The sequence below is a fragment of the Lynx rufus genome, unplaced genomic scaffold (genome assembly GCF_022079265.1).
Source record: "Lynx rufus isolate CCGP_SWC_20201006 ecotype Redwood Valley unplaced genomic scaffold, mLynRuf1.p SCAF_6, whole genome shotgun sequence".
NCBI classification, from domain to species: Eukaryota; Metazoa; Chordata; class Mammalia; order Carnivora; family Felidae; genus Lynx; species Lynx rufus.
The window spans coordinates 40,873,724-40,994,787 of NW_025814878.1; the positions used below are offsets into that span (position 1 = coordinate 40,873,724).

At 38.9% G+C, this 121,064-nt stretch overlaps 3 protein-coding genes across 3 annotated transcripts; all 3 read right to left on the reverse strand.

Moving 5' to 3' along the window:
• Nucleotides 1-12,801: 12,801 nt before the first annotated feature.
• On the reverse strand, nucleotides 12,802-36,836 carry LOC124528062 (amine sulfotransferase-like). The gene is made up of 7 exons (XM_047101393.1): nucleotides 36,797-36,836; nucleotides 34,873-35,025; nucleotides 23,062-23,270; nucleotides 18,984-19,107; nucleotides 17,919-18,013; nucleotides 14,749-14,932; nucleotides 12,802-12,923 (listed from the first exon to the last, which is right to left on the reverse strand). Exons 1-7 carry the CDS (start codon nucleotides 36,834-36,836, stop codon nucleotides 12,802-12,804), a joined length of 927 nt encoding a protein of 308 aa, XP_046957349.1.
• An 11,563-nt stretch (nucleotides 36,837-48,399) lies between these two features.
• LOC124529100 (amine sulfotransferase-like) lies at nucleotides 48,400-76,396 on the reverse strand. The gene is made up of 6 exons (XM_047103005.1): nucleotides 76,276-76,396; nucleotides 59,298-59,506; nucleotides 54,011-54,134; nucleotides 52,927-53,021; nucleotides 50,303-50,486; nucleotides 48,400-48,521 (listed from the first exon to the last, which is right to left on the reverse strand). The coding sequence occupies exons 1-6, from the start codon at nucleotides 76,394-76,396 to the stop codon at nucleotides 48,400-48,402; spliced, it is 855 nt and encodes a 284-aa protein (XP_046958961.1).
• Nucleotides 76,397-82,584: 6,188 nt separating this feature from the next.
• RWDD1 (RWD domain containing 1) lies at nucleotides 82,585-108,444 on the reverse strand. The gene is made up of 7 exons (XM_047102794.1): nucleotides 108,270-108,444; nucleotides 100,218-100,283; nucleotides 96,998-97,128; nucleotides 91,826-91,969; nucleotides 91,347-91,479; nucleotides 90,750-90,812; nucleotides 82,585-82,877 (listed from the first exon to the last, which is right to left on the reverse strand). Exons 1-7 carry the CDS (start codon nucleotides 108,340-108,342, stop codon nucleotides 82,756-82,758), a joined length of 732 nt encoding a protein of 243 aa, XP_046958750.1. The 5' UTR covers nucleotides 108,343-108,444; the 3' UTR covers nucleotides 82,585-82,755.
• Nucleotides 108,445-121,064: the final 12,620 nt, after the last annotated feature.

Consider the following 121,064-nt stretch of genomic DNA (forward strand, 5'->3'; position numbering starts at 1 on the left):
AAGGGCGATTCCCAGGAGCAGAGTGGGGTCCAGGAGGTTCTTGGGCCACACAGGGAAAAGCGGTTTCACTGCTGGAAGGACATTTGGTAGAGACTATTGAGGCCCCCTGGTCCCAGCAGACCCCAGAGAATGCCTACATTCACTGGTGCTGGAACAAGGTCGTTAAGGGTGAAGCCCGGTGCCAGATGTGTGTTGTGATTTTCTGTAATCCCTGAAACGCTGCTGCTACACTGTCTCGTGAACTTTTTCTGGGGTGAGCTGGCACCTGGCTGCAGTCTCAGGGCACCCGCAGCAGCAGGGTCCAGCAAGTGTTCCTGGGTGCAGCCAACATTTGGCCATTGCTCAGTGAGACCCTCCCACAGAGGGGAGAAATGGGTCAAAGCCACAGTCCTTCAGAAGTAACTGCTAGAACTGACCCATGAATTCAGCAAAGTCGCAGGATATAAAATCAATGCACAGAAATTGGTTGCATTCCTTTATACCAATAATGAAGCAACACAAAGAGAAATCAAGGAATCGATCCCGTTTACAATTGCACCAAAAACCATAAAACACTTAGGAATAAATCTAACCAAAGAGGTGAAAAATCTGTACACTGAAAACTATTGAAATCTTATGAAAGAAATTGAAGAAGACACCAAAAAAAAAATGGAAAAGATTCCACGCTCCTGGATAAGAAGAACAAATATTCTTAAAATGTCAATACTACCCCAAGCAATCTACATATTCAATGCAATCCCTATCAAAATAACACCAGCATTCTTCCCATAACTAGAACAAGCAATTCTAAAATTTCTATGGAACCAGAAAAGACCCCAAAAAGCCAAAGCAATCTTGAAAAACAAAACCAAAGCTGGAGGCATCACAATCCCAGACTTCAAGTTGTATTACAAAGCTGTAGTCATCAAGGCAGTATGGTGCTGGCACAAGAACAGACACTCAGATCAATGGAACAGAATAGAGAACCCAGAAATGGACCCACAGACGTATGGCCAACTAATCTTTGACAACGCAGGAAAGAATATCCAGTGGAATAAAAACAGTCTCTCCAGCAAGTGGTGCTGGGAAAACTGGACAGCGACATGCAGAAGAATGAACCTGGACCACTTTCTTGCACCAGACACAAAAATAAACTCAAAATGGATGAAAGACCTCAATGTAAGACAAGAAGCCATCCAAATCCTCGAGGAGAAAGCAGGCAAACACCTCTTTGATCTTGCCCACAGCAACTTCTTACTTAACACGTCTCTGGAGGCAAGGGAAACAAAAGCAAAATGAACTACTGGGACCTCATCAAAATAAAACGCTTCTGCACAGCAAAGGAAACAATCAGCAAAACTAAAAGGCAACCGACAGAATGGGAGAAGATCTTTGCAAACGACATATCAGATAAAGGGTTAGTATCCAAGATCTATAAAGAACTTACCAAACTCAGCACCCAAAAAATAAATAATCCAGTGAAGAGATGGGAAAGACATGAATAGACACTTCTCCAAAGAAGACATCCAGATGGCCAACCGACACATGAAAAAATGCTCAACTTCACTCATCGTCAGGGAAATACAGATCAAAACCACAATGAGATACCACCTCACACCAGTCAGAATGGCTAACATTAACAACTCAAGCAACAACAGATGTTGGCGAGGATGTGGAGAAAGAGGATCTCTTTGGCACTGCTGGTGGGAATGCAAACTGGTGCAGCCACACTGGAAAGCAGTATGGAGGTTCCCCCAAAAACAAAAAATAGAACTACCCTATGACCCAGCAATTGCACTACTAGGTATCTATCCAAACGATACAGGTGTGCTGTTTCGAAGGGGCACACGCACCCCAATGTTTATAGCAGCGCTATTAGCAATAGCCAAAGTGTGGAAAGAGCCCAAATGTCCACCGACAGATGAATGGATAAAGAAGATGTGGTATATATATATACACACAATGGAGTATTCCTTGGTAATCAAAAAGAATGAAATCTGGCCATTTGCAACTATGTGGATGGAACTAGAGGTTATTACGTTAGGTGAAGTTAGAGAAAGACAAATATCATATGACTTCACTCATATGAGGAATTTAAGATACAAAAGAGATGAACGTAAGGCAAGGGAGGCAAAAATAATATAAAAACAGGGAGGGGGACAAAACATAAGAGACTCTTAAATATAGAAAACAAGCAGAGGGCGGCTGGAGGGGTTGTGGGAGTGGGGGATGGGCTAAACGGGTAAGGGGTATGAGGGAATTTACTCCTGAAATCATTGTTGCGCTATATGCTAACTAACTTGGATGTAAATTAAAAAATTAATAATTACATGTGTAATTTAAAAAATGAAAGTTTGACTCATTTGATTACCTAAAAATTAAAATCTTAAATGTGAAGAAAAAATTCATGTACTTTTTATAATTACCGGGCTTCTAATTTTTTTAATGTTCATTTATATTTGAGAGAGAGATGTCTGTCCCTCTAGAGAAGGGACAGACATTCCAAAGCAGGCTCTGTGCTGACAGCAGCAGCCTCACGCAGGGTTCAAACACACTATCATGACCTGAACCAAAGTCGGACACTTCACCAACTGAGCCACAAGTTTCTATTTTAAGATGCAAAATCAATCACATCTTAAGACCTCCTTGTTTGCTCAAGACTTTCGAATTTCTGAAGGTAAAATAAAAACTATTCCCTAATTATATTGCAAAACAAAAAAGGAATCCTCTTTTGCCAAGAAAATGAGGAATTCCAGCAAATGGAAAACAGGCGACATGGCAAATGATGTAAAGGAGGCATATTAATATTTATTAATCACTGAGGTTTTTCAATAATGAGCTAATGACAATGAAAGATGAAAGTATACAATTCAGCATATTTTCTTCTGAAAGTGCTTTCATAAAATAGCTTGTGTTGCTGAGAATTCTATTCTTCATTCATATCCCAGATGAACTTCAAGGGAAAATCTTTCATCTGCCTTTTGGAAAATCTTGTCAAAGCTTTCATTCTGTTCAGCAGTCATCTGATTTTTTTTCCAGTCTCCAGTGGTACCTGGGAGGAACAGCAGAGAAATTGCTTCACTGAATATTCAAGAAAGTGGGGGCGTAAAGCTCTATTGTTGGGAGAAGAACCGGTTTTTGGACTTTTATTTTCCTCCCCTCAAAGACCTGGTTGCTCCTGCACATGACCATGAACCTTAACTCTCCCACTTTATGGCAAGGGGGAAAAACAAACTTATCATAGCAATTATGGTGTAATTTAAGTAATTAGCCCTACAACTCAGCTGTCAGCCACCTGGAAAAGAAGAAACCTCCTGCAACTTGTGGACTGCCCTGTTGTAGGCTAGCATGGGCCATGGTAGTTCACGGAAGTCCTTTAAAAATTCCCCAAGTCAGATATCGTTGGGCAAATATTTGCTGATGAGGACATGGCCGCTCAGAGAGATTTTTTTAAATATAGCATGTTTTCATACAGTTTGGAATGGCATGCCTGTAATTATTCAACCTTTAGCCTCTTTAGGTTTACAAGTCTTATTTTAAAATTATAGATGCAGAGTTGGGATGACAAATAGATATTGGTGGAAGGAAAAGCAAAGAACCCTGATTGTAAAATCACTCTGGGGTATAAAAAAATAACTAAACCAAACTGAAATACTAATGAAACTGAAAGCGCAAACACAAATTGCAGGAATGGTAAAGCCAGTGTAAATTATTTTCCACTTCATGACATCTCTAAGAAAAAAGTGTGTTTATGTGCAGAAGAAACATATGGGAACGTGCTTCACTTTCACAAGGAAATTTGACCACTCCTCTGTGTCTCCTTAGCCATTTCATGTCTCATTTTCAGCTGTGTAAAAAAATGCATAAACACATAAAATTTCCTTTGTTCAAAGAAAAACCACTCCCAATAAATGAGGAAAAACTGGGCAGAACACAAGGATGGCAATAGCGACTAATTGGCCAGTTACTGCAATATCCTCAGCTCTGATCTTGTCAGTAGGTAAGAATTGAATCTTTTGTTCATTTCTTTTTTTCCCAGTGTGTAAGAACAACCTGGGCACCGGGGCATTCTCTGGATCTTAGTTAACCCAGTGTGATGTTTAGTTCCCCACCAGAATGTCTCGAATCCAAGTACAGCTTGTCTCACTCAGGAACTCATGAAAGCGAACAGTGGAGAATGGACTTGCTCCGTTCCCTGAAAGGCAGGCAGAAAACCCTGGTGCAGAAATGCCACAGACCCTGGCAGCAGAGATGGACAGAGAGTTTCAGGATTTTACTGCTGAACCTCCAGTAGATGAGAAAAATCCACCTTTGTCGCTCTACATGTTCTCTCTTGTCTTTAAAATTAATTTGATTATTTTCAAGTGAAATAAATTATCCATGTTCATGAACAATATATGTGCATCACAATTAATCTATAAGGCAGTTGCCCTTGCAACCATTCATATTTAACAACAATAATTTTTGGCAGTCTGGATTTTCAATGTTGATTTATTTCACCTAGAGAATCCCACTGGTTTCTTTTAAAACTGTATATATTTAGCTACTGTTCAGATACTAAGATGCACATTATATTTAAACACAAATTTTTTATGGCCAGAAATCTAATCAGATTCTGGAAATCAGTATAAATATACAGAACACATATGCCATAGAAACAACCCACTGTTAAATTAAACCTAGTAACAGTCTTCCATTATTGGAGCTATCAAAAATGATTTCAGATTATCCAAGATAAAAAGATCAGAAGATTCTAGTGAAGTTAATTTGAAAAGCTCTTGACAGATCATTGGTTAAGTGTTTAAAAGTTAACTGTAGTAACGATTTAATAGAAAGATAGAGACAAGCGACACACACAGACACACGTACACACAAACGCACACCACATTAGTACCAGGATCAATACACGGAAGCCATCACTGGACATCACTTAAAGTTTGGTTGCAGACCACCTACAGATCTCAGACTTCTGGACCTTCCTGAAAATCCGCAAAATCTGAATTTCAATGGAGTGAGGACTTGAAATTTTTATTTTCACACACAAACCAGAATATGTCTATCTACTGATGGTCGGAAACCACTGTCACAGGGAGTGTGTGTTCTTTTTCAAGTAAATCCTTTGCCTTACCTCATTTGGGAAAGGTAAAATGAGACGGGTCTATGTAAAAAGCAGTATAAATGTGTTATTCGCGTAGGCAGAAGCATGTATGTATATTGTGAAATTATTAACCCTATTAATGATCATTGTTTGCAGATTACCTATCAGAAATCTAAGTTTTCCCACTGATGAATTGAGGTTGGTGGGTTCATCCTCTCCCTAGTACATGAGCGTTCAATGACAAAATGTGCAAAGAGGTTTTACGTTAATAAGAGAATTGAACATGCTCAGGAGAACTGGTTCAGAGGAACGGTTTATAAGCCATAGTACATCCCGGCATCAGGAATCGCTGGTATAAAACCTGTGCCATGAATGAGGACTTAGAGTAGGATAACTCAATTTACTTCAGACCCTTGTGTCCTCTTAGATGCATTTGAGGGTAGAGTACAAACAGTGAAATTCCTACCACTAAGGGTCAATTGACTTTTCTGCTAACACTGAAAGACTAGAAAACCTGAACTCATCATAATTGTCAGGAGGTCAGCAAAACTGGTCAAATCATTGTGAATTCTTCTCCTAAGAATTCTCCTGAGTAGGCAGAAGGGAGTAGGTTAGGAGAGGCCAATGCACAATGGCTAAAATTAGTTAAAAAAACACAACTAAAATACGTAAGTTTTATTGTTAAAGACCATAGATCTCTGGAAACAGAAAGAACTAGCTCAACTAAACTTCCAGAGTGGGAAGAGCCTTTTTTAGGTATCCTCCTCGTGTCCTTTCCTCAGAGCATTTGCCAAGTATGGGCTCAGGTCACATTTTGAAACTAGAACAGGAGAATAAAGAACTAAAATCCACACCACTGAAGAGAAGAGCTAAAGAGAAGAGGTAAATACTCTCATTTCTAAGGGCTAAGGAGAAACACACCCCCTGGTCTCTCAGTGGAAGGGGGATGAATCAGACAGATTTGAATCTTGTTACATTGAAAACTCATTTCACCCAACTCAATCCATAATTGGACACTGAATGCTAAAAGAAGAATATTAAGGGTTTTTTATTTCTAGAGTAAGACAGAGCAAGTTTGAATGAGAGTACTAACACTGTATATTTTCTCAAGGTAAATTGCATTTCCTCTCTTCACCTCTTGTTTTCTGTTACGAAACACCACCTACCTCATAGGCATTTTTTTAAATAAAGGAAATAATGCATATGTAATTCTAAAGTTGGTATCTTGTTCACAGAAGGTGCCTATATACAAAAATATTTTTTTAAACACTATTTCCTTTCTGCTACCACACATAACCCTTTTTTGAGAAGATAAAAGAAGGGAGCAGAAAAGATATGTTTCTCTAAAGGCGAACATCACCTAAGCCACAGCTGTGGAATTTACGAACTCTTGGAAGAAAGGAGTTCAGAAAAGCAGGAGACAATGTAGCAGTAGTGGGCTCCTGGGGATGTGAAATCCTTTCCTTATAGAAGGATCAGGGACCTTTATAACTTTTCTTAAAAGTGCAGCACAGGAAAGAAATTATGTATGTTACTTAAGAAAGATGAACAGAGCAATGAGCAAATGGAAATAAAGGCACTGATGCAGCCAGCAACCCCGAGTTGGGCACAGACACACAAAGATACAAGTGGGTCTACAGAATCTGATGGACGGCAGCATCCACACCCCTACAGGCAGGCCTAGACTGACCGTACTATTTGCAATGAGCCAGCCTGACCACAAGAAACCCAGTGTATGCCTGAGCAGGCAAAAGTCCATGAGAAAAGGAGAGCAGTTAGAACACTTGACTCAAAAATATTCTCCTCCCAAAATCTACAGATACCTTCTATGCTGGCATAGGATAATCTTCACAGGAAATGAGCAAGGTTAACGTAAGGACCAGGTGTCCTTACAAAATGACTGGAAAGAAAACACAAATAAGTGTGAGTATAAATACCTCTGAATGGGAACACTCAACTAGTGGTGATGTCAATTTTTATGTGACATTTTAGGAGTAAAGCAACACTTAGCAGAATTCCAACACAATGCATCATGATTTATTGGTTTATTAATCTGTGTTAGAAATTAGGGCATAGTGACAAAAAAGAAAATTATATCGACAGAAAATATGTCATTTTACATAAGAAAATTTACGTACATACAATATTGTAGAACAAGATAATGTCTGTTTTAATCAGTAGGAAAATGATGTGAATTCAATAAATGATTTGGGGCCATTTGGCTATCTGTTAGGAAAAAAATTGACAGGTATCTAACAACAAAAGATAGATATTAAGATTAAATAAAGAAATGATTTATGGATACATGGAAATACTTGTGATGGCAACACTCCTGGTCGGACACAAATCCTAGAAGCCATAAAATGAAAGGCTGACTCATTTGATTACCTAAGAATTAAAATCTTAAATATGAAAAAAGACCATAAGTAGTTTTTTATAAATGACAAGGCTTCTATTTTAAGATGTCAAGTCAATCACATGTTATGGTCTCCTTGGTGGGTCAAGGCTTTGGAATTTCTGAACTTAAGGTAAAAACTATTCCATAATTATACTGCAACACAAAGAGAGGAAACCTCTTCTGATCAGAAAGTGAGGAATCCTAGCAAATTGAAACAGGCCACAGATGGCAAATGATGTAGTGTGGGCATGTTAATATTGATACATCAATGAGTTTTTTCAATAATAAGCCAATGACAATCAAAGGTGAAAGTGTACAATTCAATATATATCCTTCTGAAAGAAGTTTCGTAAAAATATTTGTGCATTGTTAAGAAATCTATTCTTCATTCATATCCCAGATGAACTTCAAGGGAAAATCTTTCATCTGCCTTTTGGAAAATCTTGTCAAAGCTTTCATTCTGTTCAGCAGTCATCTGATTTTTTTTCCAGTCTCCAGTGGTACCTGGGAGGAACAGCAGAGAAATTGCTTCACTGAATATTCAAGAAAGTGGGGGCGTAAAGCTCTAGTGTTGGGAGAAGCATCGGTTTTTGGACTTTTATTTTCCTCCCCTCGAAGACCTGGTTGCTCCTGCACATGACCATGAACCTTAACTTTCCCACTTTATGGCAAGGGGGAAAAACAAACTTATCATAGCAATTATGGTGTAATTTAAGTAATTAGCCCTACAACTCAGCTGTCAGCCACCTGGAAAAGAAGAAACCTCCTGCAACTTGTGGACTGCCCTGTTGTAGGCTAGCATGGGCCATGGTAGTTCACGGAAGTCCTTTAAAAATTCCCCAAGTCAGATATCGTTGGGCAAATATTTGCTGATGAGGACATGGCCGCTCAGAGAGATTTTTTTAAATATAGCATGTTTTCATACAGTTTGGAATGGCATGCCTGTAATTATTCAACCTTTAGCCTCTTTAGGTTTACAAGTCTTATTTTAAAATTATAGATGCAGAGTTGGGATGACAAATAGATATTGGTGGAAGGAAAAGCAAAGAACCCTGATTGTAAAATCACTCTGGGGTATAAAAAAATAACTAAACCAAACTGAAATACTAATGAAACTGAAAGCGCAAACACAAATTGCAGGAATGGTAAAGCCAGTGTAAATTATTTTCCACTTCATGACATCTCTAAGAAAAAAGTGTGTTTATGTGCAGAAGAAACATATGGGAACGTGCTTCACTTTCACAAGGAAATTTGACCACTCCTCTGTGTCTCCTTAGCCTTTTCATGTCTCATTTTCAGCTGTGTAAAAAAATGCATAAACACATAAAATTTCCTTTGTTCAAAGAAAAACCACTCCCAATAAATGAGGAAAAACTGGGCAGAACACAAGGATGGCAATAGCGACTAATTGGCCAGTTACTGCAATATTCTCAGCTCTGATCTTGTCAGTAGGTAAGAATTGAATCTTTTGTTCATTTCTTTTTTTCCCAGTGTGTAAGAACAACCTGGGCACCGGGGCATTCTCTGGATCTTAGTTAACCCAGTGTGATGTTTAGTTCCCCACCAGAATGTCTCGAATCCAAGTACAGCTTGTCTCACTCAGGAACTCATGAAAGCGAACAGTGGAGAATGGACTTGCTCCGTTCCCTGAAAGGCAGGCAGAAAACCCTGGTGCAGAAATGCCACAGACCCTGGCAGCAGAGATGGACAGAGAGTTTCAGGATTTTACTGCTGAACCTCCAGTAGATGAGAAAAATCCACCTTTGTCGCTCTACATGTTCTCTCTTGTCTTTAAAATTAATTTGATTATTTTCAAGTGAAATAAATTATCCATGTTCATGAACAATATATGTGCATCACAATTAATCTATAAGGCAGTTGCCCTTGCAACCATTCATATTTAACAACAATAATTTTTGGCAGTCTGGATTTTCAATGTTGATTTATTTCACCTAGAGAATCCCACTGGTTTCTTTTAAAACTGTATATATTTAGCTACTGTTCAGATACTAAGATGCACATTATATTTAAACACAAATTTTTTATGGCCAGAAATCTAATCAGATTCTGGAAATCAGTATAAATATACAGAACACATATGCCATAGAAACAACCCACTGTTAAATTAAACCTAGTAACAGTCTTCCATTATTGGAGCTATCAAAAATGATTTCAGATTATCCAAGATAAAAAGATCAGAAGATTCTAGTGAAGTTAATTTGAAAAGCTCTTGACAGATCATTGGTTAAGTGTTTAAAAGTTAACTGTAGTAACGATTTAATAGAAAGATAGAGACAAGCGACACACACAGACACACGTACACACAAACGCACACCACATTAGTACCAGGATCAATACACGGAAGCCATCACTGGACATCACTTAAAGTTTGGTTGCAGACCACCTACAGATCTCAGACTTCTGGACCTTCCTGAAAATCCGCAAAATCTGAATTTCAATGGAGTGAGGACTTGAAATTTTTATTTTCACACACAAACCAGAATATGTCTATCTACTGATGGTCGGAAACCACTGTCACAGGGAGTGTGTGTTCTTTTTCAAGTAAATCCTTTGCCTTACCTCATTTGGGAAAGGTAAAATGAGACGGGTCTATGTAAAAAGCAGTATAAATGTGTTATTCGCGTAGGCAGAAGCATGTATGTATATTGTGAAATTATTAACCCTATTAATGATCATTGTTTGCAGATTACCTATCAGAAATCTAAGTTTTCCCACTGATGAATTGAGGTTGGTGGGTTCATCCTCTCCCTAGTACATGAGCGTTCAATGACAAAATGTGCAAAGAGGTTTTACGTTAATAAGAGAATTGAACATGCTCAGGAGAACTGGTTCAGAGGAACGGTTTATAAGCCATAGTACATCCCGGCATCAGGAATCGCTGGTATAAAACCTGTGCCATGAATGAGGACTTAGAGTAGGATAACTCAATTTACTTCAGACCCTTGTGTCCTCTTAGATGCATTTGAGGGTAGAGTACAAACAGTGAAATTCCTACCACTAAGGGTCAATTGACTTTTCTGCTAACACTGAAAGACTAGAAAACCTGAACTCATCATAATTGTCAGGAGGTCAGCAAAACTGGTCAAATCATTGTGAATTCTTCTCCTAAGAATTCTCCTGAGTAGGCAGAAGGGAGTAGGTTAGGAGAGGCCAATGCACAATGGCTAAAATTAGTTAAAAAAACACAACTAAAATACGTAAGTTTTATTGTTAAAGACCATAGATCTCTGGAAACAGAAAGAACTAGCTCAACTAAACTTCCAGAGTGGGAAGAGCCTTTTTTAGGTATCCTCCTCGTGTCCTTTCCTCAGAGCATTTGCCAAGTATGGGCTCAGGTCACATTTTGAAACTAGAACAGGAGAATAAAGAACTAAAATCCACACCACTGAAGAGAAGAGCTAAAGAGAAGAGGTAAATACTCTCATTTCTAAGGGCTAAGGAGAAACACACCCCCTGGTCTCTCAGTGGAAGGGGGATGAATCAGACAGATTTGAATCTTGTTACATTGAAAACTCATTTCACCCAACTCAATCCATAATTGGACACTGAATGCTAAAAGAAGAATATTAAGGGTTTTTTATTTCTAGAGTAAGACAGAGCAAGTTTGAATGAGAGTACTAACACTGTATATTTTCTCAAGGTAAATTGCATTTCCTCTCTTCACCTCTTGTTTTCTGTTACGAAACACCACCTACCTCATAGGCATTTTTTTAAATAAAGGAAATAATGCATATGTAATTCTAAAGTTGGTATCTTGTTCACAGAAGGTGCCTATATACAAAAATATTTTTTTAAACACTATTTCCTTTCTGCTACCACACATAACCCTTTTTTGAGAAGATAAAAGAAGGGAGCAGAAAAGATATGTTTCTCTAAAGGCGAACATCACCTAAGCCACAGCTGTGGAATTTACGAACTCTTGGAAGAAAGGAGTTCAGAAAAGCAGGAGACAATGTAGCAGTAGTGGGCTCCTGGGGATGTGAAATCCTTTCCTTATAGAAGGATCAGGGACCTTTATAACTTTTCTTAAAAGTGCAGCACAGGAAAGAAATTATGTATGTTACTTAAGAAAGATGAACAGAGCAATGAGCAAATGGAAATAAAGGCACTGATGCAGCCAGCAACCCCGAGTTGGGCACAGACACACAAAGATACAAGTGGGTCTACAGAATCTGATGGACGGCAGCATCCACACCCCTACAGGCAGGCCTAGACTGACCGTACTATTTGCAATGAGCCAGCCTGACCACAAGAAACCCAGTGTATGCCTGAGCAGGCAAAAGTCCATGAGAAAAGGAGAGCAGTTAGAACACTTGACTCAAAAATATTCTCCTCCCAAAATCTACAGATACCTTCTATGCTGGCATAGGATAATCTTCACAGGAAATGAGCAAGGTTAACGTAAGGACCAGGTGTCCTTACAAAATGACTGGAAAGAAAACACAAATAAGTGTGAGTATAAATACCTCTGAATGGGAACACTCAACTAGTGGTGATGTCAATTTTTATGTGACATTTTAGGAGTAAAGCAACACTTAGCAGAATTCCAACACAATGCATCATGATTTATTGGTTTATTAATCTGTGTTAGAAATTAGGGCATAGTGACAAAAAAGAAAATTATATCGACAGAAAATATGTCATTTTACATAAGAAAATTTACGTACATACAATATTGTAGAACAAGATAATGTCTGTTTTAATCAGTAGGAAAATGATGTGAATTCAATAAATGATTTGGGGCCATTTGGCTATCTGTTAGGAAAAAAATTGACAGGTATCTAACAACAAAAGATAGATATTAAGATTAAATAAAGAAATGATTTATGGATACATGGAAATACTTGTGATGGCAACACTCCTGGTCGGACACAAATCCTAGAAGCCATAAAATGAAAGGCTGACTCATTTGATTACCTAAGAATTAAAATCTTAAATATGAAAAAAGACCATAAGTAGTTTTTTATAAATGACAAGGCTTCTATTTTAAGATGTCAAGTCAATCACATGTTATGGTCTCCTTGGTGGGTCAAGGCTTTGGAATTTCTGAACTTAAGGTAAAAACTATTCCATAATTATACTGCAACACAAAGAGAGGAAACCTCTTCTGATCAGAAAGTGAGGAATCCTAGCAAATTGAAACAGGCCACAGATGGCAAATGATGTAGTGTGGGCATGTTAATATTGATTCATCAATGAGTGTTTTCAATAATAAGCCAATGACAATCAAAGATGAAAGTGTACAATTCAATATATTTCCTTCTGAAAGAAGTTTCGTAAAAATATTTGTGCATTGTTAAGAAATCTATTCTTCATTCATATCCCAGATGAACTTCAAGGGAAAATCTTTCATCTTCATTTGGAAAATCATGTCAAACTTTTCATTCTGCTCACCAGTCATGTGATTTTTCCAGTCTCCAATCGTACCTGGGAGGAACAGCAAAGAAATTGCTTCAAGGCAGATTCTGGGAGGAGGAGGCATGATGCCTTAGTGCTGGGAGAAACACCATTTTTTGGACATTAATTTTCCTGCCTAGTAAGGCCCCTGTTGCTCCTGCACATGGCAATGGCCCTTTTCTCTCCCACTTTATGGCAAGGGGAAAAGAAAACTCATCATCACAATTAGGTAATTTAAGGTAATTACCTCAAGCCCTGAGCTGTCAGCTACCTGACAAACGAGAAAACTCTTGCAACTTGTTGACTATTTTGTTTCAGGCTAACATGGGCTATTGTAGTTTACAGAAGTCCTTAAAAATTCCAAAAATCAGATATCATTAGACAAGTATTTACTGATGAGGACATGGATGCTCAGAGAGATTTTTAAAATATAGCCCAAGCTCATACAGTTTGGAATGGCCCACCTGTAATTATTCCATCTGTACCCAGTGTAGGTTTACAACAATCTTACTTTAAACTTACAGACACAGAGTTGGGATGGCACGTAGAGGTTGATAGAAGGAGAAGCAAGAAACACTGAATGTAAAATCACGCTAAAGTGTAAACAAAATAATAAACCAGCTTCAATGCTAATGAAACTGAAAACACAAACACAATTTGTGCAGGAGTGGTAAAGCCAGTATAAATGACATTACACTTCATAACATCTAAGAGAAAAGTATGTGCAGAAGAAACAAGGGAATGTGCATCATTTCCGTAAGGAAATTTGGCTTCTCCTATTTGTTGTCTTGGCCATTTCAGTCTCTCGTTTCAGGTGTGTTAAAGATGTGTAACCACAGAAAATTTTCTTTTTTCAAAGAAAAAAAATGCAAGTGCCATGATGATGGCATTGGAGAAGGATTGTAGTATCTACAACATGACAGGATGTGCTGAGGGTAAAGGGAAGGGCATGTCCCCACTTCAGGTTGGCTCCAAGTTACCAGTGTTTCATATTTTTTAGTTGAATGGGTGAAGATGTACAAAGTAGTTAAGTGAAGGAAATATTAATGTATTTAAGCCACTATTGCGATTGGTGTAGAGGCATAAAACATTCTGATTAAGTGTAAAATTTATGTCAATAATTCTGTATTATCGATTTTCCAGGTACTAAGAAGATCATACATTTTAACTTAGAATAATTTATAAAATAATAAAAATATTCTAACATGTTCACATTTATCATTTATATGAAGGAATCATTCATTTAAAAATGCACTCACCAGAGGTATATTGAGATAAAGGAGATATTCCTATACATTTTTATGATGGAAGATTCTTTTGTTACTGGGTAGGACTATTATGTATACTATACTATTATGTGTGTGTGTGTGTGTGTGTGTGTGTATACTATTATATGTATACATAATAGTCCTCCCCAGTAACAAAAGAATAGTAAATATGTGTTGTTAATTCAGTCCTGGACGAGGTTCAGACTAAATCACAGAGATGGAAGAACAGCCAGTGATGGCCAACTGTGCCACCATTAATTCATCATCATGTGCCTAGCCCATTGTACTGGGGGAAAATAGTCTAACACTAAATGAACATCCCTTTTGTGGTAGACATGGTGATAGGCATTGGTAGATTTCCAGGGGCCAAGGAGAAGGCCTTGCAACTTTAGGCTATTCATCCAGACACATTCTGGGACCAAATAATATAGTCTCTTGAAGAGCACCAAGAAGAAATCATGGAAAATCAACTGTGTAGGGAAGGGAACAGGGCCATAGCAGCTCCACATCAGGAAAGCTTAGAAGCTACACTTCGGTACGTTTGTATCACAGTGCAAGATAGCCAAGCATTTATTGTTCAACATCACCTTTGCGAAAGAAATGACCTTTTTTCTGTATCCCAAAAAAGGTCTTGAGTTTATTGTCATAATTGGCTCGTGGGTCATTCTTCATGTTTTCAAATGTGGCCTGTCTCACAACAGCATCCACGTCCTCTTCACTCAATCCTTTCCCCAAAAATTTGCATACTTTTAACACAGAGCCTCTGAGGTCCTGAAATAAATCATAATATGATAAATGATGTACATTATAAGAAAGAAGACACACACAAAAGTCACAGCTAAATATCATTATGGGAGTGAAAAATGTAGGTGCTTAGGATACTTAGAAAAGTGGAGCAGGACCATGAGAAGGTTCTTGCTTATTCCTTCTTGATAAATTAATTCCTCCCTTGTCGACTGTTTTAGAGTGCATATTAGGAACACTCATATTTCATTTTATTTGTGTTGAGTGGGCAAGTATTTGGTGAATAGCTACTATATGTCAGATACTGCCCTAAATGATGGTGCAAGTGAACAGAGGCACAACAGGGAATCAGTTCTGGGAATTCAGTACAAGTACTTACTGGCAAAGAGTAATTATGTAACAGAATTCAGAGAAAGTTCCTCAAAGATGAGAAATTTGTTCTGGGAATTAAACCAAAACCAGGACTTTTTTGATAGACAAACTGAAGATACAGTGTTTAAATCAAAAAAAGAATATCTGCAAAATTGTGGTTGCATGGGAGGTGTGGGATCTCAGGTCACAGGAGTATGAGAATTTGAGTTTCTCTGGGGCTATATGGGAACAGGTCTGGGATGAGAAAGATGGGAGATGAGCCTGTAAGCAATAGAAGGACAATCAACAAAACTAAAAGGCAACCGACAGAATGGGAAAAGATATTTGCAAATGACATATCAGACAAAGGGCTAGTATCCAAAATCTATAAAGAATTCACCAAACTCCACACCCGAAAAACAATCCAGTGAAGAAATGGGCAGAAGACATGAATAGACACTTCTCTAAAGATATCCATGGGGCGCCTGGGTGGCGCAGTCGGTTAAGCGTCCGACTTCAGCCAGGTCACGATCTCGCGGTCCGTGAGTTCGAGCCCCGCGTCAGGCTCTGGGCTGATGGCTCAGAGCCTGGAGCCTGTTTCCGATTCTGTGTCTCCCTCTCTCTCTGCCCCTCCCCCGTTCATGCTCTGTCTCTCTCTGTCCCAAAAATAAATAAACGTTGAAAAAAAAATTTTTAAAAAAAGACATCCAGATGGCCAACAGGCACATGAAAAGATGCTCAATACCACTCCTCATCAGGGAAATACAAATCAAAACCACACTCAGATATCATCTCATGCCAGTCAGTCTGGCTAAAATGAACAAATCAGGAGACTATAGATGCTAGAGAGGATGTGGAGAAACAGAAACCCTCTTGCACTGTTGGTCTTGCACTGTTGGTGGGAATGAAAACTGGTGCAGCCGCTCTGGAAAACAGTGTGGAGGCTCCACAAAAGACTAAAAATAGATCTACCCTATGACCCAACAATAGCACTGCTAGGAATTTACCCAAGGGATACAGGAGTGCTGATACATAGGGGCACATGTACCCCAATGTTTATAGCAGCAGTTTCAACAATAGCCAAATTATGGAAAGAGCCTAAATGTCCATCAACTGACTAATGGGTAAAGAAGATGTGATTTATATATACAATGGAATACTACTTGGCAATGAGAAAGAATGAAATCTGGCCTTTTGTAGCAACGTGGATGGAACTGGCGAGTGTTACGCTAAGTGAAATAAGTCATACAGAGAAAGCCAGATACCATAAGTTTTCACTCTTATGTGGATCCTGAGAAACTTAACAGAAGACCATGGGGGAGGGGAAGGGGGAAAAATTACAGAGAGGGAAGGAGGCAAACCATAAGAGACTCTTAAAAACTGAGAATAAACTGAGGGTTGATGGGGGGTGGGAGGGAGGGGAAAGTGGGTGATGGGCATTGAAGAGGGCACCTGTTGGGATGAGCACTGGGTGTTGTATGGAAACCAATTTGCCCATAAATTTCGTATAAAAAGAAAAAAAGAAGGGCCATATTGTGAAGAAGATTACAAGGCCAGCCAGACACTTGAATCTCTATTTCGTAGGTGATATGCACTCAGCCAGAGAGTCTAGATTTGGTATATGCCCTATGGCAGGAGTAACAGAAGCTAGTGACACTCAGCAGGTGGCAGCCTTTAGGGTCGCCGGCCTTTCAGCTCTTTCTCTTCTTTCCTGCTAAGAGATCCTGGTGGTGTCCTGGCAGCAGTGCCCAGCCACATTCCATAATGATCATTATTAATCCAAATTCCTCGTGGCAATCCCACTGTCTGCTACAAGAGATTAGTTTAGGGTGGTCACATGGCCCAATTTGGGTATGGGTCTGAAAGAGGAAGTCAAACAGAAGTTTCTGAGAGTGAGTTTCCTCATGGAGCAAAGGTGGGAACAAAGCAAGGCAAGAATGCCACTTTTGTCCCCGTTAACACTCTGTCTGCCATGTAAGCTATCATGTGAGGACATGACTTTGGAGCTACAACTGTCCTGCTACCATGAGGGAAACATCGTCATCACACCAAATATGGTACAAAAGAAACACAGAAAACCCTGGGATATTCTTGACATGCATGAGCCAAACACCGAGCATCAGGGTAGCCTGGCTCTGCGTTTTAGTCAGTAAGCAATAGTTTTCTTTTCAGGCACATATAGTTGACTGTACTGGGAGCTGAATTCTTTCCAATCATACACAGGTATTTTCATTTAATTTTCCCTGCATGGTTTAATCATACACAATACAGACAAGATTAAAGTTCCCAAGAAATGTACCTGCAAGTGAGGAACACATATCTACAACATTAGTATAATTAAAAATTGAAGGAAATAGATATAACAATTCACAAAAGAGAAACCAATAATCTGACTCAAAATAATCAAATCATTCACACCAACATACATTAACAGACATCTATTGACACACAGATAAATTTTGAAAAGAAACCTCCAGTGGTAGTTCTAAATGGAAACCTGGTAAAGAAAGCATAGAAGTGATACAGGAAAAATGTCTCCTGGTACACAATCTGGGTTCTCAAATTTGATATCATCCTTTGGGTGTTCTGGGCATAAACAATCAATTCATTCAGCCAGGCTGGCTTACAGCGTCAGTGAAGTCAGTAATGTCACATTTCTCACCTTCTTCGTCTCCTCATACATCAAGAACTGAATGTTGAACAGGCTTTTGTGCTCATACCAACCTTTGATGTGGTCAAACCAAAGACTTCCTACCACTGTGGGAAGAACAGATACATCATTAAGTAAATATGTTGAACACATTGAGAAGAATCTACAGTCCTAGGAGATGCAGGAACCTTTAGTAACAAAGGAGGAAAAGGAACTGTGCTGCTAGATTCCAGATTTCCCCTAGCATCTGGTTGTGGGAGAACCATCCAACTTCCACCAGGAAACAAACATACAGTCAAGGAGAAATTAGTCTCTTAAAAATGCATTTCATATAAATAGAAAATAATCTTGCCATGGGGTTAGAAAAACTGAAAAGGGAAAGGAGGAATGAATCCTCTCCTTACTTCTCCCACTATCCCCAAAGGCACATGGAGGTATTTCCACCCTGCAAGGAGCACGAGAGGTCTCTGAAGAGTCACTTCAGCTCTGCCACAATGCATTGGAGACAATCGTAAGTCTGTTCCAGATCATCACGTTTACTTCTGCAAGCTTTGTTCCTGGTCAAATAGCTGCACTGGCTCCTCAGATAAGAATGTGGTGAGCACCTGTTTTGCTCAATGGATAGAACATGCAACTCTTGACCTCAGAGTTGTGAGCCCCATTCTGGGTGTAGAAATTACTTAAACAATGAATAAAAATTTACTAAAATATTTTTTAAAGGACTCTTGGGAGGAGCCCCTTGAAATATGAAGTGCAAAGCTCCAAACGTACGCTCTCACTGAGCTACTTCTCACTAAGCTAGGACAGAAATCTGTGTGCTAGTGAAATAATCTCTCCATGGTTAGATGTAATTATTCTCTGTTGGTATGACTGTAATCTTGACATTCTGTTGAGAAGGAGAGAGAGTTAGCAATATTTGTACAATGGCTGGACATGGTAAGACAACACTACCAACTGGCTTGATACGTTGATTACTGATCCCCATTCTACTCTATTTAAGCAAACTCTTTCTCTCTGCTAGAGCTTAAAAACTCACCACAGGACACCAAACTTAGTATTTTATGAAATTTTAGTTACCTTCTCCTTCTAGAAATAGTTTCATGAATTCCACAAAGTTATCTGTAGCGGATGCTGTCAGTTTCTTTAAAAAGTGAAAACATGAGCACATAACATCCTTAGGGTTTCTGTATATGTAAATAATCTGGAAAGAAAGGAAGTATTCATTATATCTGATGCTTTCATAATGTCATATTTGTACCCTAATGCCCTCCAACTGAATGAAGCCTGTTAGCTTAACTTTACAGTTTCTAATCATGTCTTGTATATATTCAGCCCTCTTTGTATTTTGCATTTCTCCTCTGCAATGGCTCTCCCTTAATGATTGGGAGACTTAATTATTGGTGACTATCAATTACCTCACATGGTACCTCTTCTTACTCCCCTAGACAGAAACCAACAATATTCTCCTGTCCCTACCTCAACAAGCTAACATATGTGAAAATATCTCATAGCTATACAATTATGGCAATAGGAAAAACTTACTAAGATATTTTCAAATCATCTGTGAAAGTTTAGATTGTATTTCTCTCATCCTTCAGTGCATGGTTCACATAATTCTTATATATCTTCACAGTATAAAGCACAAGTACTTGACCCGTAGTAGTTACTTCTTCAATATTTTTTGCATTGAAGGACTATGAGATTTAACTTTAAAAATGTATATTGTAACCAATCAGAAGCCATAATTTCATAAAGCAGTGAAGCAACCCAAAGACATTAAAAATACAAAGTATTGGGGTGCCTGGGTGGCTCAGTGGGTTAAGCGTCCAACTTCAGCTTAGGTATGATCTCATGGTCCAGGGGTTTGAGCCCTGCATCAGGCTCTGTGCTGACAGCTTAAAGCCTGGAGTCTGCTTTGGATTCTGTGACTCCCTCTCTCTCTGCCCTTCCCCTGACCATGCTCTCTCTATACATAATAAATAGAACAAAATATATAAGGAAACTGGGAAAAGGAGTGGTTTGAAGATAAAATCAAAACTCCTTTTGGTATTGGAGCCCATATTTGGATAATACCTATATAGAAATATATTTGACATCTCTATAGATATAGAGTTATTAAATACTTTACATCAATCTAGAATTAAAGGGAGAAATCAACTATACATACATTGTATTTAACTTACGTGATTAGATAATCTAACTGAGGGATTAACTATAGAGGGAGAATAGGAGAAGGCCAGGCCGAAAATCTGGGAATCATCAGCTCTCAGAGGTTGGACAGAGAAGGAGAAGCCAGTAAAGAGGAAGGAGCAGAGTCTCAAAATGTAATTGTATAAGTTAGAAAAGATCTCGCGTAACATTTCCTAAATAGTAAAAGCATCAACTTTTCTCACAAAAAGCCAAAGCCCAAGACGAGAGTGCAACAGGTTAGGTTAACTCATCATCTCGATGTGGTCATGGACTGAGTCTCCTACTTTTCCATTATGACATGCTAACCCTTCTTTATGTCCCACACGGCTGCCACTTTTCATCCCCATGGTCAATTAAAATAATGAAGAAACCTTCTTTCAGAGGACACGAAAGAAACTTCTTCTTTGCTTGTGTTGTTGTTCATAAGCTTGTCACTTACCTGTGCCTTAAAAATTAATGGCAAGATGCCTGGTACCAAGCCCTGCTTTTGCACCAACCAAATTTTACCACTCTAACCATCAGACCAGAAGCATATACAGGATACAAGTCCAAACAAAATGAGAGCTCTGCTGAAATGAAATATGAAGAGAGGGAAAGATTTTTGGGTAGAATCTCCTCTAAGTGTCCACTGAGATAATATGATACCACGAATGTGGTGTCTGGAACAGCGGGAAAAGAAAATGTTTAAAGACGTAGAAAGCGATCAACTATGTCAGATGCCAGTGATAGGCCAAGTAAAGTGATCAAGAAATGATCCCCCCTTTTCAAAACTATAATAATAAGGGACGTTGGCATTCGGGATTCAGTGAAAGCGCGGAGAAGGAGGCTAAACGCTTTTAAGAAGTTTATCTCAAACAGAAAATGAAAGGCAGAAAATGAAAATTGAAATGGAGCAAGACAAGTTTTATTTTACTGTTAAAAAATGCCACGTGAAAACTTCATTATGGACCAAACAGAATGATCCAATCAGCATAAGGAAATTGGTAATGAATGAAAAAAAGGAAATTATATTGTTTAAGGAAAGTCTTTGAGAGTAGAACAAGTTTCTCAACAGTGGCACCATGGACATTTCCCCCAGATAACGGTCTGTGGTTGGGACTACCGTAAGCATCACGGGACACTTAACAGCATCCCAGGCCTCAACCCACTATAACTAGCAGCACCACCACCATAACCAAAAATGCCTCAAATATGCTAAATATCCTGTGGGGAATACGCAGAGCTGAGAGCTGATGATTCCCAGATGTGGGCCTGGCCCGACTCCCATTTGCGAAACAGTGGAACAGACAAAAGGGATCCAAAAAGGGATCCAGACCATGAATGGAGGGGCAGATATATAATAAGAACAAAACTGTGTACATATCCCACCTTTTCCTCTTAAGGAGGGACAGCAGTGAGGGGAGGTTTTGCATGTGGAGGGCACCTACCGTTAATGGTTTACTTGGAGTCTTTTACTGGGATAGGTGGAGCAGAATGCTGCTGAGGTTTGAGAAGATAAAGAAAGTATGAAAAGTCAGTATGGAAAGGGGGGGAAAGCAAAACATTTTTAAAAAGTAAAGTGTGAGAATTGTGGCCATAAATGTAAAGAAAGACACAATTTTTAACGGTTTTGATTTTTTCTGACCACACTACCAGATTCATGAATATAGGTACTAATATAAAACAATTGTGTTTCAGCGGAATTAAGGGTTGGCAACAAATCATAACAGTTGAATTAGCAAAAGAATTTAGACAAAAAGGATTTGAATTTAAAATGTAGAGTCTCTGGTGGGCAAGGAGCAATTGAGGACACGCGTATATATGAGAGTGAGTGTGGGGAATAGGAATGGGGAGGGGGCTGGAGAAATGAATGTGCTGACACATCACTGCACGGAACACCTGAAAAGAGCAGGAGGAAAAGGAGACAGCACTCAGATAATAAGGTGCTTGAAGCAAAGCTCCGCATTAGGGCAATTACTGGTGATCCCTTTTGTCATTCATTCAACTCTAATGCCTTCTGGACAGGGTTCTATGCACTGCAAACTCCATCTGTCTCAAGGGTTTTACACTGTGGCCAGAGACATAGACAATAAATAAACAGGTAAGTATGTATTACATCAGAAAGCAAAAACAGTCATAGACAGAGGCAGGTGCATAACACGTGGGTTGCAGAAGAGGGTTACTGAGGTTGGTGGAGGAAAAGTGGCTGGAGTTTAAATCAACCGGAGAGGCCTGGCAGGGCTAGGGTCTGGGAGGCCAGTGCAGAGCCTGACGGGTCAACCTGAAGGAGGCAATCCCACACTTGTGTGGACCTGACAGGAAGTGACTCCTTCATGTTGATCCTTTGAGTGCAGTTGGCCTCACTCCTATCTGGCCAGCCAGAGACAATGTACATCAACTTTGAAATAATCCCGAGTCAGAGGAGTGGAGGTAGAGAGGGAGAAAATGAGTCAAGAGTTGAAATTATCAGTGGGTGGAGGTGACTGATACTGGGAGAGACAGAAAAATCACTCAGTAGATACAAATGATTCTCTCTGAGCTTCCCTCAGATTTCCAATGAACTCGGTACATTTACAGAGAAAGCAGGCAAAACAGGTTGGAAGCGTCAGAAGGAAGTGAGGAGAGCATACAGAAAAAAGAAAAAGGAATTGTTGGCAGTTTATATACACATGGTAATATAGCTAACAAATGAGAGGGTATATAATATATAATGTACATGATATTATAATATACTCTATGAAGTAAATTAAATACACTCCTATATAGTCTCATTTTCCAATGGTTGTGTTCCATATGTGATCAGAAAACAAAGGGTGGAAGATAAAATCAGATACTGGAAGATAAGAACACAAAAGTCTGGTGAAAATTAACGCATGACAAATACCACATTTGCTAACACCTGGACGAGTGCAGCATCAATGTAATGAATAGAAATGAAATAATGAAAAAGCAGTTGTCTTTCAGCAGCCATAGTCTATTTTCCTACTTTGGCTTTTTTGTTCTTTAGCCCCTTGGGAACCAAGTAGTATGGGATGTGGGTAACGAAGAGACGAGGAGATGGCTTTTCAGCCAAATTCACTTTTTGACGGGAGTACTCAATAAACGGGATGCGTTCAACTGTTTCCAGATCCCCAATGCCTTTGCGATGTTCTTCAAAATAAATCAAGCATAATATCTGCTGAAACCAGACAGTACCTGTAAAAGAAATAATTTTGTTTTAATGATGCGAAAATTTATCCAAAAAGTATATAGATGTGTCATCAGTTTTTTAATCAGAGGTTGTTATTATAATACGTACAAAGGTAATTTTGTCTCAATGGAATTTTTAATATATAAAGGGTGCAGTGTGGGTAAAGACAAACATACGTTGCCTTTGCTTTTCCTTATAAGGAGATTCTACATGTGAAACTCCATGGGCATTTGTCCCACAAATTTTTCTTGAGTCTTCTGTACTTTCTTCTGCTTCATATATGGGAATTTTAAATTATCTTCTATGCCTGCCTCAAGATGTCCTTCCCCAACCCCACTCCTAGGACGTTAGCTAATATAGAGAAAAAAATTTGGCATTTTACTGATAGAGTCACTTTCCATCTTTCCCCCGTTCCCTATGTCTCTTACTGTGCCCATGATGTCACTTCGGGAAATAGTGTTCATTATAAATCCCTAAAGGAGGCCCTGTGATCCACATGGAGACAGGAAGAAAAAGATTAGACCTTTTGCTGTAAGTGGGATGTGACAAATTCTAAGGATGACTATTTCTCCCAATTCCAATTAGAGTGGACATATGTCACAGAATACACGGGTGTACTGCCTACTCTAGATTCCTTCCCTTCATTTTGCATGCTTCATATATGGGAATATTAAGAGTTAAAACACACCTTCTGTAAGGTCATGCTTCTCATATATACAGGCAATGCTTCAAAAACCTACCCCAACAAGAAGTCACATGTCCCAGAAAGGTTCAAATCAACATCTTAAATGAGAAAGTACATTGGCCCCTCATCAATTCCCATCCTATAATTCCTTTCTGAGACCACCCTATCACCCTGCCTGTGAAGCAGCAGCACCTGGTCCGCAAGATCATTGTTAAGAATACATGCCTTGCTGTCAGGTGGTATGCACCTTTTCTGGAGCATGATGGGTATAAATCCTCCAGTGTTGCCCAGGGAAGACCAAGATCATGTGTGCTTACATGTTACCACAGCTGATGTTCAAACACAATGAAAATTCATTGTTATGAAGCTCTAAAAGGGTTTCTTACATTCTCCAACCTTTCCCAGATAAGAAGTACTGCTTCTGCATCAGGTATCACAGCTTCAGGGGTGCCGAGGAATTACCAAACATGACCTTAATGGGTCACAAGTCTGCAGAAATTTAAGACTATGAGGACTGGAAGAACGTGTTCCCCAGGCAAAATAGGCTGTATTTTTCCTGTCTTTGTCCTCTCTCCTGCTTCTGCTTCCATATCCACTCCCGTATCACAGCCTATCTTTCTCGTTTTCTCTTTTCTTTCTTTCCTCCTTCGTTCCTTCCTTCCCTCCTTTCTTTCTTTCTTCTTTCTTTCTTTCTTTCTTCCATTCTTTCTTCTTCTTTCTTTCTTTCTTTCTCCTTCTTGCCTTTTTGGATGTCAGAGGTTAATGTAAATTGATATTTATCATTTTCTGCAGTCATGCTATACTAACATCACTGATTCACTGCAGGCACTCCAAGATCTATTAATTCCTTATATTCACATTTCCTGCTTCCATTCCTACCCCTACTTCCACCACAGACAAGAAGACTTTAGGGTTTAAAGTATATTCTTTCTTGGAAGATGTTCTTTTGAAACATGTATTGTTGTATGTGCTTGATTTTTAATCCATGCACGTCATTTCTTACGGTTTGTCACTGTGAGCTGTGGTTTAACATTCCTTTACATGCTACTGCTGATCCGTTGCACCTAACAGATGCTGTCTGTGTTTCAGGGTGTGCATTCATGCACTGACCTGTCTAATTTCCCCCAATGGACAGCACACCCCAAACAACAAACACTGCCACATACACCCTCACTCATTTTGCCTATGAACCCATATGAGATATTCTTGGAGACATATACTCAGGAGCAAAATTGCCTGGTATGTCTGTATTTCAGTTGATCAGATAGTGCCAGACTGCTCCCCAGAGAATGGCTGCTTCAGTCTGCTCTCCCAGCAGTATCATGCTAAAGCATGCAGATGTGTGTGTACTCCTTGTCAGCATTCAGGGTTTCTGACCTTTCTAATTGCTGTCAGTGTACTAGATATAAAGGAAGTGACTATTGTGTACCTGCTTTGTGTTTTTTGTTGGTATTGGTGGAGAGTGGTTTCCTTCGGTAAATTTTCAGCTCATCTCTTTGGCTCTTTTTATAAGTAGATCACTGTTCTCTTCCAGTTGATCTGTATATATAGCTAATATATTCTAGGTATTATTATTTTTAATTATAGTCATTGCCAGTAGTTCCTCTCTTTCAGACCCTATTAACTTTGCCTAGGGAACTCACTGTTAAGCAAAGCCCAAAAATCTTAATTTTGATGTAACTGAATTTATCAAACTTTTACCTGTATATTTTTCTTTGGACATTTGTGTAGAACCTCTTGACCACTCCTTAGTTACAATGATTTTTCTACAATATTTTTAATAGAAATAGTTGTATAATTTTACCTTTAATATTAGTGTCTTGAATACACTTAGAGTTTACTCTTTTATGTGCTGTTCGATTCCAGGTGAACTTCCTGCATATAGTGACACAGATTTCCTGGGACCAAATATACTATCTTTTCCCCATTAATAAATGCACCTTACTTAAATTTATATTGAGTTCTGTTATACACATGGAATTGTTTTTTTAGGTCTTTCCTGTTCTTCTGGGTTATTTGTTCTTGTCTAAATGCTATGATGTGCTTCCTAAGGATGGCTTTGTAAAGAATGAACAAATTAAGTATGTAGATATATGGTATAGTATAAGGTGATATGTGTTATATTATGGAGGGAAAATAAAGCAGCAAAGAAGAGCGTGAGAATTTTGAGTGAGGCTGCATTTTTAAATATGACCATCCAGAATGCCTTAATGATAATATAAGTTTAAAATAAGGACCCAAAGGAAGGGAGTAAACCATGCACATATCAGATAGAAGAGCATCAAGGGAAAAAGATTCTGTGAGTGCAAAGAGCCAGAGATAGGAACATGTCTGTTAAATTGAGGTAGAGCAAGAGAATCAGTGTTTACTGGGGAAAAAAATATTAAAAACATTTTTTTCTAACAAATATTTTAAGAATTAGTAACAATCCTTCACAGACTCTTCCAAAAATAAAAAAAGTGGGGACACTTCCCAATTCATTTTACAAGGCTAACATTACCCAGATAAGTACCAGAAAAGACACTAGAAGAAAGGAATGTCACAAGCCATCAGTCTTGATGAATATAGATGCAAAAAATCCCCAATAAAATATTAGCAAATTGAATTCAACAACACATTAAAAGGATCATACACCATGATCAAATACAATTCATTCCAGGGATGCAAGGATGGTTCAACATCCACAAATAGAATAGTTTGATAATGCATTAAAAAATGAAGCATAGGGTTAGGAGGGAAGATGGCGGCGTAGGAGGACGCTGGGCTCACCGTGCGTCCTGCTGATCACTTAGATTCCACCTACACCTGCCTAAATAACCCAGAAAACAGCCAGAGGATTAGCAGAACGGAGTCGCCAGACCCAAGCGCAGACGAGAGGCCCACGGAAGAGGGTAGGAAGGGCGGCGAGGCGGTGTGCGCTCCACGGACTGGCGGGAGGGAGCCGGGGTGGAGGGGCGGCTCGCCGGCCAAGCAGAGCGCCCGAGTCTGGCTGGCAAAAGCGGAGGGGCCGGACGGACTGTGTTCCGACAGCAAGCGCGACTTAGCGTCTGAAAGGTCATAAGTTAACAGCTCTGCTCAGAGAGCGGGAAGGCTGGAGGACAAAGGGAGGGAGAGCTGCTGAGCCCCCGGACGACAGAGCTCAGTTTGGTGGGGAACAAAGGCGCTCGCCAGCGCCATCTCCCCCGCCCATCCCCCAGCCAAAATCCCAAAGGGAACCGGTTCCTGCCAGGGAAATTGCTCGCTCAGCGCGAACACCCAACTCTGTGCTTCTGCAGAGCCAAACCTCCGGCAGCAGATCTGACTCCCTCCCGCTGCCACAGGGCCCCTCCTGAAGTGGATCACCTAAGGAGAAGCGAGCTAAGCCTGCCCCCCTGCCTCTGTGCACCTTGCCTACCCACCCCAGCTAATACGCCAGATCCCCAGCATCACAAGCCTGGCAGTGTGCAAGTAGCCCAGACGGGCCACACCACCCCACAGTGAATCCCGCCCCTAGGAGAGGGGAAGAGAAGGCACACACCAGTCTGACTGTGGCCCCAGCGGTGGGCTGGGGGCAGACATCAGGTCGGACTGCGGCACCGCCCACCAACTCCAGTTATACACCACAGCACAGGGGAAGTGCCCTGCAGGCCCTCACCACACCAGGGACTATCCAAAATGACCAAGCGGAAGAATTCCCCTCAGAAGAATCTCCAGGAAATAACAACAGCTAATGAGCTGATCAAAAAGGATTTAAATAATATAACAGAAAGTGAATTTAGAATAATAGTCATAAAATTAATCGCTGGGCTGGAAAACAGTATACAGGACAGCAGAGAATCTCTTGCTACAGAGATCAAGGGACTAAGGAACAGTCACGAGGAGCTGAAAAACGCTTTAAATGAAATGCAAAACAAAATGGAAACCACCACAGCTCGGATGGAAGAGGCAGAGGAGAGAATAGGTGAACTAGAAGATAAAGTTATGGAAAAAGAGGAAGCTGAGAAAAAGAGAGATAAAACAATCCAGGAGTATGAGGGGAAAATTAGAGAACTAAGTGATACACTAAAAAGAAATAATATACGCATAATTGGTATCCCAGAGGAGGAAGAGAGAGGGAAAGGTGCTGAAGGTGTACTTGAAGAAATAATAGCTGAGAACTTCCCTGAACTGGGGAAGGAAAAAGGCATTGAAATCCAAGAGGCACAGAGAACTCCCTTCAGACGTAACTTGAATCGATCTTCTGCACGACATATCATAGTGAAACTGGCAAAATACAAGGATAAAGAGAAAATTCTGAAAGCAGCAAGGGGTAAACGTGCCCTCACATATAAAGGGAGACCTATAAGACTCGTGACTGATCTCTCTTTTGAAACTTGGCAGGCCAGAAAGAATTGGCACGAGATTTTCAGTGTGCTAGACAGAAAAAATATGCAGCCAAGAATCCTTTATCCAGCAAGTCTGTCATTTAGAATAGAAGGAGAGATAAAGGTCTTCCCAAACAAACAAAAACTGAAGGAATTTGTCACCACTAAACCAGCCCTACAAGAGATCCTAAGGGGGACCCTGTGAGACAAAGTACCAGAGACATCACTACAAGCATAAAACATACAGACATCACAATGACTCTAAACCCGTATCTTTCTATAATAACACTGAATGTAAATGGATTAAATGCGCCAACCAAAAGACATAGGGTATCAGAATGGATAAAAAAGCAAGACCCATCTATTTGCTGTCTACAAGAGACTCATTTTAGACCTGAGGACACCTTTAGATTGAGAGTGAGGGGATGGAGAACTATTTATCATGCTACTGGAAGCCAAAGAAAGCTGGAGTAGCCATACTTATATCAGACAAACTAGACTTTAAATTAAAGGCTGTAACAAGAGATGAAGAAGGACATTATATAATAGTTACAGGGTCTATCCATCAGGAAGAGCTAACAATTATAAATGTCTATGCGCCGAATACCGGAGCCCCCAAATATATAAAACAATTACTCATAAACAGAAGCAACCTTATTGATAAGAATGTGGTAATTGCAGGGGACTTTAACACCCCACTTACAGAAATGGATAGATCATCTAGACACACGGTCAATAAAGAAACAAGGGCCCTGAATGAGACATTGGATCAGATGGACTTGACAGATATATTTAGAACTCTGCATCCCAAAACAACAGAATATACTTTCTTCTCGAGTGCACATGGAACATTCTCCAAGATAGATCATATACTGGGTCACAAAACAGCCCTTCATAAGTTTACAAGAATTGAAATTATACCATGCATACTTTCAGACCACAATGCTATGAAGCTTGAAATCAACCACAGGAAAAAGTCTGGAAAACCTCCAAAAGCATGGAGGTTAAAGAACACCCTACTAACGAATGAGTGAGTCAACCAGGCAATTAGAGAAGAAATTAAAAAATATATGGAAACAAACGAAAATGAAAATACAACAATCCAAACGCTTTGGGACGCAGCGAAGGCAGTCCTGAGAGGAAAATACATTGCAATCCAGGCCTATCTCAAGAAACAAGAAAAATCCCAAATACAAAATCTAACAGCACACCTAAAGGAAATAGAAGCAGAACAGCAAAGGCAGCCTAAACCCAGCAGAAGAAGAGAAATAATAAAGATCAGAGCAGAAATAAACAATATAGAATCTAAAAGAACTGTAGAGCAGATCAATGAAACCAAGAGTTGGTTTTTTGAAAAAATAAACAAAATTGACAAACCTCTAGCCAGGCTTCTCAAAAAGAAAAGGGAGATGACCCATATAGATAAAATCATGAATGAAAATGGAATTATTACAACCAATCCCTCAGAGATACAAACAATTATCAGGGAATACTACGAAAAATTATATGCCAACAAATTGGACAACCTGGAAGAAATGGACACATTCCTGAACACCCACACTCTTCCAAAACTCAATCAGGAGGAAAGAGAAAGCTTAAACAGACCCATAACCAGCGAAGAAATTGAATCGGTTATCAAAAATCTCCCAACAAATAAGAGTCCAGGACCAGATGGCTTCCCAGGGGAGTTCTACCAGACGTTTAAAGCAGAGATAATACCTATCCTTCTCAAGCTATTCCAAGAAATAGAAAGGGAAGGAAAACTTCCAGACTCATTCTATGAAGCCAGTATTACTTTGATTCCTAAACCAGACAGAGACCCAGTGAAAAAAAGAGAACTACAGGCCAATATCCCTGATGAATATGGATGCCAAAATTCTCAATAAGATACTAGCAAATCGAATTCAACAGCATATAAAAAGAATTCTTCACCATGATCAAGTGGGATTCATCCCTGGGATGCAGGGCTGGTTCAACATTCGCAAATCAATCAACGTGATACATCACATTAACAAAAAAAAAAAGAGAAGAACCATATGATCCTGTCAATCGATGCAGAAAAGGCCTTTGACAAAATCCAGCACCCTTTCTTAATAAAAACCCTTGAGAAAGTCGGGATAGAAGGAACATACTTAAAGATCATAAAAGCCATTTATGAAAAGCCCACAGCTAACATCATCCTCAACGGGGAAAAACTGAGAGCTTTTTCCCTGAGATCAGGAACACGACAGGGATGCCCACTCTCACCGCTGTTGTTTAACATAGTGCTGGAAGTTCTAGCATCAGCAATCAGACAACAAAAGGAAATCAAAGGCATCAAAATTGGCAAAGATGAAGTCAAGCTTTCGCTTTTTGCAGATGACATGATATTATACATGGAAAATCCGATAGACTCCACCAAAAGTCTGCTAGAACTGATACATGAATTCAGCAAAGTTGCAGGATACAAAATCAATGTCCAGAAATCAGTTGCATTCTTATACACTAACAACGAAGCAACAGAAAGACAAATAAAGAAACCGATCCCATTCACAATTGCACCAAGAAGCATAAAATACCTAGGAATAAATCTAACCAAAGATGTAAAGGATCTGTATGCTGAAAACTATAGAAAGCTTATGAAGGTAATTGAAGAAGATTTAAAGAAATGGAAAGACATTCCCTGCTCATGGATTGGAAAAATAAATATTGTCAAAATGTCAATACTACCCAAAGCTATCTACACATTCAATGCAATCCCAATCAAAATTGCACCAGCATTCTTCTCAAAACTAGAACAAGCAATCCTAAAATTCATATGGAACCACAAAAGGCCCCGAATAGCCAAAGGAATTTTGAAGAAGAAGACCAAAGCAGGAGGCATCACAATCCCAGACTTTAGCCTCTACTACAAAGCTGTAATCATCAAGACAGCATGGTATTGGCACAAAAACAGACACACAGACCAATGGAATAGAATAGAAACCCCAGAACTAGACCCACAAACGTATGGCCAGCTCATCTTTGACAAAGCAGGAAAGAACATCCAATGGAAAAAAGACAGCCTCTTTAACAAATGGTGCTGGGAGAACTGGACAGCAACATGCAGAAGGTTGAAACTAGACCACTTTCTCACACCATTTACAAAAATAAACTCAAAATGGATAAAGGACCTAAATGTGAGACAGGAAACCATCAAAACCTTAGAGGAGAAAGCAGGAAAAGATCTCTCTGACCTCAGCCGTAGCAATCTCTTACTCGACACATCCCCAAAGGCAAGGGAATTAAAAGCAAAAGTGAATTACTGGGACCTTATGAAGATAAAAAGCTTCTGCACAGCAAAGGAAACAACCAACAAAACTAAAAGGCAACCAACGGAATGGGAAAAGATATTTGCAAATGACATATCGGACAAAGGGCTAGTATCTAAAATCTATAAAGAGCTCACCAAACTCCACACCCGAAAAACAAATAACCCAGTGAAGAAATGGGCAGAAAACATGAATAGACACTTCTCTAAAGAAGACATCCGGATGGCCAACAGGCACATGAAAAGATGTTCAGCGTCGCTCCTTATCAGGGAAATACAAATCAAAACCACACTCAGGTATCACCTCACGCCAGTCAGAGTGGCCAAAATGAACAAATCAGGAGACTATAGATGCTGGAGAGGATGTGGAGAAACGGGAACCCTCTTGCACTGTTGGTGGGAATGCAAATTGGTGCAGCCGCTCTGGAAAGCAGTGTGGAGGTTCCTCAGAAAATTAAAAATAGACCTACCCTATGACCCAGCAATAGCACTGCTAGGAATTTACCCAAGGGATACAGGAGTACTGATGCATAGGGGCACTTGTACCCCAATGTTCATAGCAGCGCTCTCAACAATAGCCAAATTATGGAAAGAGCCGAAATGTCCATCAACTGATGAATGGATAAAGAAATTGTGGTTCATATACACAATGGAGTACTACGTGGCAATGAGAAAGAATGAAATATGGCCCTTTGTAGCAACGTGGATGGAACTGGAGAGTGTAATGATAAGTGAAATAAGCCATACAGAGAAAGACAGATACCATATGGTTTCACTCTTATGTGGATCCTGAGAAACTCAACAGGAACCCATGGGGGAGGGGAAGGAAAAAAAAAAAAAGACGTTAGAGTGGAAGAGAGCCAAAGCATAAGAGACTGTTAAAAACTGAGAACAAACTGAGGGTTGATGGGGGGTGGGAGGGAGGGGAGGGTGGGTGATGGGTATTGAGGAGGGCACCTTTTGGGATGAGCACTGGGTGTTGTATGGAAACCAATTTGTCAATAAATTTCATATATATAAAAAAATAAATAAATAAAATAAAACAAAAAAAATATTAAAAAAATAAAAACTTTTTTTCCCAAAAAAAAGAAGCATAAAAACCATATTATCATCTCCATAAATACAGAAAAAATTCAACAGAATTGAATATTGTTCATCATAAAAATTCTCAACAAAATGTAGAAGGAACATAACTCAATATATTAAATGCCATTTATGACAAGATCATAACTAACATCTTTCTCAATAGTAAGAATTTCAGTTTTCCATCTAAGATCATAACCAGGGCATCTAAAGTAATGACCAAGATCAGACACTTCTCACTAGTTTTACTGGAAATCCTAGCCAGAGCACTTAGACAAGAAAGAGAAACAAAAGGCATCTAAGTTGCGGAGGAAGAAGTAAAAGTGTCTTTATTTGTAGATGATATTATATATCAAAAACCCTAAACATGTCACCAAAAATTCTGTTAGAACTAATCATTTGAATTCAGTGAACTTGCAAGATATGAATCAGCATACAAATATAACTTGTATTTCTATAAGCTAACAATAAACTATCAGAAAGAGAAATTAAGAAAACAATCCCATTTATGATAGCATCAAAAAGGAGAAAATATATAGGAATAAATTTACCTATGGAGGTAGAAGACTTACACATTGGATATTGTAAAGTACTGATAGAAGGAACTGAAAAAAAAATACAAATATATAGAAAGACATTCCTGTTCATGGGTTGGAAGAACTAATATTGTTAAAATCCCATACTACACAAAGCAGTCAGCAGATTCAATGCAACCTTCATCAAAATTATCATGACATTTTTCACAGAAATAAAACAAATAACCATAAAATTTTTTTGCACCCTATAAGACCCTGTGTAGCCAAAGCAATCTTTATAAAATACAACTGAGCTAAAGGCATCACATTTATTAGTTTCAAATAATATTAAAAATTTATAGTAATCAAAACATTATGGTATTGGCATAAAAACAGATGCATAGATCAGCAGAGCAAGAGAGTGAGCCCCAAATTAAACATGTATAATCAACTAATTTCTGACAAAGGAGCAAAAAATATAGGGTGGACTCTTCAATAAATGATATTGGGAAAACTGGACTGGCATAGGCAAAAGAAGAATATGAACCACTCCCTCAAACCATACACAAAGTTAACTCAAAATGGATTAAACCCTGAATGTAAGACCTGAAACAACAAAACTCCTATAAGAAAACAAGGGCAGTAGTGCCCCAAAATTCATGCTGGCAATGATATTTTGGGACATGACACCAAAAGCAAATGCAGCAAAAACAAAATAAGTAAGTGGGAGTATATCAGACTGAAAAGTTTCTGTACAGCAAAGAGCCCAAACAAAATGAAAAGGCATATTGAATGGAATAAAATATTTGGAAATCATATTTCTCATAATAGGTAATATCAAACCATATAGAGAACTCATACAACACAGCAGCAAAAAACATTCCCCCCAATCCCATTAAAACACAGGTAGAGAATACCCCACATCATGGTACTAGGCACCTTCAACCCATGGTCTTTGAAGGTGAGAATGAAAGGGTCCAGGCAAGATGTAGAGAAACTTATTAATCCAGTGATTTCCCTCTTCATTCTCAGCAGTATATCTTCTATCTATACCTGGCTATGGAAGGGACCCCCCTACTGCGGGATCAATGGGATATACCTGTGGCTCGGCCTCCCTAATGTCATTCACATTCAATGGGGATGAGGCCGGACAGTGGCTCATAGAGCTGAGTATGAGCCCTAGCTGTGGGCTAGAAATGTCCTTAATAAACATCCTTATTTTTCAAAAAATAAAAATAAAAAAATAAAACACAGGTAGAGAATGTAAATAGATGTATGTGTAGGCCCACACACACAAAATGTATGTATATATTCTACACATATATATGAGTGGTATCAAAAATAAGACCCAAAGTATTTGGGGAATGATCATAATTAGTATAAGTTCAATTTCCTCTTTCTCAGGTACTTGGTCATTAAATACAGCTTCAAGTATGTCCCAAGAAGCTGCCTAAATGGCAAATATTCCTGTGTCCTTTCCCAGCCCACTTCAGCAACTCAGTGTTTGATAGGGTTTCGTCAATCTCTCTCCTTCTTCATTATGCCCATTTCCCTTGCCCACATGAGAAATTACTTATATCCAGTAGATTGACTATATATGCAAATAGAATATGCTCCTAAAAAAAACAGTGCTCCCATATTACAGAAATATCATTTTATTAATTATATTAGCTGTTGGAATACAGGACTCACCAGATTTGGGGTATGTGATTATGAAGACATCATCATCTCTGATTTCAAAATCATCTAAATTTTCTAAAATTTCAAGATTAAGTTGAGTATTTGCAAAATAACATCCTTTAAATTTGATTAAAAAATTGTTTGTATGTTCCATATTTCCGTTGCCTGCAGAATACAGATAAATTATTTGAGAGAAATTTAGTAGAATGTTATAGTCTTCCCTTCTGTATCTTTCCTTTTTAACAAACACAAACACTGAAAACCTGTTGGCTCTGAAAGCTATTTGCCTGGATTCTGGATGTGTGGAATTTGGGGAATGCCCAAGAGACTTCTATTTATGGGCTAGCTCTTGGTTTTATTTGTGCATGCTCCATTCATGTAGGTATGGGGAAAGTAGCTTAAGAGTAATTATTGTAATATTTCTAAAAACTGATGCTCTTAATCAGAAATCTTATGTATATTTGAACAGAAAATGTATATACAAATAGGATTTAAGTGGGCTTCAAAAACACTTGGCTATCAGACCAACCACATAGTCCTTTATCAGCTGGCCTTTTTCCCCCCCTGTAAATGAACTACATTCACTTGCTTAGGTCTTAGTAGGTTCATAAAAGATTTCTTTTATATAATTTCTCGGTAGGCATTATCTGTTTATAGTAATCTTGGTACCTTTGAATTTAACTTTCTTTTTTTTTCTTTTTTTTAACTTGTGACATCTTTAAAGTTATTGGGGTAGTACCAGCATGAATGGTCACAGACATGAGTCTATTCCGGGAAGCCTGAGACATTGCGTGTGAGCAATTAAATTGTCCATAATGATAATATGGACAATGGCACAAAGGAAAAGCATGAAAGAAAACATTTAAATAATGGATCACATGTAGAAAGTACAAACCAAGACTTGTGAGTCGTCATTTAGGTACATATTTTGCCTTTCATTATTATCTGTCACTAACTATATGGAAAAACGCATTTTGATATGAGAACTCTGGGTTTCAGTTTTCTTGGAGGTACTTCCAGATGACTCTGAAGTGTCCTATTCCTAGTTCTCAAAATAGTTGATCATAGCAGTAGCTGACAAAATAAGAGCTTAGAATTGCATAATTTGAAAACAATTCCAGAAAGCCAGAGCCAAGGGTCATTATAGAAAAATGGAAATAAGCATGTTTTTTATTTTGTTAATGTTTATTTATTTTGGAGAGAGAGAGACTCTTGAATACAGAGAACAAACTGAGGGTTGATGGGGGTGAGGGAGAGGGGAAACTGGGTGATGGACATTGAGGAGGGCACTTGTTGGGATGAGCACTGGGTGTTGTATGGAAGCCAATTTGACAATAAATTATGTTTTAAAAAACATTAAACCAGCATAGAATCACAAAGATAAAAAAGAAAATACAGGGGCGCCTGGGTGGCTCAGTCGGTTGGGCGTCCGACTTCGGCTCAGGTCATGATCTCACAGTCCGTAAGTGTGAGCCCCGCATCGGGCTCTGTGCTGACAGCTCAGAGCCTGGAGCCTGTTTCAGATTCTGTGTCTCCCTCTCTCTCTGACCCTCCCCCATTCATGCTCTGTCTCTCTCTGTCTCAAAAATAAATACACGTAAATAACTTTGTACATCATAAAGACTCAATCACATGGTTGAGGTTGAGTAAACACAAAGAATATGTGCTCTTCACATGTTCCTGTCAATCGTCTTTGTCTTCTTTGAATTCCCAATGCTTTCAGCCCCTTCCCTTTAGCTCAGGATAATATATAAACCTCAGTTGTGGGACTGTATTTGACTCTTCCTGTTATATGGGGCTGCCATATGTAGGTAATTACATTCGTTTTTTTCTCCTGTTAATCTGTCTTATTTCAACTTAATTACTATATCAGCCAAAGAACATAGAAAGAAAATGGAAAAGGTTTTCACCCTCGATCAAAAATGCAACTACTCACCAATAAGAGCTTGTTGAAATGAAGACTGAACTTCTGACATCAATGCCAATGGGAAGAATAATCGTGCTGCCACTGGTTGAAAAAGACTTAGCTCAAGACTATATTTTCTATGAGGAGATTTAATGATTCACCAATTAGCAGATCTCCCAGAATCAACAGCTTAATCATGAGGTGGGATTAGGCTGATAGTGATGGTAATCATTTAACAGACTGGTGAACAGCCTTGATAACTTTACCACACAAAAAAGTAAATGTCAAATATTTCAGCTAGCTCACTGGCACTCAGTGCTCCTGGGCAGGGTTCAAAGTATGCTTTGGAGTAACATTAAAAAACAAGGATGCATTTGTTTGTTGTCCCACTCCACGATACTCTTAAGGCTGTAGGTTACTAATACCATGGTTTCAGTTGCTTCTATTTCCCTAGTACTACTCTTAGTGTCTTTAAATCTTTGTGTTGTTTCTTATGAAATGGTATTGAGAATAGGTGTAGTGTGAACAATTAAGAAGTGGAGGGAAGAAATCCACATCTGTAAGTAGCGAATACTTTGAAGGATAAAGTGCCTTCCCAAATCCGACTATCATATGCTTGACACAAATCTAATACACGTCCAACTACCAATCAACATCTCCTGTCATTATTCCCTTCAAAGGGCCACCATTTGCAAACTTTTCCATGCTAGTGATACCACAGAAGGAGAGATAAGTTATGGGATTGGCTCTTCGGATAATGTTTTATGTCTTCTTTTTCACACTCTATTCAATCGGTTTGTGGTCCAAATAGAATGGCCATAAAGGATTCTAAGGCCTATTCAAAATCCCTCTATACATACTTGGGTTATGGACCTTAAATGCTGTTACTCTCTACTGATAATGCTTCCTCAATAACAGACATGGTTGTTCCAAGTTCCACAAAATCATAGAGTCTACACTGTCATTCAGCACTGGGACATGTATGGAAGTGTTGAATCACTGAATTGTAAACTGGAAACTTGAATTACAATAAAAACTTAAAAATGTAAACATAACTAAACATTGAAAAAATTAAAAAAATCAACTGTCATTAGAGTTCCAGTTTCAGTATGGTGGTATTAACCACCTTTCACCATCTTTGAAGCATCTATAAACAACACTGGATGAAAAAAAAGAAAAGCCTCAAAACTAGCTGAGGATACTAGAGAGTAAGCAAAGGCAAGCATTTTGTGGAGGAGAGACAAAATTTGAAGAAGTGGCCAGGCAGAGTGGGGATAAATTTTTCTGGGTTTTGTTTGTTGTTTTTGCCCCCTTTGTCCCTGGAAATGGCCACAATTGCAGAACAGTACAGGTGGCTCAAAATGAAGTGGATTCTTTCATCCCCAGATGGTACTGGTAAACACAGCATTTTCAGCATAATTTACTCCATTTGGCTGGAAGATGGCCATGGTGTCCTTTCATGATCAAAAGACGTATTTAAATTTAACAAAATTTACATATTCACCAGAACAGGCAGTCTGAGGAATATACCATGTGCTTAACAAAGGGGACTCCATTATAAACAAAAAATTCGCATGAAATGGTAATAATATATTTGCATCATATGGTAATTCAGAATGAAATTCACATCAATCTCACTCCTCCTTTTCACAACCCTTTCAGATAAGCCTCGGCATGTGCTTCTTTTCCCCTATTTGTCATCATAAAAAATATGGAACAATTTTAAAAAAAAAGAAATTCCTCTTGAAGTGGTGAGGAAGCTGAAGGGACTCGTTTAGAAAGACTCCATCATGAGCAAAGAACCATCCCCATTTGGGGCATGGTAGGCTATCACTGCATCTGGATCCCTGGGTTTAGCCTCACATCCAGACCTCTTTCTGGAGCCATTCAGAGGAACAATTTGGGTGGATTGGAATGAGGTAACTGTTACCACCAGGATGTTAAAGAACTAAAAGAAAAATTAAATAATCCCCCTGCCCTAGAAATTCCCTTTCCCCTTTCTCCACCTTCTCCTCGTGTTCTTTCCGAATTTTAGCCATTCTAAAGGGTGTGAGGTGATATCTCATCGTAGTTTTGATTTGTAGTCCCCGATGATGAGTGATGTTGAACATCTTTTCATGTGTCCTATAGTCATTTGTAGGATCAGAAAGAAAGTCTACTCATGCTTTCTGCCCATTTTTTAACAGATTATTTGGTTTTGGGATGTTTTGCTTCATAAATTCTTTAGTTATTTTGGATATAACCCTTTACCCCATATGTCATTTCTAAATATTTTCTCCCATTCTAAAGGTTACCTTTAAATTCTGTTGATTGTTTCCTTGGATGTTCAGAAGTTTTATCTTGATGAAGTCCTGAAACGCCCAGAGTCTAAGAGACCCCCCAAAACGAACCACCAGAGTCCAGAGTCAAAGATAAGCAGCAAGGGTCATTTATTGCAGGTTCGAACCTGGACCTCTGCGCCCCCGTTGCCGGTGACGCCAAGAGGCCCTGAGAGAGGTTTTTACACCCCTTTTATAGACAGGTACAAACAAGTCATGGGGAAATCAGGAATTTTCCACAGTTACAGAGCTGCGATTGGTTGGTGTTTAAAGTTGGACACTTAACAGTATTCGATTGGTTCCTGCCTTTAGGTCAGACCACAACCGGGGGTACGGGTATCACAATGATTGATCAGGAATACACGGATGTGCCAAGTAACAATGGTTGATCAAGAATATACGGATGTGCCAGGCAATAATGATTGATCAGGAATACATGGGCACGCCAAGCAATTGTACAGAAGCGGAACAAGGTAGTTAAGCTTGGTTAGGTTTCAGTTTCCCGTAACTTAAGCTTTTAAGTTTCAATTTTCTCAGGCCTCTCAGTCCCAATAGTTTATTTTTGCTTTTCTTTCCCTTGCCTCAGACAACATATCTAATAAGAAGTTGCTACAGTCAATGTCATTTACAAGAGCCTTTTATCCTATACGTAGGGGAAAGAAGAGGAATCACTTTGGGTGTCCTAACCCAAAAACTGTGGCTTGTTCTCACACAGGCAATCTCCCTCTCCAAACAGATAGACCCACTAGCAGAGGATGGCCAGGATGTTTTCGAGTAGTAGTTGCAACTGCCTTGCTAGTTGAAGAAGCTAATAAACTTACTCTGGGACAGCATCTGGATGTTATGACCCCACATCAAGTTCAAGGAGTTTTAGAGGCCTAAGGACATCAGTGGCTAAGTGGAAGGAGATTAATAAAATAACAAGCCCTTCTTCTTGGCACCCCTGATATAACCCTCAAGGTGTGTCAAGACTTCAACCCAGATACTCTATTGCCTGGCAAAGACAATAAAGAACTTCTAATCCACTCTTGTAAGAACAGTATACAAGTATAGTCAAGTAGGCCTGTCTTAAAGAATAAATCTCTGTCTAATCCAGAGGCTGAATGGTTTATAGATAGAAGCAGTTGTATGCATACAGGAATAAGGAAAGCTTGATATAAAATTTATCATTGTGCAGGATGTAATCAAGGGCAAACCACCTCCTCATATTTTATCACAAGAGGCTAAACTGCTTTAATGTAAGCACTACAATTAGGCAGTTAACATTCAATATATATACTGATTCTAAATATGGTTTCTTGGGGGTGCCTGGGTGGCTCAGTCTGTTGAGCCTCTGAGTTTGGTTCAGATCACGATCTCGCAGTTTGTGGGTTCAACCCCCGCATGGGCTCTGTGCTGACAGCTTAGACCTTGGAGCCTGCTTTGGATTCTGTGTCTCCCTCTCTCTCTGCCCCTCCCCCGCTCATGCTCGCTCCCTCTCTCTCTCTCTCTGACAAAAATAAATAAACATTAAAAAAATTTTTTAAATATGGTTTCTTAAAACTCCATGCCCTTACAGCCTTCTGTAAATATTGTTCCCTTTGTTCTGTTCCCACTTCAGACTGGTATTTTTTACAAATAATAATAATTACAACAGGAATCTTCCTTTGCTGTGGATGCTATTGTTGCTGCGTGGCTTCCAAATCTAAATATCCTGTTCATGTGAGAAGGCCTCATATATTCTTCCAAGGAAGACAACTTATAATGGGGAGCCCTTCATTTAATCAGATGGGTCGGGATTTTTATGCCTCCCAATAGACAGAGTCTACAACCCCTTTCAGCTTGAAGAAGTTACAGAAGATGAGGCCTTCACCTCCAACCCCCTCTATAAGAATGAGGAGGATAAAAATCCCATAGCAGGGAGATGATGTAGGGAAACTGAAGACACTTCCTTTTAGAAAGGCTCCATCTCTGCTGTTTTTCTGTTAGGTCTCGCTTACTCATGTTCTATATTTTTCCTCTGGATAAGCCAGACAAGCTGTGTTCCCACTTCCAAGGGGAAACAAAGTTTATCATTCTCTGAGTTTTGTCCTAGGCCCCTAACACCTAGTAACCTCCGAGAAGAGCCAGATCCTGAACACATCCAGCACATCAACTTCAAACTTCAGCTGACACTGGCATCAACACCCCCTGCCTTTGGTACTTCATGGAACAATACCTACGGTTCACCTGACATTCACCTTTGATCGGACCCTACACTGGATTCCTGAAGGAACACGGACCCTACACCCTTTTCCAATATAAACTCCAGTGTCGGGGGGGGGAGGGGTTGGCGCACAGAGCAGGACCCTTTAAGACATTGGGGTTTAAATCCCAGTCAAGCACCAGGGAGGCACGGGAGTTGGCAGAATGGAACACACCATCTCATGAGTGCCTGCAGCACCGTGAGGATGGCCTGAACAGAGTGGTTTGGGACACCCAGTCCGTAGAGGAGAGACTAGGGTGTCGCCATTTCTCTCCCCATCACCAACAAGGTGGGGCTTCAGGGAATGGATAGTGAGTCCACAAAGGAGGCAGGACCAGCCTACAGCAAACAACGCCTCTCCACGCCTGGTAACTGCATATCTACTAGAGTGGGATTGACAGCGACCAGACAACCCTCTGCCAGATGAGTGCTGCCATCGGTTCCAAGGCACCCAGTGGTTTTGTATTTCCTGATTTAATTCTTGGACAATTTGTATTATATATTTTTTTTTCTTCCTTTTCTCCTTCTTATTTCTTCCCTCCTCCAGTCTAGTTATTCTGGTTGTTGGCTTGTTAAACAGACATATTTAATCTATCCCCTTTACGCCTGTTCTATAACTCCTTCTTTATTATCCTCTCTCTTTCTGAATTAAGCTGTACAGTTTCTCTGCCTGGTCAATTTTATTTTATTTTATTTTCCCCAATCCTGTCATTTATCTCTTTCTATGGGATGAAGCCTCTTCCATCAACACCAACTCCACTCCACCCCATTGTTTTGTTGTAGCTGGTGTTCTGGGTTTTTTTTTTTTTTTATTTGTGTCTTTGGTTTTTTGTTTTTGTTTGTATGTTTTTGTTTTTTTGCATTTTGCTTGTTTGCTTGCTTTCCCAGTGCTACTTCAACAAACAAATCAAAGCACACCTGGTGGAGGGTCCAAAACATCACTACAAGTAGGGAGATAAAGCAAACAAAGTCACAACAACAGAGAGCAGGAAACACACTCCAATAAAGATCTCCTGAAGGGCAAGGTTCTGGAAAGTGTATGAGCCTTCTTTAAGATAGTAGTGTTCACAGGTGCAAGACCCATAACAAGTTTTGAAACACATAACAGACAGAAAACCAGCCAAAATGATGAAACAGAAGAATTCTCCTCAAAAAAAATTTCAGGAAGAAATTACAGCTAAAGAATTCCTCAAAACATATATAAACAATATAATTGAACAAGAACTTAGGATAATAGTCATAAGATTAATCACTGGGCTTGAAAACGCTTAGAAGACAGCAAAGAATCTACTGCTACAGAGACCAAGGAACTAAAAAATAGTCATGATGAATTACAAAATGCTGTAAATGAGGTGAAAAATAAACTAGAGGCAGTGACAGTGAGGATTGAAGAGGCAGAAGGTAGAATAAGTGAAATAGAAGATAAAATTATGGAAAAAGATAGAGCTGAGAAAAAGAGAGATAAAAAATTCTCAACCATGAAGGGAGAATTAGAGAATTAAGGTTCAAAGTGATTCAAAGAAACATAATATTATCCGTATCATAAGAGTTCCAGAAGAAGAGAGAGAGAAAGGGGCAAAAGGTGTACTTGAACAAATAATAGCTGAGAACTTCCCCAATCTGGGGAAGGAAATGGACATTGATATCCAGGAGGCACAGAGAACTCCCTTCAGACTTAACAGGAATTGATCTTCTGCATGACATATCATAGTGGAACTGGCAATATACAAAGATTAAGAGAGAATTCTGAGAGCAGCTAGGGATAAACAGGCTTAACCTACAAGGGTAGACACATGAGGATAGTAGCAAACCAATCTACTGAAACTTGGCATGCCAGAAAAGAATTGCAAGAAATATTCAATGTGCTGAAGAGTAAAAATATGCAACAAAGAACCCTGTATCCAGCAAACCTGTCATTCAGAATAGGAGAGATAAAGGTTCTCCCAGACAAACAAAAACTGAAGGAGTTCATCATCACTAAACCAGCCCAACAAGAGATCCTAAGGGAGACTCTGAGTGAAATGTTGCAAAGACCACAAAGGACCGGAGACATCACTACAAGCATGAAACGTACAGATAACACAATGACTCTAAATCCATATCTTTCAATACTAACACTGAATGTAAATGGACTAAAGGCTCAAATCAAAAGACATAGTGTATCAGAAAGGATTAAAAAAAAAAAAACAAGACCCATCTATTTGCTGTCTATGAGAGACCCATTTTAGACCTGAGGACATCTTCAGATTGAAAGTGAGGGGATGGAGAACCATCTATCATGCTACTGGAAGTCAAAAGAAAGCTGGAGTGTCCATACTTATTACAGGCAATATAGATTTTAAATTAAAGGCTGTAACAAGAGATGAAGAAGGGCATTATATCATAATTATGAGGTCTATCCATCAAGAAGAGCTATCAATTATAAACATTTATTCACCCAAATTGGGAGCACCAAATGTATAAAACAATCACAAACATACTTAATCTTATTGGTAAGAATGTGGTAATTGCAGGGGAGTTTAATACTCCACTTACACCAATGAACAGATCATATAGGCAGAAAATCAGTAAAGAAGCAATAGCCCTGAATGACACACTGGGCCAGATGGACTTGACAGATATATACAGAGCTTTTCAGCCTAAAGCAGCAGAATACACATTCTTCACAAGTGCACAGGGAACATTCTCCAAGATAGATCACATACTGGGTCACAAAACATCCCTCAATAAATACAAAATAATTGAGATTATACCATGCACACTTTCAGATCACAATGCTATGAAACATGAAGTCAACCACAGGAAAAAGTCTGGAACACCTCCAAAAGCATGGAAGTTAAAGAACATCCTAAAGAACATGAATGGGTCAACCAGGCAATTAGAGAAGAAATTTAAAAATATATGGGAACAAATGAAAATGAAAACAAAACAATCCAAACCTTTTGGGATGCAGCAAAGGCAGTCCTAAAAGGAAAATACATTGCAGTCCAGACCTATCTCAAGAAACAAGAAAAATTCCAAATACAAAATCTAACAGCACACCTAAAGGAACTAGAAACAGAACAGAAAAGAAATCCAGAGGCCAGCAGAAGAAGAGAAATAATAAAGACCAGAGCAAAAATAAACAATATAGAATGCAAAAAAATTTTTTTATTTTAAAAAAAATTGTAAAAAGCATGAGACCAATGAAACTAAGAGCTGCGTGGTTTTTTTTTTTTTTTGAGAAAATAAGCAAAATTCATAAACCCCTAACCAGACTTCTCAAAAAGAAAAGAGAGAGGACCCAAATATATAAAATCATGAATGAAAATGGACTTATCACATCCAATCCCTCAGAAATACAAACAATTATCAGGGAATGTCATGAAAACTTATATGCCAACAACTTGACCACCTGGAAGAAATGGAAAAATTCATAGACACCCACACACTACCAAAACTCAAACAGGAAGAAATAGAAAATTTGAACAGACCCATAACTAGTGAAGAAATTGAATTAGTTATTAAAAATCTCCCAACAAATAGGAGTCCTGGGCCAGATGGCTTCCCAAGGAAATTCTAAGACATTTAAAGCAGAGTTAATACCTATCCTTCTCAAGATGTTCCAAAAAAATACAAATAGAAGGAGAGCTTCCAGACTCACTCTATGAGGCCAGCATTACCTTGATTCCCAAAACAGACGGAGACCCCACAACAAAGGAGAATTGCAGACCAATATCCCTGATGAACATGTATGCAAAAATTCTCAAAAAGATTCTAGCAAATTTAATTCAACAGCATATCAAAAGAATTATTCACCATGACCAAGTGGGATTCATTCCTGGGCAGCAGGGCTGGTTCAATAGTTGCAAATCAAACCATATGATACATCACATTAATAGAAGAAAGGATAAGAATCATATGATCCTGCCAACAGACGCAGAAAAAGCATTTGACAAAATACAGCATCCTGTCTTAATAAAAACTCTCAAGAAAGTCGGGATACAAACAACATACTTTAACATCATAAAACCCCCATATGAAAAGCCCACAGCTAATATCATCTGCAATGGGGAAAAACTGAGAGCTTTCCCCCTGAGATCAGGAACACAGCAGGGATGTCCACTCTCACCACTGTTGTTTAACATAGTGTTGGAAGTCCTAGCCTCAGCAATCAGACAACAAAACAAAATAAAAGGCATCAAAATTGGCAAAGAAGAATTCAAACTTTCAAGTTTCACAGATGACATGATCCTCTACATAGAAAACCCAAAAGACTCCACCAAAGGTGTGAGAACTAATACATGAATTCAGCAAAGTCGCAGGGTATAAAATCAACGTACAGAAATCGGTAGCATTTCTATACACCAATAATGAAGCAACAGAAAGAGAAATCAAGAAATTAATCACATTTACAATTGCACCAAGAGCCATAAAATAGCTAAGAATAAACCGAACCAAAGATGTAAAAGATCTGTATGCTTAAAATTATAGAAAACTTATGAAGAAAATTGAAGAAGACACAAAGAAATGGTAAAACATTCCATGCTTGTGTATGGAATCACAAAAGACCCCCAAATAGACAAAGCAATATTGAAAAAGAAAATTAAAGAGGGAAGCATCACAATCCCAGACTTTAGCCTCTACTACAAAGCTGTAATCATCAACACAGTGTGGTATTGGCACAAATCAGACACATAGACCAATGGAATAGAATAGAGACTCCAGAATTGAACCCACAAATGTATGGACAACTCATTTTGACAAAGCAGGAAAGAGCATCCAATGGAAAAAAGACAGTCTCTTTAACAAATAGTGCTGGGAGAACTGGACAGCAACATGCAGAAAAATGAAACTAGACCACTTCCTACACCATTCACAAAAATAAACTCAAAATGGACGAAAGACCTGAATGTGAGACAGGAAACCATCAAAACCCTAGAGGAGAAAGCAGGCAACAACCTCCTTGACCTCAGCCACAGCAATTTCTTACTTGACACATCTCCAAAGGCAAGGGAGTTAAAAGCAAAAATGAACTATTGGGACCTCATCAAGATAAAAGTCTTCTGCACTGCAAAGGAAACGATCAACAAAACTAAAAGGCAACCGACAGAATGGGAGAAGATATTCGCAAATGACACATAGGACAAAGGGTTAGTATCCAAAATCTATAAAGAATTTAGCAAAGTCAACACCTGAGAAACAAATACTCCAGTGAAGAAATGGGCAGAAGACATGAATAGACATTTTTCCAAAGAAGACATCCAGATGCCCAATGGCCACATGAAAAGATGCTCAACATCACTCATCAGGGAAATACAAATAAAAGCCACACTGAGATATCACCTCACACTGGACAGAGTGGCTAAAATTAACAACTCAGGAGGGCACCTGAGCAGCTCAGCCAGTTAAGCATCTGACTTCGGCTCAGGTCATGATCTTATGGTTTGTGAGTTCGAGCCCGCGTCCAGCTCTGGGCTGACAGCTCAGAGCCTGGAGCCCGTTTCAGATTCTGTGTCTCCCTCCCCTCCGCTGCTTGCACTCTGTCTCTCGCACTGTCTCAAAAATAAATGAAAATTTAAAAATATTCAGGAAACAACAGATGCGGGTGAGGATGAGAAGAAACGGAAACCCTCTTGCACTGTTGGTTGGAATGCAAACTGGTGCATCCAGTTTGGAAAACAGTGTGGAGATTCCTCAAAAAATTAAAAATAGAACTACCCTACGACCCAGCAATAGCACTACTAGGAATTTATCCAAAAGATACAGGAGTGCTGATGCATAGGGGCATATGCACCCCACTGTTTATAGCAGTGCTTTCAATAATAGCCAAATTATGGAAAGAGCCTAAATGTCCATCAACTGATGAATGGATAAAGATGTGGTTTATGTATACAATGGAATACTACTTGCCAATGAGAAAGAATGAAATCATGCCATTTGCAACAATGTGGATGGAACTGGAAGGTATTATACTAAGTGAAATAAGTCAGTCAAGAAACACAGATATCATATGTTTTCACTCATATGTGGAACTTGAGAAATGTAACAGAAGACTGTGGGGGAAGGGAAGGGGAAAAAATAGTTACAAACAGAGAGGGAGGGAGGCAAAACATCAGAGACTCTTAAATACAGAGAACAAACTGAGGGTTGATGGGTGGGGGGGTGGGGAAGAGGGGAAAATGGGTGATGGGCATTGAGGAGGGCACTTGTTGGGATGAGCACTGGGTGTTGTATGTAAGCAATGAACCACAGGATTCTACTCCGAAAACCAAGAGCACACGGTACACACTGTATGTTAGCCAATTTGACAATAAATTATATTAAAAACAAAAAGAGTAGGTAATACTTAGCAAAATTCCAACACAACTCTTTATGACAGTTTATTAACTTATGTTAGAAATTATGACATGGTAATGAAAAAGAAAAGTATATCATCAGAAAATATGTCATTTTGCATAAGTCAACTCATGTACATACACTTGTATAAAACAAGATTATGTCTCTTTCAATCACTAGGAAAATGGTGGCTATTAAATAGATGACCTTGGGCCAATTGACTATCTGTTAGAAAAGTACAGGATACTGGTCTTACAGCATATATTAAGTATTCAGATTAAATAAGGATAAGCTTTATGAATACATGAAAATACTTGTCGTAGCAATATTCTACGTTAGACACAAAACCTAGAAACCATAAAATTAAAGGTTGACTTATTTGATTACCTAAAAATTAAAATCTTAAATATCAAGAAAGCCCGTAAGTAGTTTTTCATACATTAGGAATCATCTATTTTAAGATGTCAAATCAACCACCTATTATGACCCGTTTTTTGCTCAAGAGCTTTGGAATTTCTGAATATAAAACAAAAACCATTTCATAATCATATGCCAAATCAAAGAAAGAAATACTCTCCTGATCAGTAACTGAGGAATTCCAGCAAATGGAAAACAGGGCACAGATGGAAAATGATATAAAGGCACATATATATATTTATTAATCACTGAGGTTTGTCAATAATGAGCCAATGATAGTCAAAGATGAAATTATACACTTCAATATATTTATTTCTGAAAGTGCTTTCTTAAAATAGTTTGCATTGCTTAAAATTCTATTCTTCATTCATATCCCAGATGAACTTCAAGGGAAAATCTTTCATTTTCCTTTGGAAAATCTTGTCAAACCTTTCATTCTGCTCAACAGTCATGTGATTTTTCCAGTCTCCAATGGTACCTGGGAGGAAAAGCAAAGAAATTGCCTCAGTGAAGATTCTGGGATGAGGGAACATGATGCCCTAGAGTTGGGAGGAACATCAGTTTTTGGTTTTTTATTTTCCTCCCCACTGAGGCCCCAGTTGCTCCTGCATATGACCATGCCCTTGCCTCTCCCACCTTATGGCCAGCGAGGGGGACACAAACTCATCATGGCAATTAGGTTATAATTTAAGTAATTAGCCCAACTCCTCAGCTGTCAGCCACAGGGAAAAGGAGAAAACTCCTGCAGCTTGTTTACTATTTTGTTCCAGGTTAGCATGGGCTAGTGTTAGTTTACAGCAGTCCTTTAAAAAATTCCCAAAATCAGATTTCCTTGGACAAATATTTACTGATGAGGACATGGATGCTCAGAGACATTTTTAAAATATAGCCAAGCTCATACCGTTTGGAATGGCTCACGTATAATTATTCCATCTGTACTCACTGTAGGTTTACAAAAGTCTTACTTAAACTTATAGACACAGAGTCGTGATGACAAAAGAGGCTGATAGAAGAAGAAGCAAGAAAAGAAACACTGATTGGAAAAGCACATGGAAGTGTAAGCCAATAACTGAAACAGACTGAAATACTAATGAAACTGAAAATACAAATAGTGCAGGAATGGTAAAGCTAGGGCAAATGACATTCCATTACATAAGATGTAAAAGAAAAGTACGTGTCTGGGCAGAAGAAACATAAGAAAATGTTCCTCGCTTCCACAAGGAAATTTGGCTCCTGCTATTTGTCTTCTTGGCCATTTCAGTCTCTCATTTGCAGGTGGGTTAAAGATATATAAACAGAAAATTTTCTTTTTTCAAAGAAAAAAATTGCAAGTACAATGATAATGGCAGCTGAGAGGGGTCATAACATCTAAAACATGACAGGGTATGCCGAGAGTAACAGGAAGGGGATTCAGTTTGGCTTCGAGTTACCAGTGATTCACATTGTTGAGCTGAATGGATAAAGATCTATAGATTTAGTCAAGGAAATACTCATGTAGAGAAATCAAACCAAATATTTACTGTTACTATACATGCAAGCATAGAACCCTGTGATTAAGTAGAAAATTTATGTCTAAAATTCTGTATTATAGATGTCCCATGTACTGTTAGAATATCACAAAGTATGAAGTAGAATGATTGTATAAAATAATAAAAATATTCTAACATGTTCAAATTTATCAGTTTATGAAAGTCAATTCATTTAAAAACTCACTCAGGATGACGTAAGAGATATTGACCTAATGGAGATATTTCCATACATTTTTATGACGTAAGTTTCTGGTAGTAGAGGACACATGATAGTCATGCACAATAACAAGAGAACAGCAAAAGTGTGTTGTTAAATCAATCCTGGCGGAGGTTTGGGAAAAAACAGAGATGGAAGAGCAGCCAGTGACGGCCAACAGACCCACCATTAAACTCATCATCACATGTGCTCATCCCATGTTAATGGGGGGAAAGAATCTAACAGTAAATGAACATCCCTTTTGTGGCAGACATTGTACTAGTCTTTGGTGGAATTCTAGGGGCCATGGAGAAGGCTTTATGATTTTAGATTATTAATCAGATACATTCAGGGACCATATGATATATAGTCTCTTGAAGAGCACCAAGAGGAAATCATGGAAAATCATCTGTCTACAGAAGGGCACTGGGCCATGAGAGCTCCATGTTATAAAAGTAACCCAAGAAGCTGAGAAGCTACATTTTAATCCACTCATACCATCGTGTAGGACAGCCATTCACTGTTCAACCTCACCTTTGCGAAGGAAATGACCTTTAGCTTCTAACCCATATCGGGTCTTTATTACATTCTTGTAATTTGCCCGTGGGTCATATTTCATGTTCTGAAATGTGGCCTGTCTCACAATGGAATCCATTTCCTCCTCACTCAGCTCTTTCCCCAAAAACTTGCAGACTTTTGACAGAGAACCTTTGAGATCCTATAATAAATCACAGTATGATAAATTATTCACATTATAAGAAAGACTTACACATGAGTCACAACTAAATATCATTATGGGAGTGTAAATCACAGGTACTAAGGCTGGTTTGATAAATGGAGTTGACTAGGTATCTATCCAAGGGATACAGGGGTGCTGTTTCAAAGGGGCACATGTACCCCAATGTTTATAGCAGCGCTATTGACAATAGCCAAAGTATGGAAAGAGCCAAAATGTCCACTGGCAGATGAATGGATAAAGAAGATGTGGTATATATATACAGTAGACCATTACTCAGCAATCAAGAAGAATGAAATCTGGCCATTTGCAACAACGTGGATCGGACTAGAGGGTATTATGCTAAGCAAACTTAGTCAGTCAGAGAAAGACAAATATCATGTGACTTCAGTCATATGTGGAATTTAAGATACAAAACAGACGAACACAAGGGAAGGGAAGCAACGATAGTATAAAAACAAGGAAAGTGACAAAACATAAGAGACTCTTAAATATAGAGAGTAAATAGAGGGTTGCTGTAAGGGGTGTTGGTGGAGGATGGACTAAATGGGAAAAGGTCATTAAGGAAAGTACTAGTTGAGATGAGCACTGGGTGTTATACATAGGGGATGAATCTCTGGAATCTACTCTTGAAATCATTATTGCACAATATGCTAACTAACTAGGATGGAAATTTAAAAAGAAAAGAAAAGAAAAAGCGAATACAAAACTTGGTCACATACATAATGTTGAATTAAAAAATAAAACAATTTTGGAAGAAAAGAAAAAAAAGAACTAGAGCTGACCATAAGCAGTGACTTGCTTATCTTTCTTGGTAAATTAAACTTTGACTTGTTTTAGAACACATTTGGGTTAATTTTAGGAACGCTCATATTTCATTTTATCTGTGGTAACTTGGCAAGTATTTGGGGAGTAGCTATTGTGTCAAACACTGCCCTGCATGATGGTGCCGGTGATCAGAGCCACAACAGGGGATCAGTGCTGGGAATTCAGTAGTAGGACCTATGGGCTGAGAGTAATTGTGTAACAGATTTCAGAGAAAGTTTCAACAAAGATGAGAAATTTGTTCTGGGGATTAAAGCAAAAACAGGAGTTTTCTAGGTAGACAAACTAAAGGTATGGAATCTAGACAAAAGAAAGGATATCTGCAACACTGTGGTTGCATGGAAGGTATGAAATATCAGGTCATAGGGTATTAGAAGTTGAGTTTCCCTGGAGCTATATCTGTCTGACAGGCTTTGGGTGAGAAAGATGGGAGATGAGGTTGGAGGAAATGGATGGCCCATATTGTGAGGAAGGTTGCAAGGCTGGCCAGATACTTAAATCTCTTATTTGGTAGGAGATATGGTCTCAACAAGACAGTCTAGTCTTGCTGTCATGATATTGGGGCAGCTGGAACCCAAACTAGTGAAAACTATTCATCGGCCCTTCATCTTGCCTGCCTTGAACTCTTTGTCTTCTTTCTCGCTAAGAGATCCCTGGGGGGGGTGTTCTGGCAGCAATGCCCAGGCCCATTCTAGTAATGATCCTGATCGATCTAAGACCCTCATGGCAATCCAATTGTCCTCTACAAGATATTAGTCTGGGGTGGTCACATGACACCATTTTGGCATTGAAACCGAAAGAGGAAATGAAACAGAAACTTCTGAGAGGGATTTTCCTCATGGAGAAAAGGTGCAAACAGTGCAAGGCAAGAAAGCCCTTTTTCTCCCATTTCCCTTTCTTTCTCCCATGCATGCTATCATCTAAGGACATGACTTTGGAGCTACAACAACCATTCTTCTACTACGAGGGGAGACATCATAGCCACACCAAATATGATATGAAGGAAAGACAGAAAATGCAGGGACATTCTCGACATGTCTGAGCTGCCACACCCAGCATCAGGATGTCCTACCTCTGGAATTCAGTCAATAAGCAGTAGAACTTCTTCTGTTTTAAGCCACTTGGACTTGACTGTCCAGGAGCTGAATTCTTTCTAATCATACACAGACATTTTCATTTAATTTTTCTTGCAATGCTTAACCATATACAATGCAGACAAGATTAAAATTTCCCAAGAGGTGCAACATAACATGTAGAATGTTACTAGATTACATAGTGCAGGAAACAGACTTAACAATCCATGAAAGAGAGACCAATAACCTGGCTCAAAATAATCAAAGATATGCATGCCCACATACATCAACAGACAATTCCTCACACAGAGACAATCTTTGAAAAGAAAGCTCCAGTATGCTTTGGAAATGAACACCTGGTAAAGAAAGCTTAGAAGTGATACTGGAAGAACGTCTCCTGGTACACTGTATCTGGGATCTCAAATTTGATATCGTCCTTTGGATGTTCTGAGCATGAACCTTGATATTCATTCGGCCAGGATGACTTACAGCTTCAGAGAAGTCACTAATGTCACGTTTCTCACCTTCTTCATCTCCTCATACATCAAGAACTGGATGTTGAAGAGGCTTTTGTGCTCATACCAACCTTTGATGTGGTCAAACCAAAGGCTTCCCGACACTGTGGGGAGAACAGATACATAATTAGGTAAATATGCTGAACCCGTTGAAAATAAGATACAGTATTAGAAGATGCAGGATGCCTCAGTAACAAAGAAGGAAAAGGAAATGTGCTGCTAGATTTCAGATTTCCACTCGCGCCTGGTTGTGGAAAAACCATCCAGCTTCCACCATGAAACAATTACATGACTCAAGGAGAAATTGGTCTCTTAAAAGCGCATTTCATATAGACAGGAAATCACCTTAACATGGGGTAAGAAAAACCAAAAGGGAACAGAAGGAGGAATCCTCTGCTTCTCCTTCCTCTCACTGATTCCAAAGGCGCATGGAGCTATTTCCCTGCTGCGTGGAACATGAGGACTTGCTGATGAGTCACTGCAGCTGGGCACAGTGCATTACAGACTAATCTGTTAACTCTGCTGTTCCAGATCATCATCCTCAGAATCAATCCTAACGATGTGAGGTTGCCTGGCTGGCCCAGTGAATAGAGCATACAACGCTTGATCTCGGGGTTGTGAGTTCGATTCCAAAGTTGGGTGTAGAGATTCATTAAAAAACAAATAAAAATATTTTTAAAGTACTTTTTAAAGAAAAGAATGTAGAACGGAACTTTGTCAAATAGAAGCTCCTGGGAGGTGCCCCCTGCAATACGCGGTGCAAAGTTCCCAACCGGTATCTTAACTGAGATTCTTCTCCCTTAGCTAGAACAGAAATCTGTGTGCTAGTGAAATATTCTTTTCATATTAGATGCACATATTTTCTGGTGGTATGACTGAAATCTTGACACTCTCCTGAGAGGGAGAGAGAATGATCAGTGTTTGCAACAGTGGCTGAACTTGGTTACCCAAGTGACCCTACCAACTAGCTTCATATGTTGATTACTGACCCATGCAACTCTTTTTCAGCATCCTCTTTCCCTCTGCCATTCACTAAGTCTAAAAACACCACAAGACACCAAACTTATTACTTAGTTTATAAAACTTTAGTTACCTTTTCCTTCTAGAAATTGTTCCATAAATTCCTCAAAGGAACTTGTAACTTGTAATGTCACATTCTTTGAAAAGTGGAAATATGAGCACGTAACGTCCTTAGGGTTTCTGTATATGTAAATAATCTGCAAAGAAAGGAAGCATTCAATATTTCTGAAGCTTTCATTCTGTTATATTTTTACCCTAATACCTTACAATTGGATGAAGCCTGTTAGTTGAACTTCAGTCTCCTAACCGTATCATATCATGCATATATTCAGCTCTCTCTTGTATTTTGCCTTACTCATTCCCTGCAATGCCTCTCTCTTCACAATTGGACTAGTGACTATCAATTACTCCTCAAGACACACCTCACATGGTACCTCTTCTTAACTCCTCCAGAGAGCGACAATATTCTCTTGTTCCTACATCAATAAATATATGTGAAAATGCCTCTTAGCTATAAATCATGGCAATAGGAAAAACCTGCTAAAATGTTTTCAATCATCTTAGAAAATTTAGTGTGTTTTTCTTGTTTTTAATTTGGTTTTGGGAGAGAGAGAGACAACAAGCAGGAGAGAGGGGAAAATAGAGAGAATTGTTATTTTTAATTTTTTAATGTTTATTTATTTTTGAGAGAGACAGAGCATGAGCAGGGGGGAGGCAGAGAGAGAGGGAGACACAGAATCCAAAACAGGCTCCAGACTCTGAGCTGTCAACACAGAGCCCGACTCAGGGTCCCAACCCACAAACCACAAGATCATGACCTGAGTCAAAGTCAGACACATAACCAACAGAACCACCCAGGAACCCCAAGAGAGAGAGAGAATCTTAAGAAGCCTCCACACTCAGTGCAGAGTCCAAGGTGAGGCTCTATGCCAGGACCCTGGGATCATGATCTGAGCCAAAATCAAGAGTCAGATGCTCAGCTGACTGAACCACCCTGGTGCACCTAGAGTGTGTTTTTTCTGATGCCCCAGTGTATGGTTTACATGGTTCTTATTTATATACCTTCACAGTGTAAAGCACAAATACTGTGAAGATAGAAGTCACCAGTTCAGTATTTTCTGCATCAAAAGAATATGGGATTCATTTTTAAAATTGTTTACTATAACCAATCAGAAGATATAATTTCATAAAACAATAAGCAACCCAATGATGTTAGAATAGAGAATATAATCAATATCTGTCCAACCCACAATTAAATGGCTTATTCAGCATGTGTACAGGATATTCAGGGGCTCTGTATAAAACCTAAGGCTTGTGGGGCGCCTGGGTGGCGCAGTCGGTTAAGCGTCCGACTTCAGCCAGGTCACGATATCGCGGTCCGTGAGTTCGAGCCCTGCGTCGGGCTCTGGGCTGATGGCTCAGAGCCTGGAGCATGTTTCCGATTCTGTGTCTCCCTCTCTCTCTGCCCCTCCCCCGTTCATGCTCTGTCTCTCTCTGTCCCAAAAAATAAATAAACGTTGAAAAAAAAAATTAAAAAAAACAAAAACAAAAACAAAACCTAAGGCTTGTATCTTCATTGTGAAATGGCATGTGTATAGTTTGTTAGTTCCTAATAGAGGAAGCTTCCAGGTTCATTATAGGAAAGCTTTTATTTATTTTCTACCTCCCTGCACATTGCCTGCTTAAGCTAGGAGATGAGCTAATAGATGTCAGCCCTGAGTGATCCCACTGCACTGGAAATAGAGTCTTTCACTCAGGGGATTTACTTGATGTTAACAAAGTGGTGGATAACATCAAATAAATATCAACAGCAGTTGATATTTCCATAAAGAAATAAGAAATCCTCCTAAATGTGAAGGAAGAAGTTCTTTTCACTCCCTTGCTATGATTCTTCATGTCTCTGGCTTTGGATTGGGTAATGGCTTCTTCTCATTAATCCATATACTTATGTAAAAGTGACATCTACACAATGGGATAGCTGAGTAACTTATGCCACATATCTTGATCATACCCCTGTTAAGTAGATAATGATACAAGTTATTAATAGAGGAGTGTTTTGAAGATAAAATCAAAATTCCATTTGGATATTTGAGTTCCATATTTGGATAATAAAGTCCATAGAGATATTTGAAATCTCTATGGATATAATATAGGAAATAGTAAATAGTTTACATTAGTCTAGAATTAAAGGGAGAAATCAACTGTACATACATTGTATTTAAAGTTATGTGATTAGATACTATAACTGGGGTATTAATTACAGAGGGAGAATACACGGGAATCCTCACTTCTCAAAGGTTAGAGGAAGAAAGGAAGAAGGAAGGAACAGTATCTCAGAATGTTATTGTATATGTTTAAAAAAAACTCAAATAACATTTCCTAAATAGTAAAGTTATCAACTTTTCTCACAGAACACCAAGGCCAAGATGTGAGTACAGCAGGTTGGGTTAACTCATCATCTTGATGCTATCATGGACTTAGAGTCTCCCACTTTTCTACTCTGACTTGTTGAATCTCCTCCATGTCCCAGATGGCTACTACTTTTCATCCCCATGGTCTCTTTAAAGAGTGAAGAAACCTTCTCCGAGAAGACATGAAACTTCTGAAAGAAGAAGAAACTTCTTTACCTGTGTCATTGCTCATAAGCTTGTCACTTACCTGTATCTGAATAAATCACTGCAAGATTCCTGGTACCAAAACCAGGCTTTGGACCAACTAAATTGTACCCTCTCCCCAGCTGGGGATTAAACTATCAGGCCAAAAGCACACAGAGGATACAAACCCAAACAAAATGAGAGTTCCGCTGACATGAAATATGAGGAGAGGAATTGGTTGCTGGATAGAGTATGCTCTAAGTGTCTACTGAGGCAGGCTGATACCAGGAATGTCCTATCTGGAACAGCAGGAAAAGAAAATGTTTAAAGAAGTAGAAAGTGATCAATTATGTCAGATGTCAGTAATAGGCCAAGTAAAATGATCAAGAAATAATCCCTGCTTTTTGAAAATTATAAAAAATAAGTGACATTGAGGGGTGCCTGGGTGGCTCAGTCAGTTAAGCATCCAGTCGTGATCTCACGGTTCATGAGTTGGAGCCCCACATTGGGAACTGTGTTGATAGCTCAGAGCCTGGAGCCTGTTTTGAATTTTGTGTCTCCCTCTCTCTGTCTGTCTCTCCCTGCTTGTGCTCTGTCTCTTTGTCTCTCAAAAATAAACGTTAAAAAAAAAGTGACATTGACATTCAGGATTCAATGAAAGAGTGGAGAGTGAGGCTAAATACTTTTAAGTTGACCTCAAACAGTAAATGAAGGAAAGTAGCTAAAAGTGAAATGGAGAAAGACAAGTTTTGTTTTATTGTTAAAATGTGCTACATGAAAACTTGATTTGGGGTCAAACAGAATGATCCAGTTAAACAAAAGGAAATCGGTGATGAATGAAAAAATGAATGTTACATTGTTCAAGCAAAATCTTTGAGAATAGAGCAAGTCTCTCAACAGTGGCACCATGGACATTACTCTCAGAAAACTCTTTGTTGTTGGGGCTACCTTGAGCATCATAAGGCATACATCAGCATCCTGGGCCTCAACCACTAACAATAACACCATCACCACTCTAACCACAAATGCCTACAAATATTGCCAATATTCTGGCAACGAAAATGTCTCCCATTTGTGAAACAGTGGGATAGAGAAAGCTGATCCAAGAAGGGATTCAAACCATGAGTGGAGGGGCAGATATGTAATAAGAATAGAAAGTGTCTACACACCCCACCTTTTCTTCTTAAGGAGGGAAGGCAGTGAGCGGAGGCTTTGGATATGGAGGGCATCTACTGGGAATGGTTTATTGGATAGCCTTTTCCGGGATAGGTGAGCAGAATGCTGTCGAGCTTTGAGAACAGAAAAAAGCATCAAAGAGTCATTTTGGGAAGGGTGGAAGCAAAATAGTTTTTAAAAAGTAAAATGTGAGAATTGTGACCACAAATGTAAAGACAAGACCCACTTTTTAAGTGTTTCGGTTTTTTCATATCACACTAGGAGTTTCATGAACATAGGTCCTAATATACAACAACTTTGTTTCATCAGAGTTAGGTGTTGGCAGCTGATCGTAACAGAGTTGAATGGAGGAAGAGATTTTGGCAAATGGGATTTGAATGTGAAATATAGAGTCATTGGTGGGTTAGGAGAAATTAAAGATATGTGTGGACATATCTTGTATGGACAAATGTTGAGTGAGAGGGAAGAAGTGGAGGGAGAGGGGAACTGGAGACCTGAAAGTGCCGACACACCCCTGCAAGGGACACCTGAAGGGAGTAGGAGGAAAAGGAGACAGCACTCAGATAACAAGGTGCTTAAAGTCAAGATTCATGTTAGGGCAATTACTGATGATCGTTTTTATAATTTATTCAATGTACATATGCATTGCGAACTCCATCTCTCTCAAGAATTTCCATTTTGGCCAGAAACACAGACAATAAATACACAGGTAAGTATGTATTCCATCAGACAGCAAATAGTGTCATTTAAAAAAGGCAGCTTATAACACATATGTTGTCTTAGAGGGTTACTGAAGTTGGTGGAAGAAAAGGTAGCTGGAGTTGAAGTCAACCCTGAGAGACCTGGCAGGGCTAGGGGTATGGGAGGCCAGTGCAGAGCCTGATGGGTCAACCTGGAGGAGGAAATCCTGCACTTGTGTGGCCCTGACAAGGAGTGCCTCCTTCATGTTGACCCTTTGGGTGCAATTTGGCTTCACTCCTGTCTGGCCAGCCAGAGACAATGCACATCAACTTTGAAATAATCCCATGAGTGACAGGAGAAGAGGTAGAAAGGAAGAAAATGAGCCAAGAGCTGAAATTATCAATAGATGGAGGTGACTGATCACTCAGTAGAGACAAATGATTTGCTCTGAACTTTCCTACGACTTCCAATGAACTAGGTACATTTGAAGAGAAAGTGGGCAAAATAGTTTGGAAGTGTCTCAAGGAAGCAAGGAGGGCACACAGAGAAAAGAAAAAGGAATTGTTAGCAGTTTATATATACTTGGTAATACAGCTAATTAAAAAATTAAAGGATATATAATATATAATGTACATGATATTATAATACATTCTGTACATTACATTAAATACACACAAATATACTCTTTTATCTTTTAATGGATGTATTACTTATATAATCAGAAAACAAAGGGTGCAAGATAAAAATCTCATACTGTAAGATAAGAACACAAATGGCTATTGAAACTTTAAGTATGTGAAATGCCACATTTGCTAACAGCTAGATGAGTGCAGTATCAATGTAATGAAATGAAATGAAACAATAAAAAAAAGAGCAGTTATTTTTCAGCAGCCATGGTCTATTTCCTACCTTTCCTTTTTTGTTCTTCAGCCCCCTTGGAACCAAGTAGTATGGGAGGTGGGTAGCAAAGAGACGAGGAGATGGTCTTTCAACAAAATCCATTTTTCGAAAGTTGTACTCGAAGAAGGGGACTCGATCAACTGTTTCCAGATTCCCAATGCCTTTGCGATGTTCTTCAAAATAAATCAAGCTTAATAACTGCTGAAACCAGCTGGTTCCTGTAAAAGAAATAATTTCATTTTCAATGATGCACAAATTTCTCTAAAATGCATAGATGTGCCATCAGGTTTTTATCAGAGCTTGGTATTATAATAAGTATACTGATAATTTCATCTGAACAGAATTTTCATATAAAAAATGCAGAATAGATGAAAGAAAACAAATATTGCTTTTATTTTTCCTTTAAAGAAGATGCTCCATTTGAAACTCTGTGGGCATTTGTCCCAGAAATTTATTTTTTGACTCTTCTGTGCTTTCTTCTGCTTCATGTATGGGACTTTTAAACTATCTTCTATGCCTGCCTCTAGATTTCCTTCCACAACCCCACTCCTAGGACATCAGGTAATAGAAGCAAAGAAATAGGAATTTTACTGAAGGAGTCACCTCCCATGTTTTTCGCCATCACCTTGTTTCCTACTGTGTCCATGATGTCCACTTAAGTAAATAGTGTTCATTATAAATCCCTAAAGGAGGCCTTGTGACCCACATGGAGACAGAAAGGAAAAGATGATGCCTAGACTTGGACCTTTCACTGTAAGTGGGATGTAAAAAAATTCTTATGATGATTGTTTCTCTTAATTCCTATTAGAGTGGATGTTTGTCACAGAATAAGTGGGTGTCATCCCAAGGTGGGGCCTCTGGGATAGCTCTTCTGGAACCACAGTAGAGGCAGGACCTGCCTATACCAAACCACAGCCTTCCACAATAGGTCACTGCATTCTACTGGAGCGGGGATAGACACTGAGGAACCCGATGGCCCCCTCCTCCAGACCAGTGTTGCTCATTGCCTGGATTAATTCTAAGGCAATTCTTGTTATATAGATATATTCTTCCTTCCTTTTCTCCTTCTTATCTCTTCCCTCCGCTAGGCTGGTTACTCTGGTTGTTGGTTTGTTCAAGCAGACATTTAATCCATTCTCTTGATACTTGTTCTACACCTCCTTCTTACTTTCTTTCCCTTTCTCTGGAATAATCACCCGCATAATTTCTGTCTGGGTAACTTTATCTTCATTTCTTTTTCCTCACTGCTTCTATATTTTCCTTTCTCTCTCTCTCTCTGGATTAAGCCCTTTAGTTTCTCTTCCTGGTCAATGTTTATTTTTTTCTTTTTCCCCATCCCAGTCATTTTTCTCCTTGTATGTGCTCTTCCATCAGCACCAAGTATACCCTGATCTTTACTTGTAGCTGGTGTTTCTGTTTTCTTGCTTTTGGATTGTTTTTGTTTATTTGTTTGTTTGATGTGTTTGTGTCTTTGTGTGTTTTTGTTTTCTGTTTGTTTGCTTTCCTTTCCAGGGCTACTTCAAGGAAAAAAATCAAAGCACGTCTGGTGGAGGGTCGAAACATCACTGTGAGGAGGGAAATGAAATAACCAAAGTCACAATAACAGAGTGCAAGTAACACTCTCCAAAAAACACCTCCTGAAGGGCCAAGTCCTAGACAGTGTATGACCCCCCTTTAATATAGCAGTGCTCACAGGTGCTGAGCACATAACAAGATTTTCAAACTCATAAGGGACAGATAATTAGCCAAAATGATGAAACGGAAGAACTCTCCTCAAAAGAATTTCCAGGGAAAAGTGACAGCTAAAAAATTGACCAAAACAGATATAAACAATATAACTGAACAAGAATTTAGAATAATAGTCATAAGATTAATCGCTGGGCTTGAAAAAAGCACAGAAGACAGCAGAGAATATATTGCTGCAGAGACCAAGAATAAAAAATAGTCATGATAAATTTTTAAAAATGCTATAAATGAGGTACAAAATAAAACAGAGGTGGCCACAGCACGGGTTGAAGAGGCAAAGGGGGGAATTGGTGAATTAGAAGATAAAATTATGGAAAAAGAGGTAGCTGAGAAGAGAGATTTAAAAAATCCAGGATCACAAGAGGAGAATTACACAAGTAAGTGATTCAGTCAAACGTAACAATACCTGTATCATTGGAATTCCAGAAGAAAAAGAGACAGAGAAAGGGGCTGAAGGTGTATTTGAACAAATCATAGCTGAGAACTTTCCCAATCTGGGGAAGGAAACAGACATTGAAATCAAGAGGCACAGAGAACTCCCTTTAGACGTAGCTTGGGTTGACCTTCTGCATGACATATAGTGAAACTGGCAAAATACAAGGATAAAGAGAGAATTCTGAAAGTAACGAGGGATGAACGGGGCTTTAACATATAAAGATAGACACATAAGGGTAGTAGCAGACCTATCTACTGAAACTTGGCAGGCCAGAAAGGAATGGCAGGAAATCTTCAATGTGATAAACAGGAAAAATATGCAGCCAAGAATCCTTTATCCACCAAGCCTATCATTCAGAGTAGAAGGAGAGAAAAAGGTTTCCCAAACAAACAAAAACTGAAGGAATTCATCACCACTAAACCAACCCTACAAGAGACCCTATGGGTCCTCTGTGAGTGAAATGTTGCAAAGTCCACAAAGGACCAGAGATATCACTACAAGCATGAAACCTACAGATAACACAATGACTTTAAATCCGTATTTTTCAATAATAACACTGAATGTAAATGGAATAAATGCTCCAGTCAAAAGACATAGGGTATCAGAATGGATTAAAAAAAAAACAAGACCCATCTATTTGCTGTCTACAAGAGACCCATTTTAGACCTGAGGACACCAGATTGAAAGTGAGGGGATGGAGAACCATCTATCATGCTATTGGAAGTCAAAAGAAAGCTGGAATAACCATACTTATATCAGACAAACTAGACTTTAAAGTCTGTACCAAGAGATGAAGAAGGGCATTATATAATAACTACAAGGCCTATCCATGAGGAAGAGCTAATAATCATAACTGTCTATGCACCAAATTCGAAAACACCCAAATATATAAACCAATTACTCAGAAGCATACTCAATCTTATTGGTAAGAATGTGGTAATTGCAGGGGACTTTAATACTCCACTTACATGAATGGACAGATCATCTAGGCAGGAAATCAGTAAAGAAGCAATGGCCCTGAATGATACACTGGGCCAGATGGACTTGACAGATATATACAGAGCTTTTCAGCCCCAAGCATCAAAATACACATTCTTCTTGAGTGCACATAGAACATTCTCCAAGATACATCACATACTGGGTCACAAAACAGCCCTTAATAAATGTAAAAGAATTGAGATCATACCATGCACACTTTCAGATCACAGTGCTATGAAATTTGAAATCAACGACAGGAAAAAGTCTGGAACACCTCCACAAGCATGGAGGTTAAAGAACATCTTACTAAAGAACGAATGGGTCAACCAGGCAATTAGAGAAGAAATTTAAAAATATATGGAAACAAATGAAAATGAAAACACAACAATCAAAACCCTTTGGGATGCAGCAAAGGCAGTCCTAAGAGGAAAATACATTGCAGCCCAGGCCTATCTCAAGAAACAAGAAAGACCCCAAATACAAAATCTAACAGCACACCTAAAGGAACTAGAAGCAGAAGAACAAAGACATCCCAAATCCAGCATACGAAGTCAAATAATAAAGATCAAAGCAGAAATAAACAATATAGAATTCAGAAAAAAAGTCGAACAGATCAATGAAACTAAGAGTTGGTTATTTGAAAACATAAACAAAATTGATAAATCTCTAGCCAGGTTTCTCAAAAAGAAAAGATAGAGGACCCAAATAGATAAAACCATGAATGAAAATGGATTTATTATAACCAATCCCTCAGGAATACAAGCAATTATCAGAGAATACTATGAAAAATTATATGCCAACAAACTGGACAACCTGGAAGAAATGGACAAATTCCTAACACCCACACACTTCCAAAACTCAAATGGGAAGAAATAGAAAATTTAAACAGAACCATAATTAGTGAAGAAATTGAATCAGTTATCAAAAATCTCCCAAAAAATAAAAGTCCTGGACCAGGTGGCTTCCCTGGAGAATTCTACCAGACATTTAAATCAGAGTTAATACCTATCCTTTTCAAACTGTTTCAAAAAATAGAAATGAAAGGAAAACTTCTAGATTCATGCTATGAAGCCAGCATTACTTTGATTCCCAAACCAGACAGAGACCCAACAAAAAAGGAGGATCACAGACCAATATCCCTGATCAACATGGATGCAAAAATTCTCAACAAGATACTAGCAAATTAATTCAACAGCATATTAAAAGAATTATTCACTGTGATTGAGTGGGATTCATTCCTGGGCTGCAGGGCTGGTTCAGTAGTCACAAATCAATCAATGTGATACATCACATTAATAAAAGATACGAACCATATGATCCTCTCAATCAATGCAGAAAAAGCATTTGACAAAATATAGCATCCTTTCTTAATAAAAACCTCAAGAAATTCAGGATAAAAGAAACATACTTAAACATCATAAAAGCCATTTATAAAAAGCCCACAGCTAATATCATCCTCAATGGGGAAAAACTGAGAGCTTTTCGCCTGAGATCAGAAACATGACAGGCATGTCCATTCTCACCACTGCTGTTTAACATAGTGTTGGAAGTTCTAGCATCAGCAATCAGACAACAAAGAGAAATAAAAGGCATCAAAATTGGCAAAGAAGTCAAACATTCACTTTTTGCAGACAACATGATACTGTATATGGAAAACCTGACAGACTCCACAAGTTCTCCATCTGGTAGAACTGATACATGAATTCAGCAAAGTCGGAGGGTATAAAATCATTGTACAGAAATCAGTTGCATTTTTATACACCAATAATGAAGCAGCAGAAAGAGAAATACAGAAATTGATCTCATTTACATTGCACCACAAGCCATAAAATACCTAGGAATAAATCTAACCAAAGATGTAAAAGATTTATATGCTAAAAACTATAGAAAGCTTATGAAGGAAGGTGAAGAAGACACAAAGAAATGGAAAAACATTCTATGCTCATGGATTGAAAGAATAAATATTGTTAAAATGTCAATACGACCCAAAACAATCTTCACATTCAATGCAATCCCAATAAAAATTGTACCAGCATTCTTCTCAAAGCTAGAACAAACAATCCTAAAATTTGTATAGAACCACAAAAGAACCCGAATAACCAAAGTAATATTGAAGAAGAAAACCAAAGTGGGAGACATCACAATTCTAGACTTAGCCTCTACTACTAAGCTGCAATCATCAAGACAGTATGGTATAGGCACAAAAACAGACACATAGACCAATGGAGTAGAATAGAGACTCCAGAATTGCACCCACAAATGTATGGACAACTCATCTTTGACAAAGCAGGAAAGAACATCCAATGGAAAAAAGACTCTTTAACAAATGGTGCTGGGAGAACTGGACAGCAACATGCAGAAAAATGAAATTAGACCACTTTCTTACACCATATACAAAAATAAACTCAGAATGGACGAAAGACCTGAATGTGAGACAGGAAACCATCAAAACCCTAGAGGAGAGAGCAGGCAACAACCTCCTTGACCTCAGCCACAGCAATTTTTTACTGGACACATCTCCAAAGGCAAGGGAGTTAAAAGCAAAAATGAACTATTGGGACCTCATCAAGATAAAAGTCTTCTGCACTGCAAAGGAAACAATCAACAAAACTAAAAGGCAACTGACAGAATGGGAAAAGATATTTGGAAATGACATATAGGATAAAGTGTTAGTATCCAAAATCTATAAAGAATTTAACAAAATCATCATTCAAAAAAACAAATACTCCAGTGAAGAAATGGGCAGAAAACATGAATAGACAATTTTCCAAAGAAGTGGCCAACAGACACATGAAACAAAGCTCAACATCACTCATCATAGGGAAATACAAATCAAAGCCACACTGAGATATCACCTCACACCGGCTAAAATGATCAAATTGAAGACTATAGATGCTGGTGAGGATGTGGAGAAATGGGAAACTTCTTGTACTGCTGATAGGAATGCAAACTGGTGCAGCCACTCTGGAAAACAGTGTGGAGGTTCCTCAAAAAAGTAAAAATCAACTACTGTATGACCCAGAAATAGCACTACTAGGAATGTACCGAAGGGATACAGGAGTGCTGATGCATAGGGGCACATGTACCCCAATGTTTATAGAAGTACTTTCACCAATAGCCAAATTATGGAAAGAGCCTAAATGCCCATCAACTGATGAATGGATAATGAAGATGCGGTTTATGTATATACAACATGATACTACTTGGCAATGAGAAAGAATGAAATCTAGCCATTTGCAGCAACGTGGATGGAACTGGAGGGTACTAGGCTAAGCGAAATAAGTCAGTCAGAGAAAGACAGATATCATATGTTTTCATTCATATGTCGATCTTGAGAAACTTAACAGAAGACCATGGGAGAGGGGAATGGGGAAAAAAAGTTACAAACAGAGAGGGAGGGAAGCAAGCCATAAGAGACTCTTAAATACAGAGAAAAAAATGAGGGTTGATGGGGGATGGGGGATAGGGGAAAGTGGGTGATGGGCATTTAGGAGGGCACTTGCTGGGATGAGCCAACAACACTGGGTGTTGTATGGAAGCCAATTTGACAATAAATTATATTTAAAAAAAATAATAATCCATGCTAATCAGCAGCACATAGTGAGCAAGATCACTCTTTGGCACACATGCTTTGCTGGCAGGGGCAGGTGGTATGCACCTCATCTGGTCTTCCCACTACCTTCATATTGGTGGTTGTAGTCCTCCAGTGTTGCCCAGGGAGGACCACGACCACATGTGCCTATGTATTACCACAGCTGGAGCTCAAACTCAATGAAAATCCACTGTTAGGAAGCTCTAAAAAGGTTGCTTACATACTTCCACCTTTCCCAGTTGACAGACACTGTGTCTTCAGGTGGTATCACAGCTTTGGGACAGGTACCAATCATGCCACATTTCTGCAGAGATTCAACAGTATGATGCAAAAATCTCTGCAGAGATTCAAAAGTTCAAATACCTATGTTCAGCTTCTCTTTATCCACTCCCTCTTTCTTTCCTTCTTTCTCTTTCTTTCTTTCTTTCTTTCTTTCTTTCTTTCTTTCTTTCTCTCTCTCTCTCTCTCTCTCTCATTCTCTCTCTCCCCACCCCCCCAAAAAAATAAATCAACGTTAATAAAATAAATTTTAAAATGCCAAGACAGGAGAATTCATCCTAAAAGATAGAACAAGAAAAGTTAATGGCCACTGATCTCATTGAGACAGATATAATATTCATGTTCCAGAATTTAAAGCAATAATTACAATGATACCAGCTGGGCATGAGAAAAACATAGAAGACAGCAGGGAATTCCTTACCACAGAGATTAAAGACCAAAAACTTGTCAAGCAAAAATGAAAAATGCATAACCAAGATTTGAAACGAACTGATTGTAATGACTATAAGGATGGAAGAAGCAGAGGAATGAATAAGTGATAGAGAACATAAAATTATGGAAAATACTGAAGCTGAAAAGAAGAGGGAAAGAAAAATATTAGATCATGAATGTAGACTTAGGGAATTCAGTAACTCCATAAATTATAATAATATTCATATCATAGCAGCCTCAGAGGAAGAAGAGAAGGAAAGGGGAACAAAAGGTTTATTTGAGGAAATTATAGCTGAAAACTTCCTTAACCTGGGGAAGGAAAGAGATATCCAAATCTAGGAAGCACAGAGAACTTTCTTAAAAATAAACAAAAGCACGCCAACACCAAGACATATCATAGTTGGGGTGCCTGGGTGGCTCAGTTGGTTAAGCATCCAACTCCTTTATTTCAGTTCAAGTGATGACCTCACAGTTTGTGAGATCAAACCCGCATGGGACTCTGCACTGACAGCTCAGAGCCTGCTTGGGTTTCTCTCTCCCTCTCTCTCTCTGCCCCTCCCCAGAGCTTGTGCTCGCTCTCTCTCTCTATCTCTATCTTTCTCTCTCAAAGGAAATAAATATTTAAAAAAATTAAAAACACATATCATAGTCAAACTTGGAAAATATAAAGATAAAGAAAAAATCCTAAAAGCAGCAAGACAAAAGAATTCCTTATCTTACAAGAGAAGACAAAGAAAATTAGTAGCACAGCTCTCCATAAAAACTTGGCACCCCAGAAGGGAATGGCATGATATATTCAATGTGTTGAATGGAAAAAATATGCATCCACGAATACTCTATCCAGTATTCAGAACAAAAGGAGAGATAAAGAATTTCCCAAACAGAAAGTAAACGAGTTTCTGACCACTAAACCAGAGCTGCAAGATATATTAATGGGGGATTCTTTGAGTGGGAAAGAAAGACAAAGGCAACAAATACTAGTAAGGACCAGAGAAAATTTTCAGATACAACAGTGTAGCAGGTAGTAAAATGGCACTAAATTTATATCTATCAATAATCACTCTGAATGTAAATTGACTAAATGCTCCAGTAAAAAGAAATAGGGTGTCACACTGAATTAAAAACAACAACAGCAAAAACAAACCCATCTTTATGCTGCCTATAAGAGACTCATTTTAGGGGCGCCTGGGTGGCGCAGTCGGTTAAGCGTCCGACTTCAGCCAGGTCACGATCTCGCGGTCCGTGAGTTCGAGCCCCGCGTCGGGCTCTGGGCTGATGGCTCAGAGCCTGGAGCCTGTTTCCGATTCTGTGTCTCCCTCTCTCTCTGCCCCTCCCCCGTTCATGCTCTGTCTCTCTCTGTCCCAAAAATAAATAAACGTTGAAAAAAAAAATTAAAAAAAAAAAAAGAGACTCATTTTAGACCTAAAGAAACCTGCAGATTGAAAACCATCCATTATGCAAACAGAAGTTACAAGAAAGCCAGAGTAGCAATACTTATATCAGAAAAACAAAGACTGTAAGAAGAGATGAAGAAGGGCTCTATACCATAACAAAAGGGTCTATCCAACAAAAGATCTAACAATTATAAATATTTATGCCCCCAAGTTGGAAACTCCAAAATATATAAAACAATTAATAACAGACATAAATAATACATTGATTATAATACAATAATACTAGAGGACTTTAATACCCCACTTAGATCAATGGACAGATCATCCAAGCAGAAAATCAACAAGGAAACAATAACTTTCAGTGACACACTGGAACAGATGGACTTAAACAGATGCATTCAGAACATTTTATCAAAAAGCAGCAGAATTCACATTCTTTTTGAGCACACATTGGACATTCTCCAATATAGATGACATACTAGGTCACAAATCAGACCTCAACAAGTACAAAAGGATTGAGATCATACCATTCATATTTTCAGACCACAATGCTATGAAACTTGAAGTCAACCATAAGAAAAAATTTTGAAAGACCACAAATACATGGAGGTCAAAGAACATCTTACGAAAGAATCAATGGGTCAACCAGGAAATTAAGAACAAAAATTTGAGTAAGTTTATTCATTTATTTTGAGAGACAGAGGGCTCATGCATGTGTATTGTGTGACCAAGTGGAGGAAGAGCAGAGAGAGAGGGAAAGAGAAAATCCCAAGCAGGCTCTGCACTGTCAGCACACAGCCTAATGCAGGGCTCGATCTCATGAACCATGAGAAAATGACTTAAGCTAAAATCAAGAGTTGGACGATTAACTGACTGAGCCACAAAGACACCCCAAAAAAGGAATTCTACAAATACATAGAAACAAATGAAACTGAAAGCATTATGGCCCCAAAACTTTGGGATGCAGCACAAGCAGACATATGATGTAAGTATATGCACAGGTCTACTTCAAGAAGCAGGAAAAATCTCACATATGCAGCCTAAGTTTATGCCTAAAGAATCTAGAAAAAGAACAACAAATAAAGCCTAAAGCAAGCAGAAGAAAATAAATAATAAAGATTAGAGCAGAAATAAATTATATAGAAACAAACAAACAATAAAAAACAGTAGAACTGATAATAACACCTGATTCTTTGAAAGTTAATAAAATTGATAAACCCAGATAAGCCCAGCCAGACTTATCAGAAAGAAAAGACAAAGGAATCAAATAAATAAAATCAGGAATGAAAAAGATCACAACCAACACCTCAGAAATAAAAACAATTATAAGAGAATATTATGAAAAATCATATGCCAACAAATTGGGCAATCTGGAAGAAATGGATAAGTTCCTAGAAACTCACAAACTACCAAAACTGAATCAGAAAGAAATAGGAAACTTGAACATACTCATTACCAGCAATGAAATTGAAACAGTAACCAAAAATCTCTCCAACAAACAAAAGTCCAGGGTCAGATGGCTACTATTGGTGTCTTTAAGTCTTTGTGTTGTTTCTTATGAAACAAAATTGAGAATATGAGTAGTGTGAACAATTGAGAAGTTGAGACAAGAAATCTACATATGCAAGAAGTAAATACATTTATTTTGAAGGATTAGGGACTTTCCATAATTCTACAATTTGCTTGACACAAATGTAATACTCATGTAACTACCAATCACCGTTTACCTGCCATTATTCCCCTCAGTTTTGTCACTGTTGAGTGAGTGGTGAGGTCTTCATACCACATAGGGATGTGATATCACAGAGGGAATGACAGGTCCTGGGGTTGGCTGTTCAGGTACCGTTTTGTGTCCTCTTTTTCAGGGATTCCACACTCTATCCAGTTTGTCTTCTGAACAGAATGGTCCTAAACGATAAACATCTAAGGTTTATTCAAATTGCCTCTGGATAAACACCTAAGGTTTATTCAAACTCCCTCTATATGTACTTGGGTTATTGACCTTAGATGCTGCTTCTCTTCTGTTGTTAGTGCTTCCTGAATAACAAACATTTCTTCATTTATACTAAGATAAATCACCAAACTTTGGCATCTGTTGATGTTACTGCATGCACACTATCTGATTTGGAACTGGACTCAAGTCCTTCCTAATACATATCCTCTCACCCTTATTTGGGAAAAGTAGATTGTGTTTCTTATTTAGAACTACTCTCAGTAACTTTGGAATTCATGGTTCCATCTGTCCTATTGTCACCTTTCATTAAATAAAAATTTGATCCAAAGAAACGATTTAATCCCTTTTATTGGAGTAATCATTACTGTTAAGAAAATGTTTAAACCACAGAGATTCAACAATAGAGAAGAAACTGAGATGGATGGAGGGAGAAGGGTGGGAGATGGGATATATGAATGATGGGTATTAAGGAGGGCACTTGTTATGATGAGCACTGGGTGTTGTATATAAGGGGACGAATTGCTGAATTCTACTCCTGAAACCAATATTTCACTTTATGTTAACTAGCTAAAATTTAAATTAAAAACAAAGAAGTCTTTAATGTGACAGAAATTGGACCTGTAATTATGAAGACAAACTTTTTCTCACAGTATTTCCTAACTTAAAACATAACACATTCCTGAAGCCAAAGTTGTTAATTGCTAGAAAGGAATAATTGTGATTCACTAAAATAAAAAACTTGAGAAAAGCAAACTGATCCTTATGATTCTTTTTTAAAATTTTTTTATGTTTTTATTTTACTTTTGAGAGAGAGACAGAGTGCGAGCAGAGGAGGGGCAGAGAGAGAGGCAGACACAGAATCTGAAGCAGGCTCCAGGCTCTGAGCTGTCAGCACAGAGCCCAACGCGGGTTCGAACTCACGGACTGTGAGATCATGACCTGAGCCGAAGTCGGACACTTAGGCAACTCAGCCACCCAGGGGCCCCTGATTCTTATGATTCTCGAAAATTTTAGTTATTTGCAAAACTTGTAAGGCTGAAAAGTGGGAAAATTACCCAGTTTTGAGTTTAAGCACAACCTCTGACCTAATATTGCCTGACTACTAAGCTCTATTGGCCTTGTCTTAACTGTAACACAAAAATTTTAAAAATTTGAGTAGTGATTTGAAAGTGTGTATGCTGTTGGGGATAGACTCCATAATTAGTTCTAGTAAATCACTAAAAAGAAAGTGAAAAAAAAAAAGGCAGAACAACCACTTCTAGGACAAGATTGGAATCTAGAGAATGTATATTACCTAAAATACCCAGTTTCTGACAAAAGTACCATATGTCAAAAAACAAGAAAGTGTAACACATATTCAGGGGAATAAAGGGCAATTAGTAAAAACTATCTCTGAATGGACCCAGATGCTGGACTTAGCAAAAAAATAAAATAACAGCTATAAAACAATGTTCATTTATTGAGTCCTTAGATCTCAACAAGTTTGATCCGACAGAAGAAAGAATCATGGAACATGAAGACAGATCAGTAGTGAAGAGAATTACAAAGAATAAAAAGAACAGAAACACAAAGAATGAAGAAAACTGAACATAACCTCAGGGACCTGTAGAACATATCAAACAGAGGAACATATACAGAAGGAAAGGACAGAAAAAAATCTTTGAAGAAAGTATGGTCAAGAATTTCCCATATTTGAGGAAAAATATTAGTTTACACATCCATAAAGCTTGACGAACAAGTAGGATAAACGTGAATAGGACAAAAGCTACACATATCACAGTTAAACTACTAAAACATACATTTTAGGATTGTTGCTTTTGTTTTTGTGAATGATTTTGGTATTTTAATGAGTATTGAGTTCAATCTCTTGATTGCTTTGGGTGGTATGAGCATTTTAGGATATTAATTTTTCCAATCCACAATCATGAGGTGACTTCCATTTGTTTGTGCCTTCTTTGATTTCTTTCAGCAAAGTCTTGTACTTTTCATCATACAGGTCTTTCACTTCCCTGGCTAAATTATCTAGATTTTTTGTTTTTATTTTTGATGCTACTCTGAACAAGATATTTTTATTTTTTTTCAGATGTTTCATTATTACTGTAAAATAATGAAACTGATTTCTGTATATAGATTTTGTATCCTGAAACTTTACTCTGATTAATTTGAACAGTTTTATGATTGACTCTTCAGGATTTTCTATATATAAAATCATATCAGTTGCACATAGTGACCATTTTACTTTTGCCTTTCTGATTTGGATGCCTTTTCTTTCTTTGTCTTGCCTAATGGTTCTAGCCAGGACTTCTAGTACCACAATAATGGTGAGAGTGGGCATTCATGTCTTGATCCTGATCTTAGAGAAAAAGCTTTCAACTTTTCACTATTGAATATAATATTAGCTGTGGCTTGTCATATATAGTCCATACTATGTTGAGGTGTATTCCTTCTACACTCAATCTATTAAGGCTTTATAACATGAAGGATGCTGTATGAGTTGCGTTTTTCTGTGTCTAGTGACATAATTATGGTATTATCTTTTATTTTATTGACATATTACATTTATTGAAGTGTGTGTGTTAAAGGAAACTTGCATCCTAGAGAGAAATCTAATTTGGTCCAGGTGTTCTTGAATTTAATTTGCTATTTTGTTGAGAATTTTTGCATCAGGGATATAGGCCTATAGTTTTCTCTTCTTGTGGTATTATCTGGTTTGGGTATGAGGGTAACAATGGCCCCACAGAACAAGTTTAGAAGCATGCCCTTCACTTTGGTATTATGGAAGAGTTTGTGGAGGAATGATGTTTCTTTAAATGTTTGGTAGAATTCACCTGTAAAGCCATCAGTTCCTGGGGGTTTGTGTTGGGCTGATTACTCATAAATCTCTCAATTTACTCATTTGTCTATTTTTCTCTTTCTTCTGGATTCAGTCTTGCTAAGGCTGTGTTTCTAGAAATGCATCCTATCTTCTAGGTTATGTAATTTGCTGGCATACAATTGTTCATAGTAGCGTCTTATGCTCCTATGTATTGCTGTAGTATCACTTGCAATGTCTCCTTTTCTGTTTCTAATTTTATTTGAGTTATCTCTCTTTTGTTCTTAGATAGTCTAGCTAAAATTTTTTCAACTTGGTCGATCTTTTCAAAGAACCAGATTTTAGTTTTGTTGTTCCTTTTTGTTGTTTTGTTGTTGTTTGGGTCTTCATTTCATTTCTGCTCTGATCTTTCATCTCTATTATTTCCTTCCTTCTAATAAGTTTGGACTTAACTTGTCCTTCTCCAGTTCCTTATGCTGTAAAATTAGGTAGTTTATTTGATGTCTTCCTAATTCTTTGATTTTTTGATTATTATTAAATTTCTATCCAGAACAGTTTTTCTCTCTATCCCATAAGATTTGATATGTTGTCTTTCCATTTCATTTGTTTTGAGATAATGTTTTATTTTCCTTTTGATTTACTTTTGACTTTTTGGTTATTCAGAAGTATTTTGTTCAGTTTCCACATATTTGTGAATCTTCTCACTTTCCTATTGTCAGTTCCATAAATAGGAAAGATAGGGAAATCTGAGATTTGTTTTGTGTCCCATCATATAATCTATCCTGAAGAATAAAGAGATGAGTGTGCACTTGGCAAATATTGGAGGGAATGTCCTATAGATGTCTCTTAGGGGTACCTGGGTGACTCAGTTGGTTAAGCATCTGACTTCGACTCAGGTCATGATCTCACAGTTCATGAGTTTGAGCCCCGCATCGGGCTCTGTGCTTAGCTCAGAGCCTGGAGCCTGCTTCGGATTCTGTGTCTCCCTCACTCTCTCTCTCTGCCCCTCCCCAATTTGCTCTCTGTCTCTCTCTCAAAAAATAAGATAAAATTAAAGTTAAAAAAAATTTTTTTTTAAAGAAGTCTCTAAAGCCCATTTCTTCTAAGGTACTGTTCCATTGCAATGTTTCCTTGTTGATTTTCTGTCTGGATAACGTATCTACTGCTGACAGTCAGGTAATGAAGTCCCCTACTATTAATGGATTGCTATATGTTTCTCCCTTAAGATCTGTTGGTATTTGCTTAATAGACTTCAGTGCTTGAATGTTAGAGTACAAATACTTGTGGTTTTTACATCTACTTGCTGTATTGACCCTTTTATCATTACGTAATGACCTTCTTGTCTTTTGTTACCACTTCTGATTTTGACTTGAAATTCAGTTTGTTTGATATATAGTAGGCTGCAGCTATTGTCTTTTGGTTTTCACTTGCTTGGAAAATCATCTGCCATCACTTCACTTTGAGCTTATGTATGTCTTTAGAGCTGAAATGTCTCCTGTAGGTGACATATAGTTGGGTCTTGTTTCTTTAACCATACAACCACTGTGTGCTTCATGATTGGTAAATTTATCCATTTATTTTTAGGGGGATTATTAATATGTAGAACTTATTAGTGTTCATTTGCTATTTCCCATCTATATTGTTTCTTTTTCATTCTGTTTCTGCCTCCCTTGTTAATTGGTGGGTTTTGTCGTGGTATGTGGCCTTTTTTCTTTTTTTCCATGTTTTGTGTCTGCTCTAGATTTTTGCTTCAGTGTTTCCTTGAGGCTTACATAAAACATGTGGGCCTTTTTCTTTTGCTAGCAACTCATATTCATTTGCATCTGCTCTACATTTTTGCTTTACAGTTACCTTGAGGCTTAAATAAAAAATGCTAGCCCTTTTTCTGCCACTAGCAGCTCAAATTAACTTGTCTATGTTACCCTCTTTTATGTTTTTGATGTCACAAATTACCTCTTATTATGCTACGAATTTGTTAACCAATTATAGTGACTATCATTATTTTTAATGCTCTCTTCCTTTACCCTATTCTGTAATTGTTTGACAAACTATTCTTAAACAGAGTTAATGTCCTAATTTTGACTGTCTGTATCATCTTTATCAGAGTTTTATGTGATTTCATTTATTAGTGTCTTTCATTTCAGCTGGAAGAGTTCTTTCTGCATTTCTTGCAAGGCAGGTCTAGTGGTAAACTCCCTCGAGTTCCTGCTGAGAAATCTGCTAATAGCCTAAGGCATAGGGGGTAAAGGGTAGGGGGTTCTTTGTGGGCTAACTCTTCTTTCCCTTGCCTTAAGAATTCTATCATTGAGTTTGGACACTCATCATAATGTCTCATTGTTTTCCCATTGAGATAATAAAATGTTCTATGAGCTCTGTTGACTTGTATGTTAAATTCCTTTCCCAGGTTTCTCTGACCCCTTCCTCTGTTCTCCTGATACACTCCTTCATCTTATATTGGCTTTTCTAATAGTCTGATAACTCACATAGGGTTTCGTCACTTGTTTGAAATCCTAGCTCTCTCCTTTTCTACTTGAATCATTTCTAAATTCCTATCCTCCAGGTAACTTAATCTCTCTTCCATGTGACCTGCTGTATTTCTAATGCTTCTTACTGCATTTTTTCATCTGAGTCTCTCAGCTCCAGAATTTGCTTGAGTCTTTTTTTTATAATTCCAATCTCTTTGGTAAAGTACTCCTTCTGTTCATTAGTTTTATGCTTCAGTTCATGGAACTGCCTTCTAAATTTTCTTGTAGCTTATTGAATTTCTTCATAAAAGCTGTCTTGAATTATACATCAGATCACAGTATTTTGTCTTTGAATTTCGCTCTGAAGGATTGCCCTTTATCCTGTGTGATACTGTATTGCTATGATTCTTCATAGTGGATGAAATGTGCCTTTGTCATCTCACTTGAAGGCCTGAATACCTTTCTTGTGTAGAAAAGGCTTTGACTCTAACAGTTAAACAGATTGGCAATCAGAAACTTACCTTTGTTTCTCAGTTCATGATATAGCACAATTATTTTATTTTCTCTTACTGAATCTGACTCACCATTAAATTAGGAGCATACCTAAAGGATCTGGCATTTTTAAAAAAGTGGCAGGAGAGTTGTGGGTTTAGCCCTTGGGTCTTTGGGTGTGCCCAAGGACACTGGGATGGGTGGAAGGTATCTCAGAGGTCCCAAACTTCTTCCTGAAATACCAAGGCAGACAGCAGAACACATCTTCTGTCAATTCTCTTTCTCTGCCTTCTTCCCTTTCCGTCCTTTGTCCCAGTCGCAGAGTTCTCTTCCGGGAAACCCAGGTGCTGCTGAAGAGCAACAGGCCCCTCCAGCTGCACCTGAGCAGTCGGGAGGAATTCACTTACCACCTTTGCTTTCCACCTCTTCTGCCTCCTCTGCTGGTTCCAGCTCTGGCTGCTGCACCTCCCTTGGCCCTTTGGCCCCATAGCCTCTCTGGTTCTCAATCCACCCACTTTGGATGCACATGGATGATCTCTAATGCCCCCGTATGCTCTGTAGAGGCACTTTTTTTCAGTCATGGATGTCCAATTACACGCAAATTGAGGGGAGAGAAAAATGAACAACTTACACTGCCAAGATGCTGATGTCACCTATTACTCCGTTTAGTAAGGCTGAATGAAGAATCTCCTGTCTGGAATTTTATCTAAATGCAGACTGAGATGGGGTTTTAATGCAGTACAATTGTTACGTGGAAGAGCCATATAAGAAAGATTAGGCAAAGAACCTAAGAAAGACCAAGGGTCCAAGGAACAATGATAGGTGCTTGTTTTATCTCTACGAAAATATTATTCCTCCTGGAACAGGGAGAACGCTACTGGGAAGGCTCTGACTTTATTTTGAAATCAGTCCATTCTAGATGTGCTTAAAACACATCATAGTTGTCCAAACTCCATTTAGTATCCTAGAATCAAAATTATCACTCCAGGTCTGGTATGGTGGCCTAAATCCCCTTCAGCCCATCTTTCACTATCTATAAATTCTGGAGAAGTACAAAACACCCCACAACGAGGTAAAAGTAACAAGGAATGCATGGGAGACATAACATGAACAAGTGGACAGTATAGGGAATAAGGTTTCTTTTTTTAACTTTTGAGCCTTTTGTTTCTGCAATAGTTTTTCCTCTTGTGGGATTGTCCTGACAGCAGAAACTGTTAGGATCCCTGGCTTCTTCCCAGCCTGATATGACAAAGAAAAACGCTCCCATACATTTCCAAACCCCACCCAGAACCACTTCCCTAGCACCACTTGGGGTGTGTGGGTAGCCAGGGGCCCTAGTCAACAGCCATCCCACCAAACTCTGCCCTCAGCCAGTTCTGCTCTAGTGCTGTTGTGCCATAGGTCACCACGATGCTGTAATTGAAATCATAAGATGTTTTAGTTTGCGTTCTCCCAGGACACACACTGAGATTTGCATGAGGACTGAGAACTGCCCTCAGGAACAACACCTGTGAGGGAGTGAAGGCAGGTGCTCTGGGCAGAGGGAGAAGTTGCACTGCAATGCACTAGCAACAAAACCCACAAGTGATCACACAAGGAGCTAAAGAGTTGGGCTGCCCTTCAAATTGTTTTAACCTGAGGCAGTTTGGCTGCTACAGTTGTGAAGGCAGGTAACATTTGTGTAACTGCAGCTGAAGGAGGTGCCATCTGCACTACTAAATGTTTGGTTTTCTCCCGGATTCAATATGTTAATGAAATATTGGCAAAAGGAAGTGGAGCAATATTTGTCTTAGTCCAATCAGGCTGCTATCACAAGACAGCATACACTGGGTGGCTTATGAAGACACTTATTTCTCACAGTTCTGAGGCTGGGAAGTCCTAGATCATATCACCAGCAGATTCATACCTAGAGAGAATCCCCTTCCTTCGTAGTCTTCTCACTGTGACCTCACATGGCAGAAGCAGCAAGGGAGCTCAAGTCTGCTTTCATTTTTATAAGAGCCCTAATCCCAATCATCACCTCCCCAAAGCTCACCTCCTAGCATTATCGCCTTGGGAGTTAGGATTTCATCATACGAATTTCTGGGGGGACACAAACATTCGGTCCAAGGCAGTACACTTATTCCCTATAATGTCATTGTGTGAGGCAGGGGGAAAAGGTGGTGTGAGAAACATGAGAAGATTTGTAGACAAAGTCCCATGAAAAATTCACCAAGTTTTGACCATGTTTATTAACCGTCCTTTTTGAATAATCTTGTCGTGTTCTAGAAGTATTGTGATCCCCACCTTACAGGTGAGGAAGTTGAGGATCAGAGATTAAATGAATGATCGGAAGCTCCCAGTTAGTAGGAGGGCCTATTCCAGTTCTCACCCCTCTGCCAGAACCATCTCTTAGATTTTCTTACTAGACAAGGCATTAACCTTCAGTAGTGAACTAAAATATGAAGTATTAAATATTAAATATTCACATTTTCCCCTTGTGTTCAAACTCTCTGGGGCTGGCTCAACGTGTGCTGCACATTTTCAATTGTGCATCTATGTCTTAGAGAGAGAAATACAACCTCCTTCCATAAAATACATGGACACAGAGAACTTCCTATCTCAGACAGAATCCACTAAAATTAGTTGCTAATAGGGGCACCTGGGTGGCTCAATCAGTGAAGCATGCAACTCTTGAATTCAGCTCAGTCATGATCTCACAGTTTTTGAATGTGAGCCCCTCATCTGGTTGTGTGCTGTCTGCGCTCTCAGCGCTCTAGGCACAAAGCCTGCTGGGATTCTCTCTCTCTGCCCCTCCCCTGCTTGCACTCAAAATAAATAAACATTTTTCAAAAATTAGTTGATGATTGCAAAAAAAAAAAAAAAAAGACACTAAATGCATACCTTTGAGAATGTGCCTAACACTCTCCTTTAATGTCATTTTCAAGGGCCATGGCATCAATATTTATCTTTTTAGAAAACATCCTTAGTAACAGATCCTCAAGTGTTAAGGGCCTTTCCAAATAATAGAAACAGTCTGACCTTTAAAAACAAAATTTAAATGTCAAAAGATACATCCAAATTAATATCGAAGTTCTTTTAAAACATTATCCCAAAAGTATAGGTGAAAAATTTTGTAGATCCATACTTTCTAGACAGTCTGAGTTCTACAAGAATCAATTTGTTCAAGAGACCAACAAATCTGGGTGTAATTCATTTTTCTTTAATGATTATATCACATCTACATAGGCTTGGACTCTTATGGTCAAAGCCATAACCTACCAGTTGGTATCTCAAGCATGTGCAGTAGCCCATAATCTAATAATTTCCAGGCCCTTAATTACTTCAGTTTAACTATCTGCTTGAAGTTGGTAACAGTATGGCTCATTCTGCTTGTCTTCAGAGCATCTTCATTTACACAAAGAAGCACCCTTTACCTAAATCTTCACCAGGTTCCAACTCCAGGCCTTTCTCCCTAATATTCTTAGGATGGAGGCCAGGAAACCCTGAAAGCCTTTTTGACCTACCAAGAACTACGATAATGTGAGTGAGGCACTGATCCTGGGTGCAAAATTTTAAAAAGCACCAAAAACTCAGTTATTAAGATCAACATTTTAATGCAGTATTTTAAAAAATAAAGATTTAATGTAAAATCCATGATAAATAAAATATCCAAATTTTAAGTAATTACTGATTTTTCCTTTTACTTCAGGTGCCAAAATGGCTCTACACAGCACTGTTAATTAAAATTTTGATTTGGCATTCCTTTACAATAGTCATAAACGTTTTCCAACATATTCCCATTTTTCTATTAATGGAAGGTGCACTAAGTCGTGCATTACCACCCCACCTCACCCCTTTTCTTTCCAAGTCCTTTGCCCAACAAAGGGGAAATTAAACTGAAAGCTATAAACTTCATGATAAACCTTATGGCAGTATTCTGCATCTCTGTTACTCTGACATAGGTCCTAAAGCAGCAAACAAGCTAATGTCATTCCCATTTACGTCTTTATATGCACTCCTACTCCAAGTGCATTGGTGAAAAAACATTCCCTATCACTTTAGAACTCAATGGACTCTCTAAAATTACTCCCTACAGTTCTGGAAGTGTGTGACTCATTTTTATATATAATCATATGATGTTTACCTTTGTTGCTGGACATTTATGTTCTCTGAAAGACAAACAAAACACTATGAGCTACTTGAGATAGTTTACCTGCTTTCTGTTTGCACCTCCATAACACAAACAACGGGCTAGCACATACATATTGAAAACTCACACTCTCCTTTCTCCTAGAATCCAAGAATGTATCTCTTTGCCGCTTGACACATATACCTTTGGAGTTTGTGACAGTACAATCAATGAACTCATCCTTTCATCCATAAGAAATGTTACCAATCACTCTTTCCGGTTTTACCTCAAATAGGAAATGTTCATGTAACCTTTTAGAGGTGTTTGCCTTAGATCAGTGCACTTTTTTCCTAAGGCACCTCTCCTGGCAGAAGAATATGAAGTAATGCAGAATCTGGAGGCATTACTCAAAGCTGCATATGGCAAATAAAACACTTCCTTGAACTGCCATGGTTTGCCTTTAAAATGCAGGAGAACTTTGCATAATTCACTCAATTCAACAAATAATAGATGCCTATTCAGTGCCAGACACTGTCACAGGCATACAGCAATGAATACACATAGTAGTATTCGTTTTTAATCTTATAATACTTCATACAACTTAGCATAAGTAGAAAAACAAAAGCAAAAATTTTCCCAAATCCAAGAGCAAAACTGAGAATCCAAGATGGCCAATTACTGCTTCAAATACCACCAGTCATGCTTTTGTGCATCCTGGGATTATGTGTGCTCCAGTTTGAGAAGTAGAGTCTTTGGTTAATTCCCATAAAATAAACAATATTAAAGTTAACATTTACTTTGGATGAAAATACTTGGGAGTATCATTACAACAAACTCTGAGTCTTCATTTCCATATCATCAGGTTCTGCCTACATTCTGAAATGACAAAGATGGAATCCACTTCAATACTTAGAGAAAGCATATAAAACTTACACTTCAGGGGCACCTGGGTGGCTCAGTCGTTAAGCATCCAACTCTTGATTTTGGCTCAGGTCATGATCTCATGGTTCCTGAGTTTGAGCCCCACGTCAAGCTCTATACTAGACAGTGCAGAGCCTGCTTGGGATTCTCTCTCCCTCTCTCCCTCTCTCCCTCTCTCCCTGCCCCTCCCCACCCCTTCACAAAATAAATAAATAAACTTAAAAAAAAACAAAATCAACCATATACTTTAAAAAAGTCTTGTGCGAGAGGGAGGTAGAATCATTCTTGACACTTTAAGGTCAAGTCCTCACTGACCTCAGCACTATATTGTTCATCATTGCTTTTCTTACCCTTAATTAAACTACTCTCAAGTTCTTTTTTTTTTTTTAAACATTTATTCATTTTTGAAAGACAAAAAGAGACAGAGTGTGAGCAGTGGATGGGCAGAGAGAGAGAGGGAGACACAGAGTCTGAAGGAGGCTCCAGGCTCTGAGCAGTCAGCACAGAGCCCGACACAGGGCTCAAACCCACAGACCGTGAGATCATGACCTGAGCCGAAGTCAAACACTCAACCGACTGAGCCACTCAGGCGCCCCAACGGCTCTCAAGTTCTTAATGCATCTACTGATCAGCTTCAGAAAGGATCTCTTCTTAGAAAAAGTAAATTCTCGCACAACACAAATTTTTGGACTTCTCTCTGTAGGGAAATGACGAACACTACTGGTATTCCCTTCTATTGGTCAGAACCAAAGCTGGTGAAAAAGTATTACATTCCTCAATGATAGTATTATATTCCTCAATTTTGTCTTAAATAATTTGATTTTAACCATAAACCTAAATCCAAAAATAAACATGGGATTGATACTGCTTATCTGTGGATGTGTAATACGTGTATTTTTGAAAGGAGGCAGCTATTTGTAATAGCACAAGTAATTCCCTATTAGGATTAAGATTCAATTTTCCAAAGTTGCAGTGCCTAGATAACCTGCATGAAGCCTGGCTCTCCTACCTGGGGTCCCCAAATCAATCATTCCAAGCTATGATGAAGAAGGTCTCACAAGTACATGAATGTGGATGTGTGTTCTCTTGCAGACACTGTACAAACCCCAAAATCCAGACCTTTCCAGACTGGTTAAATTCGAAGAGTGGAGGAACATCGGTGTATGTATTTCACAACTACAGGACTATGGTTCTGAATAAGGAGTATGCAACAGTATCACCTGTGTCACCGGCATGAGATTTCACTGTTTTAAAATTCAGATTAAGGTCAGTGTTTAATAACCTCAACTGCGGAGGGCCTACAAGTGCATACCTTGGAATAACCACAAAGGATTCTGATTCAAACACTACCATAAGACTAAAGGCCTTTGTAATTCTGACTATATTCAGGTTTCTGGTTTTGCAAAGACTTAAATGTGTCATGCCCAAAGGCTAGAATTCAGAAGGCTTAATGTTCTCTTCACCTCTGTTCTCTGACATTTTATATTAATGACAACACTTAGAATCCAAAAGCCATCACTGTCTCCCACATAAAAATTCCAAGTTATTACAACTCCTTGTATATGAGCCCACACCTGTACACAGCAGCAGACTGTCTTCTAATCTTAGTGTTATAGGCTGGATCTCTAACGCTACATGATGTTATATATATGACCTTACTCCTAACAATAAGAGGGACTCAACATTTTATATTTGAAATTTTAAGGTCAGTTTATTAAGTTCAATGATGAAAGCTATCAGAAGAATATTCTCCTGAGAATTATTTTTTCTTAGAAAAAAAGAAAGAAAAATCAACACCTAAGCACAGCCACAGATGCTGTGGCAGTCACGCCTCTCTGCGGATGCGGATAGTCCATTAGTCAGTCAAATCACTCTCTGGGTCAGCAGGATTGTAGTCCGGATCATCCTCATCATCCTCTAGCTCCAAGTCATCCATTTCCTGGAACAGAGATTCATCTACCTCCACATTGTTTCCAGCTGTAAAATACAAAACATTTCACCTTCAGTCTTATGCTCAGGAGTAAAAGATGTAACGCACTGGCGATAGCAAACAAACTTCTAAATGTGCCAGTGAGATGCCAGCGATGAAATCTGAAACTACTACTGCAAATCATAGTTACAATGATCTAAGCAGCAGAGGCACATTTTTAATTTTTTTTTTTTAATGTTTGTTTATTTTTGAGAGAAACAGAGTGTGAGCGGGGGAGGGGCAGAGAGAGAGGGAGACACAGAATCCAAAGCAGGCTCCAGGCTCTGAGCTGTCAACATAGAGCCTGATGCGGGGATCTAACTCATGGACCACGAACGAGATCATGACCTGAGCCGAAGCCGAACGCTTAACAGACTGAGCCACTCAGGCACCCCCTTTTTTTAAATGTTTATTTATTTGGAGAGAGACAGCAAAAGCATGCGCATGAGTGGAGGAGGGGCAGAGAGAGAGGGAGAGAAAGAACCCTAAGCTGGCTCCGCATGGTCAGCGCAGAGACTGATGCGGGGCTCAATCTCACAATCCATGAGATCGTGACCTGAGCCAAAATCAAGAGGTGGACATAACTGACTGAGCTACTCAGGCACCTCAGAAGAGACACATTTTAAAAACAACTTCCTGCTTCCAGTTCAAATTCTAAAAAACCCCATTATAAAAAAAGCCTTCCTAGAATGAGTTATTTATGACGAGGCATTTTATAAGTTGGAGATGATGATATGTCCTGGATTTACAAAGTTGATTATTACTGACAATGGTGCCTGTACCAGTTTATCTCTTCCAACAGTGGCAGATACATACATCAACTCTACTTGCTATTTAATTGATAGGTATAACTTGATCTTCGCTCTCACTCAGTTCCCATTGTAACTAATAGTATGCCTTTCTCAAATTCCAAATGTCTGAGTCCTACAGGAAGCAATACATAGGCCTTGCATTAAACATCTTTACTTTTCAGTTTGAAGTACATAAAGGTCAGATATTACAGTACTTAAATCACCAAAAATTCTTCATCTTCCTTTCCTATGAGACTCTAGTCCACTGACATTGAGTCTTGCTTCATGCCTATGAGCAACTGAGTAATAAAATACACTTTTGTAGGGGTGCCTGGGTGGCTCGTTCGGTTAAGCGTCCAACTTCAGCTCAGGTCATGATCTCACGGTCCGTGGGTTTCAGCCCCATGCTGGCTCTGTGCTGACAGCTCAGAGCCTGGAGCCTGCTTCGGATTCTATGTCTCCCTCCCTCCCTCTCTCTCTCTCTCTCTCTCTGCCCTTCCCCCACTCATGCTCTCTGTCTCTCAAAAATGAATAAATGTTAAAAAAAAAATTTTTTTTTTTAAGAAAATATACTTTTGTTAAGTACAGGCCAAAGAATAACTCACTCTCTCGGGGAGAGGCAGGGAAAGCTTCCCAGAACAGATGACATCTGAAATATCTTTACAATAAATTTGAACTCACTAAGAAGAAAAGCGGCCAGATAAAGCAACTATAGGTAGAAGTATATGCAAAGGCAGAAAGAAAAATAAGGCTTTGAATACTTCTAACCGGAACAAAAGATTCTTGAGGAAAAATACCTAGAGATATCATAAATGAAGGCCAAACAGAAGGATTGTATAGGCCAACCTTTTCCTCTAAGCAACAGAGAATCCTCAAAAGATTTTAAGGAGAGAAGTGTCATGATTACACATGAGTTTTAGGAACGTCAGCTCAGGGGCAGTGACTAAAGGCAGTAAAAGAGAAAGACACTGGAGCAGGGAGGCAATGTAAGAAACCACAACACACACCCAGGTAAAAAATGATAAAACCTCCACATCAGGAGGAAACAGCTTTTGGTGAGTGATTGGATATGAAGAGATACTTGATCTGTTAGACACAGTAAGGAGTCAAGAATGAGTGAAGACAGTAAAACTTCTAAAGTGTAAGAGAGACTGAGACACACACAGCTTTTTGGTTCCAGAATTTCTCAATAACAGAGGAGAAAAACAAGCTAGTAACATGCGAGGGGGATAGATGCGGATATCCTTGCTGGGTCTGTTTGTTTGTTTGGGGGGTGGGGGGGAGTTGTTTGTTTGAGACTAACAAATATCTTGGAACCAGAATGCAATAAAATATACAAAACAAAATGCTGAGTGTCCCTAAGGGTCCAGCTCAGGTTAAAAACTATGATTTAGGGGGGAAGGGTTAAGACAGCAGAGCACATGAAGACCCTGAGCTTGTCTCAGTCCTTGAAACACAGCTAGATCAGCACCAAATCATTTTGAACACCTAGGAAATTTATCTGAGGATTAATGCACCAATCTGCAGAAAGTAACCCACAGAAATCGGCAGGTATGTGGTACAGGAGAGGTGAACTTGGGGAGAGAAAAGCCACGGAAGGTAAGGAGCTATTTTTGCAGAGAGGGAAGAGAAAAAGAAAGGGGGTGAGTGCAGCACATCAGGATTGTGCAAGAAAAGCACTTCCCCGAAAGTAGCTAGAGAGAAAAAGAAAGAGTGAAAATATTCACAGGGGACTGAATAAGAAATCTGTTCACCTAAACCCTTCATGGGGAGAAAGGAGAGGGTGTCAATACCACCAGGATTCTGTTAACAGTGCAGCGCAGAATCTCAAGTTCCAGAGCTCGGTGCCTGGCATTGCTCTGGTGAGGAAGCAGGGCGAATCCCCAGGAGCAGGCAGTGCAGTCTGAGGGGCCTGTGTCCCACACAGGGAGAAGTGTTTCTCCTGTTTGGAGAGCATTTGGTAGCAGCCATATCGCCTCCCCATACGCAAAAGATCCCAGCAGATCCTGGAGAGTAGTCACAGTCACTGATACTGGGACAAAGACACCAGACTGCAGTGAAAACTGGCCCTAGCTGCATGCTGCATTTGCCTTAATCTCTGAACCTCTGCAGCCGTGCAATCGCACGAACATCTTCTGGGGTAAGCAGGCACCCGGCCATTGCTCAGTGAGACCCTCCTCCAGAGTTAGTGCAGGTCCAAGCCACAGGAGTCTCTCAAGCGTGTGGTTTTGAAACACAGTCTAATCTGAGATAAAACTCTGGAGGGAAGTGCCTGCCACCTGGCAAGCAAACAGCCAGGGTAGAGGCGGGAAGTGGACGGAGGCCTGAGATACAGGAGTTTTTGATGGCAGGTTGGTGAGAATGCAAAGTTCCCGCGCCAGAGACTTGGTGAGCTGGCTGAAGCCAATTCCACTTCCCAGGAGCACCCACGCAGATCCACCCCAGTAACCTAAGCAGCACCACCTAGCGGAGAACGGAGCCATTACATCAAGCCCCGCCAAATGCCCTCCAAGCACATCCCCTAGAATAGCACAAGCTTCATTGTTGGCTGGTTAGAGTTTCATTAGTGTTTCATTGTTGGATGGTTATAATTTATTTGTTCGTTTTCTTTGTTTCTGTTTTTAAATAGTTCTCTTTTTTCTTACTTTTCTTTCTCTCTCTTAGATGCAGAAAGAGAAAAATTTATTTTACTTTGTTTTTATTTTTTAAAATTTTTTATTATGTTTCATTTTATCTTATTCTATTTTATTACACAAATTATTTTTCATTTTTAAATTTCTTACTTTTTTTTTCTTTCCCTTTTGTCCCTATTCTATCAAGCCTCTTTCAATAAGCAGACCAAAACACACCTAGGATCTAACTTCCTTTGTTTTTTTCTTGTTTTAATTTTTTTATTTTATTAATTTTTCTTCTTCCTCCAAAATGACAAAACAAAGGAATTCACCCCAAAAGAAAGAACAGGAAGAAATAGCAGCCAGGGACTTAACACATATATGTTAGAGCAGAAATCAATGATATCGAAATCAAAAAAACAGTATAACGGATCAATGAAACCTGGAGCTGGTTCTTTGAAAGAATTAACAAAATTAATATGCCCGTAGCCAGAGTGATCAAAAGCAAAAGGAAAGGACCCAAATAAATAAAATGAAGAATGAAAGAGAAGCGATTACAACCTACACTGCATAAATATAGACAAGAGACTATCATGAGCAGTTTATATGCCAACAAATTGGGCAATCTGGAAGAAATGGACAATTTCCTAGAAACATATAAACTACCAAAACTGAAACAGGAATAGAAAATTTGACAGACCCATAACCAGTAATGAAATAGAATTAGTAATCAAAAATATCCCAACAAACAAGAGTCCAGGGCCAGATGGCTTTCTAGGGAATTTTACCAAACATTTAAAGAAGAGTTAATACCTATTCTTTTGAAACTGTCCCAAAACATAGAAATGGAAGGAAAACTTCCAAACTCACTCCACAAGTCCACCATTACCTTGATTCCAAAACCAAAGACCCCACTACAAAGGAGAACCACAGACCAATTTCCCTGATGAACGTGGATGCAAAAATTCTCAACAATATACTAGCCAACTGGACCCAATAATACATTAAAAGAATTATTCACCATGATCACGTGAGATTTATTCCTGGGATGCAGACATATCAATATCTATAAATCAATCAATATGAGACATCACATTAATAAAAGAAAGTATAAAAACCACATGATCCTCTCAAGAGATGCTGAAAAAGCATTCAACAAAATATAGCATCCTTTCTTGATAAAAACCCTCAATAAAATAGGGATAGAAGGATCATACCTCAAGATCACAAAAGCCATATAGAAAAGACCCACCGCTAATATCATCCTCAACAGAGAAAAACCACGAGCTTTCACTCTAAGGTCAGGAACACGACAAGGATGTCCACTCTCACCACTGTTATTCAACATAGTGTTGGAAGTCCTAGCCTCAGCAATCGGTCAACACAAAGAAATAAAAGGCATCCAGATTGGCAAGGAGGAAGTCAAACTTTCACTCTTTATAGACAACATGATACTCTATGTGGAAAACCCAAGACTCCACAAAAAAAAAAATGCTAGAACTGACACATGAATTCAGCTAAGTCACAGGATATAAAGTCAATGTACAGAAATTGGTTGCATTTCTATACACCAATAATGAAGCAGCAGAAAGAGAAATCAAGGAATCAATCTCATTTACAATTGCACCAAAAAACATCAAATACCTAGGAATAAACCTAACCAAAGAGATGAAAAATCTATACATTAGAAAACTATAGAGAGCTTATGAAAGAAACTGAAGACACAGAGATGTAAAAAACATTCCATGCTCATGGATTGGAAGAATATTGTTAAAATGTCGATACTACCCAAAATAATCTACATATTCAATACAATCCTATCAAAATAACACCAGCATTCTTCACAGAGCTAGAACAAACTAATCCTTAAATTTGTATAGAACCAGAAAAAGACCCCAAAGTAATGCTGAAAAAGAAAATCAAAGTTGGAAGCATCACAATTCCAGACTTCAAGATGTATTACAAAACTGTAATCACCAAGACAGTATGGTACTAACACAAAAATAGACACATGGACCAATGGAACAGAATAGAGAACCCAGAAATGGACCCACAAACATATGGCCAACTAATCTTTGACAAAGCAGGAAAGAATACCCAATGGAAAAAAAACAGTCTCTTCAGCAAATGGTGTTGGGAAAACTGGACAGCGACATGCAGAAGAATGAACCAGGACCACTTTCTTACACTATACACAAAAATAAACTCAAGATGGATGAAAGATCTAAACGTAAGACAAGAAGCCATCAAAATCTAAAGAAGAAAGCAGGCAACAATCTCTTTGACCTTGGCCACAGCAACTTACACGTCTCCCGAGGGAAGGGAAACAAAAGCAAAAATGAACTATTGGGACCTCATCAAGATAAAAAGCTTCTGCACAGTAAAGGAAACCATCAGCAAAACTAAAAGGCAATTGACAGAATGGGAGAAGATATTTGCAAATGACAAAGCAGGTAAAGGGTTAGTATCCAAAATCTATAAAGAACTGATCAAACTCAACACCCAAAAAACAAATAATCCAGTGAAGAAACAGGCAAAACACATGAACAGACACTTTTTCCAAAGAAGACATCCAGATGGCTAACAGACACATGAAAAGATGCTCAACATCACTCATCACCAGGAAAATACAAATCAAAACCACAACAAGATATCACCTCACGGCTGTCAGAATGGCTAAAATTAACAACTCAGGCAACAGATCTTGGCAAGGATGCGGAGGAAGAGGAACTCTTTTGCACTGCTGGTGGGAATGCAAACTGGTGCAGCCACTCTGAAAAACAGTATGGAGGTTCCTCAAAAAATTAAAAATAGAACTACCTTACGACCCAGCAATTGTACTAGGTATTTATCCAAAGGATACAGGAGTGGTGTTTCGAAAAGGCACATGTTTACAGCAGTACAATCAACAACAGCCCAAGTATGGAAAGAACCCAACTGTCCATCAACTGATGAATGGATAAAGAAGATGTGGTGTACACATGTGTGTGTGCGCGCGCACACACACACACACACACACACACACACACTGGAATATTACTTGGTGATCAAAAGAATGAAATCTTGCCATTTGCAACAATGTAGATGGAACTAGACTGTATTATGCTAAGCAAAATAAGTCAGTCAGAGAAAGACAAATATTGTATGATTTCACTCATATGTAGAATTTAAGATACAAAACAGATGAACATAGGAAAGCAAAAATAATATAAAAACAGAGAGTGAGACAAACCATAAGAGACTCTTAAATACAGAGAACTAAGGGTTTCTGAAGGGGCATTGAGTGGGGGGAAGGGCTAAAGGGGTGAGGGACAATAAGGAGGACACTTGTTGGGATGAGCACTGGATGTTATATGCAAGTGATGAATCACTAAATTCTACTCCTGAAATTATTATGATACTGTATGTTAATGAACTTGGATTTAAATTAAAAATAAATAAAATAAAAAGAAACACGACTTAGCAGGGAGGCCACAACAAAATTTTTTTTTAATTTTTTTAGAAGTTTATTTATTTTTTGAGAGAGAGAGAGAAAGTACGAATAGGGGAGGGACAGAGATAGAATCCCAAGCAGGCTCCAGACTGTCAGCATGGAGTCCACTGTGGGGCTCGAACTCACAAACCATGAGATCATGAACTGAGATCATGATCTGACCCGAAGTCAGATGCTTACCTGACTGAGTCACCCCAGGGGTACCTCAACATTGCTTCTTAACCTTTTCCAGGAGCTAGTCCAGGAACAAGGTTGAAAGACCAGAAGCTGTAGTACCCAACTGGCAAGACAGGCATGAAGAAGGCTAATGAAGTGAAGAACTCTAGGATGCTATCAGAAGTGTGACTGTGTATTGAGCCCGGTTTAAGAAACACACAAAGGCCATAAGCTCTAGGAGGGCAGGGAAATTTGTCGATATTGCTATATCCTCAGCAGCTAGGACAATGCTTAGCTTATACTAGGGGTGCAATAAATATCTGTGTATGGATGAATAACGGATGGACAGAAAAATGAAAAGGAGTAAAGTCTAAGATAAAAAGAAGAAGGAAAGCACAAGGAACTAAATGTTCCAGATAGTAAGAATTGTATGAAATTTAAGATTTTTGGTTAGAAGGCATGAGGAGTTTCAGATTTGAGGTTTTTATAAAGTCCCATGACCATGAAATACAGTTTCCACAGATTTCTGATACTAGAAATTTGAGTAAATCGGGTGTTACAGAGGCCTGGTTTACTAGTTATTAGAGGTGAATGTAACCATAGCTATTTACGGCTATCTTTGATGTTGTTTAACTTACCAGAAAACTTTAAAAAATACATTGCTATAGGTTAGTGTATAAATTGATAAAACATTACAATTTATTCTTCAAAATGTATTTGACTATAGTCTTTGGAGAAAAATTTTACACTAAGTTAGAACTTTGATTTTCATGGTTTAATATTAAAAATAGTGGATTACACACACATGGAATTTTAGCATTATCTTACCATCCTCCAAAAACTGGATATCAGATGTGTCAAGATTATGGTCTGTTTCAAATAGCTGTTTCCCTAAAAGAAATAAGTATGTTTAATTTAAACATACCTTTCCTCTATGTTCCATAGTTTCCCATGTTTCCAAATTTTCCTCCATCTTCCCAAACCCTTTAAAAAGTATACTAATCCAAGAAAACAAGTCTGAAAACTTATTTTTGTAACTTCTAATAAATGTATCAACTCAGTAAGTAGCTAAGAAGCATGTGATATGTATTTGCATTAAAATGGAAGAAGTGAAAACCCAGTCTGCTTTAGAGTCCTAGAAAAACAAATGCATTGGACTCTACCACTCCTAATGCCTGTCAGATTCTGAAGGTCATATAGCAGCTGTATCTCATGATCTATCCATTGTAATATTTAGATCAAAGATAAGCCATAAAAATTAATTGTAATTATAAACAAAGAAATATCATCATGTAGACAGAATGCCTTCTTTTTGTCCTAGATCCCTAAGTACATTCTTTTCTTAAAGAAATTTGTCTATGTGATCATCTTGCTGTGTAAGAATTAGATAACTGGAGGGAAAGTCTGGGGGAGGGAGTCTCATACCACTCAATTTATTTTTTCCTGCTTGCTCTTCTTCTTTCATTCGTTTCTTTTTAATTTCCAAGAGTTCTGCATCAAACTTGGCCTTCCAACTTAAGAAATTCTCAATTGTAACAGGAGTGCCATGAAATAATTGCTTAGAAAATAAAAAAGACATGTGGCCAGATGAGACATTTATAATTTATAACAGAATTGTAACTTATAAAAAAATAATGTATAGTTCTCAATTTTACCTGCATGAGCTCTAATAATTATGAGTATTAATTAATTACTCATGCTATGTAACCAATGCAGTGAGGGACTTCTAACATTTTACTTAGTAAAGCCTAAATAAAATTTACTTTTATTTTGTGATTGCCAAAACATGTACTGAAATTTACAAAAACAAAAACAAAACCAAACCCACCAACTAACCAAAACAAAACAAAACAAAACAAAAAGATTAAAAGAATAATGAAAGAAAACCCAGCTTTATAATATACCTTTTCAGCTTCCTCCGCTTCTTTTTCTTTTTGTTTCTTTTCTTCTTCTCTTCTAGTTTTTATTTGATCTACTATTTCATTTAATTTTTCTTGCACAGCTGTCACTAAAGTAAAGATCATCACCATACCAAGATTTTCTTCTGCCTATGTAACCAAAAGAAACAAAACAAAGGTTGTAGTGAGAAACATGCTTTTCAGAAAAATTAAAAAAATTAAACAATGAAAAATATTTCATTGTTATCACTAAATCCCATACATTTATAATATGATTACTAATTCAGTTGCACCGTAAGTTCGGACACTTGGATAAATGATCATTTAAGAAGTGAGCACAGATATACATGTAGATGAATAATTATATATTAAATTTTAAAAGATAGGTAATTTGCTACAACTAACCTAAAACAGACATTTTACTAAATTCTGTTAAATAATCACAAATGTAGATAGAATTCAGAAAACATTTTCCTACAGCAGCTAGTAATATGAGTTTTCTAGCATATTTTCATGATTTTAGATCTTTTGAGGTACTTTAAGAGCTATGGGAATAAACTGAACTTTGAGGCCAAAGTGATTTTCTAATATACAATAATAAAGAATGTAGGTACTTTTGTGATTTATCTTTACCTACCTTTTTTTTCTTCAGTTTGACATGGCTTAAAATCAAATATAAAAGCTCTCCAACTCATGAAAGGGGTCTATAGTTGCCCTTAAACAATACAGGTTTGAATCGCATGGGTCCACTTACATGCAATTTTTGTTTTCAATAAATACAGTATAGTACTGTAAATGTATTTTTTCTTCCTTATAACTTTCTTAATAAAATTTTCTATAGCTTATTGTAAGAATATAGTATGCATGTAGTACATATGTCATACAAAATATGCATTAATTGACTATTTATGTTATAGTTAAAGCTTCCTGTCTGTTAATAGTTTTGGGGGAGTCCTAAGTTACACGCAGATTTTCGACTGTGTGGAAGGTCAGTGACCCTAACCCTCTGTGTTGTTCAAGGGTCAACTGCAATTCAAAAGCTATCCGGAAGGTGGTCATTTCAAAGCAGAATAAAATAAAACAAGATACCTTGCTTATCCACAGAAACAAGACACACGTGCAAAAAAAAAAAAAAAAAAAAAAAAAAAAAAAAAATTCCAAAATATACAAGCCAGAACCTTAATCCTAGAAGCAGAAGAGATTTCCAAACATTCCTTTGACAGGCTGGACTCAGCAGCATCTGAGTAGGTATTTCATCTCCTGGGCCCTCTGTGAATACAAGGCTTCAAGCCAGCTTCTCTTCCCTGGAGCTTTTCTTATGGTGTGTCTGTCCATGCTAACTATTCTAAATCTGACACTAAACAAACCTCTCTCCCAAAGACCAAATCCATATTAAAACTACCCAGCGGACAGCAATATGATGTCCCAAAGGCATGTCAACACTGAAACCATCATCTTCTCCAAAAAACCTATTTGGGTTCTCTAACTCAGAGAACCAACCATCCACCCGGCATGAACACTCACATCACATCATAAATTCTATCACTACCTCTAATCTATTCTTAAATATCATTTAAGTCTGCCTACTGTTCTCTATCAGCACGGTTATTACCCTAACCCAGGACACCATCAACTTCAACTTGGAATATTACAAGAAAATCCTAACAGGTTTTCTTAAAACCTGTGGTCTTGTCACCCCTGACATCAACTTCTCTGGCCACTCAGTACACAGCCAAAACTGATCTTGTCAGTCTCTTCGTTAAAACCCCTCAATAGTTTCCCAAACCCACCAGGAGCAAGACCACAGTTTTAAAATAGTTCAAAAGACCCTTAGGGAATGAATCGCTTTAGTTCCATCATATAGTATCAATAACCCCAAATTTCTAAGCTCAAGAAATTTAGTATGACTGAAGTTCTGGAAGGAAATAATGAGCTCTTCTCTCTCACTTACATGACACTTAACAAGCTTGCTCCTCTACCTTAAAACTCTACTCTTTATTGCCTGGCAAACTCTTCCTCTTGAAAGCTTCTCCAGTGCTTCAAGCCTATGTCCACTCTGATAATCTTGTACTTCACCCATCACAGCACTTTTCACATAGAATAATAATTTCCAATGTGCTAGTCCACATTCCTCACCAGAACATAAAATCTATTATAGGGAGGACTGTGTCTGCCTTAAGTCACTTAATCTAATGCTTAATACATTTCAAAAACAAATCCCAGTAGGATCTCTTTTTTAACAACCTAAGTATTCCAATAGAAAAGCAAAAAAAGGGGGCATGTGGGTGGCTCAGTTGGTTGAGCATCCGACTTTAGCTCAGGTCATGATGTCACAGTTCGTGAGTTCAAGTCTCGCATGGGGTTCACAGCTGTCAGCACAGAGCCTACTTCGGACCCTCTGTTCCCCCCCCACCCCCGTCCCTCTCCCATTCATGCTCTCTCTCTCAAAAATAAACATTAAAAAAAGAAAAGAAAAGCAAAAAAAGAATCATTCATGGAACTAGAAAACTAGAAGTCACACAACAGATTTCCCTATCACTACTAACTAAAGAATTTCAAATTATGATTCTACACTATCTTCCATCTTGTCATCATTTTTTCTTTCCAAATGAAAAAACCTAATGTTAGCAGATGGAGGCAGACACCTCAAGGGCTACAATGAGATCATAACATGGCACAATCATTCTGAAGGTCAATTTGGCAGTGTGTATAAAATTAAGTAGGCATAACCTTTAATCCAGTAATCTTACTTATAGAAAACACTGAGCTAGTATACTCATCAATAATATACTTTTCATCTATTCAGAAAATAGCTAAGTGTCTACTATGTGCCAGGCACTAAGGATTCAATGGAGACTCTGCTCTAAGGATTTAAGCACCTGGGTGGCTCAGTCGGTTAAGCGTCCGACTTCGGCTCAGGTCATGATCTCACGGTTTGTGAGTCCAAGCCCCATGTCGGGCTCTGTGCTGACAGCTCAGAGCCTAGAGCCTACTTTGGATTCTGTGGCTCCCTCTCTCTCTGTCCCTCCCCCACTCACACTCTGTCTCTGTCTCTCAAAAAATGAATAAACGTTAAAAAAAAAATTTAAGGGGTGCCTGGGTGGCTCAGTCAGTTAAGCATCCAACTTAAGCTCAGGTCATGATCTCACAGCTCGTGGGTTCAAACCCCACGTCAGGCACTGTACTAACAGCTCGGAGCCTGGAGCCTGCTTCGAATTCTATGTTTCCCTTTCTATCTTCCCCTCCCTCACTCGTGCTCTCCTCTCTCTCTCTCAAAGATAAACATTAAAAAAAAATTAACAACAAAAAATTTTTTAAAAAGAATGTTCAAAGACTTAAATATTAAATCAGGCAAAAATGAGAAGTAATTAAGTTGTTTCAAAAAAGATGTGTATAATTACACATATAGTGAAATTCTATGCGGTTATAAAAAGTGATTCATATACATGTTTACTTAAATGGAAAGATACCCACATATATTGTTATGTGAAAAAAAGGATATTATGATACATTATGTATAGAATGATTTAAATTGGGGTAGAAGAGGGGTATTATGAATATAAGCATAAGAAAAAAGTCTGGAACTATATCATACCAAAATGTTAATAGGTAGTTCTACCTCACTGGTAAGATGAAGAGTATTTTTAATTTTCTTCTTCATGAGTTTCTGTATTTTCTGGAGCTTTAATAATATGAATTTATTATTTTGATAACTAAAAATCAATACTATTTTGAGAGAAAAAGTACAAATATTCCCTCAGTACATCTGATCTCAGCTAAGTAGGAGAAACAGATCAAAACTTTTCTGAAAGGAAGGAGCTGGAGTATAAAAATATAAAACACACAGAAAGCAATCACTCATATCAAATAACTTACATTAGTATATGACTGAATATAAGCAAGCATGTATCCCAGGTTCTCTGCAATGTCTTAAAATGAAGCATTTTAAGCCAAATATTACAATTAGTATAATTTCATACTGAGTGGCAGAGTGAACACAGCCCAGGATAAGCATAAATTCATGTTTAATATATCTTCTTTTACTTTTCATTCTCTAATAGCTCCAGATATTTTTCAAATATCAGCATTCAGAGGACAAACAGTCCTTGAAATATACCAGTCACATTTAAGGTATAGACAGGGCTTCTGTCAACTCTTGTTAGAAGAAACAAACAGTACTAGGACTTCTGTTTATAACATGGTGGAGTTAAGATTTTATTTGTCCTCCCTACTTCCTACTTTGAAGAACCCGTGAAAACTCTTTACCCAAGCAAGAGAGAGCTTTAAATACTGGTTAAAACCAGACTGCAGGTAGCCTATCCCACCATAGAACTAGCCAAGAACTTTCCAGTACCCATTTTTTCTTCCATACACCCACACCCCCCACCCCCCACCTCAGAGGGATCATAAACCCTTGTTGCTGCTTATAAGCTTGGGGAGAAGGAAAGATAAGAAGAAAACAAAACAAAACAATCACCAGTCCTCACCCCAGATTACAAGCAACTAGCCTGCAACAGGTCAGAGGGGTTGGGAATTTTAGTTTTTTTTAAAGTCAGAATTTTTAACCATACATGGGACTGGAAATTCTGAGAACCACATCAAAACTGCATTTAAACTTAAAGTACCTATTAGATACTTTATTAACTAAAAGTCATGAGGGGACACCTGGGTGGCTCAGTCAGTTAAACGTCCCACTTCAGCTCAGGTCATGGTTTCTTGGTTCGTGGGTTCGAGCCCACATCAGGCTCACTGCTGTCAGTGCAGAGCCAGTTTTCAGATCCTCTGTCCCCCTCTCTCTGCCCCTCCCCCCCACATGCATTCACTTGCTCTCTGCCTCAAAAATAAAGAAACATTTAAAAATATACTTTATAAGTCATGAGGCTGACTGGGTTTCAAACCAGGATATAGGCACAACTTTTCTTACTCAAATTTTAAATGTATAATGAGACACAAAAACTAAAAATATTTGTGAATATATATATATATATGAATATATGTGTGTGTGTGTGTGTGTGTGTATATATATATATATATATATATATAAACAGATACATCACAAATTCTCCCTGTTCAGTGTACTGGTTATACATATTTAATAGCATTTTCTAACTCTTAAAATTAATGTATACTCTTTAATGCCAGTTAAAAAAAATGCTATTACAAAACTTATTTCCTTACCTGTAATGCTAATAGTTTTAAAATGTCTGAGACATCATTATCTTCTAGATTTTCCTGGGAGAATATTTCATAAAGAGGGGCTTCATCTGGGTATTTTTCACTGTATGTAAACTTGAGGGTAGTCTGGACAGCTAAAGACATAAGAGTTTGAAAATGAATCTCTTACAATGTAAAGTGCAGAGAGGTCACCATCTTTGTTGAATCAATCATTAATTTACAATGTGTCAATGAAAAGTAGCACAACAGATTTTCCTGCATGAAATCAGACAGATAATCTAGGATAAATAACATATACCACAAAGATAAGTGAAAATAAATCATGGGAATAAAAAAAATCACCTCTAACACATGAAATACATTTATTACTTACGAGTATTTTACCATATTGCATGTCTAAGAAAGAGAATGAATAAAAGCCTCTCTTTTTGAAACCCTCCTTGGGGCTCCTGGGTGGCTCAGTCGGTTGAGCATCTAACTTCGGCTCAGATCATGATCTTGTGGTTTGTGAATTCAAGCCCCGCGTTGGGCTTTGTGCTGACAGCTCAGAGCCTGAAGCCTGCTTTGGATTCTCTGTTTCCCTTTCTCTCTGCACCCAACTCCAATTCACACTCTGTCTCTCTCTCCCTCTCTCAAAAATAAATATTAAATAAATAAATAAATAAATAAATAAATCCTCCTTAAGACAAACAAAAGGCACAGAATATAACACACAGAAAAAGTACTACCTAACAACGTGGATGGAACAGGAGTATATTATGCTAAGCAAAATAAGTCAGAGAAAGACAAATCTCATATGATTTCACTCATATGTAGAATTTAAGAAAAATAGATGAACAGAGTGGAAGGGAAGGAAAAATAAGATAAAAACAGAGAGGGAGACAAACTATCAGAGACTCTTAAATATAGATAACAAACTGGGGGTTGATAGAGAGGAGGTGGGGGGGGGATGGGCTAAATGGGTGATAGGCATTAAGGAGGGCACCTGTTGGGATGAGCACTGGGTGTTATATATAAGTGACGAATCACTAAATTCTACTCCTGAAACCAACACTACACTGTATGTTAACTAACTTGAATCTAAAACAAAACAAAAACAAACAGAAAAAAAGAAGAAGTACTAACTTGGGCTCATTGTCAGGCCCTACCAGAGCCAGTTCCCAGGGCAGAAGATCTGGTGTTAGCCCTGGAGTCTTTATTTCTATCTGCACAATGCTAGCAGGGCATTGTTAAGGGGTTGCTACTAGATGACATGGTTTTGAACTGGATGGTTTGAGAGGTTGTCTGAGACACTTTTAACCTGACTCATCTATACATTGTCACTTCTTTTCACCTGTGTCATGCATACATCTGACACTTGTATAGGAGTGAGATTCTCACAGGCACATCAGTGCAACGTATCTCTCTACAGCCCAGTCTGGTGAATTCTCAATTCCACCAGGCAATTTGCAACTAAGCAGCAGTGCTTAACATTCTGTGTTAAAACTTATTAATCACAATGATCCTTTGTCTATACTTTGTCTTTCTTATAACTTACATTTTAATTTTTTTTTTAAGTTTATTTATTTTTGAGAGAGAGAGAGGCAGAGCACAAGTGGCGGAGGGGCAGAGACAGAGGGAAACACAGAATCTGAAGCAGGCTCCAGGCTCTGAGCTGTCAGCACACAGCCCAACGTGGGGCTTGAACTCATGAACCGTGAGATCATGACCGGAGCTGAAGTCGGACACCCAACCATCTGAGCCACCCAGATACACCATAACTCACATTTTGATTATTAAAACCTCCTAATTTTGATAATTTTAACTCAAATCCAGATTCCTCTCCATGAAAGGGAAAAAGAAAAACCTTAAAATATGCAGGTTTGAGATTTTCTTTTAATTTTTGTGTATGATGTCAAAAAGGAATTTTATGAGTCAATGGATATAAGAAACACCGTTATCAAGTCAGTAAGGATACAGTGTCTTTTGGCATTTTCTCTTTTTTTAATTAATATATTTCTAATTTTATTGTTAGAATAAGAACTTTTTAAAACATTTATTGATTTTACTATATGATGTAATAGATATTCATTATAAAAAATTTAGAAATACATTAAGGGAAAAATAAAATCAATAACAATCCCACCATCAGAAAGAGACCACTGTCTCCTTTTGGGGATATTTAAAGTATCATAGAAGTATTTTTTTAATGTTTATTTATTTGGAGGTGGGGGAGAGGCAGAGAGAGAGACAGAGAGAGAGACAGAGAGAGAATCTCAAGCAGGCTCCATGCCCAGAGCAGAGTCCGACATGGGGCTTGATCCCACGTCCGTGAAATCATGACCTGAGCTGAAATCAAGAGTTGGAAACCCAACTGACTGAGCCACTCAGGCACCCCACCTTAGAAGCATTTTTAAAAAGATAGGTTAAAGTATCTTCTATGTATTTATTTACATTTCAAACAAAATATAAAAGGATACTCATGTTGTATTTGAGATTCTATACATAAAACCCATATATATAAATACATATATAAGTAAATGACTATATCCAACATCCTTTTAATTCAGACTTTAGTAATATCTCGGTGCTAATCTCATTTTCAATTGTACAAGACAGATTTAGAGTTATCAAATGATACCACTATTTGAGTGGTATCACTGTAGTTGTATCAGATGATACCACTAAAATTACTGACTGTTCATGGAAGTGGTAGAATTTTAATTGACTAACTTAATGTTAAAAAAAAAAAAAATCCTTGGGGTTAACACCAACTTACATGAAGTTTTTACCAAATTCCAATATTAACTGAACTGCACTAAAAGTGGAAATGAACTTCAGATGCTCCCCCAACATCTGCCACGTTTAAATCAATCTATTTAATTTTAATTTATTGGTTTTATAGCTGCTTTGTCTTAGTTCTACAGTTGGCTTTTATCTGCCTTTATGTATATACACATTTAAACATCAGTACAACACCCATCCTAAAAAGAGAGAGAAAAACATGAAGAGAGATATTTATTCAGTCTATTTTATAACAGCAAACGTCCAAGAAGCAATCTAAATGCCCAGAGAGGAAAAACAATCATGGAAAAATAAGTCGCTCAATGGAATACCACATAATCACTGAAATATGTGTGCATTCGAAGTCTTGTTTAGGGCTATAATCCTGACTACATACAATCCAGGACTACATTCCTGAGAGTGACTTAGGAAAACCACAAGTATTTTTGGTTGGACTTACTTTCATCATTTTCTCCAGCCTCAGATGTCACAGTAATGGTGAAACTGGGTGGATTTTCTGATAATACTGTAAGAAAATATACACAGAGATTAAGTTATTAAGATGCTTCCTAAGGCAAATGTTTTTATTTATTAGCAAAATATCACTACCAGGTTCTGGAAACATCCCAGTCTGTAATTCCACTCCCACAAATACAGACTAAACAGAACATTCAAATGATAAAACACTCATAAATTTTCTATTTAAATCTAGGGTTACCTTTAATTTGGAAAAAAAAAATACCTATAGTAGATACACTCTTGGAGTTTTATCAAACCAATTAAAGTAAGTAATTTACCTTTTATTTCAAAATTTCCATCTATACATAAAAAATTGTATTCTAAAAACTTCCAAAATGGAATAACAAAAAAAGTTTGATGTTTTCATCAGAAACTACCCACTGATATTCAGTATTATCACTAATTTTTAAACTTATAGACTCTAAGATATAATTCAGAATCTCCATGACAAACAGTAAATATTAATTTGTTAAAGTTTGTGTTTTCTACCTCTTTCTTCCCCATCATCCCTAGAACCAAACTTTATTCATTCACCAATTATTGAGTCTCTACCATCTTTCACCGAATTACAAAATGAGCCATGAATCCAACATCAAATTGTTTACAATTTGTTAAGCAAGTCAAGACATGTAAATCAACATTTATATAAATAAGGAAGTGTTATATACCATTTTATAGCCTGATGCCTACTTGATACTACAGTATCTGTTTACATCTCTTCCCCCACTAGAATACTATACTATGAGAGCTCCTAGATCAGTGCCTGGCAGATCCAGAAATTCAATAAATTCCGGCTAAACAACAGCGCTAAAACAATGGAATGAAAGTTGAAAAGCAAAATCAAATTAAATTTATATTCAGAAACATTAGAAGAGTAAACAAGAAAAATCCAGGCCACCTGTGATTGTTGCTGAGCCCCTGAGAAAAGCCTGTGCCTCACTCCAGCCCTGAGAAGCACTGGCCCCTGTCAAGGCTGGTAGCAGCTCAACAAACTCTTTCTGAAATGAAAGACCAAGGAGATCTCTGAAGAAGTCACCAAGGAAACTACTCAGCTTTTCCTACTCAAGAACTTCTGAAGCCTTCCTAATTATTCATGATCAATAAAGTTTTCAAGACATATGCCTTCATTTTAATTGAAGTTTAAAAGTACTGTACTTGAAGCACTGATGAACACCTAAGATTACTATAAAAGCATTTGTCAAGAAGATAAGCCTCTCTGGACTCAAATTTTTTTTTAATGTTTACTTATTTTTGAGAGAGACAGAGACAGAATGTGAGTGGGTTAGGGGCAGAGAGCGAGGGAGACACAGAATCCAAAGCAGGCTCCAGGCTCTGGGCTGTCAGCACAGAGTCTGATGCGGGGCTCAAACTCACAATCTGTGAGATCGTGACCAGAGCCGAAGTTGGACACTCAACCGACTGAGCCACCCAGGTGCCCCTCTGGACTCAAATTTATTTTAATAGGCCTCAGATAGTCCAGCCCATGCTAAAAAGTCCCTGAAAGTTAATTATAATAAAGCTTTAATAATAGGATTGACCCTACTTTTTTTTTGACAAATGTGTGCAAAACATATTAGATATATTTCATTCCTATTTCTTTCCATGACCAACTTTAGCATTTACACGTCATAAAATGTAAACATAACAACTATAGAAATAAGGGTTCAACCCAATGATATCCCAACTTATTACCATTTTTAGGACTCTCTTAGGCTATAATTTAAGGGTTTCCTAGTAACAACAGCTAACATTTATTAAGCATTACTTTGTGCCTGTTATACTACACATTTACATAAAGATCCTTTAATTCTTACACCAAGACCATGATTCTATAATGTTACCGTATTTCACCAAATTTAAGATGCCACCAAGTATGAGATGCACCCTACTTTATGTACTAAGAAAGAAAGATCTGCCAATTAAACTACAATATGTAATTGATTATAAGACAAAATTCATATTTCAGAGATGTTAAAACATAAAAATGTTTAAAAATTCATATTTCAGAGATGTTAAAACATAAAACATAAAAATGCCAATTAAATATAGCATCATCCCAATTTTATAGATGTGGAAACTGAGATAAAAGAGCCTTTAAATAATCTGCCCAAGGTTATTCAGCTAGCAACTGGAAGAACTGAATAGACAATAGTGAGTGTCATGTAAAAAGAAAATATTTTTTTCAGCTGAGAAATTCCAAAGAAGTCATTTGAGCTAGGCTGTGAATTAAGGCATACTGGTAAGTAAAGATGGAGAAAAATGTAGGCAACAGTAACACAGCAGCAAGGGCATAATGAGGGAAAGCTTAAGGAATACATATGGAACAAGAAATTATTCCATTTGGTGAACGTATACGTGGTGAAAACTAGTTAAAAATACAGTTGATGTGCTCGCTTCGGCAGCACATATACTAAAAAAATACAGTTGAAAGTTTCATTGTGGACAATAACAATTTTTTTTTTTGCAGCAGCAGTATGGTCAGAATTGTACTTCTAAATGTAGGAAGATAAGTCTAGCAACAGAGCATAAATTGGAAGGACAGAAACAAGACTAGAGGCAGGATGAAAGTAGAGAGCTATTAAAATCATCCCAGCAAGGTTAATGAGGTTCAGAACTAGGTCAGCAGCCATGGGAATAGCAGGAAACAGGGAGGACTCTAAGGTGGTGATAAATGACATTCTGAATTTGCAGTCAGAGGATGGTAGTGCCACTAATAAAAACAAAAAATACAAAAGAAAGATCAGAGGTGATATATTTAAATGACACAGGGAACTTTCAACTGGAGACAGTGAGTATGCAATATGCAATCAGAAACGGGCAAATGGAGCTAGAGAGTTGAGTTTGAATTTAATTTGGGGTCATACACACAGAGGTGATAGCTAAAGCCATTAGACTAAATGAGATCACCAGAGAGAAAATAGAGAAACAGGGCCAACACCAGCTTTGTAAGGAATCCTAAATTTGAGAAACACAAGAGGAATAAGTGCTAGAGAGAAAAAGAAAAGCAGCAACCATGAGAGGTCAAGACAAACTCAAGGTAAGTCTATTTTGTGAAGCCACTCCAACTATTGAGATCCAGGTCTAGCATGGCAGTGTCTACAAAGTGTACCCTATGTGTCTGTGTAGCTCTGTCAGGAGGAAATGGGTGATGGACCCCACTGGCCCTACAAGATCAGATCTAAATCCCTAACAAGGCCCTCTGTAATCTGGCCTCTGCTTCCCCGACAGCTCTCACTTTCCATGACTCTCACTTCTTATTTACGTTCTAGTAATACAAAGCCACTCTTGCTTTGAATGCATTTGCTTTCACAGAGTCCTGCTTCTGCACATGCTGTGCCCCGTCCCCCAGTTCCATTCACTTGTTAGCTCCTCATCACCCATCAGTTCTCCAAAACAATCAAGAATCTCCGCTTTTCTTAATGCTCTGGCTGCATGCCATATATTCCTCCAGGAAAAGAATCATCACACTATGTTGTAAATTACTTATCTGATGTCTTTTCCCATTAGACTGAGATTCTAACAATGTATACAATAAATATTTGGTAAATGAGGACTTGGGGATGCTAGCAAGAACATCACTGAACTGCCTGACCTTGGGACAAATATAGAATAAGGTAGCAAGACAGACAAGAAGCTGAAAAATTCTTAATCCATGAGAAATCATGATGAGAGGCATGTTCAGTAAAAGAACTGGAATGAAGAACTGCAGGGGTACAAAGTTTATGGACAGAAAGAGGAATTTCTGAGGCCAGTCTAAAGATGGTATTTACATGCTCCCCTGCAGTTGAAGGAAATGGAAATCAAAACTGTTCGGGCGCCTGGGTGGCTCAGTCGGTTGAGTGTCTGGCTTCGGCTGCGGTCATGATCTCATGGTTTGTGAGTTCGAGCCCTGCGTCGGGCTCTGTGCTGACAGCTCAGAGCCTGGAGCCTGCTTCAGATTCTGTGTCTCCCTCTCACTCTGCTCCTCCCCCAACTCATGCTCGCTCTCTCTCTCTCTCTCTCTCTCTCTCTCTCTCAAAAATAAATAAACATTAAAAAAAAAAGACAAGGAATTATGAAGCCACGTCATTAAAAAACTCAGCAACTAAGATGGTAAATTTCTAGTAAAGAGCATCTTATATTTGTTGTAACAGTTATAGAATATTTGCACATACATTACTCCTCATTAAACACATAAGAAACCAAAGCTTGGAGAGGTTATATGATTTGTCCAAAGACACAGAGCTAATAATATCCACTACACGAAGCTGCCATTACAGGAAAAAAAAAAAAAAAAATGTGATCCAGGAACAACAAAACATATTGGAGAATGCTACTAATATCCCCCAATATCTACTCACCTCATCTTCTAGTTATACCATTTTTAACTGAGCATATTAACCACCCAGAATAAAGACTACATTTCCCAGCCTCCCTTCCAGTTAGGTCTCACCAAGTGACTATCTGACTAAAGTTCCGGCTAATGAGATGGAAGCAAAAAGTTCTTTGACAGCTTCCAAGAAATTTCCTTAAGAAACTGCTGTCTTTTTTTTTCTCCCCTTCATTCCTTTATCTATTCTACTGCCTGGAAAGGAATGTGAGCATCTTCACCATGAGGCAGAGACTACATCTTAGAAATTACAGGGAACTAAGAAGCAGCTTGGGTACCGGAGGAATTCCTGGACTAGAGCTATACAACTATCTTTTATGTGCAAGAGCAATAAAACTTTCACCTTTTTAAAACCACTGTTATTTGAGGTTTTCTGTCACAGCTGAACCTAATCCAAAGGATGAAAGGAAGGAAGGAAGGAAGGGAGGAAGGGAGGAAGGAAGGAAGGATGGATATTTCCAAGTCTGGAGACTAATGAAGGCATGGGAAAGTTACTTAATTGGATTGCAAAGATGAATGATTCATCAGCACCTAGGATCTCATGAAGGAATAATTCCACTTCAGTGCATTCCTGTAAGTTGGGATATAAATTAGCCTTCACTAGAATACCAACTTCCACTACTGTAAGTGGATCAAAATATTTTTGAGAAAAAGAGTAAGATTGTTGCACATAGTAGAAGGAACCAGTGGAGGAGCAGTACAAATGTTAAGTGACAGTGGGGCAGATGATGGTAAACTGGAAAGAATTAAGGACAGAAATAATGGAGATGGTAGCTGAAAGGTACACTAAAGGGATACACAAATGACATCAAGGTTTTCACAAAGAACCAGACAGCCCATATTAAAATAAGTCCCTTTGGTTCTTAGGGAGCGTCTGTCTTAGAAAAACTACTCTTAAAAGATGACTTTTAGAGATGACTGCCCCATCTCTAAGATGCAATTATAACTGTTATGTGCTCATGGATACTATTTAGAGGTACTGACACAAGCAAATACAGAATTATGTACCCCTTTTTGAAGACCAAACAGATTCAAGGGAACTTGACTTTTGGTTAGCCTGAAGCCAACCAATGTGTTTCAACAAAATTCCCCATAGTCAGATTTTGATACAGAAATGGAAATAACCAAATTCTACTACCTTAGCAGGGCCTTGTCAAGTGAAGCACTACTGAAGGAGAATGTGGTATCAGAAGAGTCCATTTATATTTTGGAAGACTAGTTGTTAGGAGGATTGGATCAATGTGCAATCAAGCTACAGAACAGGCAAAAAGAAGAAACTGTATTACGATTTGTTATAATTCACAACAAATGCAACACTGGACCAAAAGTTCTTTGCAAATATTCAAGCAAATAAATTCTGGGGCCAGGCTAGGTCTATGTGGCTAGGATTGTGGGCTGGCTGAGATTGTGCCTCTTAAGTATCCACAAGGGGGTCATGACATGCTTAACAAGGGCTTCTCTGTCAAGCACTAAGCTATCTAGGGGGGGGGGGGGAAGCATATCTACCTCCTTAATCAACAGCAATGAGCATTTACTAAATCTAGTATTAAATGTGATTCAAAATGAAATTAGAAAGCTGCCAATTAGTGTTCCTTGGCAAACTGACACAAGCCAGCTCTTTCTTAAACCTGGTAGGAAAATATGAAATCATCAACACAAAAGAAGGTTATAAAACAGTGAACCTTGCAAATCCTCATGATTTCAAAAGATCAAACATGAAAGCATTGTATTCCAAATTCCTCTGCCTTTTCCCTGAGAGGTTTCATAAACAACACAATCATGAATAAGGGAAAGTTTCTGAAGAACTACAAATCAAAACATCTTATTTTAATTTACTTATTGCAAAGTTTACAGGAATGCTGGTAGGAATTAGAGACAGATGGGCTCAGCTGATGCTGCAGAATACTTAAAGGCATCAAAGATTCGTAAACTGTCTTTCATTACCCTGGCTCAGATTCCTCAAACGCTTTTGCATCTGACAAGAATGTCACACACTGAACTACATCAGAGCTTAGTACAATTTGAAAGAACCGTAAGATTGGTTTAGGATTAAAAATGGATCACTTTTTAAAATGCTTCTATGCACAGTATTTAATAAGGGATACCTTATGTCCATAGAAGAATAGCACATCTTTATGCTTTCTTAACTCTGCCTACACAGTGCCTATCACATTTCCAAATGTACTAGAAATGACCAAATGTCACGATTAAGAATATATCTGACAACTGACCCTACATTCTATTTTATTTAGACATTGACATATAAGCAAGGATAGAGAAGGGAGCCAGACTCCATACACACTCACCCAGTTAATGACACTCTCAAACCCCTCTTCACTCATCCCCTTAACATCCTCACAGCACAGCTGTACTGCTGGAGAGAGAGAACATGAACAGGACTGGAGCTATACAGGGGTAGTTGAGAGACATCTGCCTGTTGGCAAAGCAGAACAAAATTTGCTACCGTTGCAAGCAGTAGGTGGAGCTAAAAAAAAAAAAAACTAAGCTAAACAAGAAAGGGAGAGGGATTGGAGTTAAACATCCCTTACATTCTGAATTCTGACCATCAGTGATGGACAACAGTCAAAGGAAGGGACGGGGAATGTAAATCCCACAAACCTAGGTCACACATATTAATTTTACTTGATCACTTCTCAAACACTAAGTGTAAAGGGAGAAAGCCGTATTGATATGGTCGTCTTGCTGCACTTTCAAAATCATCTGAAGCAAGGCTTAATGCAGAAAAATTCTCTCCCTGTAAAATGCACCTAATGAGCCTCTCAGTATTTCACATTAGCCCAACCTATCAAGTAATCTTCTGCTCCCCCTTATCTCAGCTGGAGCTAGATCCCAAGTTCCACATGTCTGCAACGTGAAGGAACAGAAAAGGGGGTTCAGACCTAACTCTTAGTACCAGCTCTGCCGCTAACTTGCTAGCCAGACGCAAAGCAAGCCACTTTTCCTGCGCCTCCTAGATGCCTTGCTTGTAGCAAGAGACATCTAGGCTAGATGTCTAATATTCCTTCCTAAAAACCTGTGAATCTGCAGTGGAGCTAAAATTTGTGCCACATCATTCACTGGGCATTTGCAGAATACCAGAATATAAAGAAAACGAGAAACTCCAGGGACAATACTACTCTCAGAACTGATTCTGGGTAACTTGGAGAACAGCACTCTGAATCCCATAAACTTTAAAACACCATCTTATGAAAAACAGCTTCTACCCGAGTAAAGGTGAAAATGTGAAAACTGACACCAATGTGGCTCTGGAAAAACTACGCCCACTTGGGAGTATCTGTTTTCGTGTTTCTCACTAAATCTCGGGTTGCTTAAGTTACACAGAAACCAAAGTGCACTCGACTCAATTCCAGGCCTGACACTCTCCAGGGACCTCGCCAGCCTCTTCTGGACTTTCAGATTTCAGGGAGTAAGCGGAGAAAGGGAAAAGCTGTGCAGTTACCCCTAAGTGCCTGAACACGTCGGGAGAAGAAGATGAAGAGTAGCGGGCGAAGTGGCCACGCGGCCTCGCTGTCTCCTTCTCCATCCCCGGCCCGGGAGGCCGAGGGCTCCGGCCCATCCCACTCCACCCCCGGGCCGCTCCCGGCCCGCAGCCGCGGAAGTCACCTGTAAAGGAGTCGGGGTAGATGGACTCCAGAGCCTCCAGCTCGTTGCGCTGCTCCTCGCCGTAATCTGTCATCGTGGCCCTCGCTGCTGCCCATGGACCGCCCAGCCACCCAGGCGGCGCGCTGCAGCAGGGACCGCGGCCGCGCCGGGAGAGCAGGCCGCGGCCGCACGGGCGCAGGCGCAGAGTCCCAGGCTGGGAGGCCCGGGGCCCAAAGCCAGGCCCGGCCTGCTGAGCAACAGCCCCGAACGAGGCTTCCGCCTGCTCGCTAGTTCCGCGTTCGACTCGTTAGGCCTGGCCAGCGGAGGGATGAGGAGCCGTCCGTCCCACGGCCGCTTGGGATTTGCTGGGATGGTGAAGGCACCCGCCCTGGCGTTCGCTACGGACACGTAGGGGCCCGTTCCTGGGCTTTTCAGGGCCTGAGCCTGAGAAGCCACTCAACGCGACATCCTCGCTCGATGAGTCTAGACTGAAAGCTGGCCACGCGTGTCGAGGCGGAACGAGGTCGCTGCAAGCGGGGGGAGGTGGCTGCCGGCTGGGCGCGTCCACGAACTTCGCCATTTCCGGTTTCCGGTTTGCGACCCTGTGGCCTCGGAGGGGCAGACAGGTGTACTCCCTATGTTAGCTAATAGTGAGGTCCTGGTGATTTGTGCCATCTTCGAACCTCCCAGTTCCTTGGCATCCCACGGGAGTTAGGCGACAGCCCGAGACGAGGGTAGACTGCAGTGGGCAGAGAGTCCGGAGGGGTCGGCCTCGCTGCTGAATAGCCAGTTGCAGTGAATCCAGGGGGAGAAATTGACTGGAAGTCCAGAGAGCTTGGTTCTAGATTCAAATCTCTGGGCTTCACTTTTGAATTTGTAAAATGGACGCGGCTGGACATAACATAGTTTTGAAATGTCTGTGATTTATTTCTGCCAATTGATGAAGGGCGTGTAGATTATATAACAGTTTTGATAAGCAATGTAAAAATAAGTATCAATACTCCGGAAAATGTGCAGAACCTTTGATTTAGAGGAATAAAACTGAGGAAGTCATAGTTGAAATATATGCATCTGCCATCTTAAAGTTTAATCACAGTAGTTAAGAAAAATTTCAGAGTACCATAATAGTAGAAGCTAAGAAAATGGCTAAATAAACATGGTACTTTTTGGAGAAGAATATTAATGGACTATTTATATTTCTGTTTGTAATAAAGGAACATGAATATGTTAAATCAAAAAGGAACGGGGGGATGTAAGATAATACTCCAACATGGTAAAAAGATTTTTCATACTCTTGTATTTTCCTCCATTTTCATTAAAGCTGATTTCACCTGTGTAGTGGGGGAAACAGTTTTTAAATAAGTTCCCCAATGATAAAGCCTCTGAAGTTTATCTCTTGTTTAACCATCTGAGCCACCCAGGCACCCGTTGAAGGTTTTCTCTTGTTAAAATGATGATGTACTATGGACCAGAAAGCATCTTGATCTTCTATTGGGAAGTATTACTTAGAGCAGAGGAATGCTTAAAACAAGCATAATCAGGTACACTCTAGTACTGATTCTGCCTCTTAAGGGTTAGTTTGGGGTTGGGGCGCCTGGGTGGCTCAGTGAGTTAAGCATCTATCTGACTCTTGATTTCGGCCCAGGTCATGGTCTCATGGTTCATGAGGTCATGGTCTGACAGCACAGACCCTGCTTGGGATTCTCTCTTCCCTCTCATTCTCCCTCTCTCTTTCCCTCTCTCTCTCTCTCTCCCAGCCCCCCCCCCGCCCCTCCCCCCACGAGTACACACTCTCAAAATAAATAAACATTTTTTTAAAAGGTTCATTTGGAGTAGTGTTTTAAACTTTAAGGATAAAATTGGAAACTCTACTGACGATGGTGAGAATCAAATAAAATACATGATGTAATTTGCAAATATAAAGTGCTTATTTTTCTGGATATCCTGAGTTCACAGAAAGCAATGAATTGTCGGGGGAAGAGCTGGACAGAAAGAACAATCAGTGCAAAGGTTCTAAGGTAAGAGCCCACTTGGTATTTTGGAAGCCAATGTGGCTGATGCCCAGCAAACTGGGAGGATGAGAAGGAATTTGCAGATCATGTATGATCAAGATTTGATGTGGGTTGTAAGAAAAAGAAGTAAAAAATGGTTTTTGGCCAGAACAACAGGAAAGATGAAGTTCTACTAACCAAAATGACAGAGAGTGAAGACAGAATGAGTTTGGCACAGAAGTTGGTAACACCTTTAAGTAATGGATCAAAGCAAAAAAAGTCAAGTAAAACTTTAAAACTTTTCCTAACTGATAGTAAAAACAACCTATCAAGATAGATAAGATACAGCAAAACAACCAACTTAAGGTTTATATTAGGAAAAGATTAATGTCGGTTGCAAGTTTTAATAAATGAAGTGCTCCTTTATATTTACTTCACTATTTTATTAACAGAATTTTTGGTAAAATACCCTTTTCAAACCTGTTACATCTTCACTATAAAGCCTTTATATTTCCAAATGCTCATATAGTGATTTGGTTTAGTTTCTAAATACTGGAGATAACTCCCTAAGAGGGTTCCAGTGCTAATATAATCAAGAGAACAAACACCCCTAAATCTTTGTCACACCTACATGGACATCATTAAGAATTTTTGGGTTGCTCTCTAATTTCATTTTGACAATGACACAGACCCTTCACAGACACGGGAATGCCGTCAACTCCCTGAGAGGGGAGAACTGTTATGAGGCAAATTGGCTTTCTTTTAGTGTTTTGTTTTTACTTTATAAAGATGTTAAAGGACAGGGCAGTTAGGAAAATGGTATAGTGAAAACATTATGGGATTTGGAGTCAGAGGTGAGAAGCCCAGCTTTAGCTATTTATAAGCTTATGAGATGATTCAGAGAATATGAAATGATATAAAACACATTGCAAATCCAAAAATAGGATATTAGTGTTGTTTATAATTTTAAGTGTATATGATGTCTTCTGAAGCACTTCTGTTCTCTGTTGCCATTCTCTGTTCATCTTCATTGCTAAAGAAAAATGTCCCTAAGATACTTATCTTACTCATTTGTATTCATCTAAGTTTCTTTGCAAGTAATGCAAACTCCTACTTGCTATTTCCTAATATTACCAGTCTTTCAAAATTGTTTGGGAGTTTATTTTTAACTTAGCTGTGCCTATGATTTCCCTAGGCAATCTCACTACTCTCAGATACACAGAATTGAGAATTCTTAGTTCATGTGGCTACTCTTTCATTTAGCCAGGTGTCTCAAAACTCATCATAAGTCACAAATACAAATAGCCATATGAAATTCTAATTTTGTATACTCTGAAGAGTTCCCCTGAAGGGTGGTGCCTCTCAGCATCACAGCTTGCCTAACTGGCCTCCCTGCTCCCACCCTCATTTCCTACAATCTACTCTGACTCCACACGGCAGCGAGAGTGAGCCTGTTACAGTATAAATCAGGTCGTGTCACTCTACTCATAACTGACAACCCCCTCCTCAAATTAAAGTCCTATCTGGCTCCCCAACCCTTAGCTGCACGTCTTGTTCCTTCTCTGACCCTATCTCCTACTGCTATGACATCTACTTTCTGTTCCGGCCATACTAGCCTCCTTACCATTCCTCAAACGTGTAGTACAGGTTCTCTTCCTAAAGTCTTTGCACATGCTTTCCCTCTGCCTGGCATGCTTTTCCTCCCATACTTATGAGGCTCATTCCCTCACCTCCCATCAAGTCTTTCCTCAAATGTAGCTTTCTCAGGTTACCCTGAGTACCCTGCTTAAAATTATTAGTACTCTTCTCGGTACACCCTATCCTCTTTACCTAATTTTATTTTCCTCATGGCACGTTAAGATTGCACTAGAGGGGCGCCTGGGTGGCGCAGTCGGTTAAGCATCCGACTTCAGCCAGGTCACGATCTCGCGCTCCGTGAGTTCGAGCCCCGCGTCGGGCTCTGGGCTGATGGCTCAGAGCCTGGAGCCTGTTTCCGATTCTGTGTCTCCCTCTCTCTCTGCCCCTCCCCCGTTCATGCTCTGTCTCTCTCTGTCCCAAAAATAAATAAACGTTGAAAAAAAAAAAAAAAGATTGCACTAGAATTACTTATTAATATTATCCTCTCCTCTCTCACACACACACGCATACACACACACGTGCACATGAGTTCTATAAGGACAGGTATCTGTATTTTATTCTAGCACATAGGTCAGTGCCTGATACTGAATAGATGCTCAGAAAATATATATTCCATGAATGAATGAATGAATGAATGAATGTATTCAATGGAATGGTAACATGGTTCGGTTCTAAAAGCGCTGGACCAAGGGATTATAAGGCTAGTTTATAACCCTTCTTTACAATTGATTTACCATATGTGTTTGGACAAGCCACATCCTCTCTTGGTCTCAGCTTCCCATCTGTACAATTAAGGAGTTGAGGAAAATTATCTCCATCATACCTTCCAGGTATAAGAGTCTCCTCAAGATCGTGCATATATTAGAGCTGCTTACATGGAGCCAGACTTCAAAGTTAGCAGTTAACATCTCTGACCCAAGGTGTCATGGCCAAAAGAGTCGTGTCTGTTGGTGGAGTTGTTTACTCTCCTAACAGCTTAGAGGCTAATGTTATTGAACCACATAACAGATGGGGGCCTTTGTTCTGGGCAACAGCAAAGCAGGGACAACACTACTTTTAAGTGGGCTACGCTTTCAACATTACCTTACGTGTAAGGATGAAGTATGAGATGGGCAAACAAGAAATAGCATTTGTACATGTTCCTTTTCTCCCACCCAGCAATACCGTTTTGGTCATTTCAATCTTCTCTTTGACTTTTCCTTCTCTTCTTCCTCCTCCCTCCTCTCTCTCTCTCTTCCCCCCGCCCCCCCCCCCCGCTTTCTCACACACGCACACACACACACACACACACACACACACACACAACACACCTTTGCTTTGGATTTGAAAGGGACTGGGTAGAGAAGGAGGAGAGAAAATGAAGGAGCAAAAAAGTATGGAAGAAGATAGGATTCGTGAAATACAATGTAAATTACTTAAAATGTAGAAGGAAAAGGAACGTGTGAGTTAAAACAAAAAATTAACATTGAAGTCAAATTATTTTTTTGGCTTCATGAGAGACAATACAGTGAAGGGTTGAGTCAGATATACCCCTAAGGGTATGTCGATTCCCGGGCAAACATGTTTTGTGGGGTGCCTATCTATAAAAGCAATTTTATTAAAAGATGCATTTTAGAACTTCAGGGGCCCAAGTAAGATACGGTGGATTACTGATAAAGATTAATAGAGGCACTTCATGCATTTGTTTATTGTTTAATCAGTGAGCATGAAGATTCTCTGCAGTGTCCATGCACGGTCTCTTCGTGTTCTTTATCATCAAATGTATTATTCCTAACTTCCTGTTTCCCACCATGAAAAACAAAGTGGCAGTGCTGTTACTACTCACAATGCCATGACTCTTTGTAACTTCTACCGGAACAATATAGTTCTCCTTGCCTCTACAGTATCCTAATACAATTAAGGTCACATCATTCTCATTAAGTTCCATCAGCCATCGTGCTGCTCCTCAATGCTGGCTTTCAGTGATTTTCTCAAAGAATGTACTCTCTTCATGATGTCGGCAAGTGCAAGTCTTACCCAGAGTATGCAGGAAAATGTGAATGATCGTTTGCTTTCTAGTCACGCTACACTCACTACACAACTTCCAACTATGTCTTTTCCTGATTTCTTTAGGTCCTGATCACTGCATTCCTAGAATGCGATCTCTGTCAATGTCAGCTGCACCCTACTTTCCAGACGGGCGGATCCAGTCCAGTGGTCGCATTCCTGCGTTGAGGATGCGCTCCACTAGGGTGGGAGAGCCCAAAGTCGCCACGTGATCAGGGGCCAGGAAGGAAAGCGGTGTGAGGGGACGGTCATAAGCCTCGGAGGACTTGACGCGCCACTCCAGTGGACTGCGTGATCCGAGACACGCAGCGTGGGTGCCCACGCTAGGTGCTGGCGATGTGGCACACTGAGCAAAGGACCCGCCATCGCCCCACCCTTTGGGCGCCCTAGACGTGGGTGGAAATACCCCGGGCTCACCACGCTCGGGGAAGGCAAGACGGGGTCCACGTGATAAGGTTCGGGTCTGAGCGCCCCACGCGAGTAGGTCCCAGAAAATTTCCGAGAAGGAGCTCAAAGCCCCTGATGCCCTGATGGCAAGTAGTACTGAATTGCATACTGAATTTTAGTATATTCTAACTCTGCCACTTGGATGGTTTTGCCTTTGGCTTTCTCTTCCCCACAAGTTACAGACCTTTCTCTGGTCTGATAGGACCTCATAGGATCTATAAAATCATTATTGGGGTAAAGATTTATATTAGGCAGCTGTCTCAAATTCAAGCTATTTCAAAGTGAAAGAATGGCAAGCATAAACTAGAGAATACTTGATTTGTAAAATTTATATAATCGAAAAACACCACATAGATCCAGATTAGTTTTTCTTTCCTTTGGCATTTTTTCCCTCATATTTCAGATGCTGGAATATGTCCATGTTATGAAAGAGTTTACAGTATATAGTTCTGTTGATGTCACTAACGGGCAACTAGAGAAGAAAAATAGATTTAAATGTTTTTTATTTGTAGGCTAAAACGTCTATCAATACATATAAAAGGTGTATTCAGCTGTTCTTTCTGCACGTTAGAGCAGTTTCAAGTATAAGAACACATTGTATTATACATATTTATAAAATATCACATTATAGATATATTTATTCTCCAGGAGCAAGTTTTGGCTTGCTAGGGCAGAGCTTCAATGCATGTAGGATCACAGGGTGCTTGTGCTAGCAATTACCTTGAAGAGGCCCTGATCCAGGACCTGTCACTCATGACCAGCTGTGGGCTCATAAATCCTGAGATGTGTCTGCCCCCGAAACAAATTACCACCAACTTTGGGATTTTACTCAGTGCATATTTATTATAGTTCTGTTAACTATAAAAACTATATAACTCTGTTCTGACACACGTTAGACACAGGTCTCAGTGGGTTAACGTCAAGGTGTTATCAGGGCTCTTTTCCTTCCGGAGGCTCTAGGGGGAAAATCCATTTACTTGCCTTTTGCAGCTTCTAGAGGCTGTCTGCATTCCTTGGCTCATGATCCCTTCCATCTTCAAAGCCAGCAATGACTGATTTCTCAGGCGTCACTCTGATACTCCTTGACACTCCTTTGGGGTTGCCACTTTGCCTTCTTTCTGACTCTGATTCCTCCTGTGCCCCTCTTACAAGGAACCTTGTGATTGCATGGGGCCCACCCGGATAATCCTGGTTAATATCCCCGTTTCAAAATCTTTACTTTGATCACACCTGCAATGTCTCTTTTGTCGTATAAAGTATAAAGGAACATTCACAAATTCCAGGGATTATAACGTGAACATCTTTGGGGAGGCCATTATTTAGTCTGCCACAGTATGTAAACTCTGAGGTATGTGAGTACGCACAGTTTTTCTGGATATTTCTTCAAAACAGCTTTCCTTTCCCCAAAAATGGCATTTCAAAGAGCTCTGTGACTTAAAATACTTTAATCACTCCCATAATTTTATCACCCTCCCCTATCTCATGTAAGGGAACATTAAAGTTCCAGAGAGATTGACTTATACAAAAACCCTATGATGATGAGAGACGTTTCCCTGACCCCTGTTTTTGACCGACTTTTTTATAACTATGGCCTGTTGGAAACGAATTGGCAAATTATAGTGGCTTCCTGCCCATTCTTTGCATACATTGAATACCTGAACCTCTGGGGTAAACTGGCAGGTAGTCTGTGGCTACAGATTCAGTGCCACTGGCTGTTGAGTACCTCAGATCCAAAGTTATGCCCCAGCGAGAGTGCACAAATCACTTTGTTAAGAAGCACAGTGCCTTGGGGCACCTGGGCTCAGCTGAGCATCTGACTCTTTATTTCTACTCAAGTGATGATCTCACTGTTCATGAGTTCAGGCCCCAGGTCGGGCTCTGCACTGGCAGTGCAGAATCTGCTTGGGATTCTTTCTCTCTCTCCCTCTCTCTGCCCCTCCCATGCTCGCTCTCTCTATTTCTCTCCCTCAAAATAGTAAAAATAAACTAAAAAAAAAAAAAAAAAAAGAAGGCATGATGCCTTGAAGCTGAGCCCTTATACATGCCGGGAGGGTGGAAGTGGAAAGAGAGGGACTCAGATGTGATATAGCACCCTACTTTTGGAGCTCAGGGTGTTTTCATTATTCATCGTCAGATGTAGGAGGAGAATCCTCCTGACACCTACAAGGCCTTGGCAGGTTGGTGAGCTGCCTCCCATTGCTGTATTCCAGCTCAGTGCTATGAAGTGTAGTATCAGAAGTGAAAGCACCAGGGCTGGATTCTGGCTCTATCACTGTAAGTATGGGTCCTTTGGCAAGTTGCTTGACTTCTCTTTACCTCAGTTACCTCATCCGTAAAATGGGGGAACTTATTTTATGGGAGTAATATAGGCTTGGGTTCCCATTACGACCCATGGTTCCCCAGTTATCTCATAAAATATCAGTGAGAAAGCATTTCATCTGTGTAGAACTTTACACAAAGTTTCTTCACATTCTCTGGGTTGCTTAACTCCATGTCAGCAAGTCCTATCAGAATATGTGATTCTGTTTCCCAGTTTGTTGCAAGGAGGACTTGGAATAATTCGTTTGAAGTAGCTGGCATACACAAAGCACTACATTTTGTTGTTACAGACTACTATCACCACTACAGATGGGTGCAGATACTTGTCTGGCCGCTGGGGGGCAGCAGAGTAAACAACAATCGAAATCCATTTCTTTGTAAGGTTCTGATGTACTGAGAATAGAGAAGTTTAATCATACTTAGTGGTTAGCACAGAAAAAATAATTCCATTTCAGGAATGATGTAATTTACCTCTCCGGAAACACCATTCATTGCTCTTTGGTCCACAGGTCACATTTAGAGATGTGTGCCCCCCAACCCAAAGAGCTAGTTGTGTAGCTGTGTAGCCTGCCAATATCTGTTCTTTAGTGACTGGGGCTAAATTTGGATAGATTTATGTAGAAGCCAACATTGTGTCTCCACACCATATATTTTGAGGTAGCAAATAACTACTTAGTCTTGCATTTGGAAGGCCTTTGGTTGGCTGTGATCTTTCAAAGTTTTAAGGTTAATGTGATTTTCCTTGGTGTTAAGCAAAATGCAGAAAAGTAGTTTGGAAATTCACATTGTTGCTTCTTATTACAGTCTTGCATTTGAATTTTTTTTTTATTTTTTTTTCAACGTTTATTTATTTTTGGGACAGAGAGAGACAGAGCATGAACGGGGGAGGGACAGAGAGAGAGGGAGACACAGAATCGGAAACAGGCTCCAGGCTCTGAGCCATCAGCCCAGAGCCTGACGCGGGGCTCGAACTCACAGACCGCGAGATCGTGACCTGGCTGAAGTTGGACGCTTAACCGACTGCGCCACCCAGGCGCCCCTTGAATTTTTTTTTTAAGGGAGAGAGCATGTGAGGGGGACAGAAGGAGAGAGAGAATCTTAAGTAGGCTCCACGGTCAGTCAGCATGGAGCCTGATGCAGAGCTCAATCCCATGACCCTGGGATCATGATCTGGGCCAAAACCAAGAGCTGGACACTCAATTGACTGAGGCACCCAGGTGCCCCTGCATTTGACTTTTTTTTTTTTCTTAAATGTTTATTTATTTTTGAGACAGAGAGAGACAGAGCATGAATGGGGGAGGGTCAGAGAAACAGACACAGAATCTGAAACAGGCTCCAGGCTCTGAGCTGTCAGCTCAGAGCCCAACGTGGGGCTCGAACTCACGGACCACGAGATCATGACTTGAGCCGAAGTCAGATGCTTAACCGACTGAGCCACCCAGGTGCCCCTGCATTTGACTGTTAAAGTTGAAGATTGAGAACAGAGAAGGGAGACAAAGAAGATGAATAGAAGTATGATTCCACAATTCGGCTTTGGAAAACATAAAGTTGAGTAAAACACATCTAAGCTTGTCTCCTAGAAAGGAGGCAGCTTAGATTGTGGTGGGGGAATGGGAGAGCTGGCAGAGTTGAAGTTAAGAAACGAGCAAATCTGTATATATGCCACAGCATTTGATGTAGTAGCCAAAAGCATTTGGTAACAAAATATAAGGTAGTATTAGCACATAATTAACTTTAATTATATGTCTTAAAACTACATAAATCCATTAGGCATAAAGAGGAGGAAGTACAACGTTCCTGATGGAAAAGTCTTGTCTCACTTGCTGTGGAACAAAAGAATATTCCAGACAAACATACACACGTGCACGCACACACACCGAGAAATGGGAATTTGATTTATTTAATTGGAAATGGATAGTATACAGTGAAATGGAACAGATGTGTACTACCCTTCAAATGTTCACAGATGCCATAAAGCCCTTTGAAGCCATGTGGAGGAGCCAAAGAATATTTAAAATCCCTTGCTAGAAAGCTATGGTGGAAGATCATAATTACATGATTTAGAATATTAACTGTGCATGTCATACAGAAGTTTGATGTAGAAAGCGCTTCCAGGGTCTAGTGAAAGTTTCCTGGTGTTTAATGTGTATAAACAACTATTATCTTCTTTCTTTTCTTTTTTCAAATTCTTTTTAACATTTATTCTTTCTTGAGGGACAGAGAGAGCATGAATGGGGGAGGTGTAGAGAGAGAGGGAAACACCGAATCCAAAGCAGGCTCCAAGCTCTGAGCTGTCAGCACAGAGCCCAACGCGGGGTTCGAACCACAAACTGTGAGATCATGACCTGAGCCGGAGTCGGACGCTTAACCAACTGAGCCACCCAGGCGCTCCTATTATCTTCTTTCTGATGATGTAATACTTTATATACTCTTTGATTTTTCTGTTAACTGAAAACTTATTAAAGAGTATTTACTGTGGAATATTCCCCCAAACACTAGTAAAACAATTCTGAGCATGGTGTAAAGTGTTGATTTAACTATTATGTTCCAAATGGAGGAATTTCAAAAATTCCCAGATAGAGGGATAGAATTTTAGTGCTGGAGGAGACAAAGTGGACATGATCTTCCATATTTACACAGCTCATTTATATCAGAGCCAAAGGAGGACTCTAGTTACCTTCCACAACTTCTTTTTTGTTAACGATCCCTCTCATGATTTCATGTCAGTTTTGTATATGGATTTAGGTGACAAAGTGGAATGGCTTCCCTTGGCCATTTGAAAAATATCAGTACATTAACACTCTTTTGAAAGTGGAATGCCAGCAAATGTCTTTAGAGGAAGAATTGAACTCAGTAATACTTTCCTTGTAGTGGAGACAACCTGGGCCTACTACTATTCCAGAAGATTGTATACATTTGGACCTGTATACATATGAGCATAAACACAAAAATCTTATCAGGTTTAAACAGAATCTCAAGAATACATTTCCTTCAGTTCCTTTGCCCTACAACAGGTAAGGTATCATCTATGTTTTATAGATGAAAACAGTTGAGTCCCAGAGACACTACCTGACTTGCCCAGTAAGTAATGATGAGGGGGGGACAGGTCTCCTGTCTTAGCAAAGTGCATCACTTCTAGATTTTTTAAAAAATGGTCTTCGGGGTGCTTGGGTGGTTCAGTTGGTTAAGTGTCCGACTTCAGCTCAGGTATGATCTTGCAGTTCATGAGTTCGAGCCCTGTGTTGGGCTCTGTGCTGGGCTCTGTGCTGACAGCTCAGAGCCCGGAGCCTGCTTCGGATTCTGTGTCCTCCTCTCTTCCTCTCCCCCACTCATACTCTGTCTCTCAAAAATGAATAAATGTTAAAAAAAATGTAATGGTCTCCTTAAAATTCTTTTTCTATTTCTTTTCATTGTGTGGAACCCATAATTGCATACAGAATAGACTCTTTCTTCCATGATTGTGTAACAGAATAGTAAGTATTTGATTGCATTTTAGGTACTCAAGTAACTGGTTTCCTTGAAAGTGAATCTTGAAAGTTAGTTTGACTATTGGGAGTTGGTCCATTATTACCCAGTAAGCAGCCACTGTTTCGGCTTAAAAAATACACAAACACCTTCATTTTGCTTATTTTGGCCAACGAACCAGTTGCTTAGGTGAATGTGACAAACATGAAGCATAAGGCACTATATATATCAGAAATAACCAGGATCAATTACAAAACTGTCAAATTTTAGAGGTGTAAAGTCACAGAGAAGAGTCAGGAAGGTCTCCGCTTTTGGAGTTGTAGATAGTGGATACATAAATACGTATAGCAGTCGTACTTCCCCCAAATGGATTTTGAACAAGGGCACAAAGTGATAATGAAAAGGCACACATGGCATTTCTGCAGTGGAGCACAGAAGGGAAACTTTCTGGAATAAACTTTATATGTTGTGACTATAAAAATGCTCCTAGTATGGAGGTGCTACAAAAGAACATTTGTATGCTACAAAAGAACATATGATACTAATGATGATAGAATAATGCATCATCTTCCCCTGGTTATGGCAGAATGACTCAAGACCTTTCTGCATGAGCTTCTCTCTTACATGTTACCAGTTTAGAAAGGGCATTTTGTCCTGGCTCCGAAAGATCAGATATTTAAGATCAAAGGAAGGGGTAGAAGCAAGTGAAAAGTTCCTAGATATTACATAGGGGTAGAAATAAAACCAGAAATTAGAGTCAGGGAAATAGTGATAAAAGACATGGGATGCAAGGAGAAAGGGGGAAAGGAACATTTATTGGCACTTATTTTAGGAAAGGCACTGTGCTTATGTTATCACATTTAATCCTCACCACGGCTCTGCAAAGTAGCCTCTATGTGCAGGTAACAAG

Excerpts from the sequence above, each read along its gene's own strand:
- LOC124528062 (XM_047101393.1), bottom strand. The coding sequence starts at position 36,836 with ATGTCAGAAGTTCAGTCTTCATTTCAACAAGCTCTTATTG. Across the intron at positions 19,108-23,061 it reads TAAAGAACAAAAAAGCCAAA|ATTATTTACATATACAGAAA; the intron begins GTAGGAAAATAG and ends CTTTCTTTCCAG. Across the intron at positions 12,924-14,748 it reads AGGTCATTTCTTTCGCAAAG|GTACGATTGGAGACTGGAAA; the intron begins GTGATGTTGAAC and ends TGTTCCTCCCAG.
- LOC124529100 (XM_047103005.1), bottom strand. The coding sequence starts at position 76,396 with ATGTGCATCCAAAGTGGGTGGATTGAGAACCAGAGAGGCTATGGGGCC. Across the intron at positions 53,022-54,010 it reads ACAATTTCTAGAAGGAAAAG|TGTCGGGAAGCCTTTGGTTT; the intron begins GTAACTAAAGTT and ends TTCTCCCCACAG. Across the intron at positions 50,487-52,926 it reads TGTATGAGGAGATGAAGAAG|GATCTCAAAGGTTCTCTGTC; the intron begins GTGAGAAACGTG and ends GATTTATTATAG.
- RWDD1 (XM_047102794.1), bottom strand. The coding sequence starts at position 108,342 with ATGACAGATTACGGCGAGGAGCAGCGCAACGAGCTGGAGGCTCTGGAG. Across the intron at positions 100,284-108,269 it reads CTACCCCGACTCCTTTACAG|TATTATCAGAAAATCCACCC; the intron begins GTGACTTCCGCG and ends ATTTTCTTACAG. Across the intron at positions 97,129-100,217 it reads GGCTGGAGAAAATGATGAAA|CTGTCCAGACTACCCTCAAG; the intron begins GTAAGTCCAACC and ends TTATGTCTTTAG.